Source organism: Triturus cristatus, chromosome 5_1, assembly GCF_964204655.1.
Source record: "Triturus cristatus chromosome 5_1, aTriCri1.1, whole genome shotgun sequence".
Classification (NCBI taxonomy): Eukaryota; Metazoa; Chordata; class Amphibia; order Caudata; family Salamandridae; genus Triturus; species Triturus cristatus.
The window spans coordinates 607206773-607350951 of NC_140587.1; the positions used below are offsets into that span (position 1 = coordinate 607206773).

General features: G+C 43.6%; 2 protein-coding genes across 2 annotated transcripts; one reads left to right on the forward strand and one right to left on the reverse strand.

Moving 5' to 3' along the window:
* Nucleotides 1-32390: 32390 nt before the first annotated feature.
* LOC146831267 (lectin-like) lies at nt 32391-92533 on the reverse strand. Its single transcript, XM_085605533.1, has 6 exons — nt 92457-92533; nt 79874-79944; nt 75105-75193; nt 66493-66633; nt 42232-42343; nt 32391-32639 (listed from the first exon to the last, which is right to left on the reverse strand). Exons 2-6 carry the CDS (start codon nt 79929-79931, stop codon nt 32554-32556), a joined length of 486 nt encoding a protein of 161 aa, XP_085461659.1. The 5' UTR covers nt 79932-79944; nt 92457-92533; the 3' UTR covers nt 32391-32553.
* On the forward strand, nt 87962-112312 carry LOC146831268 (transmembrane protein 183-like). The gene is made up of 4 exons (XM_085603867.1): nt 87962-88076; nt 90328-91173; nt 100686-101263; nt 112196-112312. Exons 1-4 carry the CDS (start codon nt 87962-87964, stop codon nt 112310-112312), a joined length of 1656 nt encoding a protein of 551 aa, XP_085459993.1.
* The last annotated feature ends 31867 nt before the right edge of the window (nt 112313-144179 follow it).

A 144179-nucleotide genomic window follows, 5' to 3' on the forward strand; every position in this document is an offset into this window, starting at 1 on the left:
CGGGATCGGGGCGCAGTGCAGGTGAGTAAGTGGGTGATTTAAAAAAGCAAAACAAAGTTGCTTTGAAAGTCTCGTTGCTCCCGGAGTCGCCTCGGGAGATCGCAGCAGGACACATGGTCTTTCTCTCTTAGTGCACATCCTGATTTTATCCACTGTTTCATTTCCTCATCGCCTGCCTCTTCCAGCAATTGTCTTACTTCTTCCCATGTTCCCACAATGTTAGTAAACATTAAGGAGCAAGAATTAATTTCCATTTCCTTAGCCTGATTGATGGAATTCTGATTGCGCACACAATATTGTGCCATGTTGTTGGCATACCTGTTCCCTGTGGTGATATAATCACCACCGTGACTATGAGCAGCACATTTCACAACAGCCAATTGTCTAGGCAGCTGTATCACCTCAAGCAACTTTCCAACCACTTCAGCATTCTTCATAGGAGTTCCACTCGAGGTTAGGAAACCTCTCTGTAGCCATAGTTTGCCGAAATCATGGACAACTCCAAAACCATACTGGCTGTCAGTTATAACTTATCACAGTCACTCTCACACTTTTCCCAATCTTACATGCTCTAGTTAGGGTCACTAATTCTGCTACTTGGGCTGATTTTACTCCTTTCAGATATGATGCTTCCAGTACTGCTGCGACTGTGCATACTGCATATGCCGCACTCAGCACTCCTTCATCTGTTCTCAAACAAGACCCATCAACAAACATCACAAAATCACTTTCTGGTAAAGGTACATCTTTTGTATCTGGTTGTGGTTTTGTGCAAAAATCAAGTACATCCAAACAATCATGATCTGCTTCATCTCTGACTTCCACATTCTCAGCGTCAGGCAATAATGTTGCAGGATTCACATTCAAACATCTCACAAGGCTTTCATTAGTTGCACCTAATATGACCCTTTCATACTTAGTCAGCCGACTATGTGTCATATACTGAGTACGACCCCTTGTTAAAAGGATCGCCACATCATGAGGTACAAACACTTTCAATGGATATCCCATCACAATTCCCTCACTCCAAACTTCGACATGTAGCAGCTACTGCTTTCAAACACCCAGGTAAGGCTACAGCTACTGGGTCAAGCATTGATGAAAAATATGCAACTGGTCTCCTCATCTTTCCATGCTTCTGTATCAACACAGAAAGTGCACATCCATTTCTTTCACTGCAATACAACTCAAATTCCTTCTCATAATCAGGCATACCTAATGCAGGTGCTTCACACAATCCATCTCTCAATCGTTTAAATGCTGCCAATTCTTCCTTGCTCAAATCAATGGGATCTTTCACATCACTTCTCGTCAGTCGTACCAAAGGTTTTGCAATCAAGGAAAAATTACTGATCCACTGACGACAATATCCAACCATTCCCAGAAAAATTCTCACCTCTCTTTGGGTCATGGGTGCTCTCATTCCTTTTATGATTCTGATTCTGTCTATCGTTATTTTCCTTAGTCCTTTCTCAATGTTATGCCCTAAGTACTGTACTTCCTTTTTGCAAAACTGTAATTTTGATAGGTGACACCCTCAGTCCTCCATCTGCCAAATGATTTAGCAATGCTATAGTGTCTACTTCACAAGCTTCATGGGTTTTCGACGCCACAAGGAGATCGTCGATATATTGAACTAACACCAAATTTTCAGGCATTTCTAGACTTTCCAAAGACTTTTTCAATAGCTGATTAAATATCGAGGGGCTTTCTGTATACCCCTGTGGGATTCGGCACCAAGCCAAAATACGCTTGCCGAAACGAAATGCAAAAATTTGCTGACTGTCATGGTGCAACGGGATAGAAAAGAAAGCATGGCATAAATCAATCACTGTATACCATTCTGCATCATGGGGAATCTGATATAAAATCACTGATGGATTGGGTACAATGGGACAACATGACACAACAATGTTGTTTATTTTTCTCAAATCTTGTACTATTCTGAATTTCCCATTAGGCTTTTTCAGTCCCATTATTGGTGAATTACATGGACTACTCATTATCTCTCTCAAAATTCCTTGTCTGATCATTTTCTCCATTACAGGAGTTACTCTTTCGATTATTTCAGGTGTCAATTTATATTGAGGATTATTTGGATAGCTTACTCCTTCCTTTACTGTTATTTTCATTGGACCTATATTTCTCATTAGTCCTACATCTTCTCCAGTGAAATCCCAAACTTTTGCTTTTACGGATTGTTTTAATTCTTTAGGTAATTCATCAGGGGTTGAATACAGCATAGGTTTCAACAACCTCATTTTCTCTGTTAGCTATTGTCATTTTATACAATACATCATCATCTGGTGTTTCAAATGCTATTCCATCCGGAGTACAAAATATAGTGCAGTTCATTTTGCACAATAGATCCCTACCTAATAAATTCAGAGGACTGGTATCACACACGACAAAGTGGTGCATTTCCGAAAATTTCCCTATGCTAACTTTCACTGGTTCTGTAAGGTAAGTTTTAATCTGTCTGTTGGATACACCAACTACTTGGATCATTTCATCTGAGAGAGGAAGATTCTTAACATCAGCTGATCTAACAGTTGATTGAATAGCACCAGTGTCAACTAGGAAAGTAATATTTTCGTCATAAACCTTGTTATCTACAAATGGTCCTGTCTGGTCTACTTCTAGAGTTGCGCCAAGTACGCACTCTTCTTCCTCCCTTCGGCACCGTCAATAGCTTTCTTCTGAGTCACTTTCATCGTGTTGTAGCCAATACTGCGAGACAGCGCTAGCGTGTGGCAGCTTATTTACCTGTTCTTCATCGTAGGATTCCGTTTCACTACTATACTTCTGAGAGTTTCTGCTCTGTGGAAAAGGCGGGTTTGGCATCTGATTCTGTGGTGTAACAACCTGCTGCTGTTGCTGCAGTTGACCACTCACCTCATTCTACACCTGTGGATTCAATGATGGATTTCCATTGTTAATACTTGGGGGAAATTTACACTCGGATTTCCAATGCCCTACCCTACCGCAATTATGGCATGGGAACTTCTTTTTAGCTTCTTCTATATTGCCCTTTCCTTTCCCAGGACCAAATTTCTGTCTTGTTCCTGTGTTATTCGCTTGTTCTACTAATTGAGCTTCTTGCCTTTCTGCTACTTTTACCTGTGCCCACATAGCCTTTTCTTTCAATTTTCGCTGCTTTCTTCAATCTCATCACTAAAGTATGTAGCATGTCTTAATACTTCATCTATTTACTTATTCTGCCAGTCAACAGTATGTTGTTTTATCATTTCACTAATTTCTGGACGTAGACAATATACAAATCTGTATACAAAATGACTCAAATCCATTTCACTCTCCACTAAACTGTTTAAAGGCAATTATTAGCCTTTCATAATAGGCATGCACTGACTCTTTACTTTCTTGATGTGTTCGGTCAATTTTTACCCAGTCTGTCTCTTTAGGAGGTACCTTGTTTTTCACAAATGCCATAACCTGTTCATATTTCTTCATTACCTCGGGGTCTGGAGCTCCTGTTTTTGGGTCCCTAGGGTATTCCTGAGTTGGCCAATTTATCATGAGCTTACACTCTATCCACAAATCTGCTGGTACTATTACGTCAAATAGACTATTCAGATCAATCCATAATACTTTAGACAATTTTACAAATCTATCCACCTGCCTGTACCACTCGACAGGCTTTTCGTGCAGTCGAGGGAAATCATTTGTAAAGGACAAAATGTCCTGTCTTGTCCATGGGACATGTATGTATCCTCCTCCTGGAATCTCTCTCATGGGGCATTCTGTCACTACCTTTTCTTTTTCTCTTACAGGAAATGCTGCAAATGTCTTATCTGAGGCATCATCACGTTTCCTATATCACCTGCTTTTCTATTTTTCCACATCTCTCCATTTTCTCAACAAGACAATTATTTCCTTAATCTGAATCATCCATCCTGTGGTATTCAAATTTTCGATATCTTTTTCAGTGAAATCAATTCGATATGGTTTTTGCAAAGCCTTCACCTTTTCAATGTCTATTCAATTTTCATTTGCTACTTCTTCTAACCTCTCATGTAGATTTTTCGCTCGCCATATCACACTTTTGCACTAAAATAGTAATTCCTCATCTTGGTAAGTTTTTAATTTCTCTGTCGGGATAGTTCCTACTATTAATTCTTCTAATACCATTCATAATTTGGCCACATCGATTGATTGGGATTCTTTATCTTTTCTCTGTAAACTTCTTAACCATTCACTTAAGTCTTCTGTAGATGGTCCGACTGGTTTCTCTATGCTACCTTGTTCCAAATTCTTTTGTGGTTCTTCTAATAATGTTTCTACTGTCATTCTACTCTTTTCAGGAAAATTCTGACTTATGAATGGATTGTTTGAAACATTTGGTTCGATCATACTTATCGTCTGTCTCCATGGATTCTAATTTTGGCTCAGTTCTGTTTTTTCAACCTGTTTATGGCTCTTATAAGGAACTGTTAAACAATGTTCGCTATTTCTTTGTTTATCAAAAATGGGCATTACTGGACCTATCGTTACTGGAACAGTTACAGCTTCCAAATTTTTAGTCAATTCCCTTATTTTCTCTGTTAATTCTAGAGTGGTTTTTGCCAATTCCGCTGAATTTTCACCATTTATTCTATTTTCTGACTTCTTTTCTACCTCTCTAATGGAGTTACTCCTCTCTAAATCTTGTGACATAGGTTCTGTCTTAATAATTCATAATATTTCTTTCATTGGGGCACTCGGTGTTAATATTTCTGGTTCTGGTCGATACGGTGGTGGATTTTTATAAAACATGTCATCAAGAACATCATCTTCTGATTCATTCATTCCATACCCTCTTGATTCTACATTATGTCTTTTCTCTGTATATTTTCGCCCTCCATTATCCTCTGCAGTTCTTACAGGAAACAAACCTTCAGTCATACTAGCATTCCGCCACCTTCTCATCCGATCATCATGACTTTCATGTCCGTACTGTCGACCAAACATGTACCTATATCTTCCACCATTCCTTTGTGTCTCTCGATCATGCATCTCATCTTCCCATTCTGTCAATGCCTCAAACTGTGTCGGTCTAGGTCTTGGTTCTAAATTCATCATTTTCTCTCTCAAGTTTCTCAGAACTGCCAAATTAAATGAACCATGTTCTGGGAAAGCCAGGGCTCCGTCGTCCTTCGTGTATTTTACCCAATTTTCTAACCAAATAAAAGTATGATATCCATATTTTACAACCATAAAGGATGCGGGGGTTTTCGATGGAGGAAGTAACTGTCCTTCCCTTGTCACAATCGGTTTGTCCTTTTTAAACGACCTTATAATTTTACCAAACCATGACTTTTTCTCCTTTTCTGGAGGATCGTAATACATTTTCCTGTCTTCCGTGTATCGCTAGTCTCTCCTTACAACTGTACTGTTATTTTGTCCAATCCTAGCTCTCACTAACGTACCGATCAGGAGCGTCTACGTCACCTTGTAATTCTCCAATCCTAGCACGGCGTACACTAACGCACTGATCAGGAGCGTCTACGTCACCTTGTAATTCTCCAATCCTAGCGCGGCATACACTAACGCACCAATCAGGAGTATCTACACCTCCGGCCAAATGGCCAATCCCAGCACGGTCTTTCTGACGTCAACAGCCGCTGCTCCTATTCCTGCTTCTACTGACCCCTCCTTTACAAAAATTTCTCGATAAGTTTTTCAAACTTTTCAAATTTACAAATCTTTTAGTAACTACATAAAAACACCACCATTGTCCGCTCCGCTAACCAAAGAACAGTAATAAGACCTTTTTCACAAGAATTCCGTCTTTCCCGAGAGCAGCGCTTACCTCTGCCCTACTACGGAATCATTACTTCCGTTGATAAAGTAGCACATCCCTCTACTTCACCCTTCTAACAAGCATCAACTAACCGCATCTCTAGAATTAAGGCACCTAGTTGGAGACCCAATGCTCCTGAGAAATAAAACCAGAGTTTCGCAATTAACCGGAATGCCTTTTCATTCACGCACCTTCACACGGGAAAAAAGGAATACAATCACACAGAATTCTGTCTTTCCCGAGAACAGCGAACAGTCTGTCCTGCTGTAGAATTATAACACTCGTTAACAAAGTAGCACTTCCCTCTACTCTGTCCTTCTATCAAGCTCAGAGAACACCTGCTACCTTTTCAGTGATAAGCGTTATCAGAGTACCTTCTGGCCTCCTGGTACCTAAGACCAAAATTTCACAGGTAACCCTTGCTATCATACACACTTCTCTCATACAGAAAATGTCTCCAATGGCAACACACGATGATGCTACCAAATCGGACCCAGACAATGTGTCGTGCAACTTCAATCGTCACACGTTTTCCCTGTGTACCTACAGGGCAACAACAATTTCGTCTTTCCCGAGAGCAGCGCTTACCTCTGCTCTACTACGGAACCGTTACAAACTTCCGACTTCCTAGATCCCATAAGCCGTGCAAACAACATAAAAGTCAACGTAACTCGACATAGAGTGTTAGTACATAAATCAATACCAATCAATAATCAATAAGCAATGTACAAGCAATAATCACCAAACCAAAACAATAACAAACCATCATCCTGCTACCAGAAAAACTGATGCAGCGTGGAAACTCAACTCCTCCCTTCATCACAAACCAAATAACTCACAAACACATTCAATCAATACATTCACTGGTGGGGCCCATAACACCAACATTCACACTTCATTGATCTGTCTTTCCGAGAGATGATGGTTCCAAACGCGGCCATGAAGGAAATACCTTTAACCCAAAGAACAATACATTTACATAACCCTATTCAACATATTCATAGTCCGACATATCCTAAATCTAACTTTAGATATCCCTTTCATGTGACTCGATAGATCCGTGTTAGTTGCTGGTAAGATAATCTTCTAATTCTCTAATTTACATTTGACTTTAAGCATTCCCTATAAATAAACAACCCAACTCATTTGTCAATGATCAATATCAAACTTTATCTAAATTAATGCAAATTAAACAATTTGTTATTCGAACCGCAGATCACCATATTTACCTATTCTGGCTAATTGTCGTCCTCTAAGTCAATCAGGTTGTCCTGCAGCACGCTGCAGTCCCATAAATTGGGTTGAGACCATAAGCGCGTACCAGTCAATCTATGCCCATTTAATTTGATCTCAGTTCATCAGGAAAAGTTCATCAGGAAATTGGGCAGCAATTCAGTCCGTCAAAGATTCAGGGAAACAGCTGTCCTGCAGTGTCACCGTCCTCTCCGTCAGCATAACGTCAGGAAAACAAAAAGAGCGATCCCTCCTCACTATTCTATGGTATTTTTATAGGAAAATCAACAAATAATTGTAACAAATATCAATTTTGGACGACCCTCATTGGTAGATTTGGGGTCAGTCGGTAAAGTTCTCACATAGTTTAGTTCATTAAGTCATCACACTTGCTGGTTCCGGTTTTAAAGAAAGTCATTTGTCTGCCGGGTTGACATCTTTCCCGGTATGTCCTTGGTGGGTACAGCTTCACCCAGAACCTCGTGGAGTATCGTTGTGTCAACCGGGTGGCCATCTTTGTGAAGGCCCGAATGGTCAACTTAAGCAAAACAAACACAAAACTTAATTTATACATGGAAATAGCTAATAAATTGTTAAACCCTCACTAATTCCCCTATGTGTATGTAATTATCTAGCATGATAGCAACATTCAAAGCATTTATACTCACTATTTATTGCAACTTACAATTACGTCACAAAAGCAACATATAACATGCAATATTCTAATTTCTCTAATATTAGTGTGCGTACATATTTTAGTTTACGTATTAATTAGGCCATGCAAATGCAAATCCCACGTGTAATTCATACATTAGTACGATTGATTAATAATTCACTTCAAACACTTAATACGGTTATAATTAATTGATTATTCTAATTAGTATGGACATACAAATTGGGGAGGGTATACAAAATTTTGCATTACCCGCTCCAGCAGAGCCACTGGCAGTTAGGGCTAGGACAGGTCAATATTATCAAGGCCTACAAGTAGATGGACAGATTCACCATATTGCCCTCTATGCGGACAACCTGTTACTGTTCCTGGCAAACCCGCGTGGAGCAAAGGATTTGCTCTGTGACCTTGGCCGGGTGGCGGAGCTTCGGGTAAATTGGAGGAAGCCCTGTCTCTTACCGACCATTAGTGATAAAGATGGCCCACAAGAGACTGACGGGGTGAAATGGGAGTACAGATATCTGACATATTTAGGGATGCAAATATATCATACGCAGGGAGGCTTGTTGGAGGGCAACATAGGTATGGCAATAAGGGGAATGAAGGGCAGCTTTGATTTTTTGGGGGCGCTCCCTCTGTCTATAGGTGGATAAGTCGTTTTACTTAAAATAGTGACCCTCCCACGACTACTGTATCACTTCGGGACCTTACCGGTTTGGATACCAGCACAATTTTTTGATCAACTTAAGACCATGACCACGGGCTTCGTATGGGGTACTGGTAGAAGGAAGGTGGCGTTGAGAATCCTAATGAGATCGCGATCAGAGGGGGGCCAAGCAGTGCCCGATTTTTAGGCCTATTGCCTGGCAGCTCAATTACAGTGGCTCACGCAGATGGTTGCAGCTCGGCTCCGAGGAATGGGAGACATGAGGGATAATGTCCTGGCACTCTGGGTGCTCTCCCAAATTGTCCTGAAATTGCCTGTTCGAGCCCAAGATCTCCCAGGGGATCTCCAAGTAGCGAGGCAGTGTTGGAATAGGAGTCTGAAATGTGCATGGATTGAGATTCCATACGTGGCAGACATCCCTCTGGTCATGTGTGAGGCTCTACCTCATGGAGGTACCTGGAGGGGACTGGAGAGTTGGAAAGAGAAGGGTCTGGCCACTGTAGGGGACCTATATGAAGATTGCACTATGCTCCCCATTCACAAATTGCAGGACCGCTATGACTTACTTAGGGGGTACTTCCTACTGCACTCTGCACGCACTGTGGCTCTCCGTAAACATTGGAAAGGAGGCCTCATATAACCGCAGACATCATTGGGGTGTCAATACATAGTGACGGCGGCAGGAACTTTTAAAGCGGTCACATGCCTATACAGACGTATGACTCAGGAAATGTTGATGCCCCTACATGAGCTACAACTTGAATGGGAGGAAGATATGAGGGTGGAAATCTCAGAAAAGACTTGGGCCAATCTTGTGAAGAGGGCCAGGAATGTCCAATTTCAATTAGTGCACTTTAACATATTGCATAGAGCCTATCTCACCCCAGTAAAATTGAATAAATACTTTGACACCCGCACAGCAACATGTCCGCGCTGTAATCAAGAGGGAGCGGATTTTTGCCATATGTTTTTGGATTGCTCGTAATTAGATAAATATTGGTCTGAGGTAGTGACTTCACTGACTGAGATCACAGATAGGGAGTTGGAGCCAGCTATAAGGCCCTGTCTGCTGCATTGGTTCCCCCACACGACTAAAAATAAGATCACTAGCAAATTCATAGACATGGGCCTCTTGTTGGCTAAGCGAGAAATCACTATGCATTGGAAGACACAGAGGGGCCCTACCATAACCAGATGGAAGAAGGAATTCATTAAATGGGCGGAGTGCGATGGAATGGTTAGGCTGCAATTGCCAAAAAAAGAGCGGGAAGTGAGAAAGCTCTGGAAGAGGCAAAGGCATGGGAAACCTTGGTTCTGCTCCTATGATCGCCGCTCCTGAGGTGGCAGATTAGATAGTCTACCGCCGTGCTGTAAGGCTCATGGGAGCACTATGTGTAGTATGCAGGGCGACCCCCGCCTCCATAGCGGAATAGTTCTTGAAGTAGTATTCTTGGCACATTCATGATACTAAAGCGCAATCGACCCAACCCAGTCCCTAATGCTGACTGTAAGTGACATGCCCGGGGGAGGGATGTGTGAGGGGTAGTTTTGAGTAGTTAGCATTGGTTCACAGTCAGTGTCAGTACCAAACTGACCACCAACGTCTCTAGCACGTAGTGGGATCACTGGGTGGCGGGAGGAGGAGGGATTCAGAGGTCCACTGGACCACCAGGGAAGGCGCAGGTATAACCTGCCGGTGGAGGAGGGCATCGAACACCAACACTACAGGAGTGCAGGGGCTCAGGAGTGGCCTCACTTAATGGTGGAGCTGCGAGGGTGGGAGAGGAATTTCACTGAAAATGAGTCAGTGGTCTTGCTCGCCTCTCCCTGCAGCGGGCGCCATTAAGTTGGGGTCGGGGAGGGCTGGAAGGCGGGAGGGGAACTGGCTTGGAGTAGTCGTGCCGGGGGCAGCAGATGCAGGAAAAGTGGGGGAAAGGATGCAGAAAAGAAGAGTAAAACTGAAATAAAGAGTAAAAGGGTGAAAAGAGTAAAGGGTGAAACGGAGCAGAAATCAGAAAAAAAGTGTAATAAAGAGTGAAGGGTGAAAAAGCTAAAGGGTGAAACTGAGAAGAAAGGAGAGAATGAAGGGGGCAGAAAGCGGCGTGAGAGAGGGAGTCAGAGGTCCACTGGACCACCAGGGATGAGGTGCAGGTATAACCTGCAGGTGGAGGAGGGCCTCAAACACCAACACTACGGGAGTGCAGTGGCTCAGGAGAGGCCTCACTTAATCGGTAAGACACCCCTCTAGCTTGGTGCACTATATCACTGTTGAGGGTACAGTTGCATGAGCACTGTACCCCCGCAGTGTGTCAATCCATTCTTAAACATTGTAAGTGCAGTAAAGCCATGAAAGAGTATATGACCTGGGAGTTTGTCATTATGAACTCCACAGCACCACAATGGCTTTACTGAATTCTGGGAAGTTTGGTAGCAATTTTCTCACCATACTAAACCCCCACTGATGCCAGTGTGGGATTTATTATACAATGCACTCAGAGGGAATCTTAGAGATGCTCCCTGAAAAACGACCAGCCTCAGGTGGGTTCCATGACTGGTAAACACCAGCCTGCCACCACAAGACAAGTTTCTGGACCCCTGGGGTGGGAACCATCGCTCCCTGCGCCCAGAAACAAAGCCTTTCCTGGGCGGAGATAGTCTCACCACCCCCAGGTCTGGAAGAGTCATTTGTGGGAGGGGCGCTTCAAAGGCCTGGTCGCCTTTGTAACGCACCCCCAGCCTCTTTTGCTATCATGTTGAGGCCTCCTTTTCGTCTCCCCTCCTTTTCATAGGGAAGACAGGCGGGAAAAATTAGAACAGCCCAAAAGGTGTGCCCATCTCTGCCAACCACACCCCTCAGGTAGGGGAGGCGAGGTAAAGCCCACTCTTCAGTGCCTGCCATCTTGCAGATGGCAGACACTCTCCAATCAAGGTTAGGGATTTTGCCCACTCGCCCACGTGGGGTGAGCGCACCAAGGCTGTAGTCACCCTAAGGTTAGTAGCCCATTGGCTACGGACCTCGAGACCCCTAAAAATCCCCTAAATACAGTATTTGGGGGGCAGGCCTTGACCAAGAAGGCAGATTCCTGCAACCTAACAAGAAGAAGGATGAAAGAATATGCCAAGCAGAGGAGACTGCAGATAAAAACTGACTTGTCCCCAGCCCTACAGGTCTGTCTACCGTTTCTAGAGATCCTGTGCCAAAAGTAACCTTGTCCTGCAGCCAGCGACCTCCAGAACCCCTGGGAGTACTGACTGCCTTCCACAAAGACCAGGTCTCCTGTGAACAGCAGCTCTGTTCAAAAGAATCTCTAAAGCAAGTCTCAAAGCCTGCTTAGGACAAAGAAACCCGACGCCTGGAACCACCACTGCACCTGTCACCTACAGCCTGAGTTAGAGTGGCTCACCGGTACCAGCGAGGTCCCCCAGCACTCCAGAGTCCAAGTCCACCCTGTGTTGACCGCTCCAAGACTCCCTGATGTCGCCTGCAGCCTCTGCATGGAGACCCCCCCAACCATGAATGGCCCAGTAAGGTGAAATCCAACCTCAAAAGACACCCCTGCATCCAGGTGCCCTGCACCCCGGAGAAGAGAACCCGAGGTGCATCTATGTCTCCGAGCCCTCAAACTTACCAATCCAGCTGTTGATTCCTCTTGGAAATCTTCCTTGACCGAGCCTGCAGCCAAAATCCAAACCAGCAACTCCCATTGAAAACAACAGGGCACCCGACGCCAAATCAGCACTCTGCACCCGGCCTTCCTTCTGCCGCTGTGGGTGCACCTTGTGTTCTAACTCAGATCCCCCTTTGTCCTGAGCCTAAGTCCAGAAGCTGTGCTCCCACAACCTTGTGGCCTGCGTGTGAGCCAACTCCCAAACTTAACTACTTACCGTTAATATGATAACCTGCTTTTCTCACACAGAACTGCATTGACTGCTTTCTTGTGAAAATTGTTTCAAGTGTGGAGTTGTTTTGTATGAAACCTTAGGAAATGGCATATGTATAAAAACTGATTTACTTACCTTTTTTTCTAGGAAATGTCCCAGTGTGATATCTAGGCAATTTACACTGAGTAGAGAAATTAACTTAAACAGTAATCTGAAAAGTAATGTACAAAGTAATGTCAATAGTAACTGAAAAGTAATTCCAACTGTTTTATGACCAAGTTACTTACCTTTAACCAACCCAATTGCATTCAACTGCATTCAAACTGTATTTAACTGCAGTATTCTTGCAAAGTACTATTACACTTACCTGTACCAGACCTGGCTTGGTTCTACAAATAAAATACAACTAAATAATATTTTTTATACAAAACAAATTGGTCAGAGTCCTGTCTTTGAGTGTGTAAAATCGTTTCTTGCCTGAATGTGTACAATAAATGCTTAACACTACCCTCTGAGAAAGCCTTATTGCTCCCCCACCCTTACAAAAATGGAGAGCCAGGTATTATCTACTTTTCCCTCTGCCTACCTTTGGGCATCCACTGGAATACTATACCTTACTTTGGTATAGTATACAGAGCTAGCTTCCTAGAGTGCCTCCCGGAGACCTGGGCCACGAAAACTACGTCACTTGCAGGCTGGTATGAATTCCATGTTGCAGCTTCAAAACAGAATATAATCTGACAATGATCTGCAGGTCTCTTGGTCTTTTTAAAACATGCCCACAAAACTGCTGCCACTGAAATAAGCATTAATTCACCTGCTATCCAAGCTCTACTCATAAAAGGCCTGAAGATTGATTCCCAAACCCTTTTTCTGCTGCTAATTAACTGCTATTTCAATCCTGCACAGCCTCAAAAGAAAGATACTTTGGATTCCCTAACAAGAACGATTGATGATTTATTGATTAAATACGACTCCTATCAAGCAGTTATATTGGGGGACTTCAATATGAGGGACCTGGACAAGACACTTAACCTCCTAAGGCAAACACTTGTGGCTTCTCCTCTTAGTTCGACCCATTCATACAAGGGAAACCGCTTACCCTCCTGGTGCCTGAATCCCACTTTTAGGAACGTATCTACAATAGACTATATCCTAGTTAGTGATATAATTGCTTCCATGCTTGAAGACTTTGAAATTCATGACATGGGCAAAAGCTCCACAGGCCCCTGTCTGTTATCTTGCAACTAGCATTCCCCACAGCAATAACATTACCAGCAATCGGGGAAACAACAAGAGAACGCCACACGGTTCTTCAAAGAATCAAATGGTCAGCTGATCTTGGAGATAAATTGTAAGCCTAGATGGTGAAGAGAAACTCTGGCCTTAAGTCATCTATTCAAAATTCAGTAATAGGAAATAGGGAGGCTGTCATTGCAGACACTCAACAGGCAGTGGGGAATGGCAAATGCAAACCATTGAGGAATAGCCCTGCAATGAAATTAAATACTCCCCATCATCCCAAAGATCTAATCAACTCCAAATGCACTCTTTGCAGGGCTTTGGTTGCCAGGAAAGGAGGATGTAAATCAACTGAAGGCCATTCTATCACCATTCTTAGAACAGCTTACAAAAAGAAAGTATGGGAGCTTAAAAGAGAGCACATCGAGTCAGAGTGGTGTAAAGTCTTTACTCTGCTGAAAGAGAAGAGCCACTGCCAACTGTGGAGGCATGTAAATGGCTTGACAACACAGGAATGACTAAGGAGAACGACACTGACAAACAAGTCTGGATGTGGTATGCCAAACACCCATACTCAACTGATTCATTGGCAGTGGTAGCTGCTCCAACACACTGCTAGGAACTAGCCACCAGCATCCCTCAAGGTATTATTTTATTACCGAAGGTGCTGTAATGCGACCCTAAAAAAATTAGGAAAGATGGGGCACCTGGTGCCCAATGGGATTCCTGCCTGTTAGACCTGGCACCTTGGAGTGAGTCTCCCTTCCACTTTTTGTCGCTGTGCCTCATGTGTTTTGCTGGTGTTAGCTGCTCAGAGCACTGTGCCACTGCCAACCAGTGCCACAGTGCAAGTGCTCCCTATATAAAATGTATACGTTGGTTGGATTCCATGATTGGCTTATTTGGTTTACTGTCAGACCCCAGTAAAGTGCACCAGGAGTGCCCAGGGCTTGTAAATACAAATGCTGCTGGTGGGATTTCAGCACTGGTTGTGCCACCCACCGAAGCGGCCTAGTAAAATGTGTCTAAGGTCTGCCATTTCAGAACCTGCGTGCAGTCTGGTACTGTCATGCTGACTGGGCAAGTGCACCCACTTCCCAGTCCCTAAACCTTCCCTTAACTTCATATTAGTCACCCCTATGGTAGGCCCAAGGGCAGGGTTCAATGTAAGCATATGGTAGGACAAGCCCTGAGGTGTGTGGCATGTCCTAATGGTGAATTACAGCCATTTTCGTTTTTCACTATTGCAAGGCTACCTGTTCCCGTAGGCCAGAATGGGCTGTTAGAATTGTTACATCCTATGATCCTAACAGACCCAGGGAACATGGTAGAAATTCGAGTTTAGTATGCCTGAACTCAGAATAATAAAATACATCTTTTAGTAAGGTTTATTTTAATATTCTGTGTTTGCAAATACCACATCAAGAGAAGAGTCTCGCATTGAGGAAGAAGCGTGTCGCCGTCGCAGCCATCGTAGCTGTCGCATTGCACCGCATCAAGAAAAGCGCCTCACATCCACGGAGAAGCGTGCCGCCGTCGGAGCTGCTGTCGTCGTATCGCGTAAAGGGGTGTCGCTGCTGCAACATCGCATCGAGCGGAAGTGTCTCGCAAACGTCGGAGAAGAGTGCCGCTGCCAAGGCCGCTATCGTCGCATCGCGTAAAGGGTGACACCGCTGTAGCTGACGCATCGAGTCGAGTCTTCTCGCAACATCGGAGAAGCGTAACGCATCTGGAAGATCTTCACGTCTTTATTTCTTTGCACCAAAAACTTCATCGCATCAACATCGTTGCAACACTTTCGTTGCCCTGCGTGTCGCATCTAAAAGGTACATTGACTTAAAGTGTCGCATTTAAGAACTTAAGAGAACTAAGCAACATTCTACCATCTAAAGTAACAGTATTGTGTATTTTTGTCATTTAATGGTCTTGTGGTAACTCTATATAAAGAATCCTTATTTTTAATATAAAACCTGTGTGGTGTCCATTCGTAATGTTGTCACTTGGTTACTGTATGTGTTCACAAATGCTTAACCTATAACGCTCTGAGATAAGCCTTGTCTGCTCGCGCCAAGCTACCTAGAGGGTGAGCAGGGGTTATTTTAGGAGAGTACCCCCTTATCCGGACTAGAGGAAAGGTTCCCTGCTTGTCACAAGTATCTACCTGTGCCAACCAGAGAACCCAGATTCTAACACTGCCCCTGTTTTCAAATCATCACTCTTTATTCATGCCTTCACCACTGAACTGAAGCTGAGTTCTTGGAGAGGTTCAATACTCTTTCTCATCCATAAAAAAGGTGACTGCTCTAACCCAACAAACTACAGGCTTGCTGCCCAGCTCGATCTAGAAGCCAAGGTTAATGCCAAAGTTGTCCTGAAGGAGTTGGAAATCCATTTTTCAGTAAGGATTCAGGCCAGACTGCTCAACTATGAACAATATCATAGCAATCGGATACTTATCTACACAACCTGTCAGAAGGAAGCAACCTCCCTTGTTTTGCTGCCTCATAACCTACAAGCACTGCCTTTGACATTGTGGATCATGGAAGACTATGGGAGAAACTGTCTGTATGGGGTATTTTACCCCTGCTCCTCAAAGCCATTATATAATTAAACCAGGAAACATGGGTTCAGGGTAAAACAAACCCCACCACAGTAATCCCCAGAGTTGCCACAAACAACTGGCTTGAACAGTGCTGTGGTTTGGACCCACTCCTATTGAATCTCTACACTGCAGATCTGGGTGCTGTCCTGCAAGGCACTAGCATAGTTACCCTAAGGCTGGGCAGGGTGTGACTTCCCATCCTGCACTATGCAGATGACACGCTATCATGGCCCACACCAGACCTGGCCAACAGAGAGCCCTCGATGCACTCCATCGCTACAATCAGGAGAACAATCCTAGGTAGTAGCATTGAGTAAATAACCCCACAAAAAGCAATCTCTCTGACAATTCTGAGACCTGCCAGTAGGAACAGTGTCAGCTTACAACTACCTTGGTGTTTGGCTTTCTGAGAGGGTCATACCGGCCGCTCATTTAAGGCACCTCAGTATAAAATTCCAACCACATCATCCACACATCGAAGCGCCTAAGCAACCGTCTACTAAGTTCAACTGAAGAACCCATGCTGACAGTCTAGAAAGTAAAATTGAGCCCAGCCCTCAAACACGACTATCCAGCATTTTTAGGTGCCCTGGACAGGCTTTTAACTGTTGCTTAGACTAAGGCATACAAGGCAGTGTTGTTAGCCCCACGGCAAGCCAGAAAAATGAGGTTGAAGTTGGAGCTAGGCCTCGGGAGACCAGACTTGGTGAGCCAGGGGGACCTAATAATGTTTTTCATCAGGGTCCTGCGAGCCCCAAAAGACTCACTTAAACACCAACTGAGGAGGATCTTTGAGGAGGAGGGCTCCCCCCGGGAAACTGGACTTGGACGGGCAATCATCAGCCTGAAGATCAAGGCAGAAAGTTTGCTGTCCCTCAACATTCCGCTGTCTGCCAGGAAAAAGCGGGCAGCAGGCAAGTGTTAGAAACCATTTGAAAAGGAGCACGCACATTTTCATGCTAATCCCATCACAACGTCATTGGATGCATCATACATCTTGGGGAAGCACAAGCCTACTTTCATCATGCCCTGATAGTCCAGGCCCATAGTAAAATATTCTACATGAGTCTTATGGCAATACAAGTCTTTGACTTTAACCCCGCCTGGGTACGCAAGGCTATGTACGTATCGCAAAGAAAACTGGCTGCATTTGCTGTACTGTTGCCCTAAATTGGCTGAAAAGCAACGCCGCCTGCTTTGCTTTATCTTTGGGGCAAGGGAAGTCAGGACTTCCAGGGAGGCCTTGGACTTGTGCTTCATGGAAAACGTTACAAGCGCCTGCTCCGACTTGCGACTTAAGCCCAATGCCTGCTGGTGTGCCGCATCGACTCCGAAGCCAACATCATCGCAGGGCCAATCCTCGACATGGGCGGTCAAGAATCCATCGACATTGTGGCATCGTACAGAACCGTGGTTTCAGTGCAATCGTGACATCACCCCCTTTCTGGTAAAGAACAGAAGCATCCCCTGCTTTGCGCAAGCATCGAGGACCTGACGCATCGCCTCCCCCGAAGCAAGGAACCGATGTCACACAGCGCCAACGACACCGCATCTCCCCAATGCCTTGAGCTTTTCCAAGGTACTGTTCTTTGTGGGTCTTTTTGGACTCCGGGCCCGACGCCGTGCACCTCGCAGTCGGCGCCGTACTTTAGGATTTCTTTTACCTCAACGTCGTGATAACTTCACTTGGGGTTATCTGTTGCTAAAGACTACTGTGAGAACTGGGGTCACCAATTCCAATGTGGTAGCTTGGCGCGAGGTAGGAAGGCACCCGAAGGCAATGTGTAAAGCAGTTGTGCAGCACTCACCCCCATGGACTCAATGACGCACACACAATGAAGGACACCACACCAAGTTGTTTTGTTAAAACCAGATTCTTTATCTATAGGTAACTTCAAAGCCACAGCGAATTCATTCAGGCCAATAGATCAGTGCTCCCCAAGGTAACAATCAAATCATTCAGGGGAAATGAAGGCAATTCAAAGTAGAAGCCAATTCATTCAAGCAGCTAACCAGATATTCACAGGGCAACTTTAATTCATCGATTAAATGGTCCATGGCATTGCAGGGCAACAATCAATTCTTTAGAGTAAACAAATCAGTGCAGTTCTAGGCAACCATCAATTCCTCACAGGCAATAACCAGAGTGTTTCAGTGTAACAAACAATTCAATCTGGTAAGTAAACACATTTTAAGGTAACAATCACTTCACTACCATCAATAAATTATCAAGGCTCAAACCAGCAAGTAATTACCCTAGGTGTCCAAGTTCCGGGCAAACAGATTCTCTGCAGGGGGTGTTATGGGCGCAATGTTTACAAATCAGAGCCAGTTCACATGGCTACACTCCCCCACTGGGTATGAGCACCGGCGCAGCCCAGCCATTCGATTCTGTGGGTTCAGAGGGGGCCTGCCGGGCCCGGTTGCAGTCCCCGGCTAGGGGGAGCGGACGCGGGGCTGCATGGTCAGACGATGGGGGCTACTGGGCAGCCCCCGCGGTTCACGCAATCTCTCTGCCCTCCCGCCAGGGGTTTTACCTTTTCATAGGGCCTCCAGGACAGGCGGGGCCCGCGCCAACAAAGCGGGCTCCCCGCGGCCTCTGCACATGGCGGGGGCGAAGTCGGAGGCTTCGGGGCTGACCTCCGCCTCGCGCCGTCTTCCTCGTCCTGGGTGCAGATCCGTCAGGCCGCACCCGCAGCGACCAATCCCTGCGCGGGTCGCTGGGGGGTGCGGCAACTCGGCTCAATAGCGGCGCGGTCCTGGCGGGGCGTGGCGGGTGACGCGGCCGACGACCCCGTCATGTGGTACAGGCCGCACTGGCTTCAATGGCCTACCACTAGCTTCCTCAGTATTGCGGCGGCCCTCTCCAGGCGTCGGGGGCTGCTGCAGGGATGGCAGAACAGGTGTCCGCGATGGCGGCGATTCCCCGGGCTGCGGCGGTGTAAGTGGCACAGCGTTTCTTCCAACGCGGAGCAGGGGACGGCGGCGGTGACTTGGGCAGCTAGCGCTTCCAGGCGCCCAGCGCTAGACGGTAGGCTCCTGGGCAGCGGCTGAGGTTCCTGCAAGGAGCGCTCGCATCAACTTGGCGCCTGGGCGTCGGTACCAGGGCAGCGGCGGTGTTTGGAGGGTTTGCAGCGCTCAGAGGGCACAGCGCTAGGAAGGGACAGCACTTGACAGGGGCAGCGCTTAATGGATACAGCACTTGGCAGATACAGCGCTTGCCAGGAACAGCGCTAGACAGGTACAGTGCTTGACAGTTACAGCTTCTTCCGCATGGGCCCAGTTCTAGCTGCACAGTGCTTGGGGGACACAGCGCTTTACCTGTAGTTCTTGTAGGGGCTACAGCGGCAGTCCAGGTTCCCAGGGCAGCACTTGCCTTGGGGGAGAAGATGGCAGGTCTCCCTGGCAGGCTTAGAAGGGGGAGAAGGGGATGGAGTTGGCAGGCATCAGAGGCAGGGTGGGTCCCTGCAGCACACTGGAGATGGCCCCTTGGGTTACCCCTACACCAGTCAAGATCAGCAGGCAGGCAGAGTCCCTCATCTAACTTGGGTACAGCAGGGCCTAGACTCAGTCAGTCCCAGTAGTGTAGGTTTCTCCCCTAGGCCCAACCGCCTACGCTCCGGCAGAGGATCCCCCAGGTCCAGTGTTGCCCCAACTGACTAGTTTAGTTTCCCTCCTTTCCTCTTATACCCCCAGGTCAGGTGACCCTCCTGCAAAGGCGGCAAAGCATAATCCCTCCCAGGGCTGGAAGTTTCCAGGAGCTTCCACATAGCTGTCTATGGGACAAAAAGGCGGGATGGAAAAGATACTGTATCAAGATGTCCCAGCCTGCTCCTAACCACAAGTGTGTGTATGCAATGGCCACTCCGCAGTAGCAGGGGCCTGTGGCAGCCATGTTGTTAGGAGAGAGCACTTGCACGTCAGCACTGTTTTGCAGTGGTAAGGCGCCCAGAGACATAGGGCCAACAAAAAGATGGCGTAAAAAATGAGGCGACAACGGCAAAAAAAATGGGGTAGACCACCCTAGGGCTGGCAGGTCTAACAACTACTTTTAAGTGGATAACCTATTTTTAAGCTATTTCTACCATCCTAAAGTATTAGTTTTGATTTTAGTATTGTAGATTTTTGTCGTTCTGGTCTTGTGCTAAGTCTGTATAAAGAATATTTATTTTTATAAAGCCTGTGTGGTGTCCATCTGTAGTGTTTTCACTGTATTGCTGTATGCGTTAACAAATGCTTTACACACTGCCTCTGAGATAAGCCTGCCTGCTTGTGCCAAGCTACCAAGGAGGTGAGATGGGGTTATTTAGGTGTGTAGCCCCCTTACCCTGCCTAGAAGCAAGGGTCCCTACTTGGTCAAAGGTACTTACCTCTGCCATCTAGAGACCCCCAGTTCTAACACTTATTGAAAGCTCAATTTTGTGGATCTGTTTATATTTTATATTTTTTACATGAGAATGAAGGTGGGGGGGTGCACAGTTGTATATATTTTACTGTAAGGATTTCAATAAATCAAACAGGTAATAAATAGATTTGGTATTTATATTTATATATTTGCGGTATTATTAAGTTGTTCTTTTAAGCAATACAACAATTTTGTCAAGATATCCCGTCTTTATTGTACTGCATTTAAACTGAATCTTCATATCACCTCGTGTACGCAAAACCTTGCCTGCTCAACAATGCACCACATAATCAAGAAGGCTTGAGGGTTCATCTCTTCATTCAAGATCAAGTACCCAGTTTTGATATTGCCAAATACCCACCTGCCCCACGACACTACAGGCATTAGGGAAAAGTTTGACATTAGAATGATTGTTTCAATGACATCTTTTGACTTATTTTCTAATATGATTAGGGCTTTTAATGATATGTGTGTCCCCTGTACAAAGTAAGCTTTCCTTGGACATAGTACATGTACACCTAAAACATGTCCTTCAGTCGCCTAGCCATGTGTTCAGGAATATGGGAGCAGAGCATAGTCTCCAGCCATGTAATGCATCCAAGCCCAATAATCCACTGCTGAAGAGATTCAACTTGAGGGTGATCCCCAGGTTTTTAGCACTTTCAGAGTTCTTTGTCATGGAAAAGCACTCAGTGTCCTTTCACATTATCCTTTGCCCATCACAGCCGTCTCTTTATGAAGGCAGAGATAAGTACACTTTTGAATTTGCTGTAAATGTCATGGTTATTGTGGTGTCTTAGACCAGGCCCACAACAGACCCCCACAAAAGGACGGCATGTACAAACTGGTCCGGTGGTGGTCTCTGACTGGAGCCACCCTCGGTGCCCGGGGCTATTTATTATCTTAGGCTTCCATATCCCAGCCATCACCACTCCTGTTACGCACACTGGGTTTTACCAATATACCACTGTGTGCGGATCACTCTATAGTGTGGCCCATAACCCACCAACACTACTTTCCTCCTTTACCAGGAGATACAAAACATATCATACGGTTGTACAAGAAAACATCAAATAATAATAATGCTTCGCCACAGTCCAGATCCTGACATACATTTCACATCATACTCTCACTTTGTGTTGTGGTACAAAGTTCCTACTCACAAACGTAACACCGCCATCATTCTCTGGTTGGCCGGACACAAAGTCTTTGTAGTTCTGAGATGGCTTAATGTAGGGCCGCAGCAGATAACGTCCTTGGTCACCCCTGGATGAGAGTTCTGGTGAAGATCCTATCTGGCTTGGGGTGTCGGAGGCTCTTGGCCTCCTGCTGAGTGCCACCAAGGGTGTTATCTCTGTGTTTTGAAACGGGCTGTGCGGTGGCGCTGAGAACATTTCCTCTGAGAATGCGCCTGGCTCTTGATCCGGATCGTATTCGGTGTTAGATGTCAGGGGATCTGCTTGTTGTGGCATCTCCATGCGGGGCAGCTTACATGGGCGTGTTGGTAGCTCTCCCTGGGACTTTCTTGAACTGGGAGATGTTCCATGTGATGCACTTGTGGCCTCTTTTGGCCGTCACTCTAGTACCTTTGATGTCAATGACAACCCATGAATCCAGTTTGAAGGGTAGTCTGAACTTTCCGCCTGGGTGGCAGTCTTTCACAAGTACCTGGACGTCAAACTTGATGTAGCTCTCCCGAGCCCGTCATTTTTGGGAGGCATACTCATTGGTGCAGGTTCTTTGGAAGTCCAATTGGTTAGGGGAATTTGGCATTTGCTTCCGAGCAGGGTGATGAGGAATGGTATCCGTCACTGACCAGCCAAAACATAGCTTGTTTGGGGAGATAATAATAACAATAATAATAATAATAATAATATATTCGTTAGGCACGTGAATCATCCTTGAGGGATCTCTCAGCTCCAAAGCCGTCAGATGCAGGTTACAGTTCCATAAGGTGATTAAAGATCAAACAACCATGTTTTCAGGGGTTTCCTAAAAAGGATTAGGTTTAAGCAAGAGCAAAGGGGCAAGGGTAGCTGATTCCAGTAATTGGGGGCCAAAAAAGAAAAGGTGCGGCCTGCATATCTGGCTCTATGGATACGTTTAGAGCATCGTAGAAGAAGCTCTCTGGATCTGAGCTGACGTCCCGGGATATAGGGCTCCAGTTTATTTTTAAGATAACAGGGTCCCCTCCCATGTAGTGATTTAAAAACTAAACACATAAGTTTGAAGAGCACACTTTTTTATGGGGAGCCAATGAAGGGAGCATAACACAGGTTCAGATGGAGATCATGGAGGAAGATTACAGACGAGGCGGGCAGCTGTGTTCTGTACCACCTGAAATCTGGAGAACAGGCCTTCATTCATTCCGACCATCAGGGAATTCCCATAGTCCAGAAAGTTCACTATTAACGCCTGGACCAGGATTTTCCTAGCATTCAGAGGAGCCCATTGAAAAGTCTTCCTAAGCATGTGCAGCAGACCAAAACAAGTTCCAGAAATGGATTTGACATGTTTGGTCATAGAGAGATTTTCCTCCAAAAAGATACCAACATTTTCTAACCAATTTTCTTGGTCTCCGGTTGGTCCCAGATCGGTTGGCCACCAGTCCGTGGACCAGATTGAATGAGCCTTCCCAAGAAGTAGGACCTCCGGCTTACTGGAGTTGAGCTGAAGGAGGTTAGCAACCATCCATGATGCAATTTGTAACATACAGTGTTTGAATCTGACTTTGGAAAGTTCCGGATTTGGATCCATGGTGATGATCAGTTGAGTGCCATCAGCATTTGAGATTGTGTCAAAGCTGCAAGACCTGATAAGCCTGGCAAGGGGAGTCACATATGTGTTAAAAAGAGCAGGGCTCAAATAGATCCCTGTGGAACCCCTTTATCCAGGGCCATGGATATAGAGTGATAAGAATCCATATGTACACTATGAGTTTGTTCTGATAAAAGGTTTTCCACCCATTTCAGAGCTTTGCCACTGACCCCAATCTCCTCCAATCTCTGACTTAGAATTGGGTGGGAAATTGTATCAAATGCAACTGATAGATCAAGTAGAATCAGCATAGCTTAATTCCACTGGTCTAACGTGAGTCTGATTGTGTCGGTGACCTCCATTAGTGCGTACTACGTGCTATGAGCTCCACAGAAGCCTGACTAGGAGGGTTCCAACAGAGAGTTGGATTCTAAAAAAGACACCAATTGGTGGTTTACCAGTGACTCTGAAACTTTAGCAATGAGAGGGAGCAGTGATATAGACCTATAGTTTTGCATAACCGTAGGATCCGCCAAACGTTTCTTAAAAATGGGTCTAATCCATACATTTTTCCATTTTGATGGAAGAGTTACCAACTTAAACGCAAGATTGCATAGATCTGTGATGGGGGCAAGAATGATTAGTGCCAGAGTGATAATGAGGTAAGGGGGGCACGATCCAATGGGGACCCAGATTTGATCCTATGTAACCTATCCAAAACTTGATATGGGGTGGCGGGATTGAAATACTCCAGGGTGGAGGCCTGGGAGTTAACACAAACTTCAGAAGAGGCTACTTTTTTCAATGCCACATTATTTGAAAGAGATAAATAGATATTATTAATCTTTTGTTCATAAGGAGCTGCCAGGTCATCGCAAAGTATCTGCAATGCTGGGATAGTAGAGCTACATGTGGTCGGAATAGTGAACTATTTAAAATGTTTAAAAAGCTCTTTAGAGGAATTTATTTGCAGAATTGAGTCTGTCCACTATGTGAGTCCTTCTTGCAGTATTGCATAGTTTTTAGATATTTTCCTAATGAAATTTTAAAGCTGAGTCTATCCAAATTTAGACTTACTCCATTTGCGCTCATGCTTCCTACATGGATTCAGTATACCAAGGAGCGGGAGGTTTTTTTTTGTGGTCAAATTCACGGGAGTAATAATCTCTAAAGCCTGCATTATGGAGTCCTCAAAAACCTTTAATGTAAGATCCATATCTTCATAGTCCCTCAGAGGAAGGGGAGTAAATACAGAGGAACAAGTGGAAGGAACTACTTTCCTCCAGGATCCGGTAGGCTTAGAGCCATTGGAATAACCAGCGCTGGGTTTCTGAAATGGTATAGAAAAATTTAGACAGAAGTGGTCAGTCCACACCAGAGCAGTCGGGGGATCAACCACTATGTTGGGTGGAGTTTGAACTCACGGCGTCCAAGGTAGGTCCAGCGATATGGGTGGGACTAATTACCTTTTGATAAAGACCAAGGGATTCTAGATCTGCAAGAAGACAGATAGAATCAGAATCAGACTGATTGTCCACATGATGGTTGAAGCCCCTAAGAACAGAAACTGGTCTGCTGCTAATATATGGGGTGCTAACCGTTCCATAAGCTTAAAACTGAAATTTTTCTTTTAGCCAGGAGGGCAGTAGACCAGGGCCCCCTTCCAGGGTAAATCTGAAGAGTTTTTTAGTTGAAAGATTATCATTTTCAACTAGGTAGGGGAACAGGAGTCTAAGGATTTTATCTTGAATGGGCTACATACAGCAATGGCCGCTCCACCACCCATTTTTAACTGCCTGTCCAATCTAGTCAAATTATAATCATCAGGGAATGCTACTGCAATAGATGAGGAGGCAGTTGAGTGAAGCCATGTTTCAGTGATAAAGCTAAGTCAAGTAGTTTGTAGTTGGTAGTATCTAATAGATCCCAAAGCTAAGAAGCATGCTTTGGAATAGAACGCGCATTGAGATATAAGCTGTGTAGCTTGGTCTGAGAGGGGGAAGGAACACAGGAGAAGTTGCATATGTTACAGTGCCACAGACCCTCCTTATCCATAGGAGATAATATCCCTGAATAAGGGGTGCTATCATTTAAATTCCTTATCATGGTGAGCGGCGAACTAGTATAGGATAACTTGCCCATTGCTTACCCATTAGAAAAGATGTAGACTTTCTGGCTGCGTCCAAGCAATGGGCGCAGATGGGCTTGCCTTTGGTGTACCTTCAGCGCACCAGCAACTTACCCTCTGCGCGGGTCCCCTCTGCGTTCGCGTTGCGGCTTATATACTAAGTGAAAGCCCGGGAAAGAAGAAAGTTGAAGACTAGACCATTAGACAGGTTATGCGGCGATGCTTGATATTGTGAGAGACCAGATACTCCGCTAGCTCAGAATTGCTGAAGGGAGGTCCATTGTCCATGCTTCTCCAGCTTCAGGATAACTTCTGCAGCAGATGTTGTCGCCATGATTTCTACTTCAGGATAGCGTGAGTTGTCACCCACAATGACCAGCATGTGTTGTCCTCCAGATAGACTGCCAAAATCTGCACTTACTCTCTGCCATGTGGCACTGGGGCCTACTTCAGTGATAACCGGTGCTGTGCGACCGGGTGAGCTCATGGGAGGCAAACTGGACAGCTTTGCACAACAGCCTCCACTTTTTGGTCCAAATCTGAGAATCAGACCTTGCTCCTCAGCCGGTTCTTGGACTTTACGATGCCTTGGTGTGTTTCATGTGCAATAAGCGCTGCCTTCTGTGTAAGACATTCTGGCAGTACAAGTCATGGGATGGTTACTGACAGCTCCTGGCGGACGTGATACAATGCCTTGAGGATTGACTAGGCCTCTTCTGTGTGGAAAGATGCTGCATTTTGCAGCAGCAGCCAATCTTTGGTTGTGACTGCCTCGATGGCAATCTGCAAGAAGTCATCTCTTTGGATGACGCCTATTACTTCCATCAGGGACATCAGAAGAGGTTTGGAGCGATCCACATCTTCGCATACTCTTCGGTTTCCACAGCTTCCACGGCCTCAGGAAGAGGGACAGGTCAGGCATGCCTCGACGGGAAATCAACAGGGTTTCGGGTGCCATGTCAGTATTCAACAGCAAATAAACTCTTGCAGCTGCAGGATCCATTCCTCAATCCTCGAGGGAGGCCTCGACGATGATCCTTGGAAGAGCGGGATCAGTAGCTTATGGTCTATGATGATGAAGAATGCGTGGCCAAATAGGTAGATGTAAAAATGCCTGCAGTCCCATAGAATGGCAATCGCTTCACGCTCTATTTGAGAATAGCGCTGGTCTGTGGGTGTGAAAGTGTGGCTGGCGTAGGCCAGCAGAGCCCATTCTCTGCATTCCTACCATTGAGCCAGTAATGCCGCCTGTCCGGTGGGACTAGAATCCACCACTAGCTGTGATGCTCTCTGGGGGTTGAAGTACACCAGAGTTCTATCTGCAGATAAAGCTGCCTTAGTGTGTCAGAATGATTCTTCCTGCTCAGGTCCCCAGACCCATGGGCTGGATGACTTGGTGAGACCCCTGAACAGGCCGGTGATGTCTGACGGGTTTTTCATGAAGTGTCCGCAGCATGTCACCATGCCTATGAAATTGTAGACTCCTGACATGGATGACGGGGCCTCTTCAATGCCCTTTACCTTGTCGGGGTCAGGGCCGAAGCCTTTTTCCAAAAAGCAGTACCCAAAGAAACTAATGACCTTCGGTAGGAATTCATACTTTTCTTGGTGTTGTGTGTGCCCACGTTCCTTGAGCTGTGTGAAGACGGCATAGAGATGAGTCAGATGTTCTTCAACCGTGGGGGTGTGAACGAGGAAGTCGTTGCTCACGTTGAGCACCCTGGGCAGGCCATGGAGGACGTTCTTCACAATGTTTTGGAAGACTATGGTGGCGCTGGAGATGCCAAGGTTGAGCCTTGTGTATCTCCACAGGCCTAAGTGGGCCAAGAAAGCGGTGATGGGATGGGGGTCTGGTGGTAGCTGGAGCTGAGGTCCATTTTGGATAACCATCTGGAGCCCGTCAGCTCTCCAATGATATAATTTATGGTTGGTGTAAGATGGCTTTCTAGCTTGATCGCTAGGTTCGGGACCCTCATGTTGACACAAATGCGGACTGCATCTGGCTGCTTGGGCTTCTTTGTCACTACGATGGGGAAAGCAATGGTGTGGGGCCTCATAGCCACTCAATGATGCCTGCTTTCTCCAGTAGCTTCAACTCGGCTTCTAATTTGGATCGAAGGTGGAAAGCCACAGGAGCAATGGACTTGTCAATATGCAGTTGGATGGCGGGACCTGACAGGCAGCTGAAGTCCTGCAACAGATGGTCTAGATCACATGCATGCACGCTAAAGGCAAATTGTATGAGGTCGAGACATTGAGCCGTGTGGCAACTAAGCAGAAGTCCTGACCCGTCTCGCGACACGTAGATCTTCGCTCTTCAGTGCGTGGAGTCATGGGACAGGTCTGCCTGAAATATGCAGTGAAGCAGCAGCGGCAAGCACTTGCCAAATGGGTATACCTGCATGCTAGTATTCCGGAGTGCTGGTGGGTCAGGTAAGCTGTGGTAGACATCCACTGCCATCAGATTAATTGTGGGTCTCGTGTCTATAAGAGCAAAGACAGGGTGGTTCTGTACTTTGATCCTGCACAAAGGGGCAGTCTTGAGTTATCTAGCTTCCTCACCACATGGACAACCGATGCGTCATCTTCGTCCATATCGACGTCCGACAGGTTATCTTGGTGTGGTTCCACTGTGCGCACCACTTTCCATGGGCCTTTGGGTCGTTGCCCTTGCAAAGAGCGCCAGACTTTGGAGAAGTGATTGTGTTTGCCACACAGACTGCACGTCTTGCTATTGGCAGGGCAAGTTCAAGTGTGAGGGTATGGGCTATGCACCATCTGCAGGTGCAAGCTTGCAGTCCTTGTTTGGCAGGGCTTGGAAAACGCCCACCGGAATATGGCTTACCTAACCACACACCTTTTTGGACGGCAATAATTGGTTCTTTCTAGATAGGGGTAGAGGAGTGTGGGTCCATGTGGGCCGCCCGAGCAATGGAAAGTTTCCTAGAATGCCCACATTTTAGAATGTGTCTCATGGACATTTAGGGCTCTTGCAAGACATGCTCATGCAGTTTCGAGGAGGTACACCCTTGAATGAACTGGTCCTGGATGTCATTGTCTTCATCTAGCAGACTGCAGTTGCTGGCAAGCTTTCTTAACTGCCCATGGAAAACATCCACTAATTCATCTGGTAGCTGTCGACGTTGGCACAGAAGGAATCTTTCATAGTCTGGGTTGGTGTAAGGTTCAAAGTGCGCAGTGACAGCATCCCTCATGGTGGCGTAGTTTTGCGGGGGATCTGCTTCTACCAATGGCTTCTATATTTTATGAACGTCGGCTTCTTCTAGGTGGAGAAGCATGGGGTATCTGTGGCCAGCAGGGACCTCTATTGCTTCAAAGTAATTCTCTAGGTATTCCACCCATGCTTTACAGGGAGTGGCTTAGGAGGGGGGAAGCGCAGTGATCGTGAAAGGCTCTAGTGGAGGAATGGATGCCATGTGGCTGAGGTGTGATGCGCAGCAGAGGAGATCATGGGTCCCCAGAGGTCACAGTCCGGGTTTGAGGGTCGGCGCAGTTGCGATGCACGCTGCGAATAATGGAAACATTGACCTGTGGAACCTGCCAGTGGGCGATACGTGGAGACACTCCTCTAGCCAGTGACACAGGGCTCCACTGCCGAAGCATAGTTAGCACTACCCCAGGGCTACGCTATGAAATAATTAAATAGAGTCTGTAACAGAGGAGGGCATTGCAATAATCTTAAAAAGAGTTCTACCACTGCAGCTTCATTAAGGAGGATATCCCAGATTGTGAAAGTGCCCTTTTTAAAATTACCCTAAACCACAATCTTACAATCTCTGGCTTGCTCATTTATCAACCACCAGGGCCATCTAAAGTCTTAAGGGAAAAGCTGGTTAATATAGTCACCATATTGGCCAGTAAATCTGCACATTTTAATATTCTGGGAGACCCCAACCTACATCTGGAAGATCTTAAGAAGGAGATTGTCAGTTTCTTAGCAGATTTAGAGGCTTGACAGCCATTGCAATGTGTTCCCAGCGTCACACATTTAGCAGGGCACCTGCTAGACCCTGTATTCTCCAATCTGGCCTCCAGAAAGGTTTTCCCTCCTCTTCCCATGGGTTGGTTGGATCATTTCCTTGTCTCTATTTCCCTGCGATGGCAAGGAAATCCACTACAAATTTGTCTGCAGCCTGCTCTAAAGCGACCCTGGCACTAAATTAGACGTTAACCTTTTCTCTGATCTGCTGCTAAGTCATAAACCCCAGCTACCCTCTAACATAGATGCAGCAAATGTCCTTTTTCAGGACTGGCTTATACATGCCCTTGACAGCTGTATTCCTGCTAAACTGAGCTATTGAAAAAGAGTGCAGTCTTTGACCCATACAAAATATAAATGCAAGCAACTTGAGTGTGCTTGGAGACGCTCATGTGACCTAGAAGCGAAAAACGAGTATCGTGCACCACAAGTTGACTCAGAAAGCCAGGGCTGAGTATATTGCCTCTAAAATTAAAGAGAGTAATAATCCCTCAAAAATGATCTTCACCCTTCTTAAGGTTATGAAGAGTTTGAATTCGGAAACAATTGCCCATCACCTCGACTAATCAGTGAGACGAGTTGGCCAGATATATTTTTAACAAGGTGGAGAAGATTTACTATAATTTTCCAACTGTAAATGCCAACATAGATTGTATGGGAGGGCACAGGCTCAAAGGAAAAAATGTTGGAAGAACATTGTTCTCCTTCCCTCTACCATCCCTCTCTGAGGTTAAGTCTCTCTGCACTAAAGGTAAATCAGGCTCCCCAGCTGATCCTATGAAACCAGACCAACTCCGAAAATTTCAAAAACATATTCTACCACCATGTAGGGAGCTGATTGATTTATCCCTGACCTCGGCATCCATACCACTCATGGAAGCATCCTAAAGTAACACTGCTATAAAAAAGCGTCTTTGGAGCCATCCAAGCCGGAAAATTATCGCCATATATCTCAGCTCCCTTTCCTGGCCAAAGCTACTGAATCTCATGTGAAAGCCTTCCTCACAGAGTTTGTAGAGCTCAATGAGATACTGGATTCCTCACAAAACGTTTTCAGATCATGCCACAGTACCAAATCCACTTTCTTGGCAGTGACGGAGCAAATTCGAAGCAGTTTGGATGAAGAAAACTCTGCGGCTCCAATTCTTCTTGACCTAAGTGCCACATTTGATACCGTATCCCATGAGATCCTATTGCGCCGCCTGCAGGGGATAGGTATCGGGGGGGCTGCCTTGGCCTTGTTCAGATCTTTTCTGGATGACAGAATGATCCAGGTCACTGTACCACCCCACTGTTTGCAGGACTATGCCATCCATTACTGTGTGCCGCAGGGGTCAATATTGAGTCCCACGCTCTTTAATATCTACCTGCTACCCCTCGCGGTGGTAGCAAAAAGCAAAGGGTTGACATCAGTATCTTATGCTGATGACACCCAACTGGTTATCTCCTACTCCAAGAAATGCAAAAATAACATCTTTAAATTTAAGGAGGACATGCTGGCTATTGCTGATTGGATGACAGCAATCTGCCTGCAGTTAAATGCCAGCAATTCCGAAATGCTACTGCTTGGGATTGACAGTAATTTGTGGTGGAGCAATGATGGCCAAATGAGTTAAAGCTTGCACCCCTGCCTAAGGAGGCAGTGAGAGATTTGGGAATATGGATTGACAGTGGTCTATCCTTAGAAACCCAAACAAAAGCGGTTGCGGGGGCTTGTTTTGGGTTTTTGCGAGGACTAAAGCCACTTTTAGGTTTCTCAGACCATTAGCCAAGCCACAATTTTATCGAGACTGGACTATGGTAATTCCCTTTACCTTGGCGCTGATAAATCTGGGATCCAGTGCCTACAAAGGGTACAAAATGCGGCAACACACACTCTTTTTGCTCTCCCAAAATCTTGCTCAGTCTCAAAGCTTTTACCTAAGCTACACTGGCTGCCTGTTGATAAAAAAATCCAATTTAAGACATTGTACTTTGCTCACAAAATTCTGACCCAACAGGCGCCCCCTGTCTTAGCAAATATGCCCGCACCGTACTTACCGCAACGTACATTGTGCTTAGCTAATCAGTTTTTATCCTGTACCTCCCGAGTCCTACGAGAAACAGCCGGGGGCCACTCATTTAAGGCTTTGGTGTTTGGACTCTGGAATTCTCTACCTGTATCCATCAGAGGTATTCTGAACCATCTAGCCTTTCGAACGGCCATAGAAATCTGGTTATTCCCAGCTTAACCTCTCTCCCTCTGCTTGTCTCCCTGCAATGTGTACTTGGGTAGCGCTGGGACGCCCCGTCTCTGGGGCAGCAAAGCGCTATATAAATCCTTTAACTTAACTTGTTACTGAAAACTCAAGCCCAGAGGAGGACATGCAAAGTATGACTGTAGGCACTCAGTGAGAATTGTGTGACACTGCCGTCCTGTGCTTTGAATCCCTAAGGCACAAAGTCTTACCCCTACATCTGCATGCTGGTGCTGAGCTGGGGCAGGTAAGAAATATGGGAGACTTTGTTGGTTTTGTTGACGACCAGGCGGAAGAATTATTCCGCATACTGTCTGGAACTGCTTTTCATCTTGTTGCTGGATATATAAATGTATAAGGTGTGAGACCCTGACGGGTGAGTAGTCACGCTATACAAGCCACTTGATTGGTTAATTGATTGGTTCATTGATTATTTGATTTTTCCCCTCATCTTTTGTTCTTTTCTACTGTGTGGAATTCCTCCATGGTATGGAAAAACATATATTTATTGGACCTTTCTTCCCTCCTGTAAATTAACAGTTTTACTTTTTCAAGGTGTATTTCATTTGTTCAGTCTTTGACATCAATAATGATTTCTCCCAGCTCCTGGTACTGGAAGGGTAGCCAGGAGAGGAAAGAAGCCTCAGTTGTTGCAGGGTTCCTACAGGATCCAAGCCCACTCTCACATGGTAACTATGTGGTAAAGTGAAGACATTCTATGAAAGCGTACAATATATATTCATGAAGATAGAAAACGAAGCAGCTTTTGTTTTCAGTTTAAGTGCTATGATTTTATTTAGAATTCAATTACCAAAAACTCCAGCCTCCAGTTATATACTGACATGTGATTATTATAAGTAAGGATTCATCATTTCCAATAATTAAAATATCATCGTGTGGCCCTTCTGGAAAAAGCTGATTTGGTGCTTATCCTGGAAAATCAAGGTTGTCATTTGCTTTGCACACAAACGCAATGGTTGTGCTGCATCCCCCGTCATTCCATCTTCCAGGTTCTGTGGAAGATACAAAAGACATAATATATTTCATTCTTTTTCCAGGATGCCATGTAACTAAAGACAACATTTAAATTTAAACATCAGACGACATTCGCTCCAGAAATTGACGAATCTTCTTGTTGATGTTTTTATAAGATGTTTGCATTACCTAACCTGCATTTCCTCTCACATTGCTTTTATCATGAGTTTTCAACTTCATTCACGCATAGTCTAAAGTTCTCAATATGTCCCTGTATAAGTGCCCAGTCACTAATTATGCTTCCAGCCCTTGAGCTGACCTGCTGTCATTGATGAAGTGGTAGTCTAGGGGTAGCCTGGAATCGGACAGGCTAGTCACCTGATTCTAAGGCCTATCAAATGGTACCCACTAAACCACTACTTCACAAGCAAATAATGATGCTTCTTTCTATAGTTTGCACCTTTAGAATATTTGATATCTCAAAAGTAGTCCATGCTGCTAAAACCTTGTACAAAAAGTTTTACCTTGACTTAAAACTTCCCATTGTTGCCTCTCCTTTATCTTTGAATGAACTTCTCAATACTTTCCATCCTCTGCATGCCTCCTCTTTTTTAATACAGCCAAATGTAAGTCAAATGCATGTGTGTATTAGTCTCTAGTATTGTATTACCTTAAATTGTGTCCTACCTCATCTAAAAAAACTAATTTGGTCCTTTTTGAAAGTCATATCCTGCAACCTAGCAATACCTAATCACTGTAGCTCAACTACTAATTCCACCAGCCATCTGCATGAACTCACTTACCCCACACTTATGTTCACACCTAATTCCTACCAAAATGAATGCACCAAAAAGACACTGGAGTAAATGCCCATAATGGCCTCATTGAGAGCGCAAGACTGATCCCAATGACACCAATAACCGCGAGCGTTGGATTCCAGAGTGGCTTGCTCCTGACGTACAGCAGTTCTGTACCTCATCAGGAGTGGTAAGTACTATATAACTGCAATTAAAATACAATACATGTGCAAATTGCTCAATAGATTAATCCATTTGCAAATTTAGGAGGATTATGCCTAATGGGATATGTAAGATCAAGTGTAAAAATACCAAGATGCAAATTACCCTTGCTCCCTAAGTGCTTGACAAACTTTTGCATTCAATATTCAGATGGTAGCAAAATATGGCGAACAACGCATATACTAGTATTCATTAGGCCTGGGAGGAACTCGTAGAGATTTGCTCTGCCGAATTCTCCAGAATTACACAAAAATTCTGCGGGATTCCACAGCTGGACAGAGTGGGGCATTTGGTGCTATGGAATGCTGATGGTACTCTCCATTAACTTTGGAACAATGAAACATTCCTAATAAGGATTTCGAATTACACTATTTTACACAATGTACAAATCTAAGTTACAAATGGATACCCACTGGTGGCCGAGAGCAAGATGGACGACCCATGGGCACTGCTGCCTCTAGTACTGCTGCTCTGCACCATGGTGCCGTCAAATATAGAGCAGTTTTGGCCTGAACTGGTTGTTGTCAGGTGCCACTCTGACATGTGACTGAGCCTCCCCTTGACCTGTGGGACTCTGCCTGATACCTGTGTGGAAGGAAGTCTTCGGCATTCAGAACAGGCTAATCTGTGGACCTTAAAGCCGGATGAGAACCATACTTGTGGGGGACCTTCCTGTGCCTAAGAGTGTTGGATATCAGCACCCAATGTGCTCCTCACAGATAGTCGGTGCCCTTAAGGGGCTGTGCAATGCCCATGGGCAGCTAGTGTGGCATTTCGGGTGGGCATGGACCAACCAACAGCATCGTAGTGAGTTGGCAGTAAAAGAAACTGGCTGGGGCCCCCAGGGGCCTCCCCTCCCTCGAGGGACACCGGGTGTGGTAGCTACACATTCGGTGTGCATGAGCTTCAGATCTAAGCACTGGTTAATGAGAAGCCCTGTAAGTGACACTCACTGCATTGGTTGCCATAACAACTGTTTGGCAGCAACCGGTCCCCATTATTTCACTCATGTGTGATCTGGGAACCCTCTCTGCAGGAGTGTCGCCAGTCCTTCAGAAAACCCCGGTCTCTGATCGTCATCTGGATTTCGTGATGTGCATACTTCTTGATGCCCCCACGTCTCCCTCACCCACCTGTGAAGCATCCTCCCTGGCAGCACCAACAGCTCAAATACTGGGTAGGAGGGGATGGGCAGCAAGGGGCACACTTAATGGGTGAAGCTGGCACCTACATCACCCTAGATAGCGCTTGCCTCATCCTAGCTAGTCCTAGCTAGCACCAGCCTTGTCCAAGGTAGCACCCGCCTTATCCTAGCTAGCATTAGCTTTATCCTAGCTAGCCCCTGCACAATGAAATGTATGTAATGACACCCAACAACTGCACACAAAGGTGTGTTGTTTTAAAGGCACCAGAACCCCCTCTCTACCATGGATGTGATTACCTTCAAACACTGCAACTACCCGTGGGGGAATTCCTTTCCACTCCTCAAGTAAGAAAAGAGTTAGAGAAAATAGAAAGAGAAAGAAAGAGAAAATGTAAAAGAGAGATTGTGGGAGGACAGGAGAGAAAGAGTTTGAGAGACGGGAAAGCAAAGAAAGAGAGAGAGGCGGGAATGAGGGAGCAAGTGACAAAGACTCGCAGTGCTGCATAAGTTTGCCGGTGAAGTGGCAGAATTTATTAGTTTATTAGCAGTTAAAAGAGTAATGTGGAATTACTAAATTCCCCCACTTCCACCGGTGAAATACAAAATTCCATCCACCCCTAGTATTGATGGACATTTTGCATATGTTATTAGTGCATTGGTGTTCCAACACAAATTACAAGCAATTTTATCTCATTTCTCAGTAGGCAACAACTCTAATATGGGGCAAATACCAGACAGAAAACTGCATAGGTCTAAATGACCATGTAAGTGTAAAGAAATTGAAGGTTCTTACAAGCCAACAAATACATGTGATAGTGCAGAAATAAGTACATAGATGCATGTTTGTAGAAAAAGATGATGGTAACTTGATAATGATAAACACCTCGACTATGCAGATGATTCACATGTGTGGAATCTGGTGCCTTGAGCCACAGTGGCCAATAATTGCTGCGATGGTCAGCCCACCAGCGTTTGCCGCTGGCGCGCTAAACCAAGACCACCCTTGCGCTCACGTCGTAGGCGTGAGCGCGCATATAAAATAAACACGGGCGGAGCCGCGAGGCAGTCTGTGCCACAATTACATGCAGAGTGTGTGCCCTTTATTTACCGCTGTGCGCGAGTTAGGCCCAGCGCGATCGTTGACCAGGCGGGAGGCCCCCCCCCCTTGGATCACAACACTTGCCAACGGTAGGCCAACTGCACTCGATTGAATGTTTTTTCTGCATCGATCAAAAGGAGGAGCGCTGGTGTGTGAGAGCGGGACACATTGTCAATGAGATGCATGAGTTGTTTGATGTTGTCACTACAGCTTCATTCTGGAATCAACCTGGTTTGATCTGGGTCAATAAAGCCCTGTATATAGGGATTGAGGTGTACGGCCAGTATACTTGTGAAGAGAAGGGCTTGGCATACATGTTAAGCAAGGATATCGGGAGGTAGGAAAGGCATCTTGTCTGATACTCCCAGGCTTCGCAATCACTGTGATTAGACCCTCTCGCACCCGTCTCCCTAAATGAGTTGCCTAAGGGTTCCAGCAGTGGGGCTAGTTCGGTGCCAAAGTCTGTGTAAAAATCTGCTGTGAACCCATCTATGCTGGGCACCATACCCACCTGTGGTCAGACAATGGTGGCAAGTATCTCGCCCACCTGTATATCCGCCTTTTCGGAGTGTGCTTCTGCCGTAGGGATATGGACAGTGTACGCGGGGAAGAGATATTGAGGATGTCAAATCAAAACAAATATACTTTATTTAGACAATTAAGTCCATTAAAGTGCCTAGTGCCATAAAAAGATTAAAAGAAGGATCAATACATAATATGAACATGTGGCCCGTGGGTCCATTTTCTCTGCGGTGTAGAGGTCAGTATAAAAATGTTTGAATGCTTGTACTATGTCGTGGTAAGTGCGGGCTACAGAGCCTGTTTGAGTATATATATCCCCTGAAGTCTATGTTTGTGTGCCTCTGCTTGGAGCTTACGTGCAAAGAGTTGTCCCGCCTTGTTACTGCTGATGCAAAACCTCTGTTTAGTGTGAGGAGGGCTAACTCAGCTCAGTACGTCAAGAGCCCTGAATTGCTTACAGGCCAGGGTCAAATGGTGGTGCACTCTATGGTGCTGGTTCGATTATGTGCCTCCTCGAGTAGTTACACCTGGTTTTCAAGGGCAGTCCTCTTGTCCTTCCTAGTCCCGTCCCGCTTAGTTGATATGGCTATGAAGGAACCTTGCTCCACTGCCTTTAAGATGTGCCATAGTATTGCGATTGGAGTGTTGGGGGAGTTGTACACCTGAAAGTGGTGGCACATCACCTCATTCACTTCTTTGATTTTAGATGAGTGATAGAGGAGGGTGTGGTTGAGGCGCCATGTTTTATCGGCAGTTGGGCCCCATGAGTGTGTAACAGCAGCATAATGGGAGCATGGTGAAGAAGGGCAGAGTCACTGGTATCAATGACAGCATTTGCTGCCCCAAGGCGGGAGGATAGAAAAGAGTAGTCTATGCAGCCCACGTCTCACATAGGTGGATGCAGAAAAGAAAGAGTACTCTCTCGGTGTGGGGTGGTGAACCTAACCAGACATCTATGAGGCCCACCTCTCAAACGCCAACTCCTCCAAGTTCATAACTATCCCAGTCTATGGGTCGATCTTTCAAGGTAATTATTAAAGACCATATTAAAGTCTCTCCATAATGTAATGTCTGCATCAGGGGATGGCGGAACATGATTAAGGGACCGGAAGAGGAAACGTTCCTGTTGTTTATTAGGTGTGTAAATCATAGCAATCATAAAGGTGTATGTTAAGAGGGTAAGTCGTAACACCCGGAGTCTGCCCGAAACTTCGGCTTGGGTCTGCAGCATCTGTCCATGGAACTTGGAAACGAGGAGTATAGCCACACCTGCTTTCTTACTGGGGCCTGATGAAAATGATTGTTAGTCAAACAAGCATGATTTTAGCTGTCTTAAATCTTTCAGTAGAGGTGCATTTCTTGTTGGAGGCATATGTCGCAGCCCATTTCCCTAAACATTGACAACAGGGCTTGTCGTTTGTTGGGGACATTAAGACTTCTGACATGTGAAACTGAGTATTTAAAGCATAGAGGGTGGCGTTTAGGTTTGGCTGTGTAGAACTGGCATGGGTAGTGAATATCACTGGGTGGCATGGTGCAGCAGGCTGTCAAGTAACTGTGCAGATCACCAAAGGGGATGGGTAGGAAAGGTTGGGTGTAACTAACAGAACTATTACCCATCATAGGGGCCTGTGACATGGTGTAAGGGGGGTTTGTGTATGAGAATATGAGAGGATCTTATGCCTAAGCTGAGTGAAGGGCTTCCCTTGCCTGTCTGTGTGTTTTGCAAAAAAAACTGCGGTCCCAAGTGCAAGTCATATTGGGAGGAGAGAGACCGTCTACTCAGTATTGCATCCAATTTGCAGAGACTCATCAGCAAATCCTCCTTTCTTAATATCATCACAATTTGTACATCACACATCAATTATTAAAAAATCATTGCAGATTAAAAAAAAAACTAATAAAAAAATTCTAATTCTTTAAAAATTCTATCAAAAGTCCCACATTTTTACATTTTTTTTTATTAATTACATTTTCTTAATCTGCAATGAGTCTCTGCAAATAGGACACACAATACAGAGTGGAATTATTTAATACACTAAGAGTCCAGGCAAATCCTGTCTTTTAATGTAGGTTTTTATGAATGTTCAAATGTATGTCCATATATTTATATTTTGTAAGACATTTTAAATATTCATTTGATTAAATAATATTGAATAAGAATAGAAGACAGGTGTTAACTGGTAATATTGACTATTGTGGCACAATATTGTAAGCTTTTCAGTGCATACTTCTAGGATTACTAATGGACATTTACAGGTTTCTAGCACAAAAGGAAATTTGTTTTGCTTAATTGTTTTACCTCCACTGTCCCTTTTGGCTGAAGAGGCTGACTCTCTTGTATTTAGAATTTTTTTTCCAAACAGAAAGAAGGTGAAAGAATCCTTAGATTCAGTTAGATAGAGTAGAAACGGAACATAAATCAATGGATGTTGATGAGAGACAGAGAGCAAGGGGTTAGAACAAAATAAAAAGCAGGAGAAATCACAGGAGGGAATGGTGATTGTGACTGAAGGGCAGATGTAAGTAACTGAATACAATTAGTGTAAGTGAGAAAAGAATAATTAAAGTAGGCTATGTGGGTGAGAAGAAATGTGGAAGAGCCAGAGTACCCAATGGACCATTCCAACATTGAACCTAGTTATATACCAGCATAAGGTTTAGGTACTAAGGGGCTTATTAATGAGCCCTTTGCACCGTCGATGCAGCACTTTTTGTGATGCACCGGCAGCGTAAAATATGCGCCACACTGCGACATATTTACAAAGTGATGCTTCTAAGCAGATGCTTCACTTTGTAAACCCCTTTGCTATATTATACCTGCTTCAGGTATAATGTATGCAGGGTAGGCATTCCCTCGCAAAAAAGGCTTGTAGAAGTGTCGCAGTGAAATCTATGAGGTTTCCCTGTGATGCTTCTAGGACGCTAGTGCATCAAATTTTTGTGCTTGCCTCACAGCAGGCATAAGACTAACAAAGGCCATTTAAGACACATTGCTGGAGTTGCATCTGTTTTCAGACACACCCCAGCAATGTGCCACTTTTGCGCCTACCGATACATCAGGAATACTGACGTATCTGTAAATCGTTGTTATATGGAGCGCTGTACGGTAAATACGGTGCATCCAAGGTGTCACAAGGAGGGCGCGCTGAAAAGTGTTGCATCGTGATTTTCATGCAGCGATGCACAATTTTTCATAAATGAGGCCCTAAATGAAATAATGTTCATGGAATTGGCTCCTGTGGGCCTGGGTGGGGGAGCATCTTTTTATAAGTGTGAGGTGGCTGCATATTAGAGCAGATGCTATATGGTGTAAAAATAATGAGCGAATCGCAGTTAGATGGCTATATAACATTCTGAATTGGACAAAATGAGCTGTTTTGTATGTGAATAAAATATGATCATTTGTTGTTATAACATATTGACCCTGATTATATAAATAGCCCATTAAATTGCAACCCTTGCGCAAACACCTTTTTGAACACTGATAGCAATTAAGATGCTTACCACACCAGGGAACTACCAGATGCAAAAAAGATTGCACCCTTTGTTACACTGTAGCAGCTCAAACCTGTCAGAATATGACAATGGGCACAGGTTCAGTATGTACTGGGACATGCAGTTTTTTCTGCAGTGGGCACCATAAGTTGCATGTTACTCTGCGAAAATGGAGACTAAGTATTAACTATTGCATCCAATAAATCCCGAACACCTCGTTTCGGATTTTTATCAAATTCAATAATTGTCACATTTGACAGGGCCTACTCGTAAAATCTGGAATTGAGCTTGGATAATGCAGTGATGTGATTAGGCAACACAGTGTTCAAGACTTGAGCACTCTCTCAACTTTGCCGCGCTCAGAATAAAAAAAAAAAACAGCTGCTTCAAAGGACCCTCCTGTAATGGCTCTGTTCAGTCTTGCTCCACTCAGTTTTGCCAGGTGGCCAGTAGGGCTCCACAAAGTGCCAAATGAGTGTCAATGGTAAACATGAAGGTGTACCTATGGATTCATGTGAGCATTGGATACACCAGGTGAGTAGAAGCTGTGTAGTGGAGGCCTTGCTCCATAGTGATAAGGGGGCCAAGGTGGCATTGACAATACTATCTGTAGAAGGCTATTTTTCTAGTATTATTGCTGACATCCAGCATTGTTTCAATCCACATCTGGTGCTCCAGTTAGGTGCACAGCTGACTGACAACATATGGTTAGGTGTCAGGTGACACTCATCCAATGGCAGCCGGTACACTTTAGAGGGAGGGGGCGGACGGGACACACACACACGCACAAACTCATTAATTCACAACACTTTCCCAAATATTCATACATGCACGCACGCACAACGAACAATTAAAAAATAAAACACACTTACCTTCAGCCATCTCTGCGCTGCCTCAGTGATTCAGAAGGGTTGAGACTGCTGCCTTCCCTCATTGGCTGACCTAAAGGTCAGCCAATGAGGGAAGGCAGCAGTCCCAACATCATCACAGAGTGGGATGGGGTCAGTGAGACACTACTGACCCCACCCCACTCTGGGATGAAGTTTCACTTATTGACACTCGATCCTGGGCACTCCAGGGCTTAAAACTGAAGGGCCCGATTCACAGAACAAACTTAAGACAAAATCTTAAACTTAGTACCATTTCGGTATTCACAGAATGCACTTACTACTTCTGGTATTCACAGAATGAACGTACTACTTTTGCGATTCACAGAATAAACTTACTACTTTTGCTATTCATAGAATGGATTTACGACTACTAACTTTACGTCCGCACTCGGGCCGGAAATTCCGGCCCGGAGGTGGAGCTTCCGGCCCGGAGGTGGAGCTTCCGGCCCGGAGGCGGAGCTTCCGGCCCGGAGGCGGGGCTTCCGGGCCAGAGGTGGAGATTTTGGCCATGGTTAAATCTCCGCCGCTGGCCGGAATCCCCACCTCCGGCCCGGAAGCTCCGCCTCCGGGCGGGAAGCTCCGCCTCCGGGCCAGAAGCCCCGCCTCCGGGTCGGAAGCTCTGCCTCCGGGCCGGAATTTCCGGCCCGAGTGCGGACGTAAAGTTAGTAGTCGTAAATCCATTCTGTGAATAGCAAAAGTAGTAAGTTTATTCTGTGAATCGCAAAAGTAGTACGGTCATTCTGTGAATACCAGAAGTAGTAAGTGCATTCTGTGAATACCAAAATGGTACTAAATTTAGGATTTTGTCTTAAGTTAATTCTGTGAATCGGGCCCGAAGTGCCCAGGCGCGAGAAACCAGTGACACTACCCCTCATCACTGAGGGGAGGGCCTCAGCAACCTTTGCTAAGCTGAGAACGTCACGACCACTGGAGCTGTGACGTTCTCAGCCCAGCAAAGTTCAGTTCAGGCAGCCAGGGGCCTGCGTTAAATGCGCATGTCTGGCTCCTGGCTGCCTGAACTGAAAGTGAACAGTGTCTTTCAGGTTGACTTTTGTTCAGCCTCACAGACACTGTTCACGAGGGGCGAAAGGTGGAGGGGTGTGGCCCCTCTACCCATAGGGACCGCACACCCCCATTCTTGTGCATTTCTTCGCCTTCTCCACTTCTGTAAAGAAATCTAGACCAGCACTTTCTGGGGGTTGTGAGGAGACAGACATTGAGACAACAGTTACAGTGTGCTGCAAAATCCAGAAGGAAGGAAACCTGGCCAGGCAAGGGAGACCTTAGTTAGGACTTTTGGAAATAACCCATGCAACCAGCAATAAAGCGCAAACATCCAGCTTGACAGAACGTACACTACACATCAAGCTGAATCAGCTCCTAAATAGTAGATAGACAGTATACAGAACTATAATCTGGGCAGTTGCTGAGTGCTAATCTTTAGGAGTTTTCACTTACTTCCAAAGTTGAATATCGCACAGGGCTCCCGCCCACCGAAGTTGTTGGGTTCTCCGCTATACCATGCCTGGAAGTTCCACTGAGAGCCATCCGTCCACATGAAGGTCCTATCCTGCAGACAAAGGAGATTGAAAACACACATTTACTGGAATCAGATATGTATTTGTACTTATTTAGGGATGTCCTTCTTTGAAATCTCTCTAAAGCAGAAATGTTTGCAGTTACAATATCAAAAGAGAATGAAGCAACATGAGCCTATTGGCTATTTATAAAAGTTAAACTTATCTTAATGTGGCCCCATTGTTCCCCGTACAAGGCTCAATCATTGCACCAAATTAAGGGAATATGGTTCTATTTAGCAGTCAATTCAGAACCTGCGTTCTATCCTAGCAAACCCCATGCTGCCCTCAGACAGAGCGGTGAATGTTTAATCTGTTACATATAAAGGGCTTGCACACAAAGGACCTCTGCCAATGTCTCTTCATAAGTGAGTATGTTGGAGTGAAATGGAAGATGGAGATGGTATTTGGAGAGAAGGCACTAGAAATAAAATAGAGACAAGGGCAGGAAGGACAAAAGGTAGTATTTTCTACTGCTAAGTGCAAATAACTGGAATATATCCCAAGCAAAAATAAATGAAATAAGGAAGGTCAAGACATGACAGTCTGCAAGACTTCCAGCAATATGTTTCTGAGCATCACCTGACCATAATGGTGACCACTTTGGGGAATTTTCATCAAACAGTTGCGTTGCCCTTGCACCACGCAACGGGGCGCAAGAGCGATGCAACTCTTTTTTTATCTTGTCTTTAAAGCAACTTTTATTTATCATTGCCCAATCTGTTGTATCAAACATCTTCAGTAAGGTCTGGCTTTTTAGTCAACAGTGCACAGAAAAGGTAAACTACATGTCCCAGTATGGGGTTTTATATTGGATAAGAAATGTCATAACTGGCTGAAAATATTGCACATTATAGGGCTACTTTTGGAAAGCAGCTCACCTGTCTTGGCACGATTTAATGTTGCTCTACAGCCATCAGCTCAGGTCCCACTCCCTGGCCTTGACGTGTGGACCCGGCTACCGAATGTAAATGAAACCATCAAGGTAATCAAATTCAGCAATTCAGCTATGTTTGTACCTTCTGCTACAGTTCATATTTGCTTTTTTTAGAAGATATGTTTTCCTACCGCTTGTGCTCACATCACCAATCCTGTAGACTGTTAACATCATGGTTACACATTTGTTTAACAACTATCAAATTACAAGGGCCCTAATACCCTTCCATTTATGGTACTTTCCAGCAGTTTTAATCTCTTCTTAGAGTTTCCCATTGCTCAAATGGGTTTAATTTCTGATATTTATATTTGTTTCCTCGTGTTTATTGCTTAGTTTTGCTCACGATAAAGTGTCACTCATAGTCGTTGAATGCCACTCATTATTACACTGAAATTATAAAAATGTCACACATGAGCAATCTGAAACCTTGGTAGCTATGCAGTGGAACAGAGTAAGTTGGAAGGTCAGTTGCTCATGACGCTTTTTACAGATCAGAAGTTGCTCTCATTACAGAAAAGGCTGGAGAACCCTGGCACCATCCCATTTCAAGTATTTAAATGAGGTGTTCTATTTCAAGCCACAAGATGGCAATGTTTGACAATTCTGATTCACATTCAGACCGCTATCTGTGCTTTTCACCTCTTGCCAATAATGTTATTTTTGGTTATCTAACTCACTCCGATAGATCGAGAGGAAAATAACATTTTTAGGTCTCGCCTACGCAGCACGCATGCACTGCATAGGAAAGAGACCTCTTGAAATCGATTCAACTTTGCAGGCAAAAACGTGCACGCATTGTATTGCTTTCAATGCAACACGTGCACGTCGGTCGATTCCCTTGCGGGAGCGAGTGGTGCCATGTGTTATCTATTATCGCACTCGTTCAAGCAAGGGAAACGCTGCCTGCTCTTGGCTGCACTCCCCTCCACCCCCTACTTGCCGGGCGTGCACGCTTGTTGCTTTTATCTGGGTTGAAATTCCAACCTCATCAGGCTAGTTGTTAGTTCCAGCGATCGCTGTGCTTGTGCCAGGCTCACTGCAGTATGGGTTTCCTGCCTAACCCAATACCTATTCCCCTCTGCCAATATTCCCCCCTCCACTTAACTTCTGAACCTCCATCCCTTCCAACGGAGGTTGCTTCCTTTTTTTTCTTTTAGAGCTGCTGCCTTTCTATCGAGCTGATACCTTCAAATCTTTTTGTGGTTCTGGGAGTGAGATGACTGCTGTTGAGATAGACAAACCCCTCTTCTTCCATCGATATGCACTGCACTGCCACCACTGTCTGCTGCCCATGGCTGAACTCACACTGTCCAAGATCGCAGCCTTTATGACATGTCGTCATGTGCTGTAGCGCACTGCTTGTTATGTCGAAGGGTGACCAGCACACTGGCTTCTGATCTGGGAAAAGAAGCTGCGCGATGCCTACCCAAGTGTGTTACTAACAGCCTGCAGATGTGCTCAGTGATAACCATTTAACATGGTTCTCCTTCTCTCTGCTAACTCGCTCTTCTGATTTCTCACAGATGTGAAGCCCACTCTCATTGGGAAGAAAAAGCTGACAGCAGCCAAAAAAGGGGTATGTGTTTTGGGAACCACTGCAGGCTTACAACTATTGATTTGTGTTTTTTTCAGATCACATACTGTGAAACAGTACACTGCTAGGCTTTTGCTGGTTCCAGGATAAGGGTCAGTTACCTAAATGAAAAGTAGAACAGTAGTTTACCAAGTAATCTAAACCAGAGGAGGTTGAAATGTCCTTCCACAGTTTGTCAGGTCCCTCTGCAGAGTTTTGTCTTGAGTCCAAAAGACAGTGATCAACTTGCAAGGTGCTGTCCATGACATTTTAAAGATGCAGTAAAGTGCTCGCTCTTGCTGTCAGGCCCTGTTATCCTGTTCTTGGATTCTTAATACATTGCGACGTTCTGGAACTTTCGCTGCTTGTTTCTTTCAGTCAAACCAAGTTAACACAACAGATTACAAAGATTTATAAAACAAAAGCTCAGAAATTAATGCATATCTGCTAGCGTGGAGCAAGCATCTAATTCTAAGGTGTATAGCTGCAAGCCATTGTAGGTAAATAATGTGCGGCCCAGTTATAACAAGCCTTGGCAATGCCAGTTGGTCTTGCTTATAACGGAAAGTGCCTCTTTAGTCATTGATAAGTTTAGGCATTGAATAAGACATTATACATGCGTTGTTACTCAGCCTTGCAGTCCTACATCCATTAATCGTATTTGCAATAAAAAGACGTATAAGCTCAGCAGGCAAACATACTTTATATACAACATACAATTAAATATAGCCGTATGCAATAACCTTGCAGTGATATTGCACTTAGCGTATCGTAGTTTTAAAGTTCCAACATACAAGCCTTGTTTAACAAGCATTGGCATAGCCAATAGGTCTTGCCTTTGGGACCTTATAAGTGTTTAGCCATGCCACAGGATATTGTGCTGCATAACTAAACACTTATAAGGTCCCAAAGGTGAGACCTATTGGCTATGCCAATGCTTGTTAATCTTGTTTTCAATTTAGTGTCGATTTTTGTCATATTTGGCTTTTTTTTTATTTCAAAGGCTTTATTAAATTTTCAACAATATACCAAAATAACCACAAATAAGAAGTTTGGAGTAATGTACAACTTGAATATTTGTGCTAAAGTTACAAATTATCATCGCATACAATTTAGCAATCTACTAAAATCAATATTCCAAACCATGTAAACCAAAGATAGAAAGATGGAAAAAAACCAAGAGAAAAGAAAAAAGAAGAAAGAAGAAAAAAGAAGAAGAAAGAAAAAAAAGAAAAAGAAATAGAGAAGAAAGCTATATAATAAACAGCAAGAGAAACCTATATTGAGGTACTGATAGCATTAGTATACAAATGTTGGAAAGTTCACTGTAAATACAAAAAATAGCGACAAACATAGCATCAAATATCATAAATGTAACATTACCGAGAATACAACTGAAGTATGCATGATAAGGAGGTTTGTGTGTATTAAAGTAAACGTCCAAGGAGTTCCGCAATTATCTAAACGACAGTTCCACAGAGAGTTCTGTAGTGCAATATTGTCTGCCCCCTAAGGTGAGTAACCCAGCTCATCCATCCTTTATATGAAGTCTTGTGAGTGTCTTTCCAAATATTAAGTACCATCTTCACTGCTGAAGTAAAAGGTACAAAAGGGCTTTGTCTGTCTCAGTACACAAATCAACCATTAAAAAACCATTAAAAAACCTGTAATTAGTGTAGAAAACTCTCTTTTAGCTCACATTTGAATATTTTGGAAAGAAAACCAAAAACCTTGTCCCAAAAGGACGACACAGTTTTACAATGTAAAATAAGATGGGCTAAGTCACCAGTTTTCTCTTTACAATTCCAAACACAATGGATCATCACGAATACCCAGAGAATGTAGTCAAGCTGGGTTCAAAATGCCTTGTACAAAAGCCAGTATTTAGTTTGAGATAATACTGGGGATATTTTCTTGCTTGTTATCGAATTTCACACTTGTGGCCATGAAGAGTCAGGTATTGGGTCAGTAGAGTGTGAATCCCAAAAAGTGACAAGATTATCATTGAGTTTAGAGGATTTAGGGCGGAGAAGTTTGTAGATATGTGATACTTGGTGGCCTAATTTATTGATCTGTGCTACACACATCGGTAAGGATGGGGGCACATTATGGAATTTGGCTTTAGTTATTGCCGCTCTTACTTTAAAAAAATTATAAAATTTGATTTTGTCTAACTTATAATTGGTTTGAAGATCTACAAACGTCACTGGATGCAAAGGGTGCTCCATCTGATAAGGGAAGAAGATACCCTGTTTGATCCAATCATCATAATTAAACATTTCCCTTTGTAGAATACTCTTCGATTAAGCCACAGAGACTCCATCTTAGAACCTTACATCTAATTTCTTATCTATCATCAGAAGTGCCATTATTGTATCTTTGAAAATAGATTTAAATCTGTTTGGGTAAAGCTGGTTAGAGGTAAGTAATGTCAGAGGATTGAGATTATCAAGAATGGATTTTTCTACATCTAACCACACCGGGTTATAATGAGCAGGAGGCGAAATCCAATAGGATCCTTGCTTTGCAAAAAACGCTGATTGGTACAATTTAAAATCCGCTACATTTACACCACCCAAGGATTTGTTAAGTATCAATTTTATGATGCCAATTCGAGCTTTTTTGCCGCACCATAGAAACTTTGTAAGGAGAATGTCTAGTTTATGGTGAAAGTCCTCCGTCAACAGAAGAGGGAGCATATTTAAAAGGTAATTAACCAAAGGTGTGATCATAATTTTTATAGTTTCTACCCTTCCCCACCATGTTATAAATTTTGGTGACCAAGAATCCAAAAGTTTTGTGACTTTTTCCAAAGTTACCTTCTCATTGTGATGCAGGGTATCAATGATATTGCAACCAAATTCGATCTCTAAATATTTTATATATCCCGATTGCCAAGCCATTCACGAATTACCTAAAACGTCTCTGGTGCAACGCACATTCAGGGGTTTCACTTCTGATTTGTCGCTATTAAGTTTGTATCCTGAATGTACGGAATATTCTGCAATTGTAGCCATCAAGGCAACAATTGAAGGACCCGGATTTTCAGTCATAATTAGGATATCATCCGGATAGGCAGGTAATTTACCTGAATATATTTTAAAGCCTACCCCCTTTATATCAGAATTCAACTTAATATCTTGAATTAATGGTTCCATTGCCAGCAAGAACAGAGATGGAGACAAGGAGCAACCCTGTCTAGTGCCTTGCTGAAGGGTAAAAGAGTCAGAGAGAGATCCATTAATCGCAATAAGAGCTGATGGCGCTAAATAAAGGGACATTACCATCTTGAAAAGAGACTCTATTGAAGGCCTTTTCTAAATCTAAAGTAATAGCAATAGCCGGATCTGGTTTAAACACAACACTTTCTAAAACATGACACAACACTCGGGTGTTGTCGTTAGACATGCTACTTTTAAGGAAACCTACTTGAAAGTTTCTTATTAAATATGGCAGAACAATGTTAAGCCTTGTAGCTAAGATATTTTAATAGATTTTACAATCAACAGTGATGAGAGATATTGGTCTATAGTTCATCGGGAGCAGGGGATCTTTCCCTTCTTTAGGTATGATAACTATATTCGCTTCTGTCATGGAGTCTGTAGTTCGACCTTCACTTGCTATGTTATTAAAAACTCTCAGCATGGTCGGTTGTAGTTGGACTGAGAAGGTTTTATAGAATATGGCAGTAAAACCGTCTGGTCCCGGAGCTTTATTAACTTTCAAGCTTTTTATGGAATTCGTAACTTCCTCTGCAATGATTGTTTTCCCTAGCTCTAGGTTGTCTTGTTCAGTCAATTGGGGTAATCTAAGTCTATTCAAGTATTGTGTGCAGTTCTCTGAGTTAAGTTCCTTGCCCTTTCTATATAACTCTTCGTAGAAAGATTTAAATAAAGGTGTTTAGTATGTCTTTCTGTTTTGTGTGCACATGATCGCTGACGTCCTTGATGGACGAGATAACATTCTGGTTCTGTGTATGCTTAAGATATGAGTCAAGTAATTTACCCACCTTATTAGCTTCACAAAGATTAACCCCTTGCATGCCCGCCCCTTTCCCCGCCCAGTGCCGCGCCTTGCATTAGCGGGCGGAGTTCATGACGAGCTGGACTCGTCATGGGCACAGCGCCACCGCAGCCCATGACGAGTCCAGCTCGTCATGGGCACTGAAGGGGTTAAGGGCTTTGAATTTATTTACCCATATACCTGCCCGTTCGCTTAGAATTTTGTTATATTCATATTTCTTTTGCGTTAATGATGCGAGGATAGAATTATCATTTAATGAACTGGCATGTGAAGGCTCCAGGTTTTTGATTTCGAGCTCTAATTGAACTAATTCAGAATTAATGTGTTTGTTTATTTTTGTTTTAATTTCAATAAATATTCCCCTAATGGTGGCTTTCAAAGCATCACATAGGGTGTTGACGTTAGTGTCCGCAGTGTCATTATGCTTAAGACAATCCATTATAGCCTCTTCAATTTTCTTTTTGTCCTCAGGGTCTGATAAGACTTCATTATTAAAGCACCATCTTTTTGAAGAAGGTTCATTATGGCTGCCCGCCAGTTTAACACTAATACACAAATGATCTGACACCAACTTAGGGGATATATCTGAGTGTTGAAATAAATGTATGAATGACCCTGAAATGAGAATGTAATCAATTCTAGTATATGAATTATGTGGCGGGGTGTAAAAAGTGTAATCTCTGGAATCTGTGTGTTTAAGGCGCCACGCATCTTCGAGATTAAATTTAGAACATATGGTGTGGATTATGGCCTGCGATCTGGTGGGGTGGCATTTGCAATTGGACTGTCTGTCAATTATTGGATCTAAAGGAATATTACAATCTCCTCCAACTATGATAAGATCCTCCTGAGGCAGATCCTCTTTAGATTTTGATATACTCTCCCAAAAATCTGGATCATCTGTGTTGGGGCCATATATATTCACCACGCGTATGATGTCTTCTCCTTTCTTTAAGTGGATAACTAATAGTCTGCCATCACTGTTGTGAGTTTGTGATTCTAATGAAGCATTCGCTTTTTTTGCTATCAATGTGAACACTACCTTACTCTTATTATCCGCCGGTGAACAAGCAATTTGAGAGATCCAATTATGCTTAATAAAAGTGACATCTTCTTTAGATAATTTTGTTTCTTGCAATAAAATGATGTCCCCTTTGGTTTTAGCCAAATAATCAAATATTTGTCGACGTTTAACTGGGTGGTTAAGCCCTTTAACATTTCAGGAAATTACATTGAGATCTTCTTCAATATTGCATGACTTAGGCTGTGCTAACATAAATACGATTGAGAGCAGGTTGCACTGAACACGCACATTGTAAAATAGTTGCTGACTTCCGCATTAAGTACTAAGTCATTTTCAGAAAACCCATTCACAACAAAGAAATAAATTGTCGTGCAGTACAAAAACTATAAGTATCAACCATAATTGTGTATGAAATCTCACATAGGTACTCTTGTCTAATAGGGCCAAGACATAGCCCAACTAACACTAGAGAAAAGACAGTGAAGAGAAGAAAAAGGAAGAAGACACAAAATAATAAAAAACAATAGGGGAAACCCAAAAAACAAAACATAGCCCAACTAGTAACATTCCTCATGTTCTGGGGATTCCCTGAATCCAAACCCAAACACCCCTCACACCCCTCCCTCCCCACCCATCCCTGAAAACCTTGAATGTAGGAGGTGCAATGACAGGAGTGTCAAACTGTCGAGCAGATATTGAATAACATCAACATTGTCAATTTGAGTAGGACATCAGAACATCCTAAAGAACAATGTGGCTCATAAGCAAGGCTACAAACTAGGGAGAAAATAGAATGGCTCCCCTTTTAAACCATCTTATAACGCAATAAGTGTAGCAGCTATAATCAAGCTGTCTGAAAATTACCTCTAAGAGTAAAGATCTGACATAAGATTCTCAACCTCAGACGAGCTAAGCAGCTAAAATAACCGATGTTGTGTTTATATAATACTACAATCACTGACTAAACACAAACGGACATTAACTGTTATCCGGTTAATAAAGCATATGTAAGTATCATGATTTCCTTTTATTGGAGGAAGATTGAGTAGCGTCCATGTCTTGAGGAGGGGACCCTTCTAGAAAGTTCAGCACATCTTTAGGCTCCCTAAAGTAGTGACGGTGATCTACAAAGGAGAATTGAATGTTATTAGCTCTAAGTTTGTCTCTCAGGAAAAGAAACCTCTTTCTGGTATCCACAGTAGTCTTGGAGAAATCCTGTGTGAAAATTATTTTGTGACCATTCCAAATCAGTTGACAACTTTTACGGGCAAAGCTGAGGATAGATTCAGTATGCTCGAATCTCAGTGACTTACAGATAATAGGACAGGTTATTTGACGTGAAGAAGAATTAAAGGTAGCTACTCTATGTGCACGGTCCAACTCAAAAGGATTTGAACATTTTATACCAGTAAACTGAGGTATCCAGTCCTCTAGGAAAGCTATACAAGAATCCGCTGAATCTTCTGAGCCTTCCGGAACACCTAAAATCCTTATGTTACCTCTTCTATTTCTATCTTCAAGTTCCGCTGTTTGTTTCCGAAGATTGGCTGTAATATCACTGAGGGATTTTATCTCTTTGTTAGTTTTAATAGCAACATCCTCAACATCACTGAGTCTCTATTCAGCTGCTGACACTTTAAAGTTAATTGCACTCATGTCTGCTCTGATTGCTGTTAGTTCTAACTGCATGGTGTCTGTATTCTGTTTTGTGGAATTAGCGAGATCATGTACATCTGCGGGTTTCTTAAGAATCATTTCCATCGTACTATTCATGTCAGTTTTCGCTTTGACGGGAGAATCAGAGGTGAAGGTTCCCCTTTGTTTTTTTTTAACTGCATCCTAGATTCTTTTTCAGCCATTGGAAGGATAAATTCCTTCTCAGTTTAGGTTTATTAGCACATGAGAAGTTGCAGATAACAGGTTGATTTCAATAAAGCTCTGTGTAACCGATCTGTACCCCCTTTATCAGCCTATCGCTATACTGAAATAAAGCTACTCTTTAGAGCATGTACCCCACTGAGTTGCACAATCAGTAAGAAGGGGGCGATCTGACTCCGTCGGCCTCCTTTATAGGGTAAGAGACATCAAAGGCTACTTTAGTAATTGTTCCCGAGTGAAATCAGCACATGACTAAAAGCGACACACACCTGTAAATCAGAAGCATGGCCCTGGTTTAATAATATAGCCCCTGTCTTATCAAATTTGCTGGCCAAGGAAGGGATCAAGCATAAACTAGCTCACCATTTGTCAACGAAGAAATTCAAGCAACAAACACTCCAGCTGTTGGGTCAAATCGTAATGTAAATACACAATGGTCTTTTCTCTCGTGCATGCACCATGTCCAGGTCAGGTAGTAAACAATATTGCGGTAGCAAGTCCTGCAGAGCGGTGCCTCCTGGAAGCAATCCAGAGATAAGAAACCAGTACTCTCCCAAGTCAGCTCACAATGTTTCTTTTCTTTTCTTGCAGCGCGTTTGAGCTCTTCATTCAGCAGACACCACAACCGGTGTCCCTGTACACGCTCCTCTCTCCTCCTTGTCTCCCCTCTGCCACCCCTCAGCCCCAATCACCATGTCTTAACCAAACACTTGCCCGCTCTTCACTTGTAACTGCTCACTGATGGAGGGGAAAACGGTGGATCCACCGTCTCATCAATAGGCTGCCAATATGCGGGAGCCAACGAGGGTAATCACCAAAAGCTAAGGCTGGAGCCAGGCCGAAAATGTATGCAGTTTGGCAGCAGATACGTCCTCCTCCCACTCCTGCTCTCACTGTTGTTGTCGCTCCGATCTGCTATCTGCAACTGGGGAACAAAGAGTCCTCTCGCCGGGTGCGTCATGCCGCCATTTTAAGGTCAGACTGGATATCGCGTAGTTCTGTTATTGACCCTTCGGCAAGAAATAATTAGTAAATGTCTCACCGGACCTCACATGAAGTTGTAGACATGAGAAGCCGATCCTCGGCAGGGATCAGAGTGTCTTCATCTGTCCGCCATGACTTCCATCCGTCGAACAGCTCCGTCTGCCATTTTGAGTCACGGCACCGAGAAACTCAAACATGGTCCGATGTCGTGAGTCTGCTGATATAGAGTTCAGAAAAAGGCTGTGTTAGATGCCGGGAGTGCTCGGAGATCGATTCCCATTATCGCCAAGCCTGGATAATACCATTATTATGGTACATCAAGCGCTGACGCTCTGCACTCGACAGAGCAACTGGATCAGGCAGCCCTCGGCTCTGCCATCCAAGCCACGCCCCAAGAGAGATGCAACTCTAAGATAGATTTATCCAGTCAGACAAGGCCACTTTGAGTACCGCAATGGTCAGTTTGCTCAGACGTGTAAACACCGAGCCCGGAAGCAACTGAGGTTTGGTCCCTAAATCTGCTTCCAGTCTCCTGTCTGCAGTCTGCTTGTAGGCTGCCAACTGGCAACCACTTAGCCCAATGAAGTTTAAAGATGGAATGGCGTCTCCGTGCCCTGATGAATTTGCTAAAAAGTGAAGTGGCAATGAAACTTGTCAGACGTTCATCTTAAAATGGTCTAAGCGTGGTATAGTTTTTAATCATGAGTGAGGGCACCACAAATTAAAGACAGATGTAGTGTGCCTCTCCGTAACTCATTTTTAATCTTTTTGTGTGTTAGAAAAGGGGTTTCTGGTTGGCTAGGGTATGCACCCAAGCCAGGCAGAACCCACCACTAAAGTCAGGGTAAGGGAGTTGCACACCCAACATAACCCCTGCTCATCCCATTGGTACCATGGCAGAGCAGTTAGGGTTATCCCAGAGGCAATGTGTAAAGCGTTTGCACAACACACACACACGCACTCACCAGTGACACACTAGCCACACCACAAAAAGAGACTCCACACAAGGTTAAATAAAAATATCACTTATATTGTATATAACACATATTATACCACAATCAGATAAATCACTTTGCCACAAGGCATTTGTCATATTAACTCATAGATCATAAATCTCTATGCCATAAGGCAATTGTCATAACAGGCAGTGCACTTGATGATTAATTATAAGTTGCACTTGTCATGAACGCCATCATGGAAACATTATGTCTTATATCACAGTTTGTTCAAAAGCTAAATACCTGTAATGTTGCACCTGTCATAGAAAATATCATTGATGCCTAGCACCACCTTACACCATCACTGTGCACATTTATGCAGCTCCTGAAGTAAGAACACATTTTTAAGTGTCATTACATTTAGGGCATCAAACAAAAATGCAGTAGGTCTGATTAAAACCCAGTGAGGTACTCCCACATCCCCATACTGGGGCTGGTAATGCTGCAATACTTAATACGGCCCAGGAATCACTTACTAGCACTGTGAACCCATAGGAGGCAGCTTCCCTGCCCTTCTACTACCCTTTGTAGGGTACATTAACATAGGCCACCCAGGCACTAGCACTCCTGAATGCCTTACGGTGGTTCCTATGCTTATGCACCGAAGCCACTTGGTGATCCTAGTACGCTGTTCTTAGCGTTAGGGGTCACGTGCATTCCTTTGTTACACTTCCCCCACTTGCCGTTGATGTATCTGGGGTTGGCAGCCAAAGCCGCATGGACCCAGTAGTCACAGTACCTGCCTCTCAGGGCAACAACCGCCAGTTGGCACGTAGCGCTTCAATCCCACTTCAAGGTGACGGTAGGGCTGGCTGCCATCAGCATCCCACAGCCTTGGGGTGGTGTGCGCCCAGTGCGAATCTGTGGTCGAGGCACCGGAAATGGAGCACAGCAGGCTGAGCATGACACACAAGGTGCGCTCCTGATCCCCGACCACTTAACATGGCCCAGGACTCCTCTGGAGATCTGGGGTGTGTCCTCAGTTGCCCAGCAATGCTCCAGCAGGGCAGTTGGCTCTCGGGTGCATTGCACTTGGGTGGGGAACACGGGTCCCAGCTACAGGCATGCTGCTCTTTTTCTTGGCAGGATAAAACACGCCCACCCTGCTCTCAGCTCAGAGAGTGCCCTGGGGCTGGGCCGGACTCCCTTTGCCTCCACAGTTCCTCTCTTCAGCTGGCCGAGGTGGCGTGAGGGAGCAGGGAATCCCTCGAGGATCTAGGCATGGTCCTGGCTAGAGTTCAGTGCTCACTACTCACTCCTGACATGGTGCCCAGGCAGCATTTCCCACATGTACACACGCTGATTCCCTAGGTACATATAGCACTTACCATGCACTAGCAGAAAAAAGGCATAACACACTCCCTACGCGCTATGTCTGCATAAGAAGCGCTTTAACTTTTAAACACTAAAAATTACAGAGACGCTCCCTAATGCGCTCCATACGCTCTTTTGTAAATAAACAGGAGGGAAGAACAATCCAGTCCTCCTCCTGCTCCAGACAGGAGCAGCAACTGCAGACCTTCCCACCCCAAAAATATCAGGGGTAGCGCAACTTGTGCAGTTTGGCAGTTTTCCTTTCAGGCAAGTTTCACTTGAGATCCAACCAGGATCTTCTCGTGAAGTCTTTGATTTCCCTGAGACTTTGAATGATGAAGGCGATAAAGCTAATAAGCTAATTGCCTGTTTGGAAAAGAGGGATCGAGAAAGGAACTGGGTGGCTGAAATCAGAGAGATAGAGGGAGCGTGCTGTAGGGCAGGATCCGATATAGCGGAAGCATTTGTGCAATACTATGAAAAGATATACCAGTCGACCTCATGTACTGCATTCCTTCAAGATATTGCCACGCTGACACTTTCAGCGGAAGATAGGGAGGCAATTGACCAAGACCTGACAGTGGAGGAGGTGGCCAGTGCTATAAGAGAGCTGCAGTCCGGGAAAGCAGCGGGCCCGAATGGGCTGCCTACTGCAATGTTTAAATGTGTGGCAGACACAGTGGCGCAGCCTATGCTTGATATGTTCTATGCGGCGCTGGAGGTGGGATGTCTACTGGAGAACTTTAGACTTGCTACAATAGTGGTAATCCCCAAACTGGGTAAATCACCGGAATTATATGGGTCATTTAAACCCATCTCGCGGCTCAATTTTGAGACTAAGGTATTGGCAAAGGTGCTGGACAATAGACTCAAGCCAATAATTTCTACAATAATTCATCCAGACCAATCGAGGTTTATGCCTCTGAGGAGCACAAGACTGAACCTCTGTCGTTTATATGGAATAATGCAAGAGGTAATGGTGCGCCTTGCAGAAGACGCAGTAGTAGTGTCATTGGATGCCCATATGTCATTTTGACAGCATCGAGTGGACGTACTTGTTTATGGTCCAGTCCAAGCTGGGCTTTGGACCGGGGTTTTGTACCTGGGTCCGGCTTTTTTACTCGGACCCCATGGGTAGAGCTCGAGTCAAGGGGGCGATATCTAGACCATTTGCGCTCCACAAGGGCACGTGCCAGGGATGTCCGCTATCCCCGATGCTATTCGTGATGGCTCTGGAGCATCTTGCGGCATGGGTACGTAGGGATCCTCTTGTACAAGGAATCGATGTTGGGGGGGTCTGGGAGGAACATATCTCCCTCTATGCGGATTATGTCCTGCTCTATGTCCATAGACCGCACCACACAATTCATAGACTTATCTGTATCTTTAGAGCATTCTGTACTTATTCTGGTTACCAAACAAACTGGGATAAATCACGGGTCTTTTCCTTGATGGGCCAAAAACTACACCTTACGTCGGTGTGTGCGGCCTTGAAGCAGCAGGAGGAATTTAAGTATCTGGGAATTTATTTTATTTTAGAGAATTTATAGAGCGCGTAGCTACACAAAAGTGTCTCCCAGTGCTAGAGCAAAACAGCCACAGGGTGCATAAGCCCGAAGTAAATTCATTAGCCCATTGTAGCAGTTGAAGAGCCAAGGGGCATATCAACAAGGGCTTTATCTCTGCTTTGTTGGCTTTAAAAGCCAAAAAAGCAGAGATAAAACTAGCACCCTATCAACAACAGGGTGCTAACACGCAAATTTGCATGTTAGCACCCTTTTACTCTACGCTTCCCCTTGCATCTCTAATGAGATGCAAAGGGGGCGTTCCAGAGTAAAATAATAGGAGAAATGTCGCTAAGCGACATTTCTCCTATTATCAAGAATGTCGCTAACCCTGTTAGAGACAAAAAAAGCAGCGCTAACCGCGGTTAACGCTGCTTTTTTACGTCTGCTAATTTTCAGACTTAGCCATGATATCCTATGGAAGGAGGATATCATGGCTAAGTTTGCCTGTCCCTATCAACAAGGTAACGTGTGATTATCGCTGGGTTTCCAGCGATAATCTCACGTTAGCCTGTTAGCGTGTAGATTTTTATCGCTATTGAGATAAGCGTTGCTAATAGCACGCTATCTCAGCGATAAAAATTCACGCTAGCCGGCGATAATTATCCTCACGCTAAGAGCGCTGAGCGATAATTATCGCCGGTTGTTGTTGATATGCCCCAAAGTTTTCAAATTCTTACGGTTAGAAAGTAGACAGTGGCAGTTCCCAAGAGCCAAAGGAAGGTAGTTCCAGAGTTTTGGGCCCAAATATGCAAAAGAGCGACACTTCATGCAGGCCCAGCGAAACCTGGGCATGGTGCATAGGGCATGGTTAGCTGATCTCAGCAGTCAACTGGGGAGATAAAGTAACGCCAGACCTTGGATGTATGTATGGGTGAGGCCATGCCAAGCTCGGAACATGTAACACAAGGCCTTACATTTAATACGTTCATTGACCTTGAGCAAATGACGTTTATGGAGCAAGGTAGAGACAGAAGTATGTCTAGGCAGTTGAAAGAGAAGGCGGGCAGCCGCATTCTGGATGATCTGTAAGCAGCGGATCACTGATTTATCTGCGCCCAGGTAGAGAACATTTCCATTGTCCAATCTGGACGTTATCAATGCCTGTAAAACCGTTCTTTGGGTGTTCTAAGGAATCAGCCAGAGAATTTTCTTGAGCCATTTGAGAGTGATAAACAAGAGGCTGTGAGTTTTGAGATCTGCAGCTTAAGTGAATGGTTTTTATCAATAAGAAAGCCAAGATTCTTGACTTTATCAACCAGCGTAGGTTAGAGTCCCAGGGAGGTCGGCCAGTGTTTAACTTTCCAGAGTTCAGGATTGTTGCCAGGGATTATGACTTCAATTTTATTGCCATTAAGCTTTAAGGCATTTCTGTTCATCCAGTGGGCGACATTAGTCAGGCCTTGCCTAAGTGGGGACGAATCTAAGTTCTGTGCATTAGAAAGTGAGAAAATAATATGGGATTCATCAGCATGAGAAAACAGAGTGAGACCAGACTCCTCAATCACGTCCATCAGAGGGCGGAGGTAAATGTTAAAAAGAAGGGAACTCAAAATGGAGACCTGCGGAACCCCCAAGGGCAGCAAGTGTTATCGGTTGATGAGACCTGAAAAGTACGATCTTTCAAGAACGAGGACATCCACCACGACAGATACACATGCATGTGCACATGTCCTGCAATGAACCACACCCAGAGCCATGGAATCATCATTCACACCCCGATGCTGGACCTCCGTACGACGGCCCAGTCCACTTCTCCTACGCATTGAGTGGCTGACGACAAAGCTAAATGCCCAAGGTCATACCTGCTGCCTGCGGTGACATGTCTGCATCTGCTGTATGCAGCACAATGTAATGTCGTAGGGCCCAGGGCCCTCATGCATTCGACAAGATCACAGGGACACATGCATATATCATGTTGAACTGGCTACGGGCACGTGCACCTGGCCCCTTTATTGGCAGGGCCACATTTACAGTGACGCCTGTGCTGTATGTGTGGGGGGTGAGTATAAGCCAGCCAGCACGGAGTGCTTGGTGCTGGCAACAACTTGAACAGTGGACACCAGTGCAATGGAAACAGAAAACACCTACATAACAGAGTCAACTGTTGAGCAACATGGAGGGAGCCGGAGTAAGGACAGCGGTCACCCAACATTCAAACAGAAGTGTCCGTGAGTTGCAGTGCACTGAGGTTGGGGCACTAGAGATGAGCGTGCTCATGTAAAGAAATTGCTAGGATTGTGTCTCTTTGGGTTAGTCCTGATGCAGATGCAGTGGGGTGTGTTACACCTGCATCAACTTCCTCATCAATGTCTCAGGACTCCCACTCTGCCTGAGGTGACTTTGCTGCGCAACCTCTCAACAGCACAAAACTCAATCAGTAACGGTCCATGGGTTGCAGTGCACTGAGTCAGTGGCACCTGGAGTGCTGAGCAGGGGATCAGGCAGATGATGGCATCCACTAAAGGCCTGAGCAACTCTGTCAATCTGCCAGTGCCGCTGTTTCGACTCTGGCAGATGGTGGATGGAGTTGGCTCTTGCGATGGTAGCGTGTGCCTCCTGCGGTTATGCGAGGTCCGGGCCGGTCAGGACTCGATTTGATGTGTGAGCCCTGGTGGTCCGCAGCTGAGGCCGAGGGCAGCGGATAGTGCAGGGCTACATGCACATGGCGTCGATGACCCCAAGACCACAGTCAGAGAGGTCATCCAATATTCATTCAGACAGGGTCCCTGGCGTGAGCTGCACAGAGTTAGTGGCCCCGGATGCACAGCGGTCGGCACATGCACGCCGCCATGGGACGGTGACTTGCGGTGCACTGAGGTAGGGCCACACGGACTGGGCGGGTCCTCATCGATGTCTGAGGTGAATGTGGCGGAGTGCTGTGGGGGACAGTGGAAGGTGTCCTCCAGGGCATGATGCAAAGGTCTGAAGTTATCCGGAAGCAGCAAATGGAGGAGTGGAAAGCGACAACCTTGTTGCCACCACCAACTCGGTGACAGCCACATGAGGATGAAAACTACCCCCTAGTCTATAGACTCCGACTGCACCAATGTACAACCAGAGAGTGTCCATGAATGTCAGGGAACAGACTTAGTGGCACCGGGGCCGAGAGGGGGTGCAGTCTGCGATGATGCCGGTACACTGATATGAACTCTGCCATCGCTAAATCAAGACTCTGTGACCTACTGGACCGTAGTGTAGGCCGGAGGCAGCGGTCAGCAGTGGCCCACAGCCACGTGTCGTTGGCTCGCGATGCACAAAGTTAGTGACACCAGGGCAGTTGTCTGTAGTGTTCGATCACCTCCGTAACGATGATCCTATTCCCTCGGGACTGCAACGCATCATCCTCTTGCGCCGCTCCTTGCGTGCAATGATATGTATTCTGCCTTTGAATAATCGATGTTCAGTTCCACATCTGTGACCTACTCGTGCGCAGTGTAGGCTGAGGGCAGTAGTCCGCGTGGGCCCACAGACACGTGAGGTTATAATGCTTTGCACGGACTTGGTGGCACCACATCGAATGGAGTATAGTGACATAAACTCTGCCTTAAATAATTTTCACTGCCATGGTGTAATCAGGACTCAGTTCCAAATGTGTGACCTACTTGTTCGCTGTGCATGCTGGTGGAGTACATCAACGAGTAAGGAGTACTGCAGGCCTGTGTTGTGGAGGCCGTGATGGTCTAAGGTGGCTGCCACGGTTGCATGCCACGGGCTTGGAGATTGCACCGGCACATGGGGGGCCCTCTTTGACACACGCCGGTGTCGGCAGGTGGGCATTGAGGCCTGGGTGTGCAGGGGTGGGCAGGACTGGTTTGGGAGCCAACGTCCCAGGTGCAGCAGGCACACAGGATCGCTGGCGACTCCGCTCATGGCGTCAGCCTCATGGCGGGGTGAGAAGTGCCGCCCTAGCAGAAACGTTGGGCATTCCGGAAGAGGACCATACCCAGAGTTACATGCCTTTTATTCACACCCATGCGCTGGCCTGGCGCATGCTGGGCCAACCCACTCCTCTCACACTTATGGGGGGACATAACAAGCTACATTTCTGCGATCTTCCCCACTGACTGGGGTGACATGGTTGCGTCCACTGTCCACTACACTCCAAACACCAGTGGAGTGTGTTGACATGAATTTGTGTGTGGTCTGCATACTGCAGTCTGGCCATCACATCCATGCCACACTTGGCATTGTGTACAGTCTCATTCATGAGTCGGTTACCTCCTTCGCACATTCCTTCTCCCCACCTCTTCCAACATTCTGCTATTGTGTGGCCGAGGTGCCATGCTGTCGATGGCTAATGTACATTGCTTGCCCAGGTTCCCACAGTGAGTTGTGCTGTCATGTCCGGTGGGTGTGCATGTTGTATGTGAGCTTGTGACGTATGCGTTCCCAGTGTTGTGGGTTGCATGATTGTGGAGTTGAGTTGTGTGCTGTGTACATTTGGTATTGGCCAACGAGCAGTGTATTTCCATGGTGGTGCAGGTGGATGATAGACTGTCGGAAGGTATAGGAATCATGCACACTGCCTGGGTGGTTGGCGGCGGCATTGGCAGAGATTCCCAGGTGGTCCACTATTGCCTGGACATTGGTGGGATATGTGCGCTTTCTGTTGCGCTTCTTGTGTGCAGTGTTGCCAGGGGCCACTAGTAGGACACGTGTGCAGTCAATTGCCCCCTGACACGTGCGGGAAGCCAGGTGTGGCGAACATGCCTTGCTAGGTCTCCAGCTGTTCCTGAGCAGTGTGTGGGAAGTATAGATAGTGGGGTACCAAGCTGATGGTGTCATCCATGACCGTTGTGAGGGGCTTGGATTGGCTTGGCTGTGTGACACCTCCGTCTCAGGCATATGTTGGTTGGAGAGTACCAGAGGCCAACAGGTGCAGCAAGGCCATCAGCTTTGTCTGAGGTGGGATATTGGTTGTCAGCTGTGTTGGTACCGTCAGCCTGTAGGCAATGGTGGTCAGGATGCGGAGCAGGGTTGTCCCTTTGGGCATGTAGTGGGCAATGACATTCTCTGGTGTTGGGTCTGTGTGGTTGGTGCATTTTGGGAGGGTTGCTGTCTTTGTCTCCGCTGCCTCAGTGTTGGTCCGGGGGGGCAGTGGGTGTCCAGGGGGTGGGGGTGGTCCTTGGGGTGGTGGCGGTGGGTGTTGTGCCCCTCTTGGGTGACCAGCACACATGTTCAGTGGCTCCATGGCATCTGTTGTTCTTCAGGTGTGGCACTTTTGTGGTGCAGGCTGCCGCCTGACTTTGCACCAGGTCAGAGCAGATGTTAATTTTCTAACGCGCCTTATCGCATGTTTCGTGGTCTTTTCGTCAATCTGGCTGGTTGTTAAGAATGTTGTGAAGTGGTGTTGTCGCGGCTTTTTGCACGGGAACGCCTACTCTGCATCTCATTAGCGATAGTTGCCGGGGTCATCTGTGGCTATGTGTTTTGCGGCTGCTATCGCAGGTGAACTGGTGATATGGGCTGTTAGCACCAGCTTGTGAAGGGGGTGATACATTTATCACGACTTTGACTGCAATAAAGTGCCGTTAACTCGGCGATAGCTCCATGAGAATATGGCCCCAAGTTTAGACAGAGGAAAAGGGGTCTAGCGGAGAGTCAGACTTATGGTGTCTAATAAAGTAAGCAACAATGCTAGATCCAACGGGAAGCAGGCTTTGAGTTCCGAGGATTCTTCAGGCTTGTCTTTGGGCTTGTAAGTAAGAGAATTTAAGGCTGAATCGTCAATTGCTTGAGTGGCTACGGAATAGGAACTCACTAGTGTGGGGGCATCTACTGCTAGTTGCTGATGGATTAGCTCAACTTTGCTTAGGAAAAAGGTGGCTAGCTCATCACACTGTTGTTGAGAAAGAGAGGGCAGCAGTGTAAAAATGCTAACTGCCGAGAGTTCAATCTCCACTCTAAACAAGGTTATTTGGCAGTGTTGGGTCCTGGAAATCTTTTCAGTGTAATAGGATAATCAGGCACTTTTGCAGGAGGCATGATATTTTTTCAAGGGGTCAGTATAATCTGCTTTGGCCTCAGGTGCATAGTGCTTCCTCCAGCCACTTTCCAAGATTTTACAGTGTTTTTTTTCGCATCGAAGGGCTTTATTGAACCAGGGGCAGGAGGAATTATTCTTCGTTGCGTTATAGGTGTTAAAGGCAAAAATGCGTCAGTAGCATCCCTAAGCCATTGATGCACAACGATTTGATTAGCCTGAAGATTGACACAAAGGGTAGGTATAGTGTTAAGGATTCGAATATTGAGCTCAGGCATATCCAGTTTTCCCAGTGTCTATTCATGAGTTGCATGAGTTGCGGTGCCGGCCGAGTAGCAAGGAAGCGAGGGACTTGGATAATAAATGGTACTGCATAATGATCCGTCCAACAAAGTTGAAGTTGGGGGTCAATCAGAATGGTGGTGAGGTTGGAGAAGATGGGGTCTAGGAGGTGACCTGCAATGTTGGTGGCAGCAGAGTTAGGAAGAAAAAGATTCAATGAGCTCAAATCAGCTTGGCACATCTGCATTTGTGAGTGCGTAAGTAGGGGAGCGAGAAAGTTACCCCGGGAACGAAGGTGAGTTTGTGCGGCGTCAGCGGCCCTCTTAGTCTGATGCATGTCTGTATTTGTGTGAGCTTAAGTAGGGGAGCGAGGGATAACTGGAGCGCTGATCGCCTGAGGATGTGATAGGGCGGAAATTAAATTCACAACGTGACCTCTGCCCTCTGCTCAATCGGCACTACAGCCATGGTGGACCAGGGCAAGAGGCAGAGGAAAAGCAAAAATAGCATTGGGGAGAACAGGTAAAAAGCGTGATTTAAAATTGTGTGCAGTAAAAACTGTTGAAAACAGCAGAAAGTCCCACCGGTGTCAGCAGCCCTGTCTTAGTCTTAGGAATCTGGGTTACTAGGTCTACAACTGAATCTAAATCCGCAGCTGGAGAGATTACGCAGAGATGTGACAAACTGGCGGAAGCTACCGGTCTCTCTTATGGAAAGGGCTGTCTTGTTTAAAATAATGGCCCTCCCACGTTTACTATATGTACTTCAGAATACTCCATATCAGATCCCGACCGCAGTATTTCGACCATTTGATTCAGAATGTTGTGGACGGGGGAGCCCCCGAATTGCTGCAAAGGGCAGTATAGGAGGGGGTACTGGCGGTGCCTGATGTCAGGTGTTACTATCTGGCTGCTCAGCTTGTGAACGTGAACGATTGGGTATTTGCACCTGACGAGGAAACAGCCTACAGGGTAGACCGTCACACACTGGGACCTGGGGGATATCCTGCTGCATTGTATAAGGGTGGACGTAAGGCGTATATGTACTCCAGAATACTCCATATCAGATCCCAACCGCAGTATTTCGACCATTTGATGCAGAATGTTGTGGGCGGGGGAGCCCCGAATTGCTGCAAAGGGCAGTATAGGAGGGGGTACTGGCGGTGCCTGATGTCAGGTGTTACTATCTGGCTGCTCAGCTTGTGAACGTGAACGATTGGGTATTTGCACCTGACGAGGAACCAGCCTACAGGGTAGACCGTCACACACTGGGACCTGGGGGATATCATGCTGCATTGTATAAGGGTGGACGTAAGGCGCATCTGCCGGCATATACAATGACGGTCATTCAGGTATGGCAGATAGCCATAAAACGGCTGGGGTGGGAATCCAAAATGACGTGCGAATCCCCATTGTGGGATTGTGACCAGTTGGCAGAAGTGGGATGCCTGGAGGGCTTCCGTAAGTGGAGCCTCATTGGAATTGACAAGCTCATGGATGTCTGATGAAATGGGGAAATGTGTACATTTGAGAACCTACATTCAGAATATAAATTGGCAGAGGGAGAGAGACTCCGGTATTTAAAGCTGAGACATGCCCTGAGGTGCCATGTGACGGAGGGAGTGCAGTTGCCTGACTTTTACCCAATGGAGGATAGATTACTGATGTACCCGATGGTGGGCAAGGCCGTAGCACTTATATATATCGCAAGATCATGAACAATCGAGCGGATCCTCTAGGCCCCTGAGGGGAAGCGTGGGAGGGAGATGGGGGACTATTGGAATATGACGACTGGGCAGACAAGTGGGTGGAGGATATACAGAGCCCTAGGGAAATTGCCATACATGCCAGATTCAGGTTAGTCCAACTCAGGATTCTACAGAGGTCCTACATGGCCCAAACACTACAACAGAGACTGGGCCCATGTGAATCTTTTCAATGTGTTAGGGGCTGTGAGGAGACGGGCACCTTCTTTCACATCCTTTGGACCTGTCCCAAGATTCAGAGATACTAGGAAGGGGTATCCCAGGTGATGGCAGCAGTAGTGGGTTTGCAGGTTCCTGTGGAGGTAAGATGGCACCTGCTGATAGTGACAGGGGAGGCCGTCTGGCCCAAACATACAAAAATGTGGCTGGCAGTGGCGTCTGGTGTGACAAAGAGGAATATAGCGAGGGCACGGGGTGCAGCAGAACCACCAAAGGTGGGGGCTCGAATGCAGGACCTAGACTGGTGTAAGCAGGCCGAAAAAGTGGTCGACGAGAGTAGAGGATGCTCTAAAAAATGGGAGAGGGTTTGGATCGTGTAGGAAAAGTATAGAAGCTAATGAATACTGGAGCCAGGAATTTGTGAATCTTGAGGGGGGTACTACGTGGGTCCATTGGCTATGGAAGGGACAAGTTCTTTGTTTATAATGTGTACTGTTGTATAAGATACCACGATGTCCTGTTTTGGTCTGTATTGTTAATAAAAAAAAAAGATGTGTATTTGATAGTTGATTACTTCCTAGTAATTTGTAAAAGAATAAGTGTTGGGTCCCAAAGTTTCACTCAGAAGCCCACGGCTGGTGCTAATAAATATAAGACATCTGAATACCAAGGCTGTGTAGTCTTGATCCCACCTCATGATTTCTCTTTTATCCATCACCGGACAGTCCCTGCTCTTTTATAGCACTCTTTCAAATTCTTCTGCATCCCTCCTTAATCTTTGCAACAGTTTTTCTGTCTTTCTCCTCCTCTCCATCCTTGTTTTTTTTGGTCTGGCTCTGGGTCAAAGCTTGATAAGGAAAGATATGTGACTGAGGGTCTCACCTGCAACCACCAGCTAAAATTAAGTACTGTATGTGTCACATTTGCTCACAGCTAATAACATAAACTATGTATAATCAGTGTATTTTTAAATGCCACTTTTCAGGTTAGCAAATATTTCAGGCCACATTTATAAAAACAATGCTGCAAGCCATTTTGCTGCACCGAGCTACGTCATTTTAAAAGCACAGGTACGCGTCGTATTAGCAACAAGACGCACATCATTGTGCTTTCCCCTGCACTGTTGCACAATTGGCTGCCATGCACCAGTGCAGGCACCCTTGCATCATGTTGTAAGGGTGCCTGCATTTCAGGATGGTAGTTTTTGTGCAGGAGGGTTTTGATTGCATTTATCTCTTTCTATTTGTGGTGCAGAATGCAGTATGCATAGAAAGAGGAAAACATTAGGAGAAAAAAGAAGTATTTCTCCTTGTTAAACCACTCCTACACCTCCCCCTTCCCTGGGGAGTCATAGGATTCAGCTTTACAAAACTTTGTAAAGCTGGGAATGTTTCAGGTTCCATGGATGTTGCATGGGAATACCAACAGCAACACACAGAGAAGGGCCCATATTTACAAGGCTATGAAAAGTCATGCAGGGTGACTATACGTGGCCTTGTAAATATGGGAAATATGGGCAGGCACACTGCGCCGCTGGTGTTTCTGAAAAAGCGCCGCACCGGCAGCGCAATGGCCTTGTAAATGAGCCCCTTCAGTGATAACATAGAATAAGTATATGGACCACACACTTTCATGCACTGCCGACTGCACTTACCTTATGGCAATCACTGGCACCAATCCATACAATGGGGTCGCCTTTTGCACTGTTGTATATCAGCTCCTGAATAAAACGGTTTTCTTCCAGTGAGTGCACAGAAGCAAGATGGGCAGTAGGTGTAAGGCTCTGGCAATAGATCTGAGGAAACAGATGTTACTCATAGAATGTGGAAGAGATACAAAAAGCAATCTTGAAAAGTGATTTTCGCCATAAGAGACACAGACTACAGTCATGACAAGTATTTCAATTAAAGAGGGACACAGATTGTAAACCAGCCAGGTGAAACCTATTGTGATATGTGGGGGCTCAGAGAGTGAGGGATTGCAAACCTGCAGTCTCAAATACTGTGAGCAGTGCAGAATTTAAGTATACAAAGTGACTCTCATTGAGAGTGGTAGACTGATCAGAACAATAAAGTACTAATCGTGGAACCCAGTTTACCAAAATTATAGGAACACCAGACGAGACACAACAGTAGCATCTTTGAGGCAGTTTGGCATGTGAAACTAACCAAAGTATGATGGCCCCAAAATATTTCTGGTCTAGGGCTGCATAAATCCTCAAGATGACACTATTTCTTACCTCTCATACATCACAAAGTATAAGACACAGAGAGGAGAAAAATCGAAAGCAAGATCATGCCTGAAAGATAGGCTACTTAAGAAGTAGTGCAACTGATTCTATTGGCTTGCAGTAACGTGGTGGCAGGTTTAGCTGTGAGCTGGGGGGAAGAATCCTCAACTAGAGAAGATGCACTAGGTAGGATATGGCAAGTGCACATGGCAAAAGACCTGCATTAGGAGGATGGAGATAGAAATATTCATGAAGAAACTCCAAACTTTCCAGCTCCACAGACCTACTTGTGATGCTTAAATGTGTACTTCATGTAAGTAAAGGCGGACTTCCAAAATACAGGCCTCTACTGTGCTTGACTTCTGATTGCTGCCCTCTTTATTGTTTTTAATTGATCACAAAGTTTAACCCTGTTCCGAGCTATTCAATTGTGCGCTGAATTGGTTTCATTTTTAATACTATTGAAGGTGTTTGCTTCTACAATACTGAAAGACAAACCAATCATTGCTTCTCAATCCTTCAGCAAACCCTTATTAATCTTGGGTTCTCTGGCACAGTTGTTCATATCTGACAGAACTCAGGCCGTTGCTCTGCCGCCTTTTGTTTCGAAGAGCAGGAGATTTAGCAATGGTGTGCCATAAGGCTACAAGCTTTTGCCTTCATCGTGTAATCTGTTAACGGGGCATTTGGCTTCCTTACTTTGCTAGGTTGGATTATCTTTATCTGTGTATGTTGATGACTCAGTTACTTACCAGTAATCTTCATTATTCCTAGTCATAGTTGTCCTCGCACCGGTCCTTACCAATGAGCACTTCCTGTCTCAACCACAGAATTCACCCATAACACAAATAAACAAACTTTGCCTTAAGCAATATGGCTCCAGAGAAAGTGGATAATCTATTACCTATAAAGGAGAGGCTAAAATGACATAACTTCCTGACATGCCAAGTAAGAATACATATCACAACGTTTTTTCCTCTTTTTCCCAGGAAGGAAGGGAGGGAACCAAAGATTCAGGGGAGGAAGACCATGACTCGGGGTAAGCAAGATTACTGGTAAGTAGCCGAGTCATTAGCTACCTCGTCTGTATTCCTCATCCCAGTCCATTTCAGTGATTGTATACCAGAGCTGTAAAAACAGAAATGACACCATGCCACTAGAAGTAATGCAACACCCAAGTGATGTATTAAATCAACAAATACAAAACGTATAATGAACTGAAGACAAAACAGATGTCCCAAATTCCAAAGAAAACACATCCCTATTCTCAATCTGAAGTGAGTAATAAAGTTGGAAAGGTAAGTCCAAACTGTAGCAGCACAAATATCTTTTTAAGAGGTGACCCTGAAAGTTGCCCAAGAGGAGGACATACATCTAGTGGAGCATCCCTCTATGTTGGGAGGAAGGTCGACTTCGGAATTCTGATAGGCTAGAAAAATTACCATCTGTATCCATCGTTTTAAAGTCAAAGTGGTAGGGCGGTGTCACTTGTTGTACAAGCCATAAGTAAAAAAGTTCACCTTTCTAAAAGAGGAAGTACTTTCAATATAGATAGGAATGGCTCTATAAAGCCCTATCATGTGACAAAGACTCTCTTGCAATGTAGAGGTACATGGGAATAACCAACTCAGCTGATCTGCACACCCATTCTCCCTCCACAACAGAAACATTTCTGTCAGAGACAAAGGATTGTTCTTTGACCAAATACCGATCTGTTCTGCCAGAAATGCTGGTGAAGGAACACCGGTACTCCCGAAACGGTTCACATGGGCCCTCACGAACTGATTGTCTGCTCTGATCTGGACTGCAGTGCCCCTGATCCAAAAGGGAAAAACTCAGTAGGGCTTTGTAGACAGCTGAAAACGCTTTCCAGTTAGAAGATGTGATGGACTCCGCTGAGGTCCAAAGACCCTGGGCCAATTAATTCTGCAGTATTGCTTCCCAACCAAGAGCACTTGCATCAGTTGTGATTGTCTGCGGAAGGGGACAATCCAACAGTACTCCTTTCAATAGATTTGATGGATTGAGGCACCATTGCAGTTTCAGAGAAATTGGACCAAGGCTAGGGACCAAAAAGTCATAGTTCTGAGACATTAGGTTCCAAACCAAACGAAAGTGATAAGCAAGGTTGTATAGGTGTCTGTCTGCAAGCCCAGAGTACTAGACACAGAGCAGCCACCATGTCACCCATTATCCTCACCCATTCACTCGTTGCAGCACTTTGAAAGACTAGGAGATTCCAAAAAGATCCCACAATCTTCTGTTGCCCTAGGGGAGGAAGAAAGACATTTCCCAATTTTGAGTCGAAAAGAACCACAATGAACTGCAGCTCTTGATAAGGAATCAAGTGTGATTGTTTTTCACATTCTTGTTGATTGTTCAAGCTTTGGCACACCAACTGGATGGCTTCTTGGCCCTTAACAAAAGAGGAAGCACAAATCAGCAATTTTCCAAACAGGTAATGCAGGAAATTGGGTTATTAATTGTGCAGAATTTGAGGCCTGGTCAAATAATGGGTCGACAATTTCCCCTTATTGGAAACCAAGCACCCCATTGTAGCACTGGACTCTCTCAGGGTAGCAAAGCAGTGCAGTTTAAGGGCTACTCAGGGCAGGTGGTGTGGGATAGTAATCACTATTCGCTGGCCTGCAATAATAGTAATAATACTCAATAAATGATTGTCCAGTCAGTGCTTTTTCTTTACAAAAAGGAAAAGTACATTTATTACACACACTCTACTAAATACAACACATTAATTTACAAATATATACATAAGGCAGATCACAAATACCTTGGATTAAATTATGAAATCACATTTGACCTCAGATGGTCTTGATACTCAAAATCACAGTGCCCCCGCCCTATACCAAACAACACATCAATATATAGTTATCACTTTAGATAAAACAGGTCTGATGGCATTAATAATGGTTCACCAATTTACAGCAACAACAAACAGCATGTTAAAAGCACCATCATTGTGTGCATAAATGTAATGAACAATAATAACCATTGGTAAACACAACTGTTAATGTCAATAAAGCATATCAGCCTTCATCAGTAATCACGGTCAGCATTATTATTTCAATGAAACAGTTTAACATGAAATTAAAATGCGTTTCTCTGCTTTTTAAATTCTTTCAGGCCACATAAAATGCAATCAAAAGCAGCCCCTAATGGGCACCACTTTCAAGCCTTAGAAAATGCAACCATAGAACCAGCACCTATAGAGCATTCCATTCGTCTTCTTTGTACATCTTCAGAACACATAAAATATATTCATACAACCAGCCCCAAGAGCGCTGCACTTCCAGCAGTAAAAGGGGTCTTGGTTTGGCACGACAGTGGTTTTGATTAAATAATGGCAGGAAGAGTTTAGAGAGGGGCAAAGAAACCTGGTGCAATAGACAGAGCTTGCAAGCAAGGTAATAAAGAGATGAGAAAATTTTGCAAAGCGAAGGGTTTCGGTTTTTGGAACATTGCGAAATTTTGTATGAGATGTTGAGGTTTTTCAGAGATGATGGGGTTCATCTATCTATTTTGGTATGTGATACAGATACTAGATGATTTGGCAGGGATACTCCATTTACCAGTAAGTTTTTAATTGAACGGGGGGTGAGGTACAGAAACCTTTTTCAGGTGGTGGGCCCAGGGACCACTGCCTGCCCTTAAAAAATGAAACAAAAACGTGTAATTTTTTTTTTAAATGCAAAGGAAAATGGGATGCATTTAAAAAAAGAAAGCTGCTCTATTTAAAAGCAGTCCCAGAAATGGTGGTCTGCTGAGCCCAGCAGGCCACCATCCCTGGGAGGGCCTGTCATTCCCAAAGGGCTCGCAAATTGCGGGAGGCTCATTAATGTTCATGAGCCTCGCAATTTGCGACCCCATTGGGGTCGCAAATTGCGAGGTGGTCCCAGGGACCACTGGTGGTGGGTGGTCCCAGGGACCACTGCCTGCCCTTAAAAAATGAAACAAAAACGTGTAATTTTTTTTTTAAATGCAAAGGAAAATGGGATGCATTTAAAAAAAGAAAGCTGCTCTATTTAAAAGCAGTCCCAGAAATGGTGGTCTGCTGAGCCCAGCAGGCCACCTTACCTGGGAGGGTCTGTCATACCCAAAGGGCTCGCAAATTGCGGGAGGCTCATTAATGTTCATGAGCCTCGCAATTTGCGACCCCATTGGGAATCACAAACAGTGTTAAACACACTATTGTACATGCCAAATAGCGCCTCACAAATTACGAGTCGCTAATGCGACGCAATTTGCAAGACGCTCTTTAGCAGGTCGTACATCTGGCTCTTGGAGTTTTATTCAACTCCAAGTCCCCATTGGGCCATACTAAAAATAATTCTGTCCCATATTGAAAAATGCTGCCAGATCCCAGTGATAAATGCCGTAATGCAATGTAAACTGGACTATGACAACTTAATATAAGTTATGTCAATAACACATGTAAAGCGCACCTAGCACCACATGGGCCTCTTTGCACTCTTGACTGGTAATGACAAATGACCCTGAAAACTCATTTGAACTTAATATAACAATCTTAAATCTTTTTCCTAAAAGATGTGATTCTCAAATCAAGATTATTCCAGAGACGTGGTGCCAGATTTGAGAAGGCTTTATCTCCAAAAGAGGATTTCCTACAAATTGGTTGATTAAGTAACTGAACAGAGCCAGACCAAAGAGTCTATGATGCCTTGTAGCAACTGACTGTACATTTTAGAATACAAATCTTCACCATTTAGACATTTATGCATCAGGCACAGTGTCTGGAAGGAAATCCAATTGTTGATTGGGATTCAGTGAAGAAATGCAAGAAGAGGCTTGGCCAATGCAAAAAAGAATGTGCACATTTAACCAATCTGGCGGCATGCTTCTGGATTGCGTGAAGTATAGTCAGTAAATGTTTCTACATTCAGTGCTATAGGAAGTCACAATAATCTAGTCTAGACCTAATAAAGGCTGCTACTGTTGTTGATGGAAAGAAGATGCATGATCAGAGGGGGCAGGGTGAGACCTTTGATTTTTCCATAGTGTGATTGCTATTCCATTTAATTCGAAAGTATTTAACTGTAGTCTTAGGTGAAGAGGTGTTACCGAAGGATGCTGCCAAAACGGTGGTGGAATTACCTGAAAAATATCCACTGCGCTGTAACTGGTGCAGAACACTGCTGCTCTCATAGGCATTGAAACCCCCTTGCCTGGCTAACACAAGCCTGGTCCTGAAGCCACTGCATAAATTGACCATGCACTCCAGAATAGCATTTCAGGACTAAACATCTGTTCACAAATTTGTCTGTCATAGCAGTCCTACATTACTATCTGGCAAGTTTCTATTTATTATCCCTCCAACACACTCCGTTCATCCTCACAAAATCTTGTTAGCCTCCCAAGGATTCCAACAGTCACCTACGGAAATAGGGCCTTTTCAGTTCCCACAGCCATGTTGTGGAATTGTGTTTCTTCCATCTTAGGGGTTGAATCAAACCTTCTTTATTTGAAAAATCGTCTCACATGGGCTATGCAAAAATGCAAGCATGCATTATTTCATTCACAATGTACTCTCAATCTGTTCATCCAAAACTCCCATTCTGTTTCACTTTTATTAGTATATGTGATGTGGTATGGAAATTCCTAGAGCACTCACCCCTGTAACTCAAGGCAACGCATTCCCAGAGGGAGCGTAGGAGGGAGGCCTTATTGTCACACTCTGTGGGTGACAAAGATATGTAAAGTTAAAATGTTATGGATAACGTTATCATTGCTCAAAATATACTTGGAGGGAATTGAAGGTAACATTGTGATAACATTGTGTCAGTAAATAATAATGGGAGATTGGTATGAACAGATTGAGAGTACATTGTGAATGAAATAATGCATGCTTGCATTTTTGCATAGCACATGTGAAAGTCACAGGAGTCTAATTGGTATTGTATACTTGAAGTACAAGGGATACAACCACTTCAGCAAGATGCTGAAACAATGGGGTTATAGGGTGAAATCAAATATCAATAACAATGTATATGTTAACAAATGCATATATTATATGTTATTTCTTTTCACAGGTAATTCCTCACTGAGACCAGTGGCAAGTATTAGGCTTGTTCCAGTTTTTAATATTTTAAGAGTGCCTGAAAAGAATAGTTGACACGCACACACGTCTTTGGGGGAAGTAACTTCTTTGCATCCCACCCTGAAGAAAAGCCCAGGACCTATTTAGGACAGATAGGAGGGCTGAAACTTGTTGGTGCTAGAGTAAGGGTCATAGGACCATCACATCCTTAAACACACTATTGTTTATATATTTTAACCTTCCCTCCCACTCCATCAATAAAGAATTGTATCTTTTACAGTACGCCCCCATACATAATATCTTTAAGTGCTCCCTGAAACACGGTTGAGCCCACCCCGACTTTTAGCAGTTGGGGTGAGCCCTATATTGAAGCATGTCACTATTAGAGTGAGTGAGGGCGATTTAAAGAAAAGGGTCTCTTTTCCTTCCCACCCGTCGTAATGTGTTGGACAAATTTCATTTATTTCTCTTGTGAACTTTGTTCAGGGGAGGATCACCACTACACACTTAGGAACCCCCCTCCCAATTTTGATTACTCTTTCGTTGATTGTTGGAGAGTAGCCCAGGAAAAATAGAGAATGCAATGATTGCAGAGAGCACTCCAAGATGCTTAAATCCTATCCACTGTAAGACATGTGCCTGTCTGTGGATAGGAGCATACGAGATATTGATACCACATTGGTTAAATGGTATACCGGAAATCTGCAATACAATATTCAGACTTTCTTAAGATTGCAAAAGGAAGAAATGATGACGAAATGCTGAACAAGGCAAGCATTCACCCCCAGTCACAAAGATCTGGGTTTGATCCATCATTCTTTTGCTCACCACGCCAAACCTGTTTGAACCCAGCCATATGCAAATCAGTCTTGACCCTGATCTTTATGTCAGTGGACCCTATTCCTGGATGCTTGTTTCCGGTCCAGGAGAGACCTGGCTTGGCAGCTCGGGCTGGACTATTCCCAGAAGGAACAGGGTCAAGACTGATTTGCATATGGCTGGGTCTGAACTGGGGTGGCGATGTGAGATAAAGAATGATGATGGAATCAACCCAGATCTGGGACTGGGGGTGAGTGTCTGATAGGTTTCAGAACTCCGTCCATCATCTCCCTGTGTTTGCTATGTTCAGGATACTCAGGGTTCGCCAGGCAGCTGGTGAAATAGATGCTGCGGATGGAAAAATGCAAAGTGGCATTGTGTGGGTTACAGACCTCACGTCTCATGGTGAAGGCCTGGCTACTAGATAATTACATGTCTCATACCATAGCAAGAAAATATGTGGCTTTTCAACCTGAGGCCACTAGGCCATGGGACATATGGGATTTGTTCAGGCATTATCTTCATACAGAGGTAGGTTCTTGACTTACCATCCCAGAATTGGATGGCTAGAGGTGTGCAGATTCATGTAGATATTACAAGACATCCCTGAGACATGGGTTCAGATGGATTAGTGCATATTACAGTATGGACCCCTATCACTACACTGCATAGATGAATATTGCTTTGTCTAGTTCATTGCTATGATACCTGTTAACATAATGCTCAAATGTGCTTCAACAAAGTTCAATACTGATGTTAATTGTACAATTAGTTCATGTGGGACATTCGCATGCATTGGTTGTTACTCTTAACTAGAAACAGAATAAAAAGGATAATAATTAAGAGACAAAATTTGTAATAAAGATAAGTGATAAAGATAGTAAAAGTTTAATCAAGGAAGACACTAGAGTAAAGAAAACATCAAGAAGATCATTTAAAAAGAAGAAAAAAGAGATGCATGGATAAATGAGGAAAATTGGGAAACAGATAAGGCAAGAGGGAAGTTAGAAAAATTAAAAGAAAGAGGCAAACTAAAAAAGGAGAAGACCAAGCGAGCATGATGAAGGCAAGAAAACTATTACAACTGTTGCAGAAAGGCTGGTGTGCATTCTTTTCCCTCCCAGAGAAATTTGTGTCTTACCTCTGCTTCCACCCAAGTCTTAGGAGTGGGAATATACTTGTAGTAGACAGAGGATCTCATCGACCATCCTTCTGGGAAGCTGGCTTGTCCTGTTAGGTGAATTGATATCATTCAAAGCATGTTTTTCTGTTACAAACTGACTTTCAATTCATTCTAAAAACTGCAAAGTCGTTAGTGTAAAAGATGTGGATAAGACTGTTACTTGGATTGAGAGAAGGTACTTCCATACAATCAACCAACATTTTAGAAAGGAGTTACTATATGTAGTTTACAAGCATCATCGACTGGCAGTCGTAGCCTCACTGCACTTGTGGGTTTCTCGGTATGCAGAGTGGGTTGTGTCACTTTTTCACCAAGCCCATGTGAGTGTGCTCCATAGGTTTGTATTTTATTTACAGTTTGTGGTGTGTGTGTGTGTGTTTGTGTGTGTTTGTGTGTCATTGTCTCCCTATCTCAGTGAACAAGTCAAGTGTTTATTCTTTTCTTAGTACCAGTGTACTCCTTATCCTAGCAACAATGGGACAGACGTACAAAGCCATTTTGCGATTACAAACCCTGCGTTTCTCAAAGTCGCATTGTTTGCTATTAAACTCATTGTGCAAGATGGAAAAGTATTTTTGACTTTCATAACTGGTTTACTGACAGATACAGAATCGCAATTAGGAAGCGGCATGAAAGGAGAAGGTTCCCTCCTAATTGTGAATTGGTATGATATGTCAGTAGTTTGATACTGCAATTGCGGTCGTGAACTACTGACCTCAAAGATGGTGTTAATTGATTCACACACTGGAAGGTATCCACTGGGTCTGGGACAGCTTAGCCTTTGTGACTGGTGTTGCCAGCCTCTGAGGGAATATGTAATGGTCCTGAGCACCACTCTTTACTGCGCCTCAATAATTTACCAAACAGGGAGCCGTTTTTTTTTTTTTATAAAAAGCAGTAGCGGTTCCTTTGAGGAACAGAAACTGCTTTAGAAAAAGTTTCCCGTTTGAGAATGCAAACAATAGGATGACAGCCTGCTATGCTCTTTGCATGCCACTAGCCTTGTCTTTGCAGCCAATCACACAGGGATAAAGAAAGCTATTTCAGTGTTATTGTAATAGTTGTTATATCAGTAGTGTTAGTTAATGTAGCGCATTAGCCCATAATGGGCACATAATGAATAAGAAGGGGTTTGAAAAGAAATCTGTGGTGTTTGCATTCAGGTGTTTGGGGGTTCCTATACTTTTCTTCAACTCTTAAGTCAGAGGCTCTGCCAAGGTGGCAGCCATACTGAAATTAGAACCAACAGCAGCCTGTGAATGACCAATAACCCCAACCCTATCTCTCCAGGGGCCTGTTTGGTATAACTTTGGTTGATTCCATTTGTGTGGGAGGCCAATTATGAGACGTGGATTATGGGCCATTGATTATATGTGACTGAGCTCAATTAAGGACACTTTCAAGACATTAGGTGCGGTAAGAGTCTCTTCCTCATCTGTTTTGTGGGTCTGGATGTATTTAATAGCTTGTAGTGCGATGAATTGAGCTCCCCTTCCTCAGTATGAACTAGTGCATTACCAGAAAGTGGCCATTATACCTCTAGTCCCATTAAGTGGAATGAGGGTGCCATGATATGGACTAGGAATATCGGGTCTCCCTATACACCTAATAACCTGGGGGATATAATGAGAGAGTTCTTTGGAAACATATAGAAAATATTTTAACATTCAGTAGAGACCATATAAATGTGGAGAAGGTGCACCGTTTTAATCAATGATTCAAGCATATAATAAATGTCATTAGAAAATAGGACTTAAACTATCAGCAGGGGCGTTTGCAGAGTGGTGGACAAAAAGGGGGTCACCTCCGAAGACCTCTTAGCAATCCTACTGTGTGGGACTTACAGGAGGCAGCAGGAGGGGTAGTTGGCCCCCAAGAACATCCTTGCGAGAAATGGGTGTTTAATGGTTGTTGCGTGTTACAAGGAAATGTAAACCTGGGAATGCATCAAAACTGTACACCTCCCCAGGGCAGATGGTGTGGCGCCGCGGCCAGCGCGACTGACTCCCGGAATCTGGGGATCATGGTTCGATCCCCGGCGCCGGCAGCAGATTAGCCCAGCACCATGTGACTCTCTGCAATAGCTTGCTTAATCTTCCCGACGGCCCCCAGCGCCTAGAGACCCTCACGGGTGATTGTTCGCGCTTTACAAATGTGGATTATGATTATTATTAGATGGAACGAAGAGAAATATATTTATTTCTCCTTGTTTTTTTTCTTTCCATGTGTGCTGTATTCTGCAGCACACATACAAACAGGAAAAAGCTTCCATTTTGTGTAGGAATGTGTCCCTATCTGCACAAAAACAATCCTGCCAACAACGCATACACCCTTGCACCATGGGGCAAAGGTACCTGTATTGGAGCAAGGCATCAAATTGTGCGCTAGCCGAAAGAATATGAATACCCTATATCTCGTAAATACGGTGCATTCCTGCCCTTTTGATTTGGCATAGGGAAGCACAGTGAAAAGCCTTGCGGCGGTGCCCTGCACCAAATCATACTACATGAGGCCCGTAGTTGGTGAATACCAAAACAATTGTAAACTTACACAAAAGGGTACGTTTACCTGTGTGACTCAGGGCTGACATATTGTGTTGATCTGAAGACATGCTAGCAAACATATGAACAACAAGCAACATCCTGACACATGAAAGTATGAAGCCACAGATTGGAAGATTGAAACTGAGTAATGTCTGTTTTTTTGCTCCCAAGATTCGGTAGCACTAAAAATGCTACAAATGCACATGCCTTGATGAAGCTTAAAGTCCAACTTGCCCCTGTGAGCAAAACATATACACATCTGCATAAAGCTCACAGTCCTACCAACACTCCAGTTAAACTGGTCAGCTGCTTTTTTCAGTGCAGAGACAGACAGACAACTTCAATATTATCCTATATTAAAAGACTTAGGGGCATATCAGCAAGCAGACAATAAAAAATGATCGCCGCTTTTGCGTCCGTTTTCAGACGAAAAGCGCCGATAATTTTATCGCCTGATCAGAAAGGTCACGCTATCGCGTGAAACCTTGCCTTATCGCCATTTTCCTTAACGGCCATCTTTGCATCTCTAATGAGATGCAAAGTGGGCATTCCCCAGGATAACGGGAGAAATGTCGCTAAGCGACATTTCTCCTATTATCAAGCCTCACGCAAAGCAGCATAGTGACAAGAAAAGTAGCGGTAACCTCTGATATCGCTACTTTCCTTATGCCTGCTTTGAAACTGAGTTAGCCATGATATCCTATAGAAGGTGGATATCATGGCTAAGTATGTGAGGCCCTATCAGCAAGCTATCGCCAAAGGTTGTGTGATTATCGCTGGATTTCCAGCGATAATCGCACATTCTGGCAGCTTGCACTCTGAATTTTATCGCTTTGGAGATAGGGGTTGCAAATAGCACGCTATCTCCGCGATAAAATTCAGAGTTGGCCGTCGATAATTATCCTCACGCTAAGAGCGCTGAGCGATAATTGTCGCCGGCCCTTGCTGATATACCCCTATCATGGTAAAATTATATGTATGCCAAGAAAACTCAGAAATGTCGAGATTTATTTGTTTTATTTGAAAACATATCTCTAATAAGGCTAAACATCTTGGGGGCATATTTACAAGGCGGCGATAGAAAATTATCGCCACTTTTGCGGCCGTTTTCGGCCGAAAAGCGGCTATAATTGTATTGCCTAATTAGCAAGGTCACACTAACGCGTGAAACCTTGCATTAGCACACAAATTCTTAAAGCCCAGCTTTGCATCTCTAATGAGATGCAAAGTGGGCGTTCCTGACCTGACATGACAGGAGAAATGTCGCTAAGCGACATTTCTCCTATCATCTAGCCCCCCGCTATGAAGCATAGAGGCAAGAAAAGTAGCGATAACCCCTGTTATCTCTACTTTCCTTACGCCTGCTTCAGGACTGACTTAGCCATGATATCCTATGGAAGGTGGATATCATGGCTAAGTTTGTGGGGCCCTATCAACAAGCTAACGCCACATTTCGTGAGATTATCGCTGGGTTTCCAGCGGTAATCTCACGTTAGGCAGTTAGCGCTAGGATTTTTATCGCTTTTGAGATAAGCGTTGCTAATAGCACGCTATCTCAGCGATAAAAATCTACGTTAGTGGGCGATAATTATCCTAGCGCAAAGTGCGCTTAGCGATAATTATCGCCGGTTGATGCTGATATGCCCCTTAGTTTTAAGCTGCTTTTTTCAGTGCAGAGACAGACAGACAACTTCAATATTATCCTATATTAAAAGAACTACATTGTAAAATATGGGTATGCCAAGAAAACTCAGAAATGTCGAGATTTATTAGTTTTATTTGAAAATATATCTCTAATAAAGCTCAACATCTTAGTTTTAAGCAAACCGTGCTGTTGTACTGACATTCTTCGTAGCTGTGTCAGTTCTTCACAGAGTGCTTACAGTACCTCCTGCAGCTTGTGATCCTCTGCAGCTACCTTGATGGTAATTAAATTTTTATCTAAACCAAGTCTCTCTTTTCCTCTTCCCACGTTCTTTTCATGAAGTCCTTAGGACTCTCTCAATAAACTTTTTATGGTGTCTCTGTACCTTACGTTTGGTCCTCCTCATCCCTTAACACATACGTTTGTATTGTGTGCAATAGGACATTCAATTCAAAGAATACCTTGCACTGAATACAGCTTTTATTACATCTAAAAAAGTAATGAAAATGCCGCTGTGTTAACAATAAAAAACACCTTACCTGCGCTGTATGAGAACATCGCACAGAGCAGAATTATTTTGCCAACAACTTCCTGCATGTTTGTTTAGCTTCTGAAAAGAGGAGCAACTAAGAGTCAAAATACACACTTTACTTACTGTCCGTATCTTATATACAAAATAGTACTCATTGGTGTAGATGCTAAAACACTGGAAATTTTAAATGGCGGGAAATTATTGTAGATGTAAATTGGCTCACACTTCCATACTGCGCAGGTTTTAATGTTGATATCAAAGTCAAAGTCAAAGCTTTATTTCGATAAAAAGTCATTATCATAAAAGCAGCTCAGTGTATAAAAAGTTACAGTTAAGAACAACAGTAATAAATTTAAAAAGATTTTATATCTCTGTTCCAACATTTAGGAAGGGCAATAGTTTCCAAAAAATGTTTGTTCAGTTAAACTAGCCAACTAGTTGGTTAAATTTTAGAGGTTAAACAATTATGGCAGCATTTTCAGTTTAAGAAATTTTTCTAACAAAGAATTAAACAGATTGTTTTAGCTTTTTGGCTCGGATAGCCCAAGCCCAGGATAGAAACTTGGCTAGGGCGCAAGCATAGGGTACGCTACTGTCCGAAATAAGTATCCTGATTGCCACATCATGACTCCTAGTCCCCAGCTGACGGCATAGGTTTTTGAGCCAGACCCTCCTTGGAGTAGCATATTCGCCGCACACAAACATAAAATGTGCTAATGTTTCCGGTTTAACAAGACACGATGGGCATAGCTCAGACATTTCCATACAGGATTTCCATCTTTTAGTAAAGGTATTAAGTGGTAAGGTTCCCATTCTAAATCTAAAATACAAGGCCCTATCAAAGGGTTTTCCAATTGCATCCAGGTACAGTTCCCGCCTGGGGCAGTCTTTGAACCTCAGAAAGTCCTCTGTTAGCCTGCCCAGGGAGGTGCTAGAATTTCTTTGAGAACAAATCCAGTCCCAAAAAAGCTTTTTAAGTGTTTGCTTTGGGGGTGAAGTTCTACTTAGCCATGATTCAAGTTGACCCAACTTAATTAATAAGTTTTTCATGTCTTTTAGCCATTTGATTTTATACCAGCTTGGTGATGACATGATTTCCTTGAGGCCTCTGGCATATCCGCTTAGTTCTTCTACCCGCCAAATACGGGCCCATAATAATAAAGGGCGAAATTTCACGATTTCGCCAATCTGGGTACAGCCAAGGTCCATGAATAAAGGAAGTGTCGGGGTGCCTTGTGGAAGGGACATTATTTCTCTGCAGAATTTGTTCTCAGATCTCTGCAGAGCGTCAGTGGACGAAAAGCCCCAGAGTTCCGCCCCATAAAGGGCAGAGCTAACTCCTTTAGCTGTGTAAATCTCAAGGACTGTTCCTATAGGCCTTGTTGTACTGGAACGTTGCTCTCTTAATAGGGCACCTGTAATCCTTTTGTGGCTCAACAGCATTTTATCTAGGTGTGGCGTCCAGTCCATTTTATCCGAAAGGCGTATCCCAAGGTAATCAAAGACCTTTACCCTTTCCAGAAGCTCAGCGTTTAGGGTAGGGGAACGCACATGTTGTTTCGGTGGATTGAGGACAAGGTACTTCGTTTTGTTAGTATTTATTACCAGACCTCGTTTGGTACAAAATGATTGGAAATTGTCCAAAAGTCTCTGGAGTCCCATTGGGGTTTTGGAGATTAAAAGCGTATCATCCGCGAAGAGGAGGGTCGGTATGCGTTCGCCAGCCAGGGATGGCTCGTCAGATGGATGTTTGAGGAGATGCTCAACCACCCCATTGATGTAGAGAGAGAAAAGGGTGGGAGCCAGAACACATCCCTGGCGGACTCCTCTCTCGACCGGAATACTGCCCGTTTTCTCCCCTCCAGGGCCCCACCTGACCTGGGCAAAGCTGTCCTGGTGTAGTCTGACTAATAGGGATAGTAGATAATGTGGCAGCCCCATGTCAGCAAGTACTTTCCATAATAGGTCCCTAGGTACAAGGTCAAAGGCAGTCTTTAAATCGATAAACGCGAGATAAAGACTGCCCTTGCCTATAACCACAATCTTCCAATATACCATCATGAGCCTGAATGCCTGCTCAATCGTTCCAGTACCCACTCTAAAACCTGCCTGGAAGTCGGAAAGGATTTTATTTTCTTCTACCCAATTTAGGATTCTAAGTAACAGGACTTTGCCGACAACTTTTTGGCTGGTATCTAACAAGCTGATTGGCCTATAGTTAGATGGGTCATCCCTCGAACCTTTCTTATGGATGGGGACCACCTCCACCCCTTTCCACGATGAGGGAATAGGGGCACCCCTACAGATGGCAACAAGAAGGGAGTGGATCAATTTGCCCCATTTGGTGCTATCGGATTTTAGCAGGTCCCCGGGAATCCCATCAGGTCCGGCCGCTTTTTGTGGAATGATAGAGCTTATTGCGTATTCCACTTCCTTTAGCGTAAAATCAAAGTCAGTGGGGCAGAGTGCATAGTTTGTGGTAGGCAGGGATATAGCAGACCCTCTCCCGTTGGAGCCGTCATGGCAGGAGTAGAGTTTGGAGAAGTGGTCCTCCCACACCTGGCTTGAGATGTTACAGGTTAGCAGATCACTGTCTGGTCTGTTACGTGCCCTTATAGTGTCCCAAAAATATTTAGAGTCTTTTTTCAGGCTGGCTTCTTTAAGGGTTAACCAGTAGGCATCTTCCCACTCCCTTTTGGCCAACCACAAGACCTTTTTATATTCCCTTCTAGCTATTTGAATTGATAAGGGGGACTTCCCTTTAACTGCCTCAATTAGACATGTCTTGGCCTTTCTGCATGATGCAGAATACCAGTCGTGTCTGCCTTTGGGTTTGGTTAGAGGTTTGGTTTTCCCTATAATCCCTTCTACCCAGAAAAGGTCCCCTATAGTTTTTATGGCTACTTCGTAGATAGTTGTTACCTTATCTGCTGCCATAAATAAATCTATGGAGCTGATTACATCTTGTGTGCCATTAATCACCTCTTCAATAGTGGACAATTTATTAGTATTACACAAGATCTTATTCCACTTAAGGCGTCTTCCACAAGAGGAGACAGTAATCTCCTGTGGACAGCTCGGTGGTGCTAGCGGCGCTCTGGTAGACCAAAAATTCATTAGGGTTAGGGAAAGTGAGTTATGATCACTCTCTATGGTAGGAATAACAACCATATCGATGACCGAACTCCAGAGCCCCCAGTCCAGCAGAATATAGTCTATCCTTGTGGAGTGACCAACTCTGTTGAACGTTGGGGCACCCATCTGATCAGAACGTGTGCGGCCATTGGCTGCTCTTAATCCAAACTCTAATGTAAGTGCGTTAAGCTGTATTGCACTGCGAGTCCAGCGCTTAATGGGTGGGATAGAGAGAATGGGAATACCCCACCTACTGTCCTCTTCTCCTAAATCGGGTATTCCTTCTAGGGGGAGTGGCTCATATGTGCAGTTGAAATCTCCTGCTATTATGATATGGCCAGGTTCGTTATGGTCCCCTAATTGGGCCTCAAGTTCCGCTACTGTTGGTGAGATGCACCCATTTTTGGAGCCTCTAACGTAGACATCGTAGAGATCTACAAGTAGTCCCCCACGTTGGCCCGATAGAGAGATACCAAGGATGTCTGGGTTTCCTGCCTTTTTTATGGTTATCCGACAGTTGAGCAAAATGCTTACCCAGATGATAAGCCCCCCTGATGGCCGCCCCTTCCCTGCCTTAGATTTTACAGCTGGTGTATAAAATGTGACAAACCCGACACGGTGCAGTAGCTCAGTGATCCAGGTCTCTTGGAATACACAAATCTTGTGGGCGTCAATCAGGACGTTCCACTACGGGAGGCCTAATTTCCTAGAGATCCCCGCAAGGTTCCAACTAAGAATTTTTATCTCGCCATGTGTTGGATCGCCGTCGGGGATGGTAATAATTTTAGAATTTGGTGGGTCTACACTGTCCCTAGTAAATATGTGGGCAAGTGGTATTAGGGGTGCCTCTGTTGGGGATTCGGAACACATAGGGAGAGATGTGGCTGGCGGAACATCCTCCATATCGTTATCGGTGATAGTGAGATTTATATCTGGACCTTCCATGAAGTTAAGTCAGTCTACCTCATCTAGCACACAGTATCTATTTGGATGAGCGAATTGTGAATACGAGGGGTCGAAAGAAGGGGGCAAGTCCTGCCATGGCTGTTGCCAATGATGGTTAGCGAATTGTGGAGGCTGAAGGGGTTGCTGCCACTGCTGAGCAGCCTGATATAGGGGTGGTAGATGTTGAAAAGGTTGTTGCCACTGAAGACTAGCATGATGTGGGAATAAAGATGGGAATTGTGGTGGTTGTTGCCAGTGTTTAGTGGTATGTTGCGGGGGATACACAGACCCTCTGTTAGTTGGAAAAGTAGGCCGATGGGGATTTAGTCTTGGCGGCATGGGAAGGAAATAAGACAAAGGGAGTGGATTGATTTGGGTAGCAGGACCACTATTGGGTGTATTGCATATGTAACTGGCTGCCCCTATATCCCTAAAGTTAACTGTAATTACATCCCCTGCCATTGTTTTCTTACTCCTGCCCACCCAGTCCCCTCTACGCACTGTAAGAATTTCACCACTCATATTGCTAGGTAAAGGTTTGTGTAGTTGAAGCCACTGAGCACATTTGTTTTTTAGCTCTACAAAGGTTTCTTTTACTCCCTCCTCAGTGGGGGAACGGCTGTCAGCACAACCACAAAAGGAGAGACTTCCGGTGGCAGGCTAATTGACTTAAAGCGCGCCTGCTTTGGCTTAGAGCCTTCGGGCTTGTTTGTAGAATGAGGAGCTGCAGGGTTAGTAGACTTTCCTGTGAGATCTTTTGCTTGTAAGTTGGTAGTTTTATTTCCACCAGCAGATTGTTGCAAAGCCGAAGTAGGACCCACCGCCTTCGGAGTAGATAGGGGTGGGGATTGAGCAGAAGTATTCCCTGTTTGGGACAGGTGTAATACAGCTGAATCCTTGGTAGCTGATGGTATTTTTGCCTTGTTAGATGCATCTTTAGGGGGCTTGACGCAAGGTGAAGGTTTGGGAAGCGTTTCTTTAATCCCTTGTAACTGAATAGACCCAGGCCCATTCATCTTATTAGGCCATTTCGAAGTTATTAGCGACGTGAGTCTGTCAAGTTTGGAGATTAAAGGCTTTATTTGCGCTGCTATTGTGGCCTCAAGGTCCAGTTTAAGATCTGTTACCATGTTTTCAACCCAGCAGGGTATGCCTGACGCCAGGTGCGGGGTAGGCGATATCAAGTTATGATTCCTTGCTTTAGCTTTAGGTTTTTCCTTAGACTTGGTCTTGGACGCCACCTTTGTAGGAATAGTAACCCTGCCCCCAGTGTCGATAGATACAGAAAGTGTTCCTTTGTCCATTTGCCCATCTAGGCTTGGCTTCGTCTTTTCAGATGTCTGGCAGACTTCTAGATCTGGGGTAGCCTCAAGATCAACATAAGACGGATCCGAGTCAGATTGGGTGACTGACAAATCGACAACGTTCGGAACTGTGAATTCGCCAGCGGTGGTCAAGGGTAGGGGTAAGGAACAATTAATCAAAGCTTGCTGGGAGGGTGAATTTGCGTTTGCAAGAGAGCCCAAGGAAGAGCGCTTAGCGTTCATGAGGTCCAAGGAAACTCTTTTTTCCAGCAATATAATACTTTTATCGATGGTCTCATTCACCAGTGAAATAAAAAGATCTATAGGTCCAGTCACTTGTGCTACCGCCATGGCTTTTTTAGTACAGCTTCTAGTTCTATTGCGCATAGTTGACATCTGTGGTGCTGGATCAGATGCAAGAAGGGGCCTCTCAAAAGCGGTAGATGATAGGGCTAGGAGGCGGGCACTATGTGTTTATAAAAGAGATGGAAATCACAGTTCCGCCTACCTTGCCAACGGATGAAGGGCGAGGATACAGGGGTTCAGGGCCAGGGCCGTCCTCTGCCTTCCTTGAACGGCCTTAAATGCCCCGGCCTTTGCCCCGCGCGCGTCCCGCGTGCGCGTTGCTGCCACAGCTTATCAAAGGAGAGGTCAAGTGGAGAGGGCGGGAAGAGGACCAGCTGTGACGATCCGCGCCGCTAGGCACGCTGGTCCTCGCAGTCCCGCCTCTGACCTTGGTGACCAGCTGTTGTTTTCCAGGAAGCGCGTTGGTGTTCATGCACGTCGAGGGACAGGAGGCTAAGTCCACAGTAACCAAAATCTTTGCCTACGAGCGGCTCCCGCGAAGCGGGGGCCGCGAGGCGTGGCGAAGGCGAAGTGGCCGGAGAGCAACAGGAATCAGGAGCAGCGCTCCAAACAGTAAAGGACCCTGGATGGCCAGCTGGAGGTGTCTGGGGATGATGCGGGTCTTCTTGTTGTCACGGGCAGCGTTGCCGGCCAGCTCCAGGATCTCAGCGGTCAGCGTAAATACCTATCCAACTCGCTGTTCGGGCGTCTGCTAGGTGCAACCTTCAACGCTGTAAACTGAGCAGCTCAGCCGAGCTGCTACCGGCGTGTCCGGTAGAATCCGTAAGTAACTTGAACTGAATCTTGGGGAGTTACATGACGTCGAAATACTGGATAGTAAGGACTCAGTTCTTTAAGCAATCCAGAATCGTGATAACTGGTATCCTTAATAATATGTAGGAGATAATCTGTAGTGTGCCCCTACTGTAGTAGTAACAGTCTCGTAACGTCACAAATGTTCACTCAGGCACTTACTTGACAACAGATAGACTTCAGGCGTTATGAATCAGAGCGTCTCTTCTCTCCTGACTCCAATTACTTATGTAGGAGTCGCATACAGGAGTCTTGTTAGAGTGCCACAGTTCGTTTCTTGATAACTTCCAGAAAAATAAAGGTGTAGCGCGTCCTAGCGCTTTTAGGCACTTGTGACTATTAGCTTCATAGTGTGCCCAGTCATGCGGTAAAAAAATTCAAAACCAAAACGACCTCCAAATACCACAATGCAAGTGGCTTCCTTTTGAGAGCAGTCAGTTACGAAAGCCTTCTCGCGCTCGTGAAATAACAATAGCATATGGTGAGTAATAAGCGCGCCCTCACGAGGTGGTTGAAACTTCTCAAAATGCGGGTTTCGTTTTAGCGCTACTTCGCGCTACAGTATCCAGGATATCTTTTCCTCTTTGACCGCGTGTTTTCCGAATGCCAGATAGTCCAAACACGCATTTGTCATTAGCGCTTTCCTCGCGGTACACTAGTCAAGGGCGGGATATTTAGGAGCAAACAAACAGCGTGTCCTCGCGCTCACAGATTAAAGGACTCGGCGGTCTCTTCAGCAATCCAACGGTTCCAAGAAACAGGAAGGTTTCATATCTCTCATTATGGGCGAGTAACAAAACGTGCCCAGGGAGAGGGAGGGAAGCATGATATTTTAGCAGGGAGGCCAGCTTTTGGGTGGAGTCACAGACTTAGTAGCAGGCAGGAAGGAGAACACCGAGTACATTTTGAAGGGAGGGGGGGGGGGGGGGTAATAGGGGAGGTGTGGGAGGGGTAGGAAGCAAAGTGAAGTAAAATACAAACCAGCCAGAATAAAGAAAGATATACTGGGGCAGGGCCAGCCTTGAGGATGCTAAATGTCTTGTGACAGGGGAAATGGGGAATATAATACTTGCATCAAAATGACAGGAAGGTTCAGAAAATACACAATGGAAGATGGAAAGGGGCCTCTGATTTGCCTCATAAATAACAGTTTACATTCAATATGAGGGAGCTCTTTGCCCATCCACAGCCTTTCCCTCAGGATACAATGCAACCATATAACAATAACAGGTGCTTCTGCAATCACCAATACATTGCCTAGGCAGCACACATTACAGGAGACTGCCACCACACTAGTTTAAAGGGAAACATTGCAAATACATTTCCAAGGTAAAATGTTTATACCATCTCTAAAATAGTTGCAAAATATGAAAAAGTTTTCTAAACAAATGATACGTCAGCAAATCAAAAAATAAAAACACTCCATACACAGTTTCTCGAATTCTTCAGGTGATTTTTTCTTCTCTGTCATCTCCAGATGAGGTCTGATTTTTGGGCAGGCCCCAGAGTAAGAGATTACAAGAGTTTTGGATGGATCACCATACGCTATTCTCATGGGTTTAGGGAAAGAGGCCTGCAGCTGTGTATCTAAAATCAGGGGTGACACAAACTGCAAAGTTGACAAATGGCACGATGTCAGAGCTCAGTGGACATTCTGCCAAGAAGCAGGTCAGTATATAAGTCAGTATTCCTCTTTGCAGAAGACCAAATATAGAACATTAATGGGCAAAAATTATACTAGTTTATTTGAAATTCAATCACTTTACCTATGCTAGCTACACCACAGGAATTCTGTGAATTGATCCATGAGAGGGGAGAGTTTTCAGCAAATGGTAACTAGATTAAGGGCCAGATGTACGACAGATTTTTGCATGCGCAAATAGGTTTTAGACCTGTTTGCTCATGCAAAAAACCTGTGGTGCATGTACTAACCCTATTTTGCGAGTCGCTAATTAAATAGCGACTCGCAAAATAGGGTTAGCGACACGCTATTAGGAAAGGGCGTTCCAAGGGCGTCCCTTCTTAATTAATAGTGAGTCTGTCACCTATGTAAGAATGTTTTGCGACCGCATTTGCGGTGGCAAAACATTTGCAGTTTACCACACTCTTCAAGAGGGTGGTAAACCATTTGCAAACGGGAAGTGGTCCCCAGGGGACCTCTTGCCCTTTGTGAATGGATGCACAAGCATTTTTTCAGAGTAGGCAGTGGTCCCAGGGACCACTCCCTGCCGTTAAACACGCATTTGCAATGCAATTGGTCTTGCCTTTGGGACCTTATATGTATTTAGCTATGCAGCACATTAGCCTGGGTGCTAAAACATCTACTGTTCTTTAACATGGAGGGAAGGTTAGCACCAAACTGATTGACACACCAGGTATGGGAACACATGGAGAGAATTATTGCCTTTCACCTGGAAATGGTATAGTCCAAAGCTCTGTTTTTATTATAAAATCAGGGCCTACGGTGGTCATATCACTGAAAATACAAGATTTAAAAAAAATATTATTATCTGCGGGTGCTCGTGGAAGACAATTTGTATGGATTGGAATCTAGAGAATGTTAAAGTTATTCTGGTATTTTACTGACCTCTGCTGGCCGTTTTCTATCAAGAATGTTAAATATAGGCAGTTGCCAGAAAAATTTAAAAAAAGAAAGTCCTTCAGCAGAAAGCAATTCTGGTAATTTACTGACCTCTGCTAGTCGTTTTCAATCAAGACAGTTAAATAGAGGCAGTTGAACAGAAAAAAAGTCCCTAAGTGGAAGCAGACAGGTCCTAGAGTGATCTCCAGAGCCCACAAAGTACATATACATATAAGTATATAATAAGTATATACTAAAGTATATACACGAGGTCTTGAATGCTCGACCTAAAAATGAAACAAAAACGTTTCTTTTTTTTCTAAAAATCCATCCCGTTTTCCTTTGAGAAAAACGGGCTGCATTTAAAAAAAAAGCTGCTTTATTTAAAAGCAGTCCCAGACATGGAGGTCTGCTGACCCGAGCAGGCCACCATCCCTGGGAGTGCCCCTCATTCCCAATGGGGTCGCAAATTGCGACAGCCTCATTAATATGCATGTGGCATGCAATTTGTGACCCGTTTGGGAATCGCAAACAGTGTCCCAGACACTGTTTTACATTCGCAATTGTGACTCGCTAATTGCGACTCGCAATTTGGCGCAATTTGCAGGTCGCATTTGTCAATGGTCGTACATCTGGCCCTCTAGGCCATATTTAAAGTTTGGCAAATGTGTCACTCCCTCACAAAAGTGTTCCTTACTGCAAAGGCAATAGGATATAAAGCACTTGTAATACGGTGGAAGGATATCTGTCACGTTTGTGATAGAGTGACCCTTGTGCCACCCTCTAAATTACACCCTTATTCTTATAAACATTCTCTTTCTCTCTACAACCATTGCAGCTTCTGTGACACAACACTCACAGGTCACCGTCAAGCATTCTAGAGTTTTAGTTCCCCTCTTTTCTACAATGCTCCAGTTACTGTCAATGAACATGCATACTTCCCATTCCTAATCTCTCACCCTCTCAGTGTTATGTTTTCTCTACTGTAGTGAACCCTTAGCTCCGCATCACTCAACCTCAGATATCTGTACAGATCCTGCCAAGGCCCCTGTCCTCTCACTGAGCCCCATGAGGCTCACTTGGACTCTGCAGCTAGGGGTGTCTTGGTGGAAGTCCAGTATCCTTCTCATTGACTCCCTGTAGCTTCGGTGGCACTTCTTCCTTGATACACAAAGCGTGGGTCTGTAACACCAAGGCACTTTTGTTAACGATATTTGCCTTTATGTTTGTTTATGGTTATTCTTCTTTCTACACACTGGTTAAATATGGAGGTTTAAAGGGTCAAAAGGTAAGTAATGAGGAATGGCAACGGAACATGATGTGTAACAAGTCACTGAGAATCACTGAGCGCGGCCAGTGTTACAGTGGCGGATTATGCCAATTCTGATCCTGCTGTGGGGAAGTCTGGTCGTGTTAGGAAAGCTGTGGCCAACGCAATTCAAAAAGAAGTGAAATCACTTTGCGGTTTGGAAGCATCTCTCGTACCAGTGGAGGAAGATCTTTCATCCATTATTGTGAATGGAGAGTGCGAAAGTGACAATGACATGGCAGAAATGCCAAAGAAGGTATTAGCAGCAGGGAAAAAGAAAAGGAGCAAGAGAAACAAAGAAACCTTACACAGTAACATTGGCGATGACTATCCCATACACACTTGGCTGATGCTTGCCTCCTATATACGCCCAGAAGATATCGTGAAATTTCCTCTTATTTGTAAGAATGCCTTGACTGTTACTTGCACTGCAGCATTTTGGATAAGATTGTACAAAAGGCACTATCAAACTACTGCTCTGCTTCCAGTCCGCTTGAGACCAGAGTGCATTGAAAAACTGCGATGTCTCCGAGCCTGTGTGATCCGTTCATTGTACCATATGTATGAGCCATTTACTTTTCGACTGGCAAAAAGTCCTACAATCCCGAAATTGACTCCTAGCAATTTAGCTTATTCTAAATGTTTACTTTTCTGGTGCAGAAAGACTATTGGGATTCGGCAAGAACCAATGTGGGAGTTTAACTTCAAGTTCCAAAAGCAGTTTCCTAGATCCAAGAAGAACAGTCATCCTGTACTGCGTCCTCCTTCTAGATATGAGGAAGTGCATACTAACCCAGATCAGGACTGCTGCCTGCTGCAAGTCACCACCCTCAATGTTATATTTATACCAGTTGTCATGGGCATGACATTATTCTGTCTCCCCCTGTTCTTTTTTAATCTTGAAACTCGTCCGGCGGAGCCCCAACCGCATGGCCGATTCCCGGTGGAGCTGCACCGACAACTATAGGGGAGACTGGCCCTGGCACACCGCTTTGGCCATCACCTACCCACCCGGACTTCGGACCTTTGTCTCGCCTTTTTCTCTGCCGATGTCTCCTTCCAATGGACTCCCAGCTCTCCCTGTTCTTTTTGAATCTTGAAACTCATCTGTCAGAGCCCGAACCGCATGGCCGATTCCCGGTGGAGCTGCACCGACAGCTATAGGGGAGATTGGCCCTGGCACACCGCTTTGGCCGACACCTACCCAGCCGCACTTCGGACATATGTCTCGCCTTTCTCTCCGCCGCTGTCTCCTTCCAATGGACTCCCAGCTCCACCTGTTCTTTTTCAATCCTGACACTCGTCCTGCCAATAACTCCTGTATTGAATTTGTAATTTTTCTGTAATTAATGTGAATTTTTCTGTGACTGGTAACACGCTGTTTCCTTATGTAAAGCGCTCTGATACCTCTGGGTCTAGCTAGCGCTATATAAAACTCTCTAAATAAAGTCAGTAATATGGTTCTCTGTTTATTATAATTCACAAGCACATCATCACCCTACTTCCCTTCTCACCGCTCTGAAATCTTTGGTCTCTTGCGGCCTCTGATTATAACCTGCATGTTGGTGATATGCAGCGTCAGATGAGATCCGTGCCGTAAGCTTCAAAACTCTATTTTTTTATAAACATATTCACAGCAGTTGGACAAACACCAATTTAAGCTCTAGCTTCGTGATTTAGAAAGTGATGTAAGCTAAATAAAGCCCTGCTTCCCTGCACCGACAGCCAGAAGCGCATAAATAAACAGTCCCTCTGGTAATGAATGGCAGCCCCATGGAACACAAAAGGAAAGAGGACTGAAGGCTCGTCCTCCCTTCGGGTCATTGACAGCTGGGTTTGCTTTGGGTGTTGGCTTTCACACTGTCTGCTGCTGGTTGTGACTGCGGGCATTGTAAGGTTGCACCCGAATTACTATGGTTTGAGGACAAGTGCTCATGGCTCTCCCTTTTTAAAGACAAAGAGTGATGTGACAGCAGAGATGTAAAAAGCAAAGTAGATGAAAGTGTTGTACAAGGAGCACTAATATAGACTATATGAGTTAAAATAAGTGAAGGTGAATTCAGGCGAGGGAAACAAGTTTAACCAGCAAATCAACTGCAAAATAACAGCCCTGCCACTCCTACACAATTCTTGTGTCAATGCAAACCCGTTGTCTTACCTTGTGCCTTTGAGCAAGAAAGCAATTGGAAGAGAAGATCCCGTCTGTTCAGAGATTCATGGTCGAAGGGGTCTTATTAAGGGACATCAGCCACACCTCTCGTTCACCAACCAATCACTGAAAAGAATAATACTGAGCAATACACTTGTCGCAAGAGGGGACACAAAGAGCATACCTTTGGCCCTGTGCCACCAAATATTTCTAGATGTCTCCATGCAAATATTCATGCAAATATTCACGTCTTTCATTTCATTTACTTTGACCTACTGACTGACGCAGAAGATATTCCATGTTGTAAAAAACAACAGGCTCTTGAATTTGCTTTTCCTCATTTCCCTTTCCTTTAGCATCATCCTTTTTTCCACGTCTCCTGCATGGAGCAACCTCTTACTGATGGTGTCAAATGTTGTATCATGGATCAAATCATTGGTAGTGATATATATTGTATCAATGATTGTGTCATTTTTATGTCCGTTGTTATCTTATTTACAGGGTATTGTGTGCTATTATGTCTATTTTTCAAACCTCATATTTCTCATTTCCATCCATCTAGGTGTTCACAGATTAAACCTTAAAAAAACTTAACATAATTTAAATTGATTTCCAGTCATTTGTTGTCTACGTTTTGATCACAGTGATGTCTTAAATCCATCAAACCTGGAGCTGCACAGCAAGCATCTTTGTCTAATATTCGGTGGGCCAGGACATTGTTTTCTAGATTATGTCATGAACATAACACATATAGAGATAAGGGCTTTGAGACTCCTCCACCAGCCATTGGTTTCTAATGGATCAGTCTGCTTCACGATTGCTTGTTTGAAGTGTCAGCCAAATTTTGGATCAGCCCGCGGAGTACCCGCTTTACTGGTCTCATTGGTCAGCTTGTTCATTCGAGGATTAGGTTTATCAATTCACCTATGGACTGCTCCAATTGTAATTCATGGGCTGAGGAGCGTCCCTACATTCCAAAGAAATCCCACAGTTACTATCGTCTAGGCTGACTGCAAAGCAAGTGAGCAGTGCCGGACACACCAGGGCCAACGCTTGCTCCTTCTTAAATCCATTTTTGTGACAAGCAAAATGAAATGTATAAAGTTACAGCAGTTGAAACCAATTATTATCATCATTTGGACTTGTAGAAGGGCAGGTGAGCAGCGCCAGTGGTTGCACACATGAGCAACCGCCACTCTACCAGAGGACCATTTACACTAGGGCTCAGCCTGAGTGATTTTACCTGCTCCTGCTTCTATTTATGTGAAGGGTAAAATGCAGTTCCTGAAGTTCTGCAGTTTTTTTGCTTTTTTTTACCAAAGCTGCCTTTACAGTGATTTCAATTGCTGCCAAGTTTTGCAATAAAATCTAAATATTGTCAGCAAAAATTAAAATATAGTCAAATTAATATTGACAATATGTTGATGTCTATCTAAAATTCATGAATAGTCCTTCGTTTATCTCTATTTATTCTCTGGTCTCATGTCTGCTGCTGCTTTGAGCTTGTCTCTGAGCATGCAGTGCACCCTTTCTACATCTGAGCATGCCCACCAGCTCATGTTTGCTGGCTGGTGGCCAAAGTGGTTCAGCTTCAATCCTTGGACACCACAAATGCAGCACTACCTCCAAGTGTAGACAACAAGAGGCTCAGGGACATATATACAAGCCCCTATCACCATGGGAACCTCAATTTTTGTGACGTTCCGGTGGCGATAGGGGCCCTGCCTTATGTACAAGGCAGCGGTAAGCCACTTAACGTGACCTAACACTGCCTTGTACATAAGTCACCCTTTCACGCTATGGTTAGTGTGAAAGGGGCGTCCAGTGGGTCTTGCAATGGGCGTTCCACCGCAACACCCATTGTATTTGACGCTGCCCCCTATGTACAAGGGTGGCATACGTAGGAGGCCGCACCAAAATTAAGACCAGGAAAATCCTGCTCTTAAGTTGGCAAAACGAGGTGAAATGCATTATTTCTCCTCGATTTTGCTTTTTCCATGTGTGCTGCCTTGTGCAGCACACATTGAAAAACGCTAAATGCCATGGTTTGTTTATGTACAGGAAGGTGTTCCTTCCTGTACATGAACAAACCTTTAAAAAAATCAATTTTGTAACTTTCAAGTGTGCTGCATGAAGCAGCACACATGGAAGTTCCAAATTGGCATTTTAAGATTGTTCATGTGCAGCTTCCTACACTTAACCAATCCTCCCCTGCACACAGACACCCTTGCACTCTGGTGCAAGGGTGCCTGTGGTGGCACTAAGTTGTTCCACTAAGTTGTTAAACTTAGCGCCATTGCAGGGGGAAACGCGAGGCTACACCACATCCTTGTAAATATGGTGCAGCCTTGCGTTTCTGAAGTGGCGGAGCATGTCGTTAAGCCAAGGAGGCTAACGACTCACTTCACCACTTCATTGTACATATCCCCCTGTGTTTTCTGACATTCCAAACCTACAGCTTTGTCTACATGTTTTCAGTTTCACATGTACTGGGATAAGGTCACCCAGGCGCATATGTACGAGCCCCTATCACCACCACAACGTCACTTTTCCAGACGTTGTGGTGGTGATAAGGACTGCGCCTTATGTGCAAGGCAGCGTTAAGCCACTTAACGTGGCTTAACGCTGCAATGTACATAAGGCTCCCTTTCACACCATGGTTAGCGTGAAAGAGGTAGCCAGTGGGTGTTGCGGTTGGCGTTTTACCGCAACACCCATTCATTTTGATGCTGCCCCCTGTGGACAAGGATGGCGTACATAGGAGGCAGCACCAAAATTAAGACCAGGAAAACCCTGGTCTTAAGTTGGTGAAACAAGGAGAAATGCATTATTTCTCCTCGTTTTAGCTTTTTCCATGTGTGCTGCCTTGTGCAGCACATGTGGAAAAAGCAAAATGCCATGGTTTGTTTATGTGTAGGAGGGTGTCTCTATCCTGTGCATAAACTAACCTTAAAAAAATGACATTTTGTAACTTTCATGTGTGCTTCATGAAGCAGCACACATGAAAGTGACAGAATTGCATTTTAGGATTGTTTATGTGCAGGAAGGGACACCTTACTACACATAAACAATCCTTGCCCACACGCAGACACCCTTGCACTCTGGTGCAAGGGAGCCTGCGTTGGTGCTAAGTCGTTAAACTTAGAGCCATCGCAGGGGGAAAGGCAAGGCTGCACCACATTCTTGTAAATATGGCACAGCCTTGAGTTTCCGAACTGGCGGAGCGTGTCGTTAAGCCAAGGAGGCTAACGACATGCTCCGCCAATTCATTATGCATATCCCCCTTAGTGTCTTCTGGCTCTAGACAGGATATCACGGCATGCCTGCATGTACGGATTCCTTTACTTAAGAATAGGGGTTAAGAGTGTGCCTTCTCTCCATGGCCAGCTCGAGCAGATGCATGCTAAGTGCAGGAGATTCTCGTTGTTTGTCCCACATTAAATGGCACCCTCTGTTTCCAGAGTATATCCATTCTGGTTTTTCCGCTAGAGATTGAGGCAGCCCTGGCAGAACTGCATAGTTTAAGGTTCAGGTGCAGCGGGTAAGTGCAGGCTAAATACAGTGCTCGCGATAATTTAGAGCAGCTATTAATGATATCCAGGCTTGACCTCTTTTAGCATGCTCCTCTTTATCCTTTAAAAAAAGAGATTTTAGCCATTGCGGAGTTCACTAGCTTTTTCAAGACGTTATATGAGAGTGTCAGCCCCCATAGGTTTTCAAAGTGCAAATTCTTTACAGACTGATCCAAGAATTCTTTAAGACCACTGCTGCTGCCCTCTTTGTTAATTGCTAAACATAAGATGTTGTTTAGGGTGTTAGTTTCAGCTTGTCTTAACTTGAAGCATGTCATCTATAGATCCCTGCCGCCCAACAGACTACCTTTTGAGGCCACACTCCTGCTGAATTTACCTAGTGGAAGTGTTCCTTGTGTTTGATTTAATACTTAGCAGTAGATATTTATTGGAGTTTGTCCAGTACGGCCGAGTCACTGCCCAGGAGAGCCTCGCTACCCTATGTCAAAGTTGCCAGAATTTTTGCTGCCAGGACCTTCAGCAGCAGATCAAATGATGGGCCTTTCAACTTCTTGCTCACAGCGGTAAAGGTAGCAATGAGGGCGTTGCTCTTATTTGTAATGGCTCGAAGCTTTTTGTTGGCCGTTCCCCTATCATCCAGCAGAAACCCTAGGTACATGTACTCATTTACTGCATCTAAGATGTGCGCTCCAAGAAGGCAGGTTACATTTTTCCTAGTTGCCTTACTAATCATCAGCACCTTGGTTTTGTTCCGATTGACAACCAGGCCGTTTAGCGCTGCATGGTGGTGAAACGTATTGATCAGTCTCTGAAAGCCAATTTTGGTCATGCTGCATAAGACTACATTGTACGCATATAAAAGTTGGTTCAAAGCTGCATAAGACTACATTGTACGCATATAAAAGATGGTTCAAAGCTGCATAGGACTACATTGTATGCATATAAAAGATGGTTCAAAGCTGCATAAGACTACATTGTACGCATATAAAAGATGATTCAAAGCTGCATAGGACTACATTGTAGGCATGCATATAAAAGATGGTTTAAAGCTGCATAGGACTAAATTGTATGCATATAAAAGATGGTTCAAAGCTGCATAGGACTACATTGTACGCATATAAAAGATGGTTTAAAGCTGCATAAGATTACATTGTATGCATATAAAAGATGGTTCAAAGCGAGGATGCCAAACCTGGGGGCATGGCTTTTAGTTTCATCAAGATCAGGGGAGAGGTCAGCCATCAAAAGATGGAAAAGAAGTGGGGCTAACACGTACCCCTGTTTTAGTCCATGATGGGTTTGCATCTTCTTCCCAGTAGGGAGCCATCACCGATTTTAATACGCACCCATATATGACTGTGTAAGGGCTCGATGAATCTGAGCACGTGGGAGGGGATACTCCAGGCCCTGAGCTTCCTCCATAATTTCACATGATTTACACAATCAAACACCAATTCATAAACAACAAAGCAAAGATAGGTAGTACGATTCAGCTTTGCCATTTGACCCAAGGTTGTTGACAGGGTTAAGATGTTTGTAATGGTGCCAGAACCCCTCCGAAAGCAGGATTGAGTTATTGGAATTAATTGATTAGCGTCAGCTCAGACGGTTTGGTTATGAAGAATAGGGAATGCACAATATGTTGCTTCATTGTCTAGGAACGTTATGAGGTGATCATTTTCTAGGCATGTTTTATCCCCCCCATGTGTAGTGGGGAATAATGGGGGGCCAGCTTCCTTGCCCAATACAGCAGGTCTTGCTTATAAATGGCCTGGGGTATTCCTTTTGGCCTGGGCAAGCCATACTTCCTGGCTTTGTTAATACCATGCTCAACTTCTTGTTGTGGCAGTTGCACACCTTCTGGGTTGAGGGAAAAGAGTAGGTCAGAGCCTAAAGACAGTTGGCCATTTGAGCAGTAGCCTAAACTATGACATAACCCCAGGTTTGCAGCAAAATCTGCTGAGAGAGACATTTGTTGATGTTATATTTACTGCCTGGTTTTCTGTGAGAAAGGACTTGTTACAGGGAGGTGCTAGGCCATCGGCGGTGGCAGGACAGGATAAGCCTCTGTGAGTGTTGCTGGATCCAGTTCCATTCCAACCAAGAAGTGTTTCTTAAGAAATATAATCCAACGATCTTCCCTGATTGGAATGATCCAAGAGGCCTGCTGCTGGCCGTTGAAATTATTCACGATTTGATGAAAAGATCTTCAGTTGGATAGTTTGCTATTATAGAGCAGCTTGGCCCAGAAGGCGTCCAAATCTTTCTTTTTGTTGGAACAAACAGTCTTTTCGTATTCCGTTTTTGCCGCCCTCCGTGCGTCTAAGTTATTAGGTCTCGCCTAGCGTGGCAGCGCATGCACTGCTTGCTCAGCGAGATTTATTGTCAAGCAGTACTTTGAGAGAAGGTCTTGAAGCCCCGCCTATGGTAAACGGTGGCCTGCCGTTCTAAATAAGCTTTCTGGGTTGCCTCCCTTTCACATTTTTGTCAGGCCCACCCGGACTGGGTCATCTGCTTTCTGTGTGTCGCAAATGGATTTCTTATCTTTAGGAGGCATCACGTGTACTGCACGGCCCAGACTTCCTGCAACCACGTGCTCAATATTACGAACAAAAATATATATTAGCCCAGACTATGTAATTCACACTATCACTCACGCACTTCTAGACTACAAAGAGCTCAAAGGTGTAATATTCAGCCAATATTTGAAACAACCGACCAATACAAAATGTCACTTTTTCGCTGATTGGTCTATGCAATTGTAATTTTTGCATTTGTCAGGTCGTGTAAATGTTGCTATAAATTGCACAAGTGCAATCTGCGTAAACTCGAAATGAGGGTGCCAAATCAGGCCCTGATTACAAGTGGGGTGGAAGGCATCAGGTTATTATTGGACCTAGTAAATATCAACACAATGGTGTAATATTATCACCAAGAACAGTAAGTATCTCCTATTTTAAGTTCAAACGTGGAAATGGGACCGAACATACATCATTTTTTAGCTTACTTTGGGCCTAAGCTATATAAGTGAAATGTGCAGCTATGTTTAGTAATGTTAAATTCATCATTATCTGCTGTTAAATTGTAAATCTGCTTTTTAAGAGTGCTCATGCAAATTGCCCCTTTGAAAGAACATTTCCTTATGAAGTGAAACAGGAAACACATGGGTTTTCATTCAGAAAGGCATTTTATACTGTGAGTAGTAGTACTCCTGAAATACTATTTTAAATACTCACAAATGTAATTCACTTGGTGCAGGTGTAGATCTGCACCCGCGCCTTTCCTATCCCTCATGTGTGGAGTACGCCACTGATAGTGATTAGAACTATGCACATATAGTTCTTCATTTCAGGTGCAACTGTGGGCGTGACAAATGGAGAAGCTAGAAAATGAATGCCTATAGTGGCAGGAGGAAAGATAAATTAAGAAGGAACACATGGAAAGACACACCAGTACAAAAACACACTAACAAAATTGTAAATCAGTTGCAATTCACAAGTGCTACACCCAGATCTACTCCAGCAGTACTAGAGCCCAAAAAGGCTCAATTTACTACAGATAAGAATTGGAGGAACTCTTACACCAAAGATGGCCACCTAGAGGTACAGCACGGAAATCACCCTCAAACAAACACAGAGAATGCCACTACAAGCACCAAAGACAACACACATAAGAACAAATGAAAGGAACAAATGTAAAATAACTTTCCACATTACAAACAGCTATAAAAAGGCACATTCATAATATTAATAATCTTTTTTAAAATAGTTGAATGGCGGCGTGTGGGTGAGGCTCCCGACCCGCCCAGAGGTTTAGACGTTCCGCTGCAATTTTGCCGAATGACCGGAGGTTTGCAGAGGCTCATGAAGATGCGAAGCCTACGAGGAGACGCTTGAAGACCTTGCAGCGTCGTCTGAATATGTTATTTGAGACAGTGAGTCCCCGTCGCGGCTATTTTTGAAACGCGGCCGCCATTTTGTTTTTGCGCGTTTCCTCACACAATGCCGCAAATTTGCTCTTTGGTTCCCACGAGCTCCCCCGATCCTCTACAAATGTTTTAGAAGCTGATTCTGGACAGTGTCTCTTTAATTACTAAATTTTTTGGTGTAGTCTCTATGGATGGTCTTTATGGATGACTGCTTTCACTTGCTTTCACCGGCTTTTTCGTCATCACTCAGCTGGCAGCCATTTTATGCTCTTTGCTCTGTCAGTCAACGCAGCATGAATAGATAAAGCGTCCTTTTACAATTTTTTTTGGCCAAGCCTACTTACCTCAATTCTTCTTGTGCTGGTAATCTTCGTTTGCTATCATCGCTGTGCTTTGGGTTGTGCCACTTTGAAAGTTCCTTCATTTCATTAGCTGAAAGACTTTCTCTCTTCACATCCCTTGTTCTACGACTCCTTAACAGTCACGAAGCTGGCTTGACGACTGACCGGCATTCTCTCCATTATTTGAAAAGGCGCCTTTTTCCTCACCTTGTTGGCTTGCCCCATTGCCCAACATATTACATCGTTTAGTTGTGAGTCTACTTTCCTTGATGACATTTTGTATTTTTACACCTGCTTGCTGCACAGCCTGCATTAATACAGAGTGTGTGGAGTGGCTTTATGGGCAGAACGAAGATACCCCACTCCATAAATTCCAAGCCAAAACACGTTTTTATAAAAAATTCAAAAGTATTCTCTGAATTCTCTAAACTAACAGATTCTTCAGACCTTTCTTCTCAAGATTTTGACACTGCGATGGAGCTTCCGTCTATAGCTCAAGGGAAATCTAACACCAAGCGCCTAAAGAAAGACCCTCCGTCATCACCCAAACCAACTTTGCCTGTATCGATGGAGCTACTTTTGGAGGAAATAAGAGCTCTTCGACCTTTCATGGAAGAAACTAACACTAAACTGCAAACTTTAACAGATAACTGGTCCCAGCTGGAGGCAAGGGTCTTTTCTGTCGAACAAAATGTCTCCTCATTCAAAGAAACATCAGTCAAGGTTTCTCATCTCCACTCTCAAGTATCCGCTCTCCAGAAACAGGTCGAGGATTTGGAAAATCACAATAGAAGGAGTAATCTCCGCATTTACGGCCTGGGAGAAGGTCTTGAGGGGACGGACTCTATTTCCTTCTTCAAATCATTCCTCCCGAAGGTGCTCCACATGCCAGATGGAACGATTCTTAATATCCAGCGGGCACATCGTTTAGGCCGTATTCCATCGCAGGCCTCGTCCGCATCAAGACCAAGAGGTGTTATTTTATACTTCTTGGAATACACAGATTTGTTAAAGGTACTCTCAGCAGTAAGAGCTTCGCCAAAGATTACATGGTCTGGTTCTGTGTTTCCCAAACTGGGGTCCGAGGTCTGTGGCACATTCCCAGGGGGTCCGCATGCAGCAGTTTTAAAAGCACTGCAAAGTTCCTGGTAAAATTAGCACTTTTCGAGGAACTATAAAAGTATCAAGAAAATGCCAGTGATTAATGTACCTGCTGGAGACAGATGAGTTTTGTCTAGTGGCAGCTTTGACTTATCTAATGTGACACAGAGGGTTAATATGCCTACTGCAAAGAACTTGTACAATGCATTTTAAAAAACTGTATTTTATGTGCATAGGTCAGTGGGCTACTGATTTTGTCACATAGATTCTTTTGTCACTATGCAATTCATGCGGGACAATCATAATCTAGCACAGTGTCCTATAAACTGTCAAAGAGCTGCTTGCAAACTGCATGGTAAAAGTTAGCAACATATGTTTATTCCCAGTCTATCATTATCCTGATGCTGCTATATTCTCACTTCCTGCACATGAACAATTTTGTGGTGCCTTTTTGTCACTTCTATGTGTGCTGCCTAATGCAGCACACATGGAAGTTACAAAACATCATTTTTATTATAGATTGTTTATGTGCAGGAAGGGTCACCATCCTGAACATAAACAAGCTAAGGTGCTTTGCTTTTTCCAACGGAAAAAGCAAAAACGAGGAGAAATAAGGCATTTCGCCTCATTTCGCCAAGTTAAGACCAGGTTTTCGATGGTCTTAATTTTGGTGCTGTCTCCTATTAAAGCTGACCTTGTAAATAGAGGGCAGCATCAAAATCAATGGGTGTTGGAGTGGAACACCCACTGCAACTCCCACTGCCCACCTTTTTCACGCTAAGCATTGCGTGAAAATGGGCCTTATTTACAAGGCAGCGTTAAACCACAATAAGTGGCTTTTGGCTGCCTTGTAAATAAGGCAAAGCCCCTATTGCCACAGGAACATCGCAAAAAGTGACATTCCCATGGCGATAGGGACTTGTAAATATGCCCCTAAAATTCTTAGTAATTTGAGTATTTGTTTTGTGCGCACACGTTTGTTTATTTTTTTCGAATTATTGTTTTAATGTTTGAAATTTAAATCCTACAAATTGCTTGGGGGTCCCTGGCTTCCAGTAGTGACTCAATGGGGGTCCCCAGGAGTCAAAAGTTTGGGAACCACTGGTCTGGTTCATCTCTGTTCTTCGCACAGGACTAGGCCAAAGCTACTGCAAATCGTCGCAAAGCTTTCTTAAACATGCGAGCTAAGCTCCGTTCCATAGGAGCCAGATATGGCCTTTTTCACCCTTGTCTCTTCAAAGTTACACATAATAACAAAACAATTGCTTATGAGGATCCTTTGCGGCTACAGAGCTATATCAATTCATGTAACCCGACTGCCATGGATTACTCTGGACTTGCTTCATGTCTTAATGCTTGATGTGATAACACGTTGTATTTGTTATTTACAGTGCTGTTATCCATAATGTACTTTCTTATATTCTAGAGTGAGCCCTTTGGAGGGTCAAGGTTTCTGATTTCACTGTTGTTGAACTTATATTGGTTTTCTCTTTGATCGCTTTTTTACTTCTACTCTCCTTATTACCATTTTTGCCTCATTCTGTTATATTGATTCTAATGTTTTTCCTTTTTTGCCTCCGCAGATACTCCTTTTGTGTTTCATGATATCCTCCCGGCTGTCCGTTTAGCTGATCCCTGGACGTGTCGTCCATTCCATGTGGTTCCGCCCTCCCCCTCGTGTTCACTTGGTCCCTTCTCATGTAGGTATGTTGTCCCCTCATTGTTTCCATTTCCTACATGTTTCCATTTTTCTTCTTTCTCCTACTCTTTCTGCATTCTCCATCACCATCTTATCCTGTGTGATGTTTAACCTCCTATTCTTTGCATTTCACTTTTCAATTTTTCTCATGATTCAATTACTTTCAATCTTAAGGTGGCTTAATCCTAAATTTTGGGTTACTTATTTTCCTTACTATCCATTTGCTCTTATCTTTTCTTACTAGATCACAGCTTTGGTTCTGTCTTTTTCTGCTCTTGTTGCTTTTGTTTAGGACTTCTGACATTATCTCTTATTATTTTGTCTCTATATTCTTTCTCCTACTTGGCTCCTTATAACAGCTTTCCTTTTGTCACTCTTCTCTTTTCTTTTTTGTGATTATTCTTCATTGTTAACATTATTGTTCTATCATGCTGTTGAAGTTAATTTCATGGAATGTTAGAGGATTGAACTCTCCCATTAAAAGACAAAGAGATTGTCTCATTTAGCTAAATTGAATGCAGACATAATATTCTTGCAAGAGACTCATCTCACTGAAAATGAATCGTTAATACTCAAAAAAGGTTGGGTGGGGGAAGCTTTCTTTTCCAAAGGTGATGGTAAACGTAATGAAGTCATGATACTATGCCGCAAGTCACTCAAATTTACGTTCATTTCACAGGAGTCTGATGTAGATGGTCGTTGGCTTTATGTTAAATTGATTTTGAAGGATGTTCCAGTCTATTTCTTTAATGTTTATGGTCCGACTGGTGGTGATGCCTCCTTTTGGTCCTCAATTAATCAACAGCTTACTCTCTGTATGGAGGACAACTTCGTACTAGCAGGAGACTGTAATCAGGTCTTTGATCCTTTTGTGGATAGAAACTCCAAAGTCTCATTTATCCCCAATAAATCCCATAAATCCTTCGTACATGCGATTATCCAGCATAAACGTTTAGATGCTTGGAGACTGTGTAATCCAACTTCTAGAGAATATACTTTTTTCTCCCCGGTGCACCATTCTCAAACACGTATTGATTATTTTTTTATATCTCATAATTTATCACAAGCACTTACAAAAGCAGAGATAGGACCTATATTACTATCGGACAATGAACACATTCTAATTGATTTAGATGTTTTGCCTAAAGTTAATACCCCTAGGAGATGGAGATTTAATAACCCCCTCTTGATGGATCCAACATTTTCCTCTTCCTTTGCTGCCTTTGTTGAGGAGCACTTCTCCATAAATGATACTAACTCTTTGTCCTTCTCCATCATATGGGATGCCTTTAAGGCTTCAGCAAGAGATTTTATTCTACGGTTTGTGGCCCGTAAGCGTAAAACTGCTCGCAAGCGTTCAGACTCTCTTTTACAGCATATCAAGAGACTGGAGCATTCTTTTTACACATCCAATTCGAAAGTTGTTCTTGATACCCTTATAAAGCATAATTACTTTTTAACAAGGAATCAACTGAAAATGCTTCATTATACTTACTAAAATCTAGCGCTAAATATTATGGTGGGAAGAATAAAGCAGGGAAAATTTTAGCTAGATACCTGGAAACAAAAAATAACAAACTGAATATTGACTCTATTTATGATAGTAATTCTACTTTAAAACTCAAAGACGCAGATATTTTGGAAGAATTTGCTCTTTTTTATCAGTCATTATATGCCTCTGAAACATACCCTTCTAATCACATGCTCTCAACTTTCTTTTCCTCGCTGCATACACTTCAACAAGTCCCCCCGCTTTGTCTTCATTAGAAACAGACATAACACAACAAGAACTCTTGCTTGCACTCCAGCATTTAAAGAAGGATAAAGCACCTGGACCTGACGGTTTCAATGTCGAATTTTATCTTCATTTCTCTAAGCTATTGATGCATAAACTATATACTTTGATTAGTTCTTTTACCTCCTTGGGAAAATCGGAGGGCTCCTATTCAGATGCTCACATCTGTCTAATCCCCAAAGAAGGTAAAGACTTATGGTTCTGTAAAAACTACAGGCCTATTTCACTTGTCAACATAGACTATAAAATCTTTTCTAAAGCACTTGCCCTATGCCTAGATCCTATTTTGCCATCCATTTTAGGCTAAGAACAGTCTGGTTTTGTGAAAGGACGAGTTATCAGTGATAATACAAGATTATTTTTTAATATCTTGTCTAAAGCCTCGCACTTCAAACATTCTTTAGCAGCTATAGCACTAGATGCTGAGAAAGCATTCGATAGAGTTGAATGGCACTATCGCTTTTATACCCTTAGATGGTTTGGTTTCGGGCCTAAATTCATTTCCTTAATTTCTCTTTTATATTCCAACCCACGTGCCGCTGTCTGTGCAAATGGCCTCATATCTTCCTGTTTCAATCTTGGTAGAGGAGTACTTCAGGGCTGTCCCCTATCCCCTTTTCTTTTTAACCAAGCTCTTGAGCCTTTTCTTTCAAAAATTCGCCAGAACCCACATATACATGGTTTTCAGACGTCAAATGTCAACATCAAACTTGCAGCTTATGCTGATGATATTTTACTTTTTATCTCCAATCCTATTGAATCCATTCCTGCTTTTCTACAAGAAGTTCAGGACTTTTCTTTGATTTCAGGATATAAATTAAATAGCGATAAATGTGAAATTTTACCATTGACTAAATTTACCTTCAAAACTGACTTTATCTCAACTAATTTCGCTTGGAAGTCATCACATATCAAATATCTAGGTCTATATTTTAAACCGACAATAAAAGATACTGTAACCCTGTGTATGAATAATTGCTTTAAAAAAATCTCAGAGTTTACTACTAAATGGCACCCCCTTTATCTTTCCAGGTGGGGCCATTTAGATACCATAAAAATGATGCTTTCCCCCATAATCTTGTACACTATCTCCAATATCTCGGTCCCAATTCATGCTAAATTTTTTAAATCTATTAATTCAGTGCTTTCCTCTTTCCTATGGAATGATAAAAAACCCAGATTATCGGGCCTACAGGCTAACACGCCCTAAAGCCGAAGGAGGCGATAATATTCCTAATTTTCCTTCTTACCACAAAGCATTCTTACTACGACAAGCTTCATATTGGTTGCTCGACTCCACAGCAGACTGTCCTTTATGGACATCCGTAGAACGCTCGCTATTATCCCCATTTTCTTCTATTGAATATCTTTCTTTTTCTCGTAAGCCCCAAACACTGTCCACTCCGGTATTTAAACTCATTTCCAAACTTCTCCACCCTCTATACCCTCTGACTCATGATACTCTTGATTCTTTTTTAGCCTCAACTATCTGGTATAATAAAACTTTACTAATACGTAATAAACCCTTTTATTGGAAAACATGGAGACAACATGGTTTATTATGGGTCCATCAATTGTTTTCAGAGGATGGCTTTATCTCATTTTCGTCACTTCAGAAGTCTTATAATTTGCCTGCCTCTTGTATAACTAAATACTATACTCTTCGCACTACAACACTTGACATGTACAATCAACTTACCAGTAGTTCTGTTGTCCCTCCCACTAATGCCTCGCTCACTGGTTTAGCCATTATCCTACGTACTAAGCCCAAAGCTTCTACCCTATACGCATTTCTTCAATCCGTAGGAACATCGAGGCAAAAGTCCAAAATTGAAAATCCCTGGGAGATGGATTTCAATGTCGTCTGGTCCTTACCAACGTGGAACAAGATCTGGATTAAAATTCGCAGAACCTCATGAACGGCAAGCTTAACACAAACATTATTTTATGTATACAATAGGAATTTGCTCTCCCCACATTCTCTAAACATTAGATTCCCCACAGTACAAACTACATGCTGGTCTTGTATGTCTCCTGATGCCACTCTTTTTCATATGCTTTTCCTTTGCCCTCCCGTACATAAGTTCTGGACTCAGGTCTGGTCTCAAATTAACTCAATATTTGGCACGAATTTACCATTTTTCGTAGGAGACATTTTCTTGGGGAGCATCTCACCAGTATGGGATAATTGTGACATCAATGTTCAAATTGTAGATTTGTTAATAGCCATTGCTTTTCAGCAAATTATGAGGAACTGGAAAGACTTTGCAAAAATTTCGTACAAAGCTTGGTGGTATGATGTTTGTTATCATCGTAGACTGGACATGTTTTTGCTTATTCCTTTCCACATGGCTACGAAAAGAATCCAGCTATGGTCGCCTGTCACTGCCTTTTTTGATAAATGTGCGTTGCAACATGCTTTACCACTCCCATCTCAGCAAGAAGTACTTAAACCTCCATGACTTCTACTACAATTTCTTCTGTTACTCCCCTAGCTCTTTCAACAATTTGTAAGCTGTATCAGTTATAATTTTCTTTTGCTGTGCTCTTGTTTCATGTTTTCACTTGTATATTTATACTGATCACCTCTGTACTATATTGCTTTTTGCTTAAAATTATGTATTGTCTGATGCCACCTTTTACACCTTTTTCTTCAATAAATGTTTTTCTGAACTAAAATATTTCTTTCAATATCCTTACGGATTGTAGACTCTAACACAATGTATATTATAAAAATGTATAAATACCAGATACACATACTTAAAAAAAATACACTTACACATCATGACACATTAGATACACAAAATCTATACACTCACACAATAATACACAACACAACCAAGCCACATTAAAATGATATGCCACTTTAATCAACACCATATGCAAATAACAGAACATTAAAAACCACAATAATCCCAGTGGAAACTTTTCCTATCTGCATAAAAAAATCATCCCACACTGGTTAAGTTTGTAGATTTGCACTGCACGCACATAAACATGTAATAAAATTGCACTTTTGAGGTGATCTTCGAGGGGGACCCTCCAGCATTATACTGAGCTTTACGGGGCCATATAGCCTGCTAGTGAAGTTTGCACACCTACCATCAGCAAGGATATTGCCGGATATTTCTAGGTTTTGCAGTTGTGCTTACACCCGCTTGGTCCAGGAGTGTCACAAGCATTGTGAGCCCACCCAACATTGGTCTTCCAAGCATGTCCAGTCTAGGACATGCTTGGAAGGTCAACCTAGCCCCACACCAAGTACTGCCAGCTGAACCCACTGTAGAAAAGGGTCCTACAGGCTACCTACCCAGATCTCCTTGATCAGATGGAATAATGTCAGCAGCAGGGCAGCGGTAGGTAACATGTATATTTATTGAGATCCTATAACTATCGATAGCATGTTTTGTTGTCTCATGTTTTGTTTGGTTTGTCATATCCATGTTGTCAAAATGGCAAGTAGTTAACAAATGACAGATGATGTGTATTACTTAAATGTCCCCCATCTTAGAGTTACATTCCTATCCATACTTGTTGAAACACAAGATATTGGTTTTTGGAGAGCATGTCTTGACTGGGGCATTGCCACCATGTCGTCATATGTTACAGTGCTCATGACAGTGCTTTGCCAGAATGTTGGGAGAAATCAGATGAGAAGAATGCCTAATGACTTGAGAAGTTAAGTTACAAAATGGTCATATGTGTTAGAAACATGGCCTATATTTTTCTGATAGTGTGGAAATCATACATACATCTTGCAGTTGTCTCATGCAAAACATGCAGGCCTCATTTTAACAACTTTTGTATGTAAGGCAAATTGTTTGGCATAACACTGCATAACATACCTTTGGCCCTGTGCCACCAAATATTTCTAGACGTCTCCACGCAAATATTCATGCAAATATCCACATCTTTCCTTTCATTTACTTTGACCTACTGACTGACGAACAAGATATTCCATGTTGTAAAAAACACCAGGCACTTGAATTTGCTTTTTCTCATTTCCCTTTCCTATAGCGCCATCCTTTTTTCCACGTCTCCTGCATGGAGCAACCTCTCACTGATGGTGTCATATGTGATATCAAAGATCAAATCATTGGTAGTGATATATATCGTATCAGTGATTGTGTCATTTTTATGTCCATTGTTCTCTTATTTACAGGGTATTGTGTGCTATTATGTCTATTTTCCAAACCTGATATTTCTCATTTCCACCCATCCAGGTGTTCGCAGATTGAACCTTAAAATAACTAAAAAAAAGTCATTTCAATTGATTTCCAATCATTTGTTGTCTATGTTTTGATCACAGTGACGTGTTAAATCCATCAAACCTGCATCGGCACAGCAAGCATCTTTTCTAATATTTGTTGGACCACAACATAGTTTTCTAGAGATTATGTCATGAACAAAACACATATAGAGATAATGACTTTGAGACTCCTCCACCAGCCATTGGTTGCTAATGGGTCAGTCAACTTCACGACTGCTTGTTTGAAGTGTTAGCCAAATTTTGGATCAGCCCGTGGAGTATCCTCTTTACTGGTCTTATTGGTCAGCTAGTTCATTCGAGCATTAGATGGATCAATTCACCCATGGACTGCTCCAATTGTAATTCATGGGCTGAGAAGCGTCCCTACATTCCAATGAAACCCAACAGTTACTATTGTCTAGGCTGACTGCAGAGCAAGTGAGCAGTGCCGAACACACACCGAGGCCAACGCTTGCTCCTCTTAAATCCATCTTTGTGACAAGCATAATGAAATGTATAAAGTTACAGCAGTGGAAACCGATTATTATCATCATTTAGACTTGTAGAAAAGCAGGTGAACAATGCCAGGGGTAGCGCATATGATCAACCGCCAGTCTGACTGAGGACCATTCACACTAGGGCTAAGCTTGAGTGATTTTACCTGCTCCTGCCTCTATTTTTGTGAGGGGTAAAATGCAGTTCTTGAAGTTCTGCAGTGTTTTTTTTTTTACCAAAGCAGCCTTTACAGTGATTTCAATTGCTGCTAAGTTTTGCCATAAAGTCTAAATATTGTCAGCAAAAATTAAAATGTAGTAAATTAATATTGACAATATTTTGATGTCTATCTAAAATTCATGAATAGTCATCTTTTATCTCTATTTATTCTCTGGTCTCATGTCTGCTGCTGCTTTGAGCTTGTCTCTGAGCAGTCAGTGCACCTTTCTACATCTGAGCATGCCCACCAGCTCATGTTTGCTGGCTGGTGGCCAAAGTGGTTCAGCTTCACTCCTTGGACACCACAAATGCAGCACTACCTCCAAGTGTAGACAACAAGAGGCTCAGGGGCATGTGTACAAGCCCCTATCGCCACGGAAACGTCACTTTTTGTAGGGATCCATCACCTGTTTTAATCCGCACCAATATATGACTGTGTAAAGGCTCGATGACTCTGAGCACGTGGGAGGGGATGTTCCAAGCCCTGAGCTTCCTCCAGAGCTTCACATGATTTACACAATCAAACACCAATTCATAAACAAGAAAGCAAAGATAGGTAGTACGATTCAGCTTTGCCATTTGATCCAAGATGGTTGACAGGGCTAAGATGTTTGTAATGGTGCCAGAGCCCCTCCTAAAGCAGGATTGAGTTATTGGAATTAATTGATTAGCGTCAGCCCAGATGGTTTGGTGATGAAGAATATGGGATGCACAATATTTTGCTTCATTGTCTAGGAGCGTTATGAAGTGATAATTTTCTAGACATGTTTTATCCCCTCCCTTGTGTAGTAGGGAATAATGGGGGGCCAGCTTCCTTGCCCAATACAGCAGGTCTTGCTTACAAATGCTCTGGGATATTCCTTTTTGCCTGGGCAAGCTGTACTTCCTGACTCTGTTAATAACATGTTCAACCTCTTATTGTAGAAGTTGCACACCTTCTGGGTTGAGGGAAAAGAGTATGTCCGAGCTTAAAGACAGTTGGCCATTTGAGCAGTAGCCTAAACTATGATATAAACTCAGGTTGGCAGCTTGATCTGCTGGGGAGACATTTGTTAATGCCTCATTTACTGTCTGGTTTACTGCGAGGAAGGACTTGTTACAGGGAGGTGCTAGGCCTCTGGGCGGTGGCAGGACAGGATAAGCCTCCCTATGTGTTCTTGGAGCCAGTTCCATTCCAGCCAAGAAGTGTTTCTTAAGAAATATAATCCAACAATCTTCCCTGATTGGAATGATCTAAGGGGCCGGCTGCTGCCCATTGAAATTATTCACGGTTTGAAAAAAAGATCTTGCGTTGGATTGCTTGCTATTATAGAGCAGCTTGGCCCAGAAGGCGTCCAAATCTTTTTTTTGTTGGAACAAAAAGTATTTTCGTATTCCTTTTTTGTCGCCTTCGGAGGTCCCTATTAAGGTACAACACCGAGGTTGTGGAGGATGGTCTCTCTAACAGTGCTCTGCAGTTTGGAAGGAGCGAACAGTAGCAAATAAGGGGGGTGATAAGAAAGTATAGTCAATCATGGATGCCAAGCGTGGGCTGATGTATGTTAGATTTGCTGGGCACCGGTCTGGCGACCTGCCACTAAGTACTCTGATCCCTAAGTAATCTGGGGCAGATTTACAAGTCCCTTGTGCCACTTCTGCCCCACTTTTAACATAGGAAAAGTGATGCAAAAGTGGCGCAAGGGGCTTGTAAATCTGCCCCTCAATATTAAGTACAAAGTTTTCCCCACGCTTATCCTTCCGGTTCCTTATGGTTGTTGTAGGTGGCTGCATGTTCCAATAATTGGTCTGTTGAATAACAAACTCATTGTTTGCTTCTGTACTTATCAAGTTCATGTTGAAATCCCTTTTGATGAGAATCTCAAGCTTCGGTATGCAACACATTTGAGTCAGATTGATTGCTTCAATTTTCTTAATTATAGTAGTTTTTGAAGTGGGAGAAGGTTGAATAAAAACATTTAATATAATCTGAGACTAGTTGTGTGTTACACTTGATATCAGTGTGATCACAATGCCTGGATGTGGTTCTGGTATCATCTCTATAAGCTCTGCCAGAGACAAGGGTGGATAGGTTGCCAATGCTCAGACAAGGTGACCATTTTGTTTTCCTGCCAATTTGTAATAAGCAAAGTATCTTTGTATACTGGCCGGAGTGACTGCCCATGTCTCCTGTAGGGTAACTCTATCAAACGTGTTCTAAAAGGGAAAGATGTCATAGCTCCCTAGTTTCCCTTCAGGATCAGTGATGTTCCAGGAACAAACACTAAGGTTTGAGTGGCGTGGCACTTCCCTGAGCAGTGGTGTCAGTTTCCACTCCTGTAATTTAGAACGCTGAGGAGCCAACCCCAGTCTGAGCTTATGCTGTTTGTAGATTTTTGTGTGTATTTATAGTCTGAGCATTCATCTGGAGCTGATGAGTTGCTACAAGCTCCTCTTAGCACAGAGAAGGTGGATGGGGTAGCCACACTTGCTGTAAGGAAAAGTGTTAGTGCTAGAAAAGTAGGATAGCTGTGGTGGGAGGGGGGTATGGCAGGGTTATTATACCCTAGTTCTTTAAGGCCTCTGTGTTTTTGAGGACTAAGGCCTGTGCTTCTGATGAAGAAAAAGTAACCGTTATCAGTCCTTTCAGGGGGAATATCGTCCATGAAAAACGCGAGTGAGGTGATGTCCTCATAGGTAGTCTGCACTAGAGGATGGAGAGCCCTGAACAACTTTAAAAGATTTCCCCAGTTTAGTGTGCCCTAATAGCCCTTATAATCAAAATTGAGATAGAAAACGAGCGTTGCTTCCCCATGATGATGGCTGAGGCGGAACTCACTGTATGAGGCTTGTTCCATTGTATTTAATGTAGAGTTTTGGTGCAGACATTGTGGTGCGGCCACTACGGAACAATTACCTGAACAAAATCCATGACTAAAGCCTGTCCTCGGAGCGGAAGTGCAAACAAAAGTTCATCTCCTGAGTTAGCACTGAGATGCTAGAACTTGAAGTGTTGTCAACGTGCTGACTATTCTCCGAATTATTAGATCTTGTGATGGATTTTTCTGAGGTACGCAGTTGGCGTAAGGCGGAATGAGGGGCCTCTGGATGGCACTGCAAAGGGACCAGACCAGTGTCTGCTAAGTGACGCCGCCTGTCAAGAGATCCATTTTGAGGGACCACTGGTTGGAAGCTGAATGTTTCTGCCCCCCCCAAGGTGTATTTAGATGCTTGTTCAGTCTGTTTGTGGTTACATGTGTGATGAGAAACAGTGCTTTTTGCCCAAGAGGGCTAGGGTTTTACTGCGATGTTTTGCTAAAAAGAGAAGCCCAGCTTTTTTGGTTGTGCAGAGCTTAGTGATCCTGTGAGATTCATTTTCTGCACAGTGTGCTTGTTCCTAGCTTTCCTCAGTATTTCTTTTGTCGCTTAGAGAGAAGCGTGTGTAAACCTGAAGACGCTGAACTAAGCTGAGGGCATTTTTTTTAGAGACCTGCGTCTATTGGGCTATTCACTGTAGTACAGGTGCCACTAGCTGAGCCATAGCTAGGGTGTCGAGATTGATAGCGAGGTCCTGCCTGGAATCTGCTTTCCTTCTATCTCAACTAGGACGTCAGTTGAATGGCATATCTTTGTGGGGTGCCCTGTGCAGGATGCCAAGGCTAAGCCCTGCCTTGTCTCTGCTTTTCCCTCTATCTATGCATATTTTCATCTTGATGCCTGCCCTGTAGGAGTGACCTATGCAGAGCTGTAAATCCCCAAAACAGTGTGGATAAGCTGTCAGGTAGACTTCCCAATTTGACTTTGATGTGAGAGCATGGGTAGGTGATTTGTTGGAGATATGTGGCTGTCTGAGCTTCAATTATTAAATTATTCAATTGAAACAGTTTGGGTGACAAGGACATTGAGACGGTCTACTTGTATGTCCAGCTTGACCGAGTGATAGTTTAGAGTGTCTACAGACGCTTGAAAACTTTTCAACAGGAGAAACCAGGTGTCTACACAGTCACTGCATTCAATGGCATTTCTACTAGAGGGGACATGCATCGTGGTGAGTGGGCTGGAAATGGATTTATGCACCGTGTGCGATCAGCTAAGTCTTCCATAATTTTATTGGCTATAAATAAGCTATCGTTTCCCTGCTCCATTGCTGAAAGTGCACCTTTGATGGCCTCAACCATGTGTGCAAGGATTTACTTCATCGTTGTAGTTAGGCCAGTCGGGGATAAAACATGGGCCAAGTGGCTGGGCATGCTTTCCGCTTGTAGTTTTAGAGGCTTCTTTAGATGCTGTGGTTAAGGGTTCGCAACAAGGTTTTGTTTCTCAATGGCCGAATGTGCTAACAAACACCTTTGTTGCTTCTCTGGCTTCTTCTAAGGCTGTTGTACCTTGAGCATGAACCTCTGCCCCCAACTTTATAAGTTGTTTTGCTGGATGAAGCAGGGGCTGCATGAGCGAAGCCAGGTAGGCTCGGTTTACGAACACAACTGACTCTTTAGATTTTAAGTCCTGTGTATCCTGTTGGTCTTGTAGAGCAGGCAGCATGAACAATTGTTGCTCTTCCTCTAGGCTGGCTACCCCTAGAGTAGCAGGTGGTGTGGTTTGAACCCGACCCTCAAGCAGTGCCTCTGGAGCTAATAATTCTAGCAAGCCTCCTTGTTAGTCCTCAAATACCAGTAATGGTTCTTTGCCTTGCCCCTGAGAAATTGTGTTATGGGGGTTGTTAGTCCAGTAGGTCCAGTTATTCCAGTAGGTCTGAGACTTTTGTTCTGCAAACTTGAGGTGGCCTTGTTCCCATTCCCAGTGCCCTGCTGGCTCTTCTTCCTTGTGGGGAGGAGGGCTGACCTTGTCCTACCAGACTCATCTCCTCCAAGCCTGCCATAGCTCGTGGTCCTCCTATTTGGGGCTTGAGCTTGGCTGGATGCCGGACCGAGGTTAAGGCCGAGGCTTCGTTAGCACTGGGTTAGCGCAGAGTTGTTGCAAGATTTGCTGAATATGCGTGTGTCTGGCCTTTACCATGTTTCTGAAGTTAACAAGGAGGTGGTACTCGGCCTGCCTGCAAGCCGCACCGGGTCTAGCTGGGCCACTTCCAACAATGGTAAGAACTGATAGCAAAGTATGGAAACAAACTCCCACCATCAGTTTACATTCATCCCTGCTTCTAATCTATAGAAACCCACCATATCCTCTATATTGAACCTTCATATTGTTTCTATCCTTCTCACCTATTCACCTCTGTTCCAACATAACTTAAGGCCAATACTTTTGTAACGTGTCACTTGATAACCTCAATATTTTTCTCCAGCAACCCTCTTGAAAGCAGTAAACCACACATATCTCCTTGACAAAAATAATACAAACCAGTTGCTTGATAACCTCAAGATCCTCTAATCCAACTACCATGCTCTGTTTTTGCCTGCAGCTGGATTCCCAAATGGAGAGTGATACTCACAACACTGTCCCTGCCCACACAACATCCTCCTGCTATCCTGCTGTTGCCTATGCCTCCCAAACTCTGTCATCACCCAATTCTTCTATTCCTCCATCAATGCACCAATTCATGCATTCCTGCATTCAACTACTCACTCATTCTTCTACCCATCAAGGCACATAATTATCTCTCAATTCATTCAAGCATTGACTATTACTCACATTCATCTTTTCACTCTTCCACACAACCATAGATGTAAACAACAAATGAAGAAGCACTTCCATTTGAAAGCCAGACTTATTGACTTTGAAAATGCTTACTCACAGTGTACCACCACTATAGGAAAAACTCATGACAGTTGTATCTGTACTGCATAGTGGGTAGTGATCCAGGGGATTTGATCTTGTGTTACTTGGCTCACACACTATGCTGGAGGATTGTCCTTCCACCACTACTGGTAAACACATACTTACTTTCTAACTTGGTCCTACGATTGATCTTGCTCGTGCATACTGAGGGGAGAGAGAGTTTGTGGTGTTCATTCATTTAACAGTGCAACCATTTGGCTACACAATGAACAGGAATCAGAAGCCAAGTTCAAGGGTGTTTAATATATAAATTAGAGATCAAGTTAAGGTAAATTACTCTCAAGACCATGTTATAGAGTTGTGAGATAGCCACAGTGTAGGTGGACAAGGATTGCACAAACAAGCAATTCTGTGGCTGCCATACAGAACAATAACATTAATATTTGATGTTTAGAAAATAAGCTCAGATGGTCCTTCCTATTCATTAACAACCTAATATTCCCAAACACAGACTAAGGCACAAGAATGCTTAGAGATCAAGCAACTCTATAGAAAACAATAGGGATCAAGCACAAGAGGATGAGTAACAACAGTAAAAGCATTTCGGAAGCTCAGTCAACAGTTTTCAATGGGTCGGAAAAAAATGTCAGTCTGAAACACTCCTTAGGGGAAATAATGGGGCATAAGGAAAATTCTCTTTAAAGGTTTATCCAAGGGGCAATTGGGTCTCAGAAATGGTTCAGGTCAGAATCCAAGAAAAGGTTCTGAATAGGGTCTGCAGAAGGGTATTTAGCAAAGGAGTTCAACATGTAGTTAACTAGAAAGTCCGAAGTCATCTCCCCTCCTTAGTCAGGGCAACAATAACATATAATCAATTGAGTCCATCGGTAACTCCACTTTGGTTGCATCATCAATAGGAGTCCATTTTATTTGTTTCACTCTCTGTGTGTATTTATATGTACACACTGCAACAGTAGAGAAAAATACCACACTGGACTTGGGAACACCATCTTAGTCACACGCTCAGGCTAGAGCATAATAGTCCATTATTCGTCCACAGGTGTCCCATGTGCTCGTGGATAAATTCTTTTCTCAGACATGTATCTGGTACTGTTATTAGATATGTATCTATTATATACTAGAAATGCGTGAGAATAGATGCAAGGAAAGCAGGTCAGCAGAAATAACAATTCAACAGCTCCATGTAATGCAACAGTGAAGATGCAGGCCTTAAGAGTAAATGTTAACTTAAGACACTAAACTAAATGGTGCACGTTTAATATACATGTGCATTTTAAACATATGTGTATAATATTCTCAATGTACTTTTAGTTCATATTTCATTAGTATACAATGAATAATCTACTTGCACAATAATGGGTATAACCTAGAACTACAATTTGAAAGTCTTTAGTGTAACTTTGATGTATATATTTTAAATTCTCACTTGTTTGACTTATTTTAGAATGTGAGACACGGAAGGATTACTGGGAACTGATAGTGCTATTACTACTAGTTACACAAACAAAGTAGCACACATTTAGGATCATGAATTAAGTTCCAGTTATAATTTGAAGAGGATGATGTGAAATAAACTGCTACATTACTAATGTTCATTCTTGTAATCTAAGACATGTTATATTCAAAATCTCTTAGTTGAAATGAAACATATACATTTTTTATCACATGTTGGTCACTTTATTCATCAGCATTAATTCTATTATTTCTAAAACATTTGCTTATTCAATACTCTATAGTTTAGTGTAAACAGTTCCTACGTTAAATGTTTAAAGTACATTTCTTTTGATATCAGTAGGGACTCTGTGTGAGAAAGTAAAATTCTACAGTAATTGACTCTCCACAATGGTGTTGTCAGTCACAACGTATGCACACATCGAGGTGTCACATAAGAATCATGTGCTAGATCAATGTGCACTTTTATGCGTCAAATCAATATTGTCCAGTTTTTATCTGGTATTCTGTGACGTTTAAAGAGTGGGCAACTTTGCGCTGCTCCAGTCCTCCCTCTGATGGTGAATCAAGCGAACACAACTATCTCTTATCAGAGGTTTATATTGAAGTTTTGATTTCATCATCCTTTTCCTTCTGGAATCCTCCAGAATTTTTAGCTCATCATAAAGTTGACTTCATCTCTCCTCTAGTTCTACCTCTTTTCTCTTTCTTTTTATCCCCTGTTTCACTTGTGCATGTCTATACACTTTGATAATCATATCTAATAATAATCAGCAAAGAGCGATCATCACTAAGGGTCTCAGGATACTTCAAATATTCCACTCCCTAAGTTTCCGAACAATAGGACTATAGCAGAAAATCCGTTCCCTATTCCTACCCAAGCCCCATTGCTGTAAACCCTTTCAAATTTTTCATCAACAAGTCTGTTTTCTTGCTAATGTATTTCTTCAGGTCCTTACTTTTATCTGGGATGTAAGTACAACACTGCTGGACCTTGAAAATCTGGCAAACTCAGCCCTCCTTTGGTAGAAGGATGTCTAAAGCATATAGATCTGATAGCAGCCATTTCTGTGTTGAAAACTTGAAATCCTCCAGCTGTATTAGTAGCCAACTTATCAACTACAGTAGAAAGCTTTCTAATTTTTAATGAGTTGAGTATCACCCCTACATGGAATCAAAGCAACAAAATATCACCTACTATTTCACTAGGAATAGCTCTCCTCTCAGTCCTCACATATTTTCTAGTTGTATGGTCAAAAATCTGATCCACATGGCAAATGTTTGGAAAAACGACTCCCAAATAACATGTTCCACGCCATCTCTTGGCAACCTGTAAAATGCATTCTTCCCACAAATGTAGTAAACTCCAAGAAACACTGGATCTCCCAAGCAACACTTTCTATCCCATAACCTGCCTACACTACCTTATATATGTGGTTGCTCTGTCCCAACCATTGGGATATTAAGGGATAGTTGGACTAGCTGTCACTCCTAATTTACTGTGTGTGCAGTACTATTTACATGCTCCTGACTACCGCAGATTTAACCATCATTACCACTTTTCCCTGAGGTTGGGTATCAGAATAAGGTATGCACATATCATCTGACATAAATAATGTTTCCTAAATATTTGCAAAAAAATGCTTACAAAAATATTTCTTATTGGGTGTAGATTTTATATTATTAAGTACAACAGAGCAATATTTTGTAGATGATATACTACCAATAAGGTTACATATTTTTGTTATTATTTGTTTTGCACTTTTATGTGAACCTAATATTTTATATTTGAACATTTAGCAACCGAAGAAATAAAACAGTTGATCCCAGGCTGTACTAATATTCATTCTTAAAAGACAAAAAGACAAATGCTGGACTACAAAGAGCGCACAGGTGTACTATTCAATCAATATCTGAAACAACTGACCAATTCAAAATGTCACTTTTTAGCTAATTAGTCTATGCAATTGGAATTTTTGCATTTGTCAGGTCGTGCAAATGTTGGTACTAAATAGCACAAGGTCACAACTGCATAAACTGGAAAAGAGGGTGCCAAATTAAGCCCTGATTACAAGCGGGGTGGAAGGCATCAGGTTATTATTGGTTCAAACGTGGAAATGGGACCGGACATACATGATTCTACAGCTTACTTTGGGCCTAAGCCATATAAGTAAAATGTGTGGTTATGTTTAGCAATGTTAATTTCATCATTAGCTGCTGTTAAATTGTAATTCTGCTTCTTAAGAGTGCTCATGCAAATTGCCCTTTTGAAAGAACAACACATGGGACCTAATTCAGAAAGGCATTTTATGCTACGAGTATTAGTACTCCTGAAGTACTTTTTTATGTACTCACAAATTCAATTCACTTAGGTGCAGGTGTAGATCTACATCCGTCCCTTTCCAATCACTCATGTGTGAAGTTCGCCACTGGTAGTGATTAGAACTATGCACATATAGTTCTTAGTTTCAGGTGAAACTGTGGGAGTGGCAAGTGGAGAGGCTAGAAAATGAGGAATATCTACTTTAAAGCAGCAGTAGGAAAGATACATTAAGGAGGAACACAAGGAGAGACACACCAGTACAAAAGCACACTTACAAAATTGAAAATCAGTTGCAATTCACAAGCGCAACACCCAGATCTACTCTAGCAGTACTAGAGCTCAAACAGGCTCAATTTACTACAGCCAAGACTCAAAGTAAGTTTTACACCACAGACGGCCACCTAGATGTACAACACTGGAATCACCCATAAACAAACACAGAGCATACCAATACTAGCACAAAACAGCACATACATAAGAACACATGAACGAAAAAACTGTAAAATAACTTTCCACATTACAGACAGCTATAAAAAGGCTCATTAATATTATTAATAATATCTTTTTAAATATTTTGTTCAAAATCTTTACAGATTGTAAACACTAATGCAATGTATATTATAAAAATGTATAAATGCTAGATACACTTCCTTAAAGAAATACATATCTACATTATGACACATTAGATGCACAAAACCTATACACTCACACAACAGAAAACAACCCACATTTAAATGTTAGGTTATGTTATGTTATGTTATGTTACTTGGTACTTGTAAAGCGCACGGCTACTCCACAGAGTGTCCCAGGGCTAAGAAGGACCCATAGACCGAAACAGTGAACACAGACTGACATGGATATCTCTACTGGCATTTGAAAAATCAAGATTTTCCCTAAAGCTGAGGAGATCCGGAACCTGTCTCAAGGAAGGCGGCAGGCTGTTCCACAGCTGTGAGGCCACCACCTGAAAGGAGCGGATCCCTATGCGAGAGTGAGCAAATTTTGGCACAGTCGCTGAGTGGAAGATCTCAAGGTTCTAAGGGGAGCATAATGTTGAATTTTGTTCCTGATGTACGGGGCCCCTATTTAATGAAAAGCCTTAAAAGCCAGACCTAGGGCTTTAAAATGTATCCTCTACGGCACCGGAAGCCAGTGCAAGGATATCAGGTGAGGGGTTATATGTGTCCTGGGGCCTACCATGAGTATGGCCCGTGCCGCCGCGTGATTTAGGAGGCCTAATAGGTAGTCTGGGAGGAAAAGGTACAAAACATTGACATGGTCCAATCTGGATGTTATTAAGGCCTGGACTGCAGTTTTCCTGTGAGGAACTGGTAGAAGAGGAAGAAAGTTCCTCAACATTTTGAGTAGTCCAAAGCATGTCCCGACCACAGTTTGGACCTGAGACTTCATGGATATGCCTGCGTCTAATTTTACTCCAAGATTTTTCACCGTGGTGACTGCGCTGACTGGAGGGACATATGCTGAGGCCACCACTGGCGCCATTCCTCATCCGGATTATGCCAGAAGAAAGTGATTTCCGATTTTTCGGAGATGCACATCAACTGGTTCTGTCTGAACTAGGCAAACACCTTAGACAGGCAAGCATTTATCTTGCTTCCATTCAGCATACTGGCTTTCTCACATGTAAACAGTAGCTGAGTGTCGTCGGCGTAGGATATTACTTTGGCGCCGCATTGCTCTGCCAGAAGTGCCAGGGGTGCCATATACACATTAAACAGGGACGGGCTCAGGATGGATCCCTGTGGAACTCCTACTTTCATAGTGGGGATGAGGGCTGAAAAAGGAGGGGCCCATACTGTTTGCTGACGGTCTTCCAAATATGAAGTAAGCCACCGGAGTACCGTGCCTCCAATGCCACAGGCCCTAAGTCTGTGCAGAAGTAGATTATGGGGCCTTTTCAATCAACACCATTTGCAAATAATAGAACATTCAAAACCACAAAATCACAGTTGAAACAAGTTCTGTCTGCATATAAACTAAAGAATGCACTAATCCAAATGGGTAGTGTCCCTCTACGCACAGCCGAAAGGCAACAAAGTTGCAAAGTTTCAAGGAAAGTTCCAATATGCTGTTTTATTATCAAAAGCTTAATCAATATTCATTCCACGTTGTATTCACGGGTTTGTAACATGAACATTGTAATTCATCGCAGGACTTTTTAATACACTCAATGCATTTCGGGTCACGCACGACCCTTCATCAGGAGAAGTCCTAAAAGAATTCAAAGGGAGAGTTTTAGCGACCTACTCAAATGTAAAAATATCGGTAAATTGAGCAAAAATCCACCGGTTTAAACGAAAACTCCGAAATGCCGTGATGTTAAACGAGAAGAGAACGTGGTTGATCATAGAGGGAAACCCAGTTAAAAATGTCCAAAAAGAAGTGATGTTAAACGTGAGAAAAACATGGTTGGTCGTAGGGAGAGAATAGACCCTTCAAGGAATCCCAAAAAGTAAACGGTGTTCAGAAAACGAGCTAGAAGTGATCAGTTGATTTTATGACAAGAGTAAATGGAGACACGCTTTTTACCAATGATAGAAAACACCAAGTCAACCCATTATCAAAACCGCTTGTGCAAAGAAAAGGGTTTAGGTGAAACATGATGACAGACCCAATAAATTACATTTAAAGAAGCATACCTGAAAGATAAGGAATCAAAGGTTTCGAACGTCCGAAAGACGGACGGCAAATACGCGTGTGGTTCAAACACCAACACCTGTGGTATGTAATCGAGAGTGAAAAAGGAAGACGCTGATATATGTGACGTGAAGAATAGAAAGAGAAGAAGGGTTGGAAACATCCTGAAGGCAGCCATATTGGAATGGAGTCATAGTATAACAATGTTGATACAGGATAATCACAATGTGTAACAAAAGAAGGAGGAGGTTAAAGAAATTCTCAAAATATAGAAAGTAAGATATGCAGAGTAAGAATATGAGGGTTCAAGACAGAAAAAAGTGAAGAGAAAAAACGAAAGTTTATTAATAATAGACACGAGTGAAAAAAGTGGGTGAATAAAGTTATTCAACATACAAAGAAAAAATACGAATCAAAGACAAATTAATAAATCAGTGGAGATTGCAATGGAGATTACAGAAATTCAAGGAATGTAAAGACGGAAAAAAGGGGGAACAGAAACGAGGGTTAGCTGATGATATGATTGAATACAGAAGGCAAGTGGATAGAGTTGAAAGAAAACACACCTTAAGAACCATTTGATGATCAAGAGTGAAAAGATATGAAATGAAACTAAACAACATCAAAACAAGTAAATAGTACCTAAAGAGTACATGATACAATGAAATTGGCAATTACTGTGCTCAAGTAAATAATACTGTGTTAACATTAAATGCTAGAAAACAGAACCGATGTTTGTCATTCCATAGGATTGGGTTGCACAGAGCAAAGTTTATAGGAAACAACTGAGTTTGACGCGATCATTAAGTCCATGTGGGACCAGGGCATTCATTCTGTAGATCCAAAACGTTTCTCTCTGGAGAAGATGTTTGCGATTGTCTCTGTGATCTTTGATCGGTACCACCTCGCATACCAAAAACCTTAATTGACTAATGTTATGACTCTTGGCCAGAAAGTGCATCGCAATTGCAGATTTAGTATTCTTGTTGCGGATGTTGCTCTTATGTTCCGTTAATCGTACCTTGATTTTTCTCTCTGTCTTGCCGATATATACTAAGCCACATGGGCACTTGAGCATGTAGATTAGGTTTTTAGAATCACATGTTGCCGTAACGTGTAGCTTGATGTTGTAACCCTGTGTAGGATGCTGAGTTGAATTACCTTGGATGATGTTGTTACAGTGGCCACAGTTATGACAAGGGATTGTACCCTTATAAGAACCAACAGACAGATTAGGCGATTGGAATTGCAAAAGTTCCATCAGGTTCTTGCCCCTTTCATATGCGAAAATTGGTCTTTCCAAGAATATATCATTGAAGTCAGGTTCGATTTGTAACATTGGCCAATGTTTTAAAATGGTTTTTTTGATGTTGAAACTCATGGTCGAAAATTTAGTGACCATGACTGATCTTGTCATGGATTTTTTTATGTTGCTGATTTTTAGCAGTTGTTCTCTGGATTTGTATTTCGCTCTTTCTAGAGAGGTAGATACGATTTCTTTGGGGTACCCACGATCAGAGAAACGCTTTTCCATGTTCAAGTTTTCTTGTGTCAGAAGTGTTGGTTCAGAAATGATCCTTTTTACCCTAAGAAACTGAGAAGATGGTAGATGATTTTTCAGTGAGGAATGATGGAAGCTAGAAAAATGTAATAAATTATTCCTGTCAGTACTCTTCCTGTAAAGAGTAGTCTCAATTCGATCATCTTTGATGTATAATAATACATCCAAGTAATTGATGGTGTCATTGCGAATATCGTAAGTGAATTTCAAACGATCATTTAACCCACGCTCAAGCGTGTTGATGGCTTCTCTCAAAAGATGCTCAGGACCTCTCCAAATCAAAAAAATATCGTCAATGTAACGTAAAAAAAGTGGCATGTGTTCTTTCCATTGTGAGTTGTTTAAAATGTGATCAAGTTCAAATTTATGCATGAACAGTTGTGCATAGCAAGGAGCTGCACAATTGCCCATGGATGTACCGTTCAACTGCAAATAAAATTTGTTGTTGTAACAGAAATAGCTGTGGTAAAGTGTGAAATGAAGTAATTCAAGTAGGAATACTTTAAGATCTTCAGAAATGAAAGATTGCAAAAGGAAAAATTCAATAGCTTCCATGCCAAGATTGTGAGGGATAGAGGTGTACAAAGAGGTTACATCTATGGTACAAAAAAGAGTGTTTGTATCCCACTTAATGTCACTTTGTTGTATGAGGTTTAAAAAATGAGTGGTGTCTCGTACATAGGTTGACATTTGTTGTACGAAGGGTTGAAGATGTCGATCAAGATATTTGCCTATGGGTTCGTGCAATGATCCGCATGTGGAAACAATCGGTCTCATTGGTGGATCGATAAGACTTTTGTGAATCTTGGGTAACATTCTCAATGATGGACGTGTTGAAAAATTCTGGGTAAAGTATCTGCGTTCTTTTTCGCCTATGGTTCCACTGTGGACCGCTTTGTCCACGATGTCGTGTAAAGTAAGTTGTATGTCAGTTGTTGGATCCTTGTCCAATTCAAGATAAGTGGTTGAATCTCGTACGTGCTCATCCAATTTGAGTCTATAGTGAGAGGAATCCATTATGACTAGAGCACCCCCTTTATCTGCATTGAGGAATGTAAGATCAGGATTGTCCGCCAATTTTTGAAGAAGAGCTCTGTCTTTTGTTGTGAGATTGCGATGGATTGTTTTGTGTGGTTTATACAGCCTGGATAGATCACGTTTAACCAGGGTTTCAAAGGTGTCTAGTACCTTGTGGCTAACAGGTGCCATGTACGTGCTCTTGGTTTTTAAACCGCCCAGAGTGTCGGTGGGTTGTGGTTAGGGGTGGGCGGAATTTGCGGAATTAACCTTCGCAAATTATCGCGAGAATGTTTAAAATTATCGCAAACAAGCAGAAATATCGCGAAGATGCGGAAGTTTTTTTCCGGCATGTTCGCGCGATTTTCTGCATGGTTGCGGGTCGCCAACTTACCCATGTGGCTGCTTGCGGGCGCGGCCATCTTGTTTTGAGTTGTTCTCGCGGTGCATGATCGCGAGAAGAAAGACGTGATCGCGCGACGCATGACGTCACTGCGGGCGCGAACTGTCGCGAGACAGCGCAAATGGCTAAAAACAATACAACATCTCATGGAGAACGCGACCGGATCAAGAAAACTTGTCGGCGAACGCAGGGATTCAGGTAAGGCGATCGCGCGCGCGCGAGAATGTATCATTTTACAGCGCGAGCAAGAAACAAATTATCGCCAAGCTGCGGAAACCGGAATTTTTGACATTTTCGCGCTCTCCGCGGAACGCAAAAATGTCAAATTATCGCAATTTCCGCGAACGGAACGAAATTTTTGCCCAGGCCTAGTTGTGGTTGAGAATCCATCACAACGTTGTCAAAAAAGTTTCTAAGTCTCAATGAACGCATAAAACGATGAAAGCTAACCTCAGTCTCAACTTGGTTGGAACAGTAAGTAGGGACAAAAGATGAGCCTTTTTGAAGCAGTTGTGTCTGAGATTGATCTAAAGATATTGACGAAATATTAATCACCAAATTATCTCGTTCATTTATCGTTGGCTCCTTGTGACTCTCTTGTCTAAGGATGAGGCTGTCGGTCTTCCGTTTTTTGCCCCGCCTGGGTCTGCGATGTCTGGTAAACCTGTCCCTAAAAAAGGAACCGCAGTAGATGAGGATGTAGAGGCAGTAGTAGAAGGCAGCTCAGTTGAAGATTGTATACCTGTTGAAGATTTATCTACTCGACTGCTCGGTTTGGGTCTGTTCCTCATATTGTCAGAATCACTGGAAGCTGGAGATGTGTCAGTGTCAGAAGTTTTTCCAAAGGGTTTGTTCCGTCGTCTACGAGCATAAATTTCCGCCCAATTATAAACCTCACCCAGTTTATAATCAATGGTGTCCCTTCGGAACTTTCGGAGTTTTCTTTCATTAATCTCCTGTGTGTGTTTTTTAAGTTGTTCATTTATGTCTTCTAGTGTTTGTGTCAGTTCCTCTGAGGTCATTTTAGTAGATAATTCTTGCTTGAGTTGACTAATTTCTCTATTAAGTTCCTCAAGAATGTTGGAAAGTTCCTCAATGATTAGGAGGATGAGATCTAGCGAGCATTTATTCAAAATGCCGTACCATCTTTCTATGAATTTTGGATCATTTTTGCACAGTGAAGGTTTTAGTGAAATTCTTAATCCCCTCGGGATACGTTGTGCACGGTGGTACTGTATGAGGGTACTCGCATGGAGTCTCTGGTTGATTTCACGTTTAGTTAAATATAAAAGCTGTTTAATGTTGCTCTGTGCTGTGCCAGTCCCGGAAGTGGTCGGTTCAAACTCTCCGATTAGTGAATATATTCTTTGCACTTCCTCATCGCCGAAGGCGAACGTGTCAGCTCTTTTATCAGTGAGGTTTGTAATATCTTGGTAAGCCATGTTGAGATGGGTGCTGTGGTAGTGGTTTAGCGAACTGTAAATGATCAATGTGGAAAGACCACGCACACCAATTTATGAAATAGGATTACTCCAGTTAGGGCGTGCTTTAGAGGAAAACGCCTCCTAAACCAGGGCGCAAATATGAACTAAAGAATGCACTAATCCAAATGGGTAGTGTCCCTCTACGCACAGCCGAAAGGCAACAAAGTTGCAAAGTTTCAAGGAAAGTTCCAATATGCTGTTTTATTATCAAAAGCTTAATCAATATTCATTCCACGTTGTATTCACGGGTTTGTAACATGAACATTGTAATTCAGCGCAGGACTTTTTAATGCACTCAATGCATTTCGGGTCACGCACGACCCTTCATCAGGAGAAGTCCTAAAAGAATTCAAAGGGAGAGTTTTAGCGACCTACTCAAATGTAAAAATATCGGTAAATTGAGCAAAAATCCACCGGTTTAAACGAAAACTCCGAAATGCCGTGATGTTAAACGAGAAGAGAACGTGGTTGATCATAGAGGGAAACCCAGTTAAAAATGTCCAAAAAGAAGTGATGTTAAACGTGAGAAAAACATGGTTGGTCGTAGGGAGAGAATAGACCCTTCAAGGAATCCCAAAAAGTAAACGGTGTTCAGAAAACGAGCTAGAAGTGATCAGTTGATTTTATGACAAGAGTAAATGGAGACACGCTTTTTACCAATGATAGAAAACACCAAGTCAACCCATTATCAAAACCGCTTGTGCAAAGAAAAGGGTTTAGGTGAAACATGATGACAGACCCAATAAATTCCATTTAAAGAAGCATACCTGAAAGATAAGGAATCAAAGGTTTCGAACGTCCGAAAGACGGACGGCAAATACGCGTGTGGTTCAAACACCAACACCTGTGGTATGTAATCGAGAGTGAAAAAGGAAGACGCTGATATATGTGACGTGAAGAATAGAAAGAGAAGAAGGGTTGGAAACATCCTGAAGGCAGCCATATTGGAATGGAGTCATAGTATAACAATGTTGATACAGGATAATCACAATGTGTAACAAAAGAAGGAGGAGGTTAAAGAAATTCTCAAAATATAGAAAGTAAGATATGCAGAGTAAGAATATGAGGGTTCAAGACAGAAAAAAGTGAAGAGAAAAAACGAAAGTTTATTAATAATAGACACGAGTGAAAAAAGTGGGTGAATAAAGTTATTCAACATACAAAGAAAAAATACGAATCAAAGACAAATTAATAAATCAGTGGAGATTGCAATGGAGATTACAGAAATTCAAGGAATGTAAAGACGGAAAAAAGGGGGAACAGAAACGAGGGTTAGCTGATGATATGATTGAATACAGAAGGCAAGTGGATAGAGTTGAAAGAAAACACACCTTAAGAACCATTTGATGATCAAGAGTGAAAAGATATGAAATGAAACTAAACAACATCAAAACAAGTAAATAGTACCTAAAGAGTACATGATACAATGAAATTGGCAATTACTGTGCTCAAGTAAATAATACTGTGTTAACATTAAATGCTAGAAAACATAACCGATGTTTGTCATTCCATAGGATTGGGTTGCACAGAGCAAAGTTTATAGGAAACAACTGAGTTCGACGCGGTCATTAAGTCCATGTGGGACCAGGGCATTCATTCTGTAGATCCAAAACGTTTCTCTCTGGAGAAGATGTTTGCGATTGTCTCTGTGATCTTTGATCGGTACCACCTCGCATACCAAAAACCTTAATTGACTAATGTTGTGACTCTTGGCCAGAAAGTGCATCGCAATTGCAGATTTAGTATTCTTGTTGCGGATGTTGCTCTTATGTTCCGTTAATCGTACCTTGATTTTTCTCTCTGTCTTGCCGATATATACTAAGCCACATGGGCACTTGAGCATGTAGACAAGGTTTTTAGAATCACATGTTGCCGTAACGTGTAGCTTGATATTGTAACCCTGTGTAGGATGCTGAGTTGAATTACCTTGGATGATGTTGTTACAGTGGCCACAGTTATGACAAGGGTTTGTACCCTTATAAGAACCAACAGACAGATTAGGCGATTGGAATTGCAAAAGTTCCATCAGGTTCTTGCCCCTTTCATATGCGAAAATTGGTCTTTCCAAGAATATATAATTGAAGTCAGGTTCGATTTGTAACATTGGCCAATGTTTTAAAATGGTTTTTTTGATGTTGAAACTCATGGTCGAAAATTTAGTGACCATGGCTGATCTTGTCATGGATTTTTTTACGTTGCTGATTTTTAGCAGTTGTTCTCTGGATTTGTATTTCGTTATTTCGATCCTTTTTACCCTAAGAAACTGAGAATATGGTAGATGATTTTTCAGTGAGGGTTGATGGAAGCTAGAAAAATGTAATAAATTATTCCTGTCAGTACTCTTCCTGTAATCGTCAATGTAACGTAAAAAAAGTGGCATGTGTTCTTTCCATTGTGAGTTGTTTTTTTTACGTTACATTGACGATATTTTTTTGATTTGGAGAGGTCCTGAGCATCTTTTGAGAGAAGCCATCAACACGCTCAATGGGTTAAATGATCGTTTGAAATTCACTTACGATATTCGCAATGACACCATCAATTACTTGGATGTATTATTATACATCAAAGATGATCGAATTGAGACTACTCTTTACAGGAAGAGTACTGACAGGAATAATTTATTACATTTTTCTAGCTTCCATCAACCCTCACTGAAAAATCATCTACCATATTCTCAGTTTCTTAGGGTAAAAAGGATCATTTCTGAACCAACACTTCTGACACAAGAAAACTTGAACATGGAAAAGCGTTTCTCTGATCGTGGGTACCCCAAAGAAATCGTATCTACCTCTCTAGAAAGAACGAAATACAAATCCAGAGAACAACTGCTAAAAATCAGCAACATAAAAAAATCCATGACAAGATCAGTCATGGTCACTAAATTTTCGACCATGAGTTTCAACATCAAAAAAACCATTTTAAAACATTGGCCAATGTTACAAATCGAACCTGACTTCAATGATATATTCTTGGAAAGACCAATTTTCGCATATGAAAGGGGCAAGAACCTGATGGAACTTTTGCAATTCCAATCGCCTAATCTGTCTGTTGGTTCTTATAAGGGTACAATCCCTTGTCATAACTGTGGCCACTGTAACAACATCATCCAAGGTAATTCAACTCAGCATCCTACACAGGGTTACAACATCAAGCTACACGTTACGGCAACATGTGATTCTAAAAACCTTGTCTACATGCTCAAGTGCCCATGTGGCTTAGTATATATCGGCAAGACAGAGAGAAAAATCAAGGTACGATTAACGGAACATAAGAGCAACATCCGCAACAAGAATACTAAATCTGCAATTGCGATGCACTTTCTGGCCAAGAGTCATAACATTAGTCAATTAAGGTTTTTGGTATGCGAGGTGGTACCGATCAAAGATCACAGAGACAATCGCAAACATCTTCTCCAGAGAGAAACGTGTTGGATCTACAGAATGAATGCCCTGGTCCCACATGGACTTAATGACCGCGTCGAACTCAGTTGTTTCCTATAAACTTTGCTCTGTGCAACCCAATCCTATGGAATGACAAACATCGGTTATGTTTTCTAGCATTTAATGTTAACACAGTATTATTTACTTGAGCACAGTAATTGCCAATTTCATTGTATCATGTACTCTTTAGGTACTATTTACTTGTTTTGATGTTGTTTAGTTTCATTTCATATCTTTTCACTCTTGATCATCAAATGGTTCTTAAGGTGTGTTTTCTTTCAACTCTATCCACTTGCCTTCTGTATTCAATCATATCATCAGCTAACCCTCGTTTCTGTTCCCCCTTTTTTCCGTCTTTACATTCCTTGAATTTCTGTAATCTCCATTGCAATCTCCACTGATTTATTAATTTGTCTTTGATTCGTATTTTTTCTTTGTATGTTGAATAACTTTATTCACCCACTTTTTTCACTCGTGTCTATTATTAATAAACTTTCGTTTTTTCTCTTCACTTTTTTCTGTCTTGAACCCTCATATTCTTACTCTGCATATCTTACTTTCTATATTTTGAGAATTTCTTTAACCTCCTCCTTCTTTTGTTACACATTGTGATTATCCTGTATCAACATTGTTATACTATGACTCCATTCCAATATGGCTGCCTTCAGGATGTTTCCAACCCTTCTTCTCTTTCTATTCTTCACGTCACATATATCAGCGTCTTCCTTTTTCACTCTCGATTACATACCACAGGTGTTGGTGTTTGAACCACACGCGTATTTGCCGTCCGTCTTTCGGACGTTCGAAACCTTTGATTCCTTATCTTTCAGGTATGCTTCTTTAAATGTAATTTATTGGGTCTGTCATCATGTTTCACCTAAACCCTTTTCTTTGCACAAGCGATTTTGATAATGGGTTGACTTGGTGTTTTCTATCATTGGTAAAAAGCGTGTCTCCATTTACTCTTGTCATAAAATCAACTGATCACTTCTAGCTCGTTTTCTGAACACCGTTTACTTTTTGGGATTCCTTGAAGGGTCTATTCTCTCCCTACGACCAACCATGTTTTTCTCACGTTTAACATCACTTCTTTTTGGACATTTTTAACTGGGTTTCCCTCTATGATCAACCACGTTCTCTTCTCGTTTAACATCACGGCATTTCGGAGTTTTCGTTTAAACCGGTGGATTTTTGCTCAATTTACCGATATTTTTACATTTGAGTAGGTCGCTAAAACTCTCCCTTTGAATTCTTTTAGGACTTCTCCTGATGAAGGGTCGTGCGTGACCCGAAATACATTGAGTGCATTAAAAAGTCCTGCGCTGAATTACAATGTTCATGTTACAAACCCGTGAATACAACGTGGAATGAATATTGATTAAGCTTTTGATAATAAAACAGCATATTGGAACTTTCCTTGAAACTTTGCAACTTTGTTGCCTTTCGGCTGTGCGTAGAGGGACACTACCCATTTGGATTAGTGCATTCTTTAGTTCATATTTGCGCCCTGGTTTAGGAGGCGTTTTCCTCTAAAGCATGCCCTAACTGGAGTAATCCTATTTCATAAATTGGTGTGCGTGGTCTTTCCACACTGTCTGCATATAAAACATCATCCCACGTTGGTTAAGTTTGTAGATTTGTACTGCACGCACATAAACATGTAATCAAATTGCACTTTTGAGGTGATCTTGGAGGGGGCACTCCAGCATAATACTAAGCTTAATGGGGCCATATAGCCTGCTGGTGAAGTTTGCACACCTACCATCAGCAAGGATATTGCTGGATATTTCTAGGTTTTGCATTTGAGCTTACAACCCGCTTGGTCCTGGAATGACACAAGCATTGTGAGCCCATCCAGCAGTGGGCCCACAACAAAGCATCGGACGTGCTTGGACGGTCAACCTAGCCTGGCACCAGGTACTGCCCGCTGAATCCACTGAAGAAGAGGGTCCTACAGGCTATCTACCCGGATTTCCATTATCAGATGGAATAACATCAGCAGCAGGACAGTGGTAGGTAATGTGTATTTATTGAGATCCTATAACTATCGATACCATATTTTGTTGTCTCATGTTATGTTTGGTTTGTCATATCGATGTTGTAAAGATGCCACATTTTTTGAGTTACATTCCTAACCACATCTGTTGAAACACAAGAGATTGTGAGAAATCAGCTCAGAAGAATGTCTAATGACTTGAGCAGTTAAGTTACAAAATGGTCATATGCATTTGAAACATGGCGTACATTTTTCTGATAGTGTGTAAATGATACATACATCTTGCAGTTGTCTCATGCAAAACGTGCAGGCCTAATTTTAGTAACTTTTGTATGTAAGGCAAATTGTTTGGCATTACACTGTTGTTAGACCTGTCAGCCTTAGGGTAGTCTTACCCCCAAACATTTTGCCTGCTTACCTAAAATCTTTGCAGGATTTTTGACTTAGTTTGCCTTAGGACTCTGAGCACTTTACCACTGCTAAATAGTGCTTAAGTACTTGTGCTCACTCCTTAAACATGACTTGATTGGCATATTCCCAATTGTCATATAGTTGATTTACGTATAAGTCCCTTGTAGACTGGTATACCATATCCCAGGGCCTCCAAATTAAATGCTACCAGTGGGCCTGCAGCACTTATTGTGCCACCCACTTAAATACCACCTTAATACAAGTCCCAGGCCTGCCTTTGCAGCCAATGCGGTGTCACACTGCCATGCCGATGTGGCACTTAAACCCCCTTACCAAGCCTTAAACTCCACTTTTATTACATACAATTCACCCCTAAAGAAGGCCCTAGGTAGCCCAAAGGGCAGGGTGCTGTATAAGTAAAAGGTTGGGTATGTACTTTTAAGTTTTACATGTCCTCGTAGTAAAAAGCTCCCTCATACATTTTCCACCACTGTGAGGCCTACCCCTCAAATAGTATAACATTGGAAAATCCTTTTTACATTTAGAAAGCTGTAATTCCTAGTTGAGAGGAGGTAAATATATCATGTTTGGTATGTGTGAAAATGTAATGTTAAATCATCTTTAATGGTAAAGTCGGATTTTTCAATACAAAGTTGAAAATGCCAGTTTTAGAAAGTTACCATTTTCCTGCCCCTTGCCCTTTTGTGCCTGCAGCCTGGCCTGGTTCACATGACTTGGTGTAACTGACAGTTAGACTTTCTGAATTCCTCCCACACAGTCACACAATAAATGGATTAGATGCCAGAATGGGCCATTTGCTGGCAGGATGGGGGGGGGGGGGTGGGCTGAACTGAGCACAGCCATTTACACCTAAATACCTTATTCTCTGCCTACACATAAAATGCCTTATTACCCTCTATTGTCACTGCAGCCAGCTTAGAGCCAGGGCACGGGAGCCAGGGAATTCCATGCAGTTCAAAGAACCTTTCCAGAAACTTCTTCCACCTTACAAAAGACGGGCACCAAGGGTATGGAAATAGGATCATCAGACCCACTCTTCAGTGTGCTACTGGACCTATGGAAGGAATCTCAGAGAACTGCCAGCTGCTGTGATCTGCTGTGCATTCTGCCAGAATGCTGATATACCTGGAAGGACTGCTTTACTGCCTTGAGCCTGCCTTGAACCCTCAGAGGCCAGCCGGCTGTTCAGCCCTTCATCTACACCTGCACCCAGAACTTCCAGAAGTGCCTCCAAGGGCTAATTTGCTGGCCTCCTGTTCAGAGCCACTTGGACATAACATACTCACCCTCTTGAAACAGCACCTGGAGGCAGCCTGAGTGAGTCCCAGGCCTCCACGAGGTGTTCCACGAGGCCTGAACCCTTGTTTGTGGTGCTAAAAGTGTCCAAATGGCCAATGTCCTAAACTGAGGACAAATATCCGCCCAAGGTGCATCGCCGGTCAGACTGACTTTTTCGGCTTCTCCCTCTACGTTCTTCTCTGCAGCAGCAAAGCTTTTTCAGTGTTCCTTTGCCAAAGTGGCATCCAAACTCATGGCACTGTCTTCAGCTATAGCCCTCTGCTTCGTCTCTTTGCAGTTTTTCAACTTCCAGTTCAGTGATTGAGTCTGAACGCAGAAATCTTAACTGCGGCTTCGACCCAAGACCATCCAACCACTGACCTCCCTCTACAATACCTCCTGCAGCCTTGCCCTGCTGAACTATTCTGTCTCCGACATTTTTCTTCGGAAATTTTTCTAAGTCTGAAGGTAAGAGCTGACCAGGCTCAATCCACTTCTTGTATCCGAATCTTGCTCCATTGCGGTCTGCCTTAACTTTTGACTTTAACATGTTCTTGCCTGAATAGATACCTGTGCGGTTGGTGCATTGATCTTTTAGGCTGTAGATTGCACTTAAAAAATCTCAAACTCTGATTCTAATGCTTGAATGTTTGTTGTTTTGGTGTCAAATATTCACCCTTCAAGGAATTGTGCTGTTGCTTGACCAGGGCTCACACCCAGCCAACCACCAATCAAATTTCTCACAACTTTCATCTGTTGCATCTCTGATTAAGAGCTACAATCCAGAGTGCCATCGTAAGAGTATTTTAGTGTGACATGGTTTGAGTAAGTGGAACCATTGCTGTCACCAATATGACTTGTGAAAATTGTGAAGTGTGGTACATGGATATGGAGGGAGGGGAACATTTGATACATTCTGCTCCTTTGTTGGACAAAGTCAGCCACTAGACAATAGTGTATAAGAGAAATCCATCTTTGTTGGGGCAAAGGGAGTGTAGAAATGGCCAATGGGACTACACAGTATAGGAATTAAAGTGAGTGTGACAACATACAATGCACTCAAGATTCTTCAAATCCCCACTCTTTCAATCACTCAAATCTCAGCTGCAAGCCAGCTGTAGGAGAATACAACCAAGGAAAAGTAAGGCAGATCCTCCAAAAAAGTAGAGTGTGTCCATCTGGAAACAGACACTCTCACACAGAGGCTCTGGGTAGAGGCTTTAACCACTGCTAAGGGGGTAGTCAGACTTGACACCAAATGCCAGAAAAAGTCTGATGACAGAGTTCCTCCTGGCCAGCAAGAACCTGCATTATCTGAAGAGCTGGTTCCTTCACCTTTTGGTTTCATGCCAGCCCCAGGACCACCAACTAGGCCCAGGCACTGCTAGCACTGAAGCATGAGGTTGCCTTTCCTTTCAACCCTTCTCTGTTGGAAAAAACCTCACTCTGAAGGGTCACTCCTAACTTTTTGCCTTCCTCACCCATTTTACTGACCTTTTTGTGGACCTTTGTCACAACCCCCACCTGCTCCCTCTCTGTGGTAACCCACTCTTGCTTCCTCTGCGCTTGAATCCTTACAAATGTTCCCCATATCCTGTGAACCTATGGATTAACTGCACCCACTGTTACTAGGACCTTGGTGTGGTTTTCCATTTAATACTTGCAAGCTTCCCCCAGAATCCCATGAGTCAATGGCAAGCCTTGCTCTCGCTATAACTGGGGTCTTGGTGTTGTTTTTTACTGTGCACGTTCGAGTGAAAATGATACATTTGTTTCCTGTTATTTGGTTTTGATCAACTAGTTGCACCTGCCCATTCTGTAAGATCAAAGAGAGTGTAGAAACATGTTTTACCCAAGGTTGGAGATCCTTCCAGATGGCCATGTGTCACACGTGATTGAACTACATCCATTGAGCCTTCGAGAGGGTATATAAACCCAACCAGAATGTAAGCTTGGCCTCGGTCCCTGCAGAACAAGATTTACCTTTCCCACTCACCTGAATTATCCTGCCGGAACCGAGAAGGACTTCAGTCTCCTCCAACTCCATTCAAACCAGTGGTTTCTGTGGCACCAGCCCCCTCAAAGTCTTACTCCTCACTCCCTCCTGCACAGCTCCTCTGGACCCCTCGCAACTCCCTGAGTCAAGGCTTCGAGATCTTCTGTGAACTTGAGACAACTTAAAGAACTAGGCTAAGTATTTGATATCAAGTTAGTGCACACTAAATCTCTGACAGTAGTAAACGAGACCAAGTTTCCCCATCTTCAAAGACTATAGACTTTTCCTCCATGTCCTCTCTGTGACTTACTCCAGCGCTTCTTGTGTATTTATCCTCCGAATCCTGCCTACGACCTTGATGCGAGAACTGTCAAGTAACTCCAACCTTTGCTCTGAGTGTATCCTTGGGAGTGTTAGTAACTCCAATCTGTATTTCAAGTTTACTCTTAGGAGTGCTACACTCCAATCTGTGATTTTGCTTATTCTGATCTCATGCCGAGCTGTTGATGAAACTTGTAAGTGTATGTCACAGAAGTTAATGCATATTCATTGTATGTAGAGACTTTCTAGTGTGCTGATGGTAACTGCCTTCTCTTATGTCTAGTATAATGCGTCATTGCAAAATCAGATGTTTTGGCCCAGTACGTCTGTACCTCGCAGACACACAAGGCCACAGCAGCTGCAAATCCTGTTACGCAGTGTTGCACATCAGCTGAGCAGATCCAGTACCCCAAGTCTCTCTTTTCTTATTTTATCCCAACCCACCTTTTCCCCAGCGGACAGTGTGGACTCCCAGCATCGGCTCCAGTGTTTTCCCCGCAGTTGGGACCAGTTGAGTGCATGATAGAAGGCAAAGCCTCGCATGCTTCCACAGCCCGGACGACATGAATGACCCGATACATATTCAAGGCAAGGCCTGGCCCTGCCCAAGGACACCCTGACCATTTTAGGCTTAATGAGGGCTTTGGGGTGTGTACAACATGAAGTACAGTCCTTGTAACAAGAAAATCAGTCACTTAAGGGTGAACTGGCCAGATGTCACCCTTGCCCCTCATCAAGGTCATTTGAGGTGGAGACTGGGGTGGTTCCCAAGAGCACAGATCCCGTCAGACAACCCCCACACTTTAGCAATGTAGGAAATTCAACAAGCACCTCTGCTACCGTGATACACTAATCCTGTTCTTGTCACAGTTACCACTCCAGTTCTGATGCCCTGGCCGAAAGATGTTTTGGTGAAAGTCACAATTTTGATGCATTTTGGAATCAGTGTCAGCTGTAGTTTCTATGTAAAGAGTCAGAGTCTAAGAATCAGGAGAACGCAAAACCCCTGTATATAGGGGGCTTGTGCCTGTGTTTGTATTGGCACTTTTGGGTATAATTACTGGGGACCCGTTTCACAGAACTAACTTAAGACAAAATCCTAAACTTACTACCATTTTAGTATTCACAGAAGGCACTTACTCATTTTGGTATTCACAGAAGGCACTTACTCATTTCGGTATTCACAGAAGTTAGGAGTCCTAACTTTAGGACTCCTAAATGCCTTCTGTGAATACCGAAAGTCTTAAAGTTAGGATTTTTCTCAGTTTAGGCGTAGTAAAGTTAGGACTCCTAACTTTACTACTTCTAAACTGAGAAAAATCCTAACTTTAAGACTTTCGGTATTCACAGAAGGCATTTAAGAGTCCTAAAGTTAGGAGTCCTAACTTTACTACTCCTAAACTGAGAAAAATCCTAACTTTAAGACTTTCGGTATTCACAGAAGGCATTTAGGATTCCTAAAGTTAGGACTCCTAACTTCTGTGAATACCGAAATGAGTGAGGGCCTTCTGTGAATACCAAAATGAGTAAGTGCCTTCTGTGAATACCAAAATGGTAGTAAGTTTAGGATTTTGTCTTAAGTTAGTTCTGTGAATCGGGCCCACAGTCTCTGACCCCATCAATTCTGACAATTCTGGATCTTGAACTGAACCACTGTCAAGAGGACTGCTGTGCTGCTTAAAGGACTCATCCCAAATCAGCAATTAAAGCAAGAAACACACATATCAACCTAGTACTCTCCGGTCTAAATTATGCTACCAGTGCATACTCTAGACAATTTTTCGAGGTGATTCAGAAAGTACAGAAACTACAGAATGCTGTTGTGAGACAACTGCTTTATCTGATATTCACTTGTGAGCATTGTGTGCCCTCTCTCAGTCTCTATACTGAATTCATGTGGTAAGTGTTAGACTTGGCACCTTGGCGTGGGTCTCCCTTCCATTATTTTTTGCTGTTGCCTCATGTGTTTTTGCTGGTGTTAGATGCTTTGGGCACTGTGCCACTGCTATCCAGTGCCACAGTGCGATTGCTCCCTATGGTAAATTGATGTATGGATTAGTGGTTCCATGATTAGCTGGTTTGGTTTACCTTTCAGACCCTAGTACAGTGCACCAGGAGTGCTCAGGGCTGGTAATCCAAATGCTGCTGGTGAGCTTGCAAAAGAAATAACAACAATATCTCAATATGTGTAATTCATGTAAGACAGTTAGACAAGCATGTCAAATACATTGCAACAAAGAAGACTCTTCCCCGTCGAGACCGATTCGCGGTCCCCCCTGGACGGACTTATTCGTCGCCCGCCCCCGTGACTTGCTCTTTACCGGCTATCACTCGGCTCTCATACACGCATCCTTGGCGTGCTCCCACAGCCCCCCTTCGACACCGAATTGCCTTAACGTCGGGTTGATCTCTCGCCCACTCCATTGTTTGATGCCTCACACTCACTTGGCATCCACCTCAACACGCACCTCAGCACGGTTTCTCCAGGACATCCCATCGGGAGTCCTTAGCATCCTGACTACCATCCGACTGATTTGGACACGGGACCGTGTCCTTTCCAGCACCTCTTTAAAACCAACAATCCGGTCCTGAAGATGATCCTGAGTTATAGGATCGAAACGTCGTCGACTGCTCAGCACAAATAATAGCGCACCATACGCTGTGGTTCCTTCAAACAATTGCCTTAAATTTCAAATGTATTAAAACACTACCAGAACCACCACTATTCACTGTATATATTAAGTCACCAATCTCACTCTGCGCCGTTTTCTGCTGAATACACCTTGTCACTTGCGTCGCCACTTGTTGTGTCACTTACACAATTTAGCACCAAGTTCAATTTCGGGTTGTTTTTATGCAATTCTTTGCTTACAGTGCTGCTACAACTGTACTCAATTATGCTTTAAATATACGATGCCCATTGCACCTTTCAAACAAAATTTTGTTCCCAAGAGTCTCCTTTCTTCTTTGCTGCAATGTATTTGACATGCTTGTCTAACTTTCTTACATGAATTACACCTGTTGAGATATTGTTGGTATTTCTTTCGTACCTACCCACTTCTCAACGTGGTATATGGGTTAACTCCTGTCGCATTTTATAAGCTGGTGAGCTTGCAGCATTGGTTGTGCCACCCACAGAAGCAGCCTGTTAAAGTGTGTCTAAGGCTTGCCAGTGCAGAGCCTGTGTGCAGTCTAGTACTGCCATGCTGACTGGGCAAGTGCCCCCACTTGCCAGTCCCTAAACCTTCCCTTTTCTGCATATTAGTCACCCCTATGGTAGGCCCAAGGGCAGGGTGCATTGCAAGTAAAAGGTAGGACAAGCCCTGATGTATGTGGCATGTTCTAATAGTGAATTACAGCCATTTTCGTTTTTCATTATTGCAAGGCTACCTGTTCACCATAGGCCAGGATGGGCAGTTTGATTATTACATCTTATAATCCTAACTGACTCAGGGAACATGGTAGAAATTCGAGTTTAGTATATCTGAACTCAGAATGATAAAATGCATCTTTTAGTGAAGTTGGTTTTAACATTCTGTGTTTGAAAATACAACTTTTAGAAAGTAGGTATTTTCTTGTCTAACCATCCAAGCCTGCCTCTGCTAGGTTGTGTATTCCTTGTCTGGAGTTTGAGTGACAGGGGCTGGGGGATTCCAGGAGACAGGGTGAGTCAGCACTGGACTGAATAGAGAGATCTGCATGGAGATGGGTGGGAGGAGTTGCACCTGGGACCTGAATAGGGCCGTGCCTTCCCTCCATAATGCTGGCTCCACCTCCTGTGGTGCGTCTGATGTCTCTGCCCTGCACTGTGAAAGGAAAGAAGGAGTCATGTAAACAAAGTGCTCCAGGACTGACCAGAACTGGTTTGGACTAGGCAAAGGCCTCTCTGCCTTCAGAGAACAAAGAGAAACTGAGTATAAATATTGGGACCCAAACCCAAGAACTTTAGATCACTTTGGGAAACAAGAAGAAACCTTTGCTGAAGAGAGGAACCAGAGAGACTGAGGAAAGACTATCCCGAAGCTTGAGGGATTGGCCTGCAGTGGTTGCCTGACTGCCAAAGAGAGGAGAAAGGAACTTTGTGTATACTTTTTTCAACTTGTGAAGTATATCCAAGGGCTTGAGGAAAGATCTTGCCTCCTACTGTAGTCTCAGGGACAACAGACTTCGCCAACCAGCTCCCCAAGAGTTCTTTGGAAGTGCCTGCTGTTTTGCGAGGCTTTCTGAGGACTGCGTGTCGCAAGGAGCTGGAAGCACGACTCACGAGCAAGAAGCGTGTCGCCGAAATGCCGCTGCCTCGCATCGCCGGAGAAGAGAATCGACGCTGCATCAGATGCCGCCACATCACCGGGAAGCGTGTCGCAGGGCCTGTCGTGGCCCAGAAAAATGGCTGAGTCATCGTAGGGTCCCCGAAGCGCCTCGCATCGCCGAAGAAGAGGATCGACGTCGCATCAGATGCCGCCGCATCACCGGGAAGCGTGTCGCCGAGCCTGTCGCGGCTCGCTTCGTTACCGAAGCACCTCGCATCGCCGGAGAAGAGGATCGACGTTGCATCAGATGCCACCGCATCACCGGGAAGCGTGTCCCAGGGCCTGTCGTGGCTTGCATCGTTGCCGAAGCGTCTCGGATCGCCATAGAAGAGGATTGACATCTCATCAGACGTCGCCGCATCACCGAGAAGCGTGTCGCAGGGCCTGTCGCGGTCTGCATCATGTTGCATCAAGAAAAATACGTCATCTTTGTTTCATTGCACCGGATGTTCATTGCATCAAGGCGCTGCGTGCCGCATCGCCATGGAAGCGCAGTAAGAAACCGACGCATCACCTCCCCTCACAGAGAAGAACCAACGCATCCCCTACGCAGCAGAAGGGACCAGACGCATCACCGTTCTTGCGTGTAAGGAACTGACGCATCACCTTCCCTATAACACTTTCGTTGTATAGCGTTACGCATCTTAAGGTACATTGCACTCAAAGTGTCGCATTTTAACATCTAAAGAGAACTATGCTAATTCTACCATTTTAAGTACAGTATTATGGATTTTTGTCGTTTGTGGTCTTGTGGTAAGTCTATATAAATAATACTTGTACCCCCTTACCCTGACAAGACGCAAGGGCCCCTACTTGAACAAAGGTACCTACCTCTGCCAACTATAGACCCCCAAATCTAACAGTAAGATGAATCACTTTCAAACAAATGTGTATTACACTTCATTATATTCACGGATCTTCACCTCCTTTCCTTCAGCACAAGCTCTTGAAATACCAACAAACCACAGCTCTGCATTGTAGTCTGGCCCCAACCGTTATGATCCCTTCAAAACCTTTCTCCTGTGGGAAAACCTCGCAGTTCAAACAGCTGAGATATGGAACACACACTCCGCTACAATGCTAAAAACCTACATCCATCTCAAATTCCAGAAACATAAAAAATATAGTTCTAGCCACAATAGTACTTAACTCCTAAGTATAAGTTAGATAAGAGCATGCCCAATTGCTTCTATCCTTGCCTTTTTACTTCAACACACAAGTGTGCTAAATGGAGCACATCCCCAAACATCCCCAAACCTCACAAACGTCACCCAACAGCTCCAATATTGACCCAACCACAAACAACACCCTGTTTCAACCACTCACGCTTCATGACCCCCAGAATCCTCCAGTAGAGCTTCTGGGATAGGGAATGTTAAATCAGTCCTACAGTACAACACAATATAGTAGAATGCTACTCTGCAACCTGAGGGACAAATTAATATTTACCATCCACTGCATTTCACAAATGTGCAGCAATGACTGCAATGGCGCGTATCTATCTGTGTGTGTGTGTGTGTGTGTGTGTGCATTCATGTGTGTGAATCCACTGAGAACCTGGAAACCTTCATGCACAACTGTGTTACCTTGCTTTTGACATATGAGACTAAAGCATCATATGAAGCTGCCATAGTGAGAGTAGGTGTGCTTGCTATGAATCTCAATCACGCAAATCCCCATATTCACGGAGTAGATCCTTTCTCTAGTAACGTCTCTTAGAATATTCATTTAAGGTAATGCAGGGCAAGGTATGATCTATGTCCTGCAACTAAATACATTTTCAAGACAGTATAGAAAGTATAGGCTGGCTCCTTCCAGCAGCATTTCAGTATATATATGTAAAGGACTTTCACTTCAGGCAGAACATAGAAGCACTAAATATACTAACATATAAAAAAAAACATTTAAGAGTCTTTCAGTCTAGGTTCTCACACTCAGTCAATCTTATTCTGTGTTTACTTAACAAGTTTCTATAGAAATATCAAGAGCAGAGGATAGACAACCAATGACTTTGCAAGGTCACATTTATCTGGAAACAAAATGATTATAGTTGTGCAGCACAAAACTCAGTCCAAAGAGGGACTCAGCTGGGACCTGGCCGGCAAGCAGTGAGAAAGGCTGACCCTCTCAAGAATCAGAAACACCCAGGTCGCCACCCAAACCTCCTTTCCCTTCCCCACAGCAACTGTGAGCACAGTACTAAATGTTTCATTTTACATATGAATTTCCTAAATATAATTGCTACAAATTCATAGTTGTTATATGCAGTACAAAGTGAAACTCATAATATATTTACACATTTCATGTTCTATTTAACAACCAGGAACATATCTGCCTGCAGCCGTAAATCATGAGCCTTCATAAAAACTGTGCCACTCCTACATGGCTGCTTTCAGGCCTGAGTAGGCTGCAGATTTTGACTACATTTATTTAGTCCATTAAGCAGCAGAACGCCCGCCAACCTACCATGGGTTTGTTCTATGACCCACATAGGCAGTGCAGTCAGAGGCAGGTTAATACCTCTCTTAAAGGTCTTTTTTCTCGTTTACTTCCTAAACCTGAAGTTTTTTTATTTCTAGGCTCATCTGTAGTGACTGGTTCTCATGGTATATTTTAGGAATGGACATTAACATTTTTAGTTCCAGTTAAATACATCTTCAACTTACTTTCTGATCTTACACTCTCAATACACAAAACAAGAATACAATATGTTAGCCCCCTCAGCTATTGCTTGTTGTAAGCAACAAGAATATTTTTGCTCAGCAGAAACAAAGCCATTGGGAGTTATATCTCTCCGCCTTGACTTATTGCGGTTTCCACCCTTGCCAAGAAAAGGTGTTTCACTTAACAAAGCACATGTCTCCATAGGCGCTAGAAGGTCCACATGCAGCGAGTTTGGCTGCTATGCAACCCCCTCCCCCATCCATCCATATGAATGTGAAGCATAGTTTGAGTCGCACTAACCCACATGGCTTATGCTTGTGTTTAAATCGAAACATGAACCAGAACAAAGCACCCCAAACCTTTAGAGAAGGAGGAGATGCTTCCATCACAGAACATGATGGACAATGGAGGGCAAGAGGAGGAGAATTTCACTGGAAGTTCGAAAGGAAAAATAACGTTTCAGAAAAAAGGGAAAGGAAGATGAAGTGACGGAGGGCAGGAAGAGGTGGACATTAATCTATGAGGTGACAAGACTGCAGGACCACCTTTTGTGGCATCAAAGGTCACTCTAGTCAACAACGCTGTCTTGCAGATGGCATACTTGGTAACACTGTTGCACCAACACACAGGACTACATAATCAGTCCTCCCGAGCAAGGCATATTTTGGGCACTCTTGTTCAGAACAACTTTGAAATGTGTACCCATTTTCAGCTCATTTAAACCCATTTAGTGCCAGGTAGTACTGAATTATACATTCAACTTTCAGAAATGATGGCCGCCAAAACAGCTGAAGGTTCAATCTGTTTTCCATACACCAGCCAAACAGTACCGAAGGAAAGCTTTGGGCAGGATTTGGTAAATCCATGTTTTGCACTTGGATCTAGATTATTTTTGTCATTCAATATTTTACATGAAATTCAGTGTCTAATAAGCCTGATCCCCCACTTTTAGCAAAAACACAGTAATGGTGACTTTGTGGAATGTTAGTGATTTGGTGCATAATTTTAAAATAAGACATTTACAGTTAATGCTTGAAGTTAACGGTTTAATTGACCGATATAATAATGACAAATAAATCCACCTTAACCAGTTCCATTCTTGGAATAACAATGAAAATGAAAAGACTGCTCTGTGGCTTTTCAACATTCTATGAGGTACAATTAGATATGATAATTTTCTCATGAATTCTGTCCGTTCATCTGTTCTTTCTTTGTGTACACTGAACAATGAGCTCCGACTCTTCACGGAATAAGAGAAAGGATGTGCAGGGACAGGAGACAGGTGAAGGACAGAGAAGTAAAGA

What these genes read in the sequence shown, in the direction of transcription:
- LOC146831267 (XM_085605533.1), bottom strand. Translation starts at nt 79,931, where the DNA reads ATGCAGGAAGTTGTTGGCAAAATAATTCTGCTCTGTGCGATGTTCTCA. An exon ending in GTGCCAGTGATTGCCATAAG is followed by an intron (nt 42,344 to 66,492) that starts GTAAGTGCAGTC and finishes CTTTGTCTGCAG; the next exon opens with GATAGGACCTTCATGTGGAC. An exon ending in TGCGATATTCAACTTTGGAA is followed by an intron (nt 32,640 to 42,231) that starts GTAAGTGAAAAC and finishes TATCTTCCACAG; the next exon opens with AACCTGGAAGATGGAATGAC.
- LOC146831268 (XM_085603867.1), top strand. Translation starts at nt 87,962, where the DNA reads ATGGGTTTAGGGAAAGAGGCCTGCAGCTGTGTATCTAAAATCAGGGGT. An exon ending in GACATTCTGCCAAGAAGCAG is followed by an intron (nt 88,077 to 90,327) that starts GTCAGTATATAA and finishes CAAGTCACTGAG; the next exon opens with AATCACTGAGCGCGGCCAGT. An exon ending in AATACACAGATTTGTTAAAG is followed by an intron (nt 101,264 to 112,195) that starts GTACTCTCAGCA and finishes GTGTATTTATAG; the next exon opens with TCTGAGCATTCATCTGGAGC.